Source organism: Scomber japonicus, chromosome 3 (genome assembly GCF_027409825.1).
Source record: "Scomber japonicus isolate fScoJap1 chromosome 3, fScoJap1.pri, whole genome shotgun sequence".
NCBI classification, from domain to species: Eukaryota; Metazoa; Chordata; class Actinopteri; order Scombriformes; family Scombridae; genus Scomber; species Scomber japonicus.
In genome coordinates, this window is record NC_070580.1 from 10,015,410 (window position 1) to 10,159,588 (window position 144,179).

A 144,179-nucleotide genomic window follows, 5' to 3' on the forward strand; every position below is an offset into this window, starting at 1 on the left:
TTTGCTTAAGAAAGCCACAAAAGTGAAGCAAAATTGTACATAATGATGCAAAAACAAAAATGAAATGAAAGAAGCTAAAGTGCTCCATAGGGCTGAGGGGACAGGTGATCATTTTCTGTGGGTTTTGTCAATATGAGCAACACACATTACACCTAGTCATTTAAACCAAAGTTCAGTCTTCAACTTTAGCTTATCCACACAGTTTTCAATTGGTTTCTCTTTAATTTTCATTCATGTACAGGGAGAGGTTTCCATCTGAGCCTTCCACAACAGGAAAAATGTTCTCTTTCTGCTATCCCAGAGTTGACTGAAGTCCTGGCAGGAGTCCAGGAGCCATCGGGGGGAGAGTAAGCGAGTTGCCCCCCCTGAGAGAGAGGCTGTGGCTGGTAGGGCAAGGGCCTACAGCACCCGGGAGTTCCTGGTTGTTACTATGCTCCAGTTATGTATGTCAAGACTGTATAAGGTTTCACACGGAGAGGCAGGGAACTAGCCTGGGAGAACATTCAACAGCAGGGAAGTGAGGAGTCAGGAAGTGAACAATAATTCAAAACAGAGCTCTAACAAAAGAGGGCCTTCAAATGTGTTGACTTTAAACCATATCATTTATCCATGCATTCATGGTATCCCTATGGAAAATATATAGGCACTTAAAAGAATACAAAAAGGTCATGCTTGAATATTGTGACTGGAAAAAATGTACCCTTCCATATTTTTGGGAAAATATGACATACTGGAACATACTGCACATATGACCATGGAAAGACAAAGTGAACTATGCCATAGAAGTGGTTTAAGAAGTTTCTGTGGACGTTTTGATACTGAAATTAACGCTGGTGTTCTCCATTTTGGACCCACATTCTAAGCCTTTTTTAAGGGTGTATAATTAATTTTTAAAAGACAGATGTTTCATATTATTTACCTTGGACTTAATTACAAGGAATGGGTAAAAGAGAGCGAAAAGTATAATGTTCTTCTATTTTTCGGATGGGACATGGCATAGTAACATAACACCTCAACAGGGATGCAAAGCCATTTATGTCCACTTCTGACACAGCTGCATGTGAATATTTAATGTTTCACTATTTTCGAAAGCATTTAAGTTTGCAGGGCTCTGAAATGTATTCTAACTACTGACATGCTCAGGAGCAGCAGTAAATGCATGAGCACATGCACCACACCCCCCCCCCCCCTTCCCATACACACACACACAGAACCATCTTGTTATGCTCTTTGTAAAACTCTGGAAACAAAGTGATCCAATTCAGTGAGCAGTCAGTAAAGCGTGAGCTGCTCTGTGGGTTGGGAAGACTCAGTTGTTCTGTGTGTTGAACGGGATCGTCTGCTCTGTCACTGTGCTGTGCTGCGTTTACTGTACTCAGCAGGAAGCTGCCTCGCTCAGAGCCTGACTCTTTGCCATGGGCTGCAAAGCTGCAGGTCTTCATTGGTTTTTCATTGTGATCCAATGTGGCACCACTGCTGCACTGACTCAGGCGCGGACAGTGTGTGTCTGTGTGTGCGTGTGTGCGTATGTTGACTTGTACATTCATATAAAAGGAGATGATGGTGTGTAAATGATCACGTACACAAGGAGAGAGTGGCTTTGGTTATGGTTCATGTGGCTCTGTGTGTGCATGAGTATTGAATAGGATTATGCATGACAGGATGTGTGTGTGTGTGTGTGTGTGTGTGTGTGTGTGTGTGTGTGTGTGCAAGTCGCCATAATGTAAATCATTAATACCAGGGTGAAAACTGGGTTTAAACTTAAGGTAAATTTAGGGTTTAGTTAAGGGTGATGGTTAGGATTAGGCAAGTAGTGACTATGGATTAAGGTTAGGAAAAATCTGCAGGAAATGCACATAAATCAATGTAATGTTGTCTGTTAAGTGACGGAAACACGACTGTGTGTGTGTGTGTGTGTGTGTGTGTGTGTTTGGGGTCAAGGTTCATCACCATGACAATGTGAGAGACTGCGTTATCACTGTGAGGCAAGTTGTAATGACTGTTATTTCTTGAAGGAATGTCAGCCTTAATAGCGCGCTAACCCAGACAGTAATATTCTAAAAGGAAAACGTCACCCTATGGTGCCACCAGACTTTGATGTTTCAGTACGTTGCAATTGACACTGACCCTGAATCTATTTATTTCAGCTTGTCTGAAATTATGATTACTTGCTTTTGCCAGAATGATATTTGTTTCACAGAGATGGTGTGTGATTGTGTTGTATTCATGTTGCATTCAGTTGGTGTCTCATCTTCTTCTCCTCTATGTGTGACCATTGTGATTCTGTCAGTACAAAATAATGAGGCCAGCAAAAGCTATAGCTCTTTGACCCAGAGGGAAGATTTTATGCTGCTGAAGTAAATTTGTAACTGTGCTTAAAATATTTTTGACATGACCTGAGGTCAGCTATGTTTGGCCTTTTATCATGGGAAGTAAGAAAAGTGCTTTATCTGACAATAATGCAGAGTACATTGCTGGAATATCATTTATATCTCACAGCTATTGTACGTGGTATACAAGAATATGTTGTCATTTTGGTATCTGTGTGAAGGAACATTCTTCTGAACAAAAATAACTTTAGTAACATGATGGAAATTTTGTACCTGTACTTGTTGTCCCTATAGAGAAGACATCTCATGCATAATCAATATTCTTATTTTAACTATGCATCATATGACTGTTTAAAGTAAACAGAGATGTATCACCCTGTAGACCCTCATCCCTACATAGAGCATGTTAGCATTTTTCAGGTTAGGTTTCATGACCAATAACTTTACTGTTTTATTCAGTCTGCTCTCATCAACCACATTTCAGGTCACATCTGGCAGCTGTTTTTTTTTTAAACAAAAGAGGTCTGTTAAAACAACTGTACACTTGCTGGTGAATTTTAGCAGCTAAAGAGACAAATATTTTTTCTCAGGAATAGTTGCAGACAGAAATAGAGCTAAAAGTAGATTGAATATTGGTCTAGCATCTGTTAGGTGACCAGAAAAACTCCAAATGAATGCTAATGTGGCAACATGTCTTCTAGATATGTAGAAAGGGTATTATTTGCAGTTGTGTTTACAAGCTGTTTCACTGCCCCTACGTGGGCAAAAATAACACACTGAAGCCACTTTTAAGACATAACTTCATTATTAAGAATCCAGATGTTAATATTAATATTTATAATAGTAAGTATGATCACAGAATGAATCAATATTCTATAATCTTTAGGTAAAGCCTTTGTTAAATGGCTGTGAAAGAGAGAATGGGAGGATAAAGTTTTCAGTCATCACATCATTTGTGTAGTTTAAGTTCATCTCCTGAATGTCAATAGGTTTTCCACCCACCACTGCACGTTTAGAAAACACTATTCATAACTCAATAGGTTCCAACTCCCCCTAAACTTTGAAACTTGTTGGATATAATGAATAATAGTTCATTACATGCAAAACCCCCCAAAAAACTATAACCTTTCAAAGCCTTACCGGGAGGCTGTTGGGGCCTCCAAACAAACAGCAGTCTCATTGATGTCTTTGCACTCTGTCCTCCGCCACTGCAGCTTACACATATTGATCTCCATAAACATGCACATAAACTACCTTTAACACCTCTCAGCCCTGAGGCTTACAGTACCACTGGGGCTGGGACTGGAGATTATGTGGTTTATCTAATAACCTCTTGGCAGCATCTCTCTCTCTTTCTCTTTCTCTCTCTCTCTTTCTATAGATGAGTGGTCAGTAGTCACACTCTCATAGTGCCTCCTTTATGATTTACTACTTCCGGGTTCTCCCTCTTTTAGCCCCATCCTCCCACTAATAACTTAACGGTATCTGCTCAACATATGTGTAAATAAATGCTCTTTGTCGCCATTACTGATATTAATCCCTCTGACACACACACACAGACACATACACACACATACATACACACACAAACCAACATGCAATCACAGGCACTCCACCCTTGAGTGAACAAGGCGGGGCAGCAGAAGACAAACAAGACATGTAATGGATGTGTGCAAAAGGCCAGTTTGCAGAAGCATGTTTTTCCATCATGGTGCTGCTACTGGGTGGAAGAATGATGTGTACATGTGTATTTTCTGGTTTGATGACCAGTGCGTGTAGTCAGTTTACGTCCCTGTGTAAATGTGTGTACCTGCTTTTACTGTGTGTTTGCATGTGTTTTGTGCACACGTGTGTGGTTCCCTTTTCTTTTTTTTTAAACTGACAGATGTGACCTGACTGGTTAAAGAAAACAGAGCACTGTGCATTCCTGGATTTTTTTTATTCATTATATGGAATTATTTCATATACAGTGGATGGCAGGTATATATATTGTATGTGCAAGGCAGAGGACTAGAGGGATAGTAGCCAATTGATATTCCCAAGAGTTGGTGGTAACACAAGAGAAGAAGAGTAAATGAGATCCCAGAGGACTGCATTTGCTGTGAGACCGGTCATCATTGAGGATGCACACAGTCCAGAGCAATTCCTCTGTGATGTGGAAACAATTTCAATATACAATGCATTCTGTACTGTCAGGTGAAAATGTAAGTGGATGCTAGGGCCTCTATATTCCACAGGTCACTGGTGCAATGTGTGCTCATTTATACCTCAGCAGCTGTTATAAACATCACACAGAATATTTTACTACACCGTTTCTGAAACATAGCCTAGATACATTTCTTCATTTTTGCAGATATAAATAAAACTTTATCATACCTACATTGACATAGGACTGACAACATATGAAACTCATCTCCTGAAACTGTTCATTTTGAAAGGTACGTCACAAATACCCTCTGTTTACACAGCTACTGTAGTCAATTGCTTTTGATTTGATTACACGGATTTCCTTGCACCCTATATGACCCCAAGTCATCAATTGAAGACATTCCTTCAGTTTTAATGATACAACTCAATACACATACATATTTACATAGTAAATCATTAGCTTGAAACGATCTAGTAGTTTCTAAGAATTTAAAAGGGACTTTGCACCCCAATCCTGGTTGTTAAGTCACAGCAAGAATAACATCGAAAAAATAAACCTTGTGCTCTCTCAAATACAAAATTAAAGTGCTGCCCTCTGCTGCTACACAGCACATCCTAAACAACTCAGCACTAGCAGGATAATTCACCAATTCAATGGCCATTATTTTGCTGTATTTCGAAGACAAGCGATCCCAAATCCCAACAGCACTCTCTCAAGTGGAAATACATTAGTGGATCTGTTGAGATATTCATCTGACAATACAGCTTGACAGACTGGTGAAGGAAGGCTGCATTCTCCTCTTTTGTCCACAGCCTTTTGATGGGATTACAATGTGAACCAGTCGAGGGAGGATCACTGCATATATTTACTATAGAAGTTGTTTAATAAGATTAGCTTTATTGTATCCTATTTGTCTCAGACGTAAAGCTTTACTGGCTCATTCTTTGTGCCATCTGATTATCCACTGATGCAATCTTAACAAGCCACAGCCCTTGAAATCAAAGGAGTGAACCATACGGTGAGAGCATGAGAAAGTTTTTAGCGATGCAAAAATGGATGACCTGTGAAATGAGATGCTGGACGTCCTCCATAAGAAATTCCTTCACATGACAGCATGATAACAACAACTAAAAACTACCATTGAGCTTTTTTTTCTGTCGTTGTTTAGGATTACCATATTCTTTAAGATGGATCAGATCAAGTTGACTGTCTTATTATAAAGAGAAAAGAGATGTGAAATACAGCTTAAGTATATGAGATGCTTTCCACTGAGCAGAAAGTCTCAGAGGAAAGTGGATTAATCTTTTTTGTACACTGAACCTATTAGTTTATAATGCATTGTCATCAACTTCACCTGATTTCATCAATAACTGAAGTCCCTCCTGCTTATACTGTAAAGAAAGCCTGAGAATGTCACACATAATACACTCCTTTTTTCATCACAACATTTATGTGACTGGAACAGGAAACCACCATGGCTCTCAGACTCTATTTCAGCACACAAACACTCCGACTGGCTCTCAAACTCAGACGGAGCATGGCGACGACTCTGTCAGACCATTAAAAAGATCAGCTTTTCACATATCCATTCATCTCTCCCTCTCTCTCTTTGCTTCTCTTTAAGTCAGTCTCTGGGCAGGTAAAAAAAAGGGAAGAAGAAAAAAAAAAAGCCTATTAGTCACAGAAGATTAGACCTCTGGCAGAGACGAGCAGAGATAGGAGGTGAGCGAAGAAAGAGAGACAGATTAAATGCCTACAGTATTATGAGGTAATGTTCAGGGGCCCCCGAGGAAAAGTGTCCTCCATGAAACTACTGTATATAGATACAGAGATAAAGTTTGATGAATGAAAATGTCCTCAATGCTATGCTGGAAAGCGTATTGCCCCTCATGCGTTGAGATATGAATGTGTGCAAAGGCGGTTTAAACTGTGGAGGAAAATGACTTCTACTTCTTACATGTGTGCATGAGTGATTTCAGGTTTTTATTGTGTGTATGTGTCTGTCTATATATGTGTGTGTTGTAATGAGACAGAGAGCACATGTCGTGTCAGTAAACAAATCCATCCCCGTTTTGTACAGGATCCCTGATGAATAGCAGACTGAGGCCAGCTTTATTATCAGCATGGATAGAGATCTCCTCACCTCCAACCCTTTCAGAAGCTCATTTGAAAGTCAAGACTCATTTATCAGCTTTTGATCTAATTAAACAACCTGGATCTGGGATGAAAGCAGGGACCAGCCATTATCTGACTCCATTAGCCACAGGCGCGGCATAAAAAATCGCACCCCATCCGTCACGACTTTAAGCCAACTTTCCCCCTCTTTTTTCTTCTCCTGCAGCAGCTGCGAAGAAATGTGATCCTGTTTTCGTATCACCTTTCATTCTGTTTCTGCTTCTTTCTTTCTGTTTATCGCTTCTGTCTTTTGAACATTTTTTACATCATTCTTGTTGACTTGTTGTGACTTCCTAATTCTTGCTTTCACAGTTTAATCTTTACATTGTGACCCATCCCTTCTTTCTTAAAGTCAGCCTTTGATTCCAGCAGAATACCGTAAATTCTCAGCTTTGATTTGTTACGGCTAACCTCTGTGTGTGTTCAGGTCAGGGTTCGGCTCTATACCTCAACCAGAAAACTAGATCTTCACTCCTTCCTACTCCTTAAGGGACTTGAGTGACTGACATGGAGGTTTACGACTGGCTTGAGCAAAAGAAGATCAAATAAGGGTCACAGCAAGTTTGTAACTGGATCATGAATTATGTTCTGTAACCAGAAGTGAGTGATTTGCCTGAACTCAGTGTATGAGACCTATGTATATTGCACCAGATAGAGCTCATTGCTTGTATGGTAATGCCTGATGTAAGGGGTTTAAGAGGATTCAGAATTTGATATCAATAGCCTGAGGATAAAGCATTTTATTAGTATAACCTGAGGTCAAATATCCAATGTTTCAGCATGCGACGCTTTAACAATGGAACAGAATGACGTGTGCCCTCTCTGCTGGTCATTTTAGGTATTGCAGTATGAGGGATCTCCAAAAATGAAACATTTGTACAACAAAATGTACATCAGGATGACACAATACACATTACATTAACAAATAAATGCAAAAAATCATCTTGAAATATTCATAGGCAAAATGCAAAATGGCCCTTACTGGTTCCACCAAATGACTTCACTACAAGTATTTGCTATCATTACAGCATATAATTACATGCCATGGAATGCCATCAGCAATGTGTGATATATTTATTGCCTCTTGTGTTGATTGCTCATATCCAACCACTGCAATGGGCCTAGCATATTTAGTAATCATTGAACACATCATGGGAGTCATTTTCAGTAGTCCTGCAGGCATCTGGGAACATTACCATTGGGAAAATTAGGTGGCAGCAGTTTCCTAAGATGAGAGATGATGAGAGGTCCAATTAGGGTGGAAAGACATATGGCAATGCTTCAGTTATAAAAAAAATAACACTGGAGGAAATATACTGGTGGAGTGTAATTAGCCCTGTTTACTGTCCAAACCATTAATGTTAATTTGTGAAGCTTGGAAACAAGCTGCTTGATGTAAGTGGGCCTTGCCATGTTGGGTAGAGTTAATAAAACTATTTCCATGTAATTACATACACAATTCAATAACCTTTACCTGTGGCATGACCTGATGTAATGGTTTTATTTTATGGTAATTGATCTTGGAATAATGGAAAAAAGGTCATTATATATAGACTGTCACTTTGTCGATACATAACTTGTAATTTTGGCAGGTTCGTACAAAATCACCTAGGTTGTGTTCATAACTTCATAAAAGTTAATTTATCATGAATTATCACTATCAGCTCCAGGAGCCACTCAGCACCAGGTTCCTATCTTTCTAAATGCTAAAATGTTAAAATGCTATTTCTGGTCCAGCCAAAAATAGCTCACATTTGATCCTTCACCACCATTTATTGTTTTTTCATCCTTGGTTATACAGGATCATAGACCAAGAGACTGCTGTATAGTTCACTGACATTATATGAAATTGTTTATAGTATAAAAGTCTGCAGATCTTTGACTTTTGGTTCCTAAATTCAACTTTTCTGCACTAATAATGGCTGATAATAAGGAGCTGAGTGGATTACTTTGGAACCAGTGCAATCCCCAAAAAACTATATGAGTGTGATTTGCATGACTTTGTAACGTACAATGATACAGACAAAAAATACAATCATCACAATGAGACAGAGCCACTGAATGCCAGTGTATTGACAAGATAGATCACTTTCTTTGGCTGATGTCAAATGCATAATGGCTTTTCGTGTGCTGATCTTTCTCCCTTTAGATTTGAATATTGATTAGTAACCACTGTGCTTGTCAGTGCATTTTCAGTGTATTGGTGTGTATGTAGAATTAGGATGTTAACAGGCTGTGTCTACCAAATCAAGGCTGGATGGCTTTTAATGAACAAAAAGAGTTGACTAGGAGCCCATTATTAAAATATTCAGATAAGGTTGAATAGGAAGCATGTTTGGGACTTTCTCTTTATCATCATATTTGTTTACTTAACATTGATCCTGAAAATGTGATACATACACAAAGGTGAGTGGCAAACTCACACACATTCTTTAATAAATAAAAAGTAATAAATATAAAACATATTCTATCTACAAGACACTGCAGGTCAGAGTTATTTCTTATTCCTTTTTATTTCTCAAGCACTCTTGACATCATACAGCCACATGCACCTGGGCTGAAACTCGGATATGTGTGTTTTCATCTTGGTCTTACTGAGCAAAGTACCTCCTTGGAGAACACAATCCAGTATGTAACGATCCAGGACTTCAGGTCTGATAAGCCCCTGAGCTGCTCTGGTGCTCCATGGGGAGATGCTCCTTCAACCTAGCTCTTTGCTCTCCATACTGAGGATTTTCCAGCTCACCACAGCCTCTGTGTTGGGTTGCTTTGTGTTACTGAAGGTCCATCCATCCATCCATCCATCCATCCATCCATCCATCCATCCATCCATCCATCCATCCATCCATCCATCCATCCATCTATCCATGCATCCATCATTGATTGCACTCATCCTGTGGCTCACCTAACCCAGTAGAAGGGCAACAGATAAATAAATAACAGAGAATTTCAAATGAAGTTGGCTAGAACAGCATCACTCACTCAGTAACTCACTTTGACATTTTGACTCTTTTGAAAAGATCACTACAGGACTGTGACCAGAGGAAAATTTGGCCTTTTTAACTAGAGTGCTATTGAAGGAAAATCACAGAATGGTTCAATGCTAATCAGAGCAGACAGGCTTATGACATGAAGAGAAAGGTGGGTTTAGTCACTAGTGACTTGGTCTTTGGCAAGACTAAGAGTCTACAGCCATGGTAGTGGCTCTGTGGGGAAGTACTTAGGCAGAGCAGGTCTTAGAGCTAAATACCAACAATGCTAATCATACAGCCATAAGATAACTCCTTATTTATCTTATACTGGCCCCTTATGCAGCCCGTCAGTTCAGCCTCTGTCTGAAATGGGCCATTTTTAGCTCCTGTCTCTTTAAGGCATACCTATTCTGATTTGTTGGTAGAAAGCTGTGTCATAGCTGACTTCCAGCAGCTTTGAAACAATAGTAGTAGGATTTCTTCTTTTTCTCATTCTTTACTCAAAATAGAAACTTCTTAAATATATTTGTACATGCCCAAATCTAATCCAAACTCACTGAAATTATAACATGAATGTCTATACTAACTTTCACAGCAAATCATGAAGTAGGTGATGATACATTTCATTCAAAAGCACAAATGTGGATTTGTGGTTGCTAACATGGCAAGTTCCTGCTACAACTTTGTAGACAGAGCAATAAAGGGTTTGCATAATCTTCACTATAGAAAACAGGAAGCAGAATTTACCAGGAGATTTCGTATTTGAAGATGTCAATTCTGTTTATAAGTATCTGTTTATAATAATTGAATACTGTATATTAAGAGTGTAAAAAAGCAGCCAAGATCCCCTGAGAGGTAAGTCAGGTAAACAGGAAAACACAGTGTTAGAGGACAGGAATACACTTATATGGGTCTCAGTCATTCTCACTGGGCTGCCAGATAAGTTTCAGTAGTCAAGTCACCACTGGTTAGATAAAGCACCACTTGGTTCTAAGGACTGTGTGTAAGAGCCAGAGAACAAAAACAGTAAGGTTGTCCATTTAATGCTCCAGAAGGGATGTTAGATGTTTCTTACATTGTGTTATTTTGCTAGTCACTACCCTTTGTCGTCCATTATTAATCATGATACAGTGAGGCATTTAAAAAAAAGTCCCTAAGTACGTTTCTACAAATGAGGGCTGCACTGCCTCCGTTTATATTGATGGAGGCAATTATTGCAAAGATGAATTGTGAAATTAGCACATTAATGGGTTATTATCATGCAATCAAGTACATTGGTCCCCGAAGACTTTTTTCCCACCAGTGGCTTGATGGGAATGTTCCCATGTGTTGAAGGGGAAATAGGCACTATACATAATACCTGACAGATGATAAATTTGAAGAACATGAATTATACATGGAGGGTTAATGAAGGCACACAATATTTTGTCTTCAGTGTCTCAATCACCCGGCAACTACGTGAACTTTGTCTGGTTGTTATCACACATGTGAATTATTATTGTGCAATCATTTTCGCCTTTGTCTGCGTAATTTCATTACACATTTATTCCTTAAGATCTAAGCTGCAATATGTATTTGAGAGAGTCAAACAATTGCTATCTGCAGATGAGTCCATCATGCATAATCCTTGCCAAATCAAGTATTATCCATAGACACACAGAGTACATCTTCTGTATATAATTAAACCACTAGGTGGCACTCTGATACTGCAGTAAATCCGCCCAAACTGTCCAGATGTTATTCAGAACTAAAGGTTAGATTCTCCCTCAGTGCTCACTCCCTGCAATTTGAAAGGTCATCATTTGCAAGCAGAGGACAATCTGATGTAACATTTATGTTGCTGAATCATAATCACCGTCTGCGACACGGTGCAGAGTTGATCACTATCACAGTTTGGATGATACTCCAATTTTCTGCCTCTCACAAAGTTATCCAATGTAACCTGAAGGTAAGGGCCATGCTAATGTTTACAGAGTAATCTCTCCTGTTGTGCTCAGGTCATAAGTCTCCTCTGCTAGTTATTCCCAGCAGCCTGAAAACATTTTTCACATTCATGTTCATCATTTGTCAGAGTTCTCCTGTGACTAAAAGTGTCAATGTGTCACATTGATGCCCAATTGGGGTTGGTGTATCAGCTTGTGAAAGGATGAATCAAATGTCAGTGTGACGGGGACCATACAAGAGCAGATCCATATTTCTATTAGGCTCCACAGACAGAACAGATAGGAGTAGATTGCCAAGCATGTTTGTGCATATTTTACTGTAATGCAGCTCCTCCATCTTCATTGAAATACAGAGGGGGTGATAGAGATGCCCTCCCCTCCCCCTTGGAGTTAATACATATATGGACAGACATGTGCACACACACACATACATAGCGTGATCTTCTCCATTTGTTGTGCATGTCCTCAATCGATCCATACAAACCGAATAGATCTGTACATGCTTTTGCCACAAGAGCCACTCCATGACTTCTCATTCTGGCTCAGACAGGGAACTGGTGTTATTGATCCATCTGCAGCTGCCTGAGGGGAATGACTGCCAGCGAAGATGAAATCTACTTGTTCACATCTGGTCCCTTTGCTGCAGAGGCTTCTAGCATGGTGCACGCTATTTGCAGGCCACACATCAACTGTGAGCTCTCAGACCAAGATGACACTGGTGGATATTGACTGAGCTGTACACTCCAAGGTGCAGTTAAAGAAATTGTACGTTGTGTGCCACAGGTGAAGTTTTAACCCGTAGGGGGATCAAGGTTGATTTGGTATGTATTAGTTGAAATGAACATTGCTGGTAATTGCAATTAACCTTATTCTTACCAAAACATTATGTTTTACATTTTTACTAATCATCATTTCACTAATTATTCCCCTGTTCATACTGTCATTCTTTCCTGTACAGTCCTTGCTCTGTGTAAAAATGTATTTCAAAATTGATCTGAAGTCACTATGGGGCTTTAGCAGTCTGAGTTAATCAAAATAAAGGGGGTACCTTTCAAAACAGGTTAGCGTTTTCAGTACAAAACTCCCTCATTGTGTTTCCTTGGATGGCGTTCCTGTGCTCAAGCTGCATTGGAGGGATAGTCACACAAAGAGTGAATATCATATTAAAAAGACAGTAAGTTTGGAAGATAACCACTTGTTTGGTTTAATTATGAACTTTGAAGCCTCATAGCTTCACCCAGAATGAGGGCTTATTTTTCTCTTTACAGCCAAGACAGAACAAATAATTACAGCCAGCAAAGCTTATTTTAGTGTTCATATGGGCACCTCGATATTGATTTAGGAGAGACTTGAAAAACTTTGAACCTATGGTAATTGTATGGCTATTGATAATGGGTTAGTTTACATATGATATATATTTACAAGCAATTTAAGAATGTTCTACCTGCTCAGCTGCAATGGTCCTAACTGCCATATATCAGCAGTCATCGTGAGTTTCTTTAGTTCACAGAACAAGACATACACAATGCCACTACACTGGGCAAAGCAAGAAAAAAAAGTCTGCCAATGTCTCTGTCAAGTGTAGTGAGTGTATGTGCGTGTGACAGAGAGAAAGATAGATAGAGACTTAAAAGAGTCCTGCATGAGGAAGCTGTGCACTGTTGCACAAGGGCTTGTAGAGCATTTACACTGAGGCATCTGCCACCATAGGGCAATCAGGCTTGGCAGGGATATCTGTCACTGCAGAAAGAAACAATGGCATTAGTGGAGCCAATGAGGTGTGTGTGACTCACATAACACTAAAAATGTTGTACAGGGGCGAAAAACGAAGGAAAAAGTTCAAGAAAATGTAGATTTAGTGTCAGCTCTTTGTCCATTAATTTGTGTTGTTTTAGCAAACTCCATATTCTTCTCCATAAAACCATCCCCTAGAAAATATGTAATCCATAGGGATGACTGTGATGGTAATAGAATATGCAAAAGGCAGCAATAGGGTGGATCATAAAAAGTGAGACTTGGTGAAGTGATTTATCAAAAGGTACAGGGTGCTGCAAGCAAAGCTCCCGTGATTCATTTTGCAGCTCTTTGTGAAGTATTGTTGTTTGGGTGATCCCACTTTCTCCACCTCAGCACTTAGGCCATGACAAATGCAAGTGTCATCTGTGACTAGGAGCCAAAGCATGGAAAGGCCAGTCAGTTAAGACCAGCGGAGGGAGAAAGTCAGCCACACTAGTTGTGATGAATAGATACCGTATCTCCTTTTAGATAATTCTGTGTAAGTTGCTTTCTGTGAGAAGAATGGCTGTACATTTTCTCTGCTTTCACAGCAGTAAGCAGATTTCTTCAGTGATGCTTCAACCTGTTGGCTTGTTTCTGTCTTAAACCCCAGTTGCTCTCATATGTTGTTTTTTTTATTATCATGATGTGGAAGGCCAACCTTACTCTACACAGTGCAATATTAATAGATTCATACTTCCATAAAGACGTATAACCATTTTTAAAAGGTGCACTAATCAATACATTTATTTTAACCATGGATTACATGACCACTTGTATGTGAAAATAGTCACTCAGTGTCAGTGTTAAAGTATCTTTCACATCATTGTTTTGGCAACTGTTGTGGTCCAATCTGAAATACCTCTGATAACCCCCACTGTATGTTATCTCCTGAGCACCAAATGGTGGATAGACAAAGTAAGCAACTAGCTGGTGAACACATTGTACGATTTAGGTGCTAAAAGAGATGGATATTTGGTAGGTGGAGACCAAAACAGAGATAAAAGGAAAATGATGACTCAAAACATGACTCTCGTTAATGCCAATGTTACTCAGTATCTACTGAATGTGCAAAAATGCTTCAAAAAACAAGTTTGTCATATCAGTGTAAACGCTGATTTTGTATTCATGTATTAATTCATTAGTAATCATTAGTAAGTGTAAATCTGACATACAATTCATATTATATGAAGATGGAATTAAACTCTCTACACACTCTAGTACAATATCTAGGTACCAAATACTATTCAATGCTTTGAAATACAAGCAAACAAACAACATTATATTATAATGCAAAAGAATCAGCATTTGATCTTGACATACAATATTCAAATATTCATTTTCTTAGCAGTGTGCAAGAGATCCTGACAGGTGATGCTTCTATTGTGGCCTCGTCCGTTGATCGGCTCACAGGGGCGATTACACACCTCTCAACCAATTGAAGGCCGTCACAGTTCAACTGGTGTGACAGTCATTCCCTCAGCTCACCGGCTCAGACTGAGACGACAACAGGAGAACAGAATCCATCAGCGTGCATCGTGGTGAAATTGATCACTGCGATGAATAGAAACTAGTGAAGCCATTGGCACTACTGCCACTGCAGCAGAATGAGGAGGCATCGGGAGTGCTTTGACTTATGATCTATCTATCTTTAGGCAGGAGCTAGACATGGGATCAATATGCTACAGGCAGCTCATATTTCACTGATGGCCCAGCAAGGATGAGAGGGCAGAGGGTGAAGAAAGGGGAAGAGGAAGATGGGATGATAACATGGTTTTGCGAGGCTCTCAGGGGTCAATCTAGACAGTGGCTACTGGGGAGCAGACACAGGTGGTATGGATGCAACCAAAGGTGAGGAAAGGAGAGAGAAGTTTTGGGTGTGACGTAGGAGTCAATAGTGCAGCCGAGGCTTACGTATGCGCTACATGGACGGCAGCGCAGCCTGACAGCTTGTCGATTCAGTGAATTTATAATGAATGTTCTTTTATTCTCCTCTTTCTCTCTAACCTTTCTCTTCTCATTTACTCCCTTTATCTCACCTCCCTCCTTCCTTTCCTCCTGTCACCTCCCTCCTCTCATTGTATTGAGCATTACTCCCACCACCACCACCCCTTCCCTCCTGCTTCTCCCCCTCTGTCACAGACTCATGTAGCCTATCATCCTAAGGGTAAAAACAAAGAGGTATATGAAAGGCGCTTAGTCGCATTTCTTCCTACCCCTGCTGTTGTGGTGGCCTAATGATGCAAATGTTAGGCCGGCTAATGAGCAGGAGTTATGTTCGGCTGAAGTTTAGCACGCTGTTCGACCGCACAGCCTCATGAATAATATCACTGTGTCAGAGTCAAGATGTGTCTTCCTCTCAGCTCTCAAAGAATGACCATTACAGATGGCGCTTTCTCCAAATACAAACAAGAAAAAAAATGACTATTGTTGGTCCATAACGGTGTCCAAAAGAGCAACTGGGCCTCTTAAAAGAAGATAATGAAAATTCATCTAAAGAATTCAAATGTATAAGCAATCTGCTTGTCTGAAATAACACATACACACACACACACAGACATACACACACACATACATATTGTACACACGCATACAAGTGGGTAGAAAAAGTGTCTAAAAACTTTAAGAGGAACTCTGAACACCCTCTCACCTGTGCAAGTCACATAAACTTTTGACTCAAGAGTTCATCCTCGCTGTCACCTAACACGCACGCCTCTAAAGGAGCACGAAACGTAAGCCAATAGATGTTGGCTCTGTGTTATTACAATAACCCGTATGGCTGCTTGCATTTCTCTCCCTCCCCACCTCATGGCTTAATCCTCCATGCTTTGCCCTTCAGTTTTTCAAAGACAGCCTGCAGGCTAGAATTGCCCTTTGCTGACTTGTGGCTGACAGTGAATAAGTTCCCCTCTCGTCTCCTCACTTTTATCTCTGAGATCATACTCTGAGTGGGTCAAGATCAATGGTGCTCCCTGCAAATCTGCCCAGACTCTGGGTGCTTCTCATTGACCTTACGTTGGGGTAACTGAACACTCCCACTCTCACCCAGCCATCTTTTTGCATTCACTTCTTCTATGGATAAATTCACCTAACACTCGCAACGCAGTCACGGATCACGTCGGTACAGACCGGGTTCTGCTCTGTCTCAGTTCTTCTTGGCCTCGAGCTGTAAGCTGCACTCCTCACATGCATCTGGTTGAACTCATTCAGCAACACATTATGTGAAGCTGGAAAGCAGGTTGGTGTTAACAGGTAAAGTTTGAACAGTTTCATCACTTCTGATGAATGAATGGTGCAAAGGCAAAGAGTAATCCAACTTACTTTCTCAGTACACAAGCTCTTGACATATTGAAAAACTGATCCTAAGTAGTCTAATCTTGTTAAGAAACATCTATGATTTGTGCATTTTAAATGACACGTTAAGGTTTGGTAACAGTCCATTGAGACTTATAGGAATACAGCATTTAGAGTACAGATGACAAAAATCCCAATAACCAAGTATGTGCTGTGACAGGGTGATAAATGGCTTTACATAATGGAACAGACAGGTATCTGGACACTGCAGATTTCTCAGCAACAACCAAAAGGGGAAAAAAATCCATTTCAGGTATGGCATAGAATTAATGTGCTGCATTGACTGAGCTGAGGGACAACAACTTATGTCTGCCTCAGGGAAGGGCTGTAATGCAAATCACGAGCACGACGACAGCATCACAATAATTACTGATGTTCAGCAGAGTAAAACAGGACTAAGAGTCACAGTAACAGAAGAAGCCAGTCCTCGCACTCACAGCCAAACATTTGTACTCTTATGAAGTGCTGGATGAAGGCAATAAAAAGGGCGAGAAGCAGAATGTAAGTGATGCTATTGCCATCCTCAGGCCTAATACAGATCAAGACAGCGGAGACAGCAGCCCAGTCCAGACCCAGCTGGGGCTCACATCCGATGGGATCCCTCTGAGACCCGCTTCAACAAGATGGATGATGGGCACCGAGCTTCAAACCGGGCGCACTCAGCCCAGACATCATTGGGTCCGGGCTGAGTAAAGAGGTGGCGGCCCCTTGCCTGCTCTTCCCTAATAGGAGACGCTGCCTGGTTGACAGTGGCCCATAAATAACCCAGTCGGCATGTCACTGGAAAAGAACACACTCACCTGAGCACACTCACTCAGCAGCATCAGGAGGGAGAGGTGAGACGCAGGGATATAAGGCGCTGCAATCACAATATGGCAAAAGACATGTGAATAAAGGAAGGTCACAGAAGTATGTTTAAATACATTTTCATAGATTTTATTGTTTTTTTTATTTTCACACATTGCTTTGTTAGGCGAGTCAAATTAAATTAGAGCAAACCTTTTACACAGAAGGTATTTTGACTGGCAGGAAAAGCGCAGGTGCAACTGATACTGTTAATGAGCGCTCAGTTCCAAGAAGGTGTCCAAGGAAGCCAAACTGGTGAACCATGATGCACTAGACCATCATCCTCACCTGCGTCCTCCCTCCCCTGTCCTCCACTGGCTTTGTCAAAGGTGAGACCAAACGAGGGAGCTCAGGATCAAGCCTCTCATTTTCAGTAAAAAGATTTAAGATGCAAAAGTTTTGTGAATGTGATGATAATGAGGACTCTGATGATGATGAACAAAAGGGGTGGGAGAAGGGTGGGAGAAGGGTGGGGCAGCAGCATGTCCCAGCTCCTTTATGACCGCCAGCCAGAATATTTGGAAACTGCCAGACAGACAACAAAGTCAAAGGAAAGGGCATGGCTGACCTCTACTCTTTGTTCAGAATTCCTCTTGCAGCAAAGGCACTAGTCCACACTGTGAAGAGCTTGTCTCAGACAGTCAGGTCCATCTTTGTTCTGTAAGCAGCAAACTGTACTTGCTGGTCAGTAGAAACAGTGGTGATCCAACACATTACATTATAGACACTAAACGGCAACATCATTATGCCACTCCAGGGGAAAATTAAGCTAAAAATTGCTCATGGCTTTTCTCAGTGTTTAGTGTTTGCCTCATGTTCGATCTGCATCCTTTTGAGAGTACACAGGAACTTTAGTTGTATTGAAGGCAAATGTGAGTGCATCATGAGAGCCCCTTTTAAAGACCAGTGTTTACATTTCTCAGATTTTTAATAACATGGTAGTATAGTTGAATACACTTTTGAGCAGTCATTGATTTGATGAGGAAATTATTGCAAGCAAGTTCACATGTACAGAATTTAATTTTACTGCATTGTATGACTACTGCAAACATTAATAGTAATTAACTATTTTCAAGAAAGAATGCACATAGAAGGCACTCGATGACAGTTCTTATAAACTCACTCAGATTGAGTCAGAAGCTAGTTGAAGTCACTATACAGAAAAAGTTAATGTTAAATATTAAACAAATATTTTTTTTTAATTATTCAGGGCTTTTGAGAAAACATTCAGGGCTGCAGCCTGAAAAAGCCACCCCCTAGCTCTGTCTCTGAGGACACTAAACTATATTGGAAAAAACATTTTAGTATGGACCATCACCTCTGAAAAGTTTGAAGAATTTGGATGTGTGAATATTAAATAAAACTGCAAACAGAGATTCCTGTCATATTCAGTGAATTCAAACCATAGATTTGAACAGAATAGTAAAAAGTGACTAAAATGTAATAAACTTTTTAAGTTTCTCTTAATAATATTCAGTTGGATTAAATAACTGTGAAGCATTTTAAATCATATCTCCTTGACTGTGTTAGTGAGTCTAACCCGGTTTAAACCATAGACTGTATAAAAGAAAACCGGTCTAAACGTTATCCTCTTTACGTTTCTTTCACACACGTGCTATCAAGGTCACGAGACAAGCCTGCGTCATGACGCACGCGGAAGTAATTCTGCCCAAGATGGCAGCGTCCTTGACAGGCATGTTTTGATTTGTGTGTGTGAGTGTGTCTAACATGGTGAGCTGTTGTACATTTACCGGCTGCACGACTGACAAAAGGAGCGTTTGAGAGCTGAACATGGAGAGACGAGAGTTCATGGCGTCTCTGGTGGTAAGGTACAGTTAGCTTAATGCAGTAGCAGCCTCTAGGCTACATGAAGCTCAGGGTGTAGTTTGAAGACTAGAGCTTAAGTGGAGGATGTGTTTGGTTCGTTTGCTGCAAATTTGTCCTTAAGGCATTAATTTGCTTGCAGAATATGATATCATACAAGCTAAAATGAAGACGAGACGAGAAGAAACGACGTTGAAGTTAGCTTGTGATTCGGGATAAATGGAAACATAAATGATATATTTAGAGGCTTATTCTCTGTTTTTGCACCTATGCTTATGAAAGAGTGTTAGACATGACAGCAAAAAGGGTTAAAGTGTATACTACTTATATTATTACTTCTGCTTATGAACGCTGAAAGAGGGTTTAGGGTTCACTACGACCACTACTCAGTGTATGAATGTGTGTGAATTACCATTTTACAATTTACTACCCCCCCTTTAAATGTGGACTACATTCATTATAGTATAAAGACTATATATAAGACTGGTTGTAGTGGTTTTAACTGGTTTTAGTGGAAATAAATTTACTGTCATTATACAGGTAGTACGACGAAATTAGAGGCAATGTAAAATTACGCATGGAAACATACATACACTGCATTCAGTCCATTCACACATACAGTTGCACAGTTGAATAAAACCTGAGTAAAACAGTATAATAATATAAATAATAAATAAATAAATAAATGAACATTGCAGCTGCAGCAACAGAGGGTTAGTGCATGTTTGTGTTCAGCAAGGTTATGGCTTTGGGGAAGAAGCTGTTTTTGAGTCTGGATCTGATTTAATATGATCTGAACTATCACTGACATAATATTTTCAATTTTCATAAACAGTATAAAACTTTCACAAATCTGAAACTGTGTATTAATGACTCTCTGGAATCTCATTGGAGGTCTAGTCCAGATGTGACATTTGTTTTCAGAAATCTTACTGTGGGTTTAAACAGCATTAAGGCTTTTGTTACAATGTCTAACACTTTTCCATATCAGTAAGTGGTGAAAAATCGGAGCTGCTAAATATTATATGTTTTCTTAAACTTTGCCCTTTAATTCTGAATCTAAAGCAAAAGTGTAACCTACTATGACATGTTTGCTCAGCTCAGCAGATATAAAGGTTCAAAAATACAAATCAGCACAAAACAAACAGTCTAACATCAGTTAAGCTGATTTAACCAATTTAGTTTAAAGCTTCCACAGATTAACTGAACGAGACAGAACGTGTTACAGTAAAGACTTTAAGATAAGTTTTGATGAGTGAGCAGAACCAGCTCTATTAAAGTAGTTATTGTGGGAAAAGCATCTGTGTCTGTGTGTGCGTGCAAGCTAGAGACAGGACCCCATCTTTAGAGAAGTGTCCTTTTCAAAAGACAAATCATGACTTATTGTTCTTCTAAACAGTGTTTTTGTTTTCTTGCCAAAGCAGAATTGACTACAATTTTATCAGTTAAACAAAAAACAAAAAAAAGCAATAAAATAAAATAAGAGGATTCATGTGTGACAGATGTACACCGCCTCAGGGTTCTGTTTACAATGGATTTATTTTAGTTTTGTTGCCCCAGAAATTGTCTGTGACTGCTGACTGCTGCCGTCACTGTGGGAAAATGAGAAGCTTACAATTAAAATGGACTACAGTAAAAAACAGGGAAAAACTTGGAAGGGATGGAAGGAACTATTATTTTCATTATTGATTTAAAATGATTAGTCAAGAAAATAAATAGTCAGATTGCCAGTTAAATGTCGATCATAATGTCAAAGACCATAGTGATGTCTTCAAATGTCTTGTTTTTTGTTTTTTGTCTGATCAACAACCAAACATCCAAAGATAATCTGTTTACTGTTATGTATGATGTAGAAAAAACTGCTACCAGCAAATCTATTGACATTTCTGCTCCAAAAATTACTAAAGCAATTAGATTATGATCAAAATAGTGGCTAATTTTGCAGCTCTATCACAGTATGTGTCTCGTCTCCCCTTGCTTCTGTAGTGACAGGACACTGAAGGTGGAAGGCAGGTGTAATAGCAGCTACAGTAAGCCTCTTATAATGTGCTTTTACACCTTTTTTATTAGTGTGTTTCCCAGGGGTAGAAAGTACATTCACTCAGGTACCGTATTTAAGTACAAATTAAAATGTGCTTTACTTGAGTACTTCCATTTCATGCAGCTTTATAGTTCTACTTTACTACATTTCAGATGGAATTACTCTACATTTTACCTGTATTTAAAGGGTAGGTTCACAATTTTTCCAGTCTGTCTTAAAGTAACCGAGGGACTTTGGCACTAAAAAGACTGTAACATTGAAAGATATCTGCTTTTTTGACTCATTTGGACAGCTGAAACTTCATATAAGCTTCAGATCAACTTTTAATTACATTTTAAAGGAGGACTGTGGATTTTCCCTCCATCCTTTATAAGTGAATTTCCTGCTTTATATGACACAGATTCTAGATATAAAACATAAAAATATTAAAGAGGGAAATCTTCATAATGATGTTTTATCACAGCTGCCTGCACACAGCTGTGCCTGAAAAGAGGACACACTGAACTGAAACAGTAAAGTTACAGGCCATGAGACCAAAATGAGCTGAAAGATGCTAATACACTCTATAGAGCTGGCTGCTGAGTCATTTTATCACTTTTTAATATAGAAATAGTGATGAGAGCATGTCACAGGGTCCTGGAATATACCTGATTTGAATGCATTTACTTGTACTTGAGTTTTTCATTGTGCTATTACTGAACATGTATTTCATCACTGTTGCTATTGTGTGTATTACAGTCTTATATCTTATAAGTGACTGTGTCCCCCAGGCAGGAGGCTGTGCTGGGATGTGTGTGGATCTCACCCTCTTCCCCCTGGACACCATTAAGACCAGACTGCAGAGTCAGCAGGGCTTTTACAAGGCCGGGGGCTTCAGGGGCATTTACGCTGGGGTCCCATCTGCTGCAGTCGGCTCCTTTCCCAATGGTAAGACAATCATCGTGATGGCAGGATGATGCCATCTGATGAAGCTTCACAGATCTCCATTGTGTGTGTGAAGGATAGCAGTGAACCAATATTACTCTTTGTGTGAAACCAAACCTGCATTGAGCTGTTCATCATATGTTCAAGTTTGGCATACAACACAGTACACACATGTAGGCCTGTCACAATAATTACGCTGACTTAATGTACAATGACGTAATTATCAGTATCATCATTTCTATATATTGACTCATCAAATGACACAAGGACGTAGCCCTGATCTTCTTTTTGCATATTTTTAAAAGTTGGGGGCTGGGGGGCAAGTTGCTTTTAGGATGTGGGAATTTTGTCATTGCAATTTTGGACAACTATGTGAATTCTGTCATTGATTTTAAGATGTTCCATCTACCTGCCCAGGGACTACGGGCAATGTGCTCTTCCTATAAACTTTATCAAATCTACCTGCAAGCAGATCTTTGAAAGCAGGACATATTTTTTTTTAAAACTTTGGATAGGGAACATACTGAACAGCAATTTGCTCCTGATGGCTATACCATCAGTGCGTGCGTGCGTGCGTGCGTGCGTGTGTGTGTGAATGATTAGATTCTCCTGATGAGCAGGTTGGCACCATGCACGGCCACCCACGCCATCAACGTATGAATGGGTGAATGTGGCCTGTAGCGTAAAAAGCGCTCTGAGTGGTCAGAGGAGCAGGAAGGCGTTCTTATAAGTGCAGTCCATTTACCTTTCACAGTCCATTTGAGGCGAATGCTTTCAGTAGGCTGTGCAAATAGAAGCTCTTTTTATCAGCGTATCAAACACAGACAAAGACGACATGTTTTAGAATAGAAATCAATTGCTTATGAATTCAACTATTTTGCAGAATGAATGTGTTTGACAAGCAGGAGTAAAGACTAAACTTTTTTCCCCCAGCTGAGACACACTTAACTCTTGAAGCTTTTACCTCCTATTACACATACAGACACACACACACACACACACACACACACACACACACACACACACACACACACACACACACACACACACACATACACAAAAGAAGGTTCACACCTCAGTTTCTCCCCTGTCAGTGGTAGTGAGGGATATTAATTGCTGTATGCTGGTTGACTAATGGGCCTTAAATGGCTGTGGTTCTGCTTGGTTTCAGCCGCTGCTTTCTTTGTCACCTACGACTACACAAAGTCCCTGCTCGGCGCCGGTGGAGCGCTGGCCGCACCGCACGCAGCACCTGTCACTCACATGCTGGCTGCCTCCTTGGGTGAAACAGTAAGTCTTATCATTTTTCCAACTTTTGTTTCCCCCTTCTTTTTTTTTCCATTTTTCTAAAGCTCATCTTTTCCAGCTGCCAGCACACTTTCAAGTCATGTTTATATGTGTGTGCCAGAATCATTCTCAGCCATTCTATCCTTAGAAGACCAGCTGCCTTTTATGTGCTTGTTTTTTTGCTTTTTCTACGCACTTGCTCTCCTCTCATTGTTTCTTTCCCACCACTGTAAGGTCCCAAATGAACACCGCCAGCAGTCTCTTAATGTTATTGCCTTTTAAGATTTCACAGACCACTGTGCAAAGGGGGCAGCAGGGGGAAGAGAGGGTTGGGTATGTGGTTTTGGCTGTAGGCCCCGAGGTCCAGCTGGGTGAGTTATGGGGGCTTCCTCAAGAACTGTCCCAGCATTTCCCCCACCAGCTGGGTAAATAAGATCTCATTACTGCCTATTGAGTCATCTACTTTCCCAGCTCAGGCCCCAAGACTCTGCCAATTTAGTCTGGGGAATTCAGGCTCGGAACCAACGAGAAGCAGCGCAATTTCCTTCAACCCATCCTCTCGCAGTCAACCACAGAATTCGAGCCATATGTGGGCCACAGGTATTCATATTGGCGTGAAGGGGGGTAGAGGCGTAGGGGGTATGGAAAGAGGGATGACCCCCTGCTTATACCACCGTGGCTCTCTGCAAAACGCTAGGTTTTCAGTATTCATGGCTTTTGGATAGATGTAATTTAGCCACGTTTTGCATGTGTATGAAATGGGATTATTACACATGGGGAGGGAGTTCACCACGGTTGAGTTTATCTGCGTCATGGTGTCTCACACTGCTGAGAGGAGGGCCAAGTTACTCTCAGATTAGCACAGTTTCAATAAGAGTTGCTTTGGTCCTGACAATTAATATAGCAGTGCAGATACTGTTGGAATGCAACGCTGCATCGTTCAACTTTTCGTCTGCGGTACAGTCCAGATGGGTGTGAAAGGTGAGGCGGAGGTCGCGGCTACCTTTAACCCGCTTTTCCTGCTGTTCTGGATTTGAGTACATCAAAGGCACAAATCCTCAGAGCGGAGCTGAGCAGAGCAGCGGCCGTATCCCACCGCATTCTGACAACCGGAGACGTCTTGTTCAAAGAGAGTAATCTGCCGGCTTAGCCATGAAAGGCCTACCGTAGCGCTGCGCCAAGTTGAACGCCAAGGCCCTAAACGCCTGCGCCGTGATGCAATGGCTGCCACATCTGTGTCTCCTCTGTCATCGCTAATGATTTTTAATTAAAGGGTTGTTGAACTGAGGGTTGAAGAGGTGATAAAGTTAGGTTTAGCCAGGTGGGTACCATACAGTTGTTATGACTAGAGATGAAACAATGAGGCAGTTAATCGAGGAGTTGCCGAGAAAATTAGAAGAATTTTGTTTTTGATTGAACTGATGAATCGTTTAAAGTTGTTTATTAAGCAAAAATATCAAATGTTTGCATGGGCCAAACTGTCAAAAGTGAGGATTTATGTAGATTTATACAATGTCAGAAATTGTCCCCAATGTTTCCAGAGTCCAAGGTGACATCCTCGACCAACAGTCCATAACCCAAAGCTATTTAGTTTACCATCACAGAAGACTAAATAACCCAGAAATGATTCATTGGAGAAGCAGCAATCATTTGTCTTAACTAAAGTACTTGTTGCAGCTCTAGTATGTCAATGTCAATATAGTACATTTTGGGTTCTGGACTGTTGGCTGAACAATAGAAAAACTGTGTCACCATGACAGTTGAGAAATTGTGATGGTCATTACACAACAATTGTCAAAAAATAGAATAGAAAACCTTTAGTTGCAGCCTTAGTAATGTAACTTGTAAACTTTTTTTGTGTCCTGTTTTGCTGGTGTGATCAGCTCATCATTCATAATTCAATGTTTTTAAAGTTGAAACTCGACAATCATATAAGTCGGAGGGAAGATGAGACTCCAGCTAAAAAGTTCAGTATGTGTATCCACCAGTTTAAGCCTCTTTACTTCAGTTAGTCCTTCTCATGTTAAGGAAGACAACAGTTTGAGCTGCTGCCTCTTTGTCATCTACTTACTGACTATAATGTCTTCTTGTCTCAGTATAGAATGAAATCATGTTAGCAGCTGAAGCTCTTACTTTTAAACTACACAGACATAAATACTCATGGTTCTTCTGCTCTCTTACCTCAGTCCTATTTTTAATACTTAAACACAAATCACATCGGTGTCCACATTAATGCAAACTTAAGCAGATTTTCATTATGCATTATGTTTCTTTTTCCACGTTGTATTATTTCCTCTGTGCCAGCATACGACAGGGTCACTTGTCTTCATAGTGTTTTTCTGTTGCTCTTCCTCCCGCTTGTCTCTCTTGCTGGGAGCAGCTGGGTGCAGGCAGGCTTTGACACAGAAACTTAAAGAAGAAGCCGCAACTTATTTGGTCCTTGTCTGACTTCACCACTCCGCCCCTTCATCAACCCATTATCCTTTCCCCAGGAGTCTATTTACTTGTTTTACCAAGTCTTTCCACTGGGCAACATTCACAACAGAAGCTTTATGGGACTTATTGCTTTGCTAATCCTATCCCCAAGCCTCTCTCCACGGTTGATGTGCTCGACTTGGCACTAACTTACTAACTGTGGACTTCAGTCAAAGTGTATTATGATCATACCGGAGGGAGTTGCAGCTTAGAATGTATTCTTTATAAAGTACGGGATGGGAATTTAAAGAAAGAAAAGAGAACACTTATAAATACTTTAATGTAAGCAGTTTTTATCTTCACCAGACTTTGATCTAACAGATGTTCATCGTGGAGAAGAAAGGATGGTCATTTGGGTTGGGTCGATGGACGATGATATCTGACAGTGCACTGAGCACTCCCTACCACACACATACACACACACACGCACACGCCCACACCAATTTGATATGACCAGCTTGGATCAAATCTGCACCTCACACAGTAGACTACACAGTGGTAGATTTATAATAGCCACAGACAGTGAAATTACAAAAAGACAAAAATGTGTTATAATTCCAATGTCTCTGCTATAACATAGAAAAATGTATTTATTACTTGTTTCCTTACTAAATGTTCCATAATTGACGGAATGATGTGCCTCCAAATGGTCATGAAGTTCCATTGTCTGTCCATGTTTTTTTTAAATTCACTGCTATATCCTGCAGTCACACTATGACTTGTAAAAAAAAATGTATAATCAGATGTTTAATGAGGTTAAGCATTGGCTATAGGGAAGAAAAGTAAGGTAACACTAGGTGAGTATGTGAGGATAAGCTGTGAAGAGGCTCAAATAATCAAAAGATAGAAATAGTAAGTAATATCCAACATGTATACCTACAAAAAGATATTAATGATATCCTCCATTCATCAAGATGCTTCAGTGTGGGCATCTTCACATACCAATTCAGTATTAATCGCATGCGGCAACAACAAGCCTTATCGTGGTTATTAAGGTGGAATACTTGTGAGAAATACAACTTACAGGAATGATCTAATATACAATCAGTTTAAAGTTGAAGACCTAAATAAAGTAATTAATCAGACTATAGATTACAGGTGGTGGAAGTACATAGTCAAAATTTACTAGAGCTGTTGGGTGGTGGTTTTAAAATGTCATAACTAATGCCATTTCTGTAATAACCTACTTAACACCTGGCTTAACTTTTAATTGGATTCAGAACGGAGAAAGACAGAGGGGAGGATAGTCGGAAGTTATAGAGAGGATGAACTGGAGAGGGTCAAGACAATGAGAGAAATCCCCCTTGCCAAAAGTGTCCTGGTGCTTGTGTGACTGCGGTGGTGGGACGCTCCCATAAAGAATGTGTAAGCTGATGGCGTCTGTCAGGCTCTAGCAGGCTGTTATCCAGCCATTAGATCAGATTTATCTTAATTCCCATTCGCTCGACGTCTGCTCTGAAAGCTCATTTGTCAAGGCCAGGCGGCAGGCTCCTCTCGCGTCTATAACAATCCCCCCGCCCCACCACCACTGCCTCCTTCCCTTACCACACGTCTGTGGGAGGATGTACTGGAAAATACAGTGTGACATGACAAGATAGGGGGACAGCGAGAAGGAGGGAGCAAGAGGGTGGAGTTTTGGGGGAGAAACTGGCAGCCACTTAACTTGGCACTGAGAAATAATCCATGCATCGCCTCAGAGCAGCACCACACGCTGTGATTTATTGGCTGTTGTTTCAAAGTTGGAGACACACAGTGTCCTCATCTCTTTCCCTTATTCTTCATGACCTTTTTTGTCCCTCTCTTCTTTATTCTTCTGTTTTTTATTTTGTTCTTTCTTTTTACTTGTACAATGCGTTTTCAGGATTGGGCATATGATCAAAATCCCAGAAAAATTATGGGAATTGGGTACTGGTACATGTCTTTCCGGGGAGTTGTAGAATTTGTGGTCTTAACAGGATTCTTGTGTTGACATTGAGATTTCAGACTTGATTTTTCTTGTAGAAGGCATTATCCTTCCACTATAGATCAGATCAACCACATGGAGCATCTTTAGAACATCTGTAAATCTTAGGATTGTCTTATGATCGATTAGATATGTGTATAAGAGATGAAGTTCTCAAGGAAATTTTTTAGTTGTAATTAATTAATTTGTTTGTTGGTTTGGGGATTGGTTAAAGTTTGGGACATTTTGGCCTATTGTCAGCAAAACAGAAAACAAACTTAATTCTGTTATATTTCCCTCTGTAGTTATACCCACTGGCAGCAGTTCTGCAGTATATTTTAATGACAGATAAATCCAAATAATGAAGTCTTTATAGGGTTTGTGGAGAAAGGCCCACAGCGGTTGCCTGTTGTCTCTCTGTGGTGCCAATGGTAATCCTGGCCCTGATTGACCAACCACTGTGTCCTGACTAGCCATGAGCTGGAAAAGATGGAGGGATGTAATGACTCAATCTGTGGATTGATTTGCTGGCGGTGTCGATAATGTGCTGTGAGTCCCTGTTAATTTCCCATTCCTTACCATGGTTCGCCCATGATTGAGCGCCAGCTTCTTACCTTGTTTTCTGGCGGCCAGCTTTGGAAATTGAAAACATGCTCTGTCATTTGGATTAACAACAACAGGCCAAGGAAAACTGAAAGGCTCCAATCACAGGCTGGCAGCCTCCTAATTAATGCTGCTTGACGAATACCAAGGCTTGTAAATAAAGATGAATGGTAGCAGGAATTTTAAAAGATTGCCAATGGGTTTATAATAAGTTTGCAAGCAGAGAAAAGCATTGAGAAAGAAGGGAAAGCTAGGTAGGTGAAGAAACAGACGTCTGTCATCCTGACAGCCTTCCACCTACAACCCTTCCCTAGACGTGAGGTAACAAGTCTGATTTGTAATGAGTGACGCCTACCTAAATCTGTCTTTCTTTCTTTCCTTCTTTTTTTGTTTGGTTGGATCGCTCTCTTGTTCTGTCTTTCTTGCTTTTTTTTTTTTTTGTTAAATCTGTCTCTTACAAAATCTCTCCAGACAGGATATGACTCTATTATCCAGACATTTTTTGAGCCCCCGGCCCTACTTTACTGTGCCCTGATTCATCACCATTGTTTCCCCCATTTGCTGCTGTTTTCAGAGATCTAAGATGGCCTTGGAGGCTGCACACTTTATCTTCTATCCACTCACCATCATTCTCCCCACCCCTAGGCGTGCAAATTACTCCCACATAAACAATGTCCCTAATTTATTAGGTATAATCTCTGGCTCATTCTGCCTTCCCCTCTGCAGTGACAGGAGAGGAAAGGCCGTCTCAACTCCAGGCCCCCCATCCAATTACGTCAGTAATTACTTGTCATAGCCACTTTCTTTCTATTTAGCCGCTTTACTCTGGTCCTTTTGGAGAATTGGTTTGGGGAAAACATGATGTACAATGTATTATAAATGGTAACTTGGACCAAAGGGAGGGTAAATGAGATCTCTGAGATGGATGCATCCAGCTTGGTGATCGTGAGGAGGTCATGCAGGTGTATGTTTGGCCACTTGGTGGTACTGTTGCACTGTGGTAAGCATATGATCATACTCACCTGAAATACCAATAAAAATTGCACTGAATTGTTCAGACACTCATTTAAGGCTTTTGTTTTGCTCTGATATACAATAATCTATTTCATACCAGAGAATAACGTGTATCTGTATTCTTGTCTATGAAAAAAAACAGATGGATTTTCTTTAAGAAATACTGCAGCAATGTGATACAATGAGGCTGAGAACTCAGTTGAAATAGAGACCAAATGATGATCAATAGACTTTTTTTTAAAGATTTTTAAAGAGTAAGAACTCTGCCTGCACAAGTTCACATGTTAAGTCTTCTTCAGCTCAGTCTGTGATTTCACTTGACCTTCAGTGCTGCTGACATATCCTTTTCTCTTTTTGTGCTTCACATATATTCACGTTCATGCTCATAAGTTGTCCTTGCTGTCTGGCAGAGGAGACGACAGAGAGGACGAGTGGCTGACAGGAGTGAGCCCTCTAACAGCTGTCAGGATAGCCTTTTCCCTCACAAAAAGTACAGCAAAAGAGTTTTGTTGTATCCTCCAGGGCTCTAAACTAAAACCGTTGGGCCCTAAATGCTAAATCAGTGTGGAGAGATGGGGAAGGAGCAAAACAGGAAAGCGTTGCATTTCATCTTTATTGCAATGCCTCCATCGCTCTCTCTCTTTCCCCCTCTCCCTGCTTCACAATACTGTGGCAAGGGTGGCACAGGCAGACTGGCATCTGTATGACCAAGGGGAGTCACAGCAGGGGGGCAGTTCACCAATCGCTTTGTAAGATTGCTTGCCGTTAGCCGGTATTTCCGCTCCGATGCAGGATAAATGGGAAATCAAGTCGCCAGGTGGGCAGCTCTGCCTGCCTGCCTGCCTGCCTTCAGGGCGATGGGAGTTATGAAGCATAAATATTCATGTCTATCTTCACTAGCTTTTGGCAGTCCATATTTTTGTTGACATATGGTGGATGGGTTAGATCTTGTTGCTGCGAGTGTGGCTACTGAGGTGTGCATGTGTGTCTGGATCTATCAGCGTGTTTGATGGAAGCGCATGTTCTTTGGACACTGATACACAGTCAACCTGATGACCTTTTTACCTGTTGCTCAGGTGTCATGTCTGCTGTGTGTACTGGCTTGTTAATTGGCCAAATAGTACTCCAACTAAAGCACTCGTTAGCCTGCCAGCTCGCTGTAATTGCTCTCCTCAGGCCATGCCATATCATGGCCACCTGCCATGTAGCAAAAACATATGCAGGCTAGTATCATGCAGAACAGAAGGGCCCCCGAGGGAGCAGTGGGGGGTGAAGAGTCTTCACTCACATACTAACCTGCAGTTAAATGCAATATGTATATAAAAAGCCCCTTTTTAAATGGAAATACAGAACTGTAGATTGAGATTGTACATATTCAGCAAACACCTTCAGATAGTGTTGGGCTTGTTTGTTTAACTCATGCTTTTCGTTTTATAGGTGGCATGCTTGATCCGGGTGCCCACAGAGGTGGTCAAACAGAGGACCCAGGCTTCTCCTTCATCCACCACCTACCGCATACTGCTGGCTACACTCAGAGAAGAGGTACGTGTCAATCAAAGGCACTTTCTGAAGGAATAATTCCAATTCAGTGCATGTATTCATTACTCTTATTATAACATTGTACTCAAACCCCCAGAGTAGAAAACTATTTTGAACTGTAAAATAATCTCCCAAATTGTTCACTCTAATTGTGCAACAGGGTTCATAGGCCAACTTCCTGGTTCAGCTTTGGCACACACAGTTGTCTTGTGAAATGGGGGATTATTAGATACAGTACATGTCAGGTGTAAAGTCCAGTCCAAATAAAGTGATTAAGATAAACTAGTTAAGGTTATGTTGTCACAGGTTAATTATTAATCCTTCTTATTTAGTTACTTGTTGTAAGATTCTGAACTTTGCTGGTATTTTTTTGTAATACATTATTGTCATGTGCTTCTTTTCATCTTGTTTGCACAAATCATTTTCTAGTGTGAATTTTTTTATTGAATGCAATCATATTATATTGACTCGTGTGTATATTATATTGACTCAGTGTATGTTTGTGGACATGTTCTTTTTTCTCTTAACAGGGTGTTCGGGGCTTGTACAGAGGATACGGGAGTACAGTTCTCAGAGAGGTAAGATTTTTTCAGCTTCATGTTTTTCTTTTTTACTCACTCACTCATTCTGTCTGCCATTCACCAGTGATGGTAATCAACCGATAACCAATGTGAAACCCCTGTTCTAAAGATGATCACACACTTTGGGCCTGATTTACTGTGATCCCAAATAAAGGGTACTGAATTGCGTGCACAGTGCAATAGATTGCATGTTTCGTTCTACTAAGAATAACTTCTTAAATGAAAACAGGTGCAACAGGGTGGAGACAGCAGTATGTAAATGAGGGTTTTGCGTGGCTGAATGGAGAGTTTGGATGAGCAGAAAGCTGCAAGCACAAAATGAAATGTGATCAGGTTCTAGTGGAAAAGGTTAACTAATATATTGAGTTATAACAACAACAAATATTACCAGAAAAACAAAGACATATGGGAGAGTATTTGTGACAAAGTCAATGCTGTTCAAATCAAAAATATTCCACTCCAAAAATATTGACACAGGTGGAAAAAATCTGTCCTGTGCGTATTCTATCACTGTGCCTCAGTCTCCTCCTCTCCACAGTAACAGCAGTCATCTGTGCGCAGTGCGCATCCGGTTAATACCTGCCCTTCAAAGGTATTATTTATAGACGCAGTTTCCATCAGAAATAATACCTGCAGGTTTGGTAAATCACAATGCGTGTGCTAAATAACATATTTGCATTTTCTCCTCCATGTATTTTGCACACTGGGGTTAAAACACCCCATATTACATATTCATTATGGCAAACGTACTAAATGGACAGCTCGTATTATCTTGCACAGTTGATAGATGCAAACCTCAGTGCACTGTGTTAGTAGATCAGCTTGCACATTTTTTGCAGATGATGTCAAGTTTGCACACGTTTTTAAACACATGCAAACCTTTGTATGTCTGTCTTTGGCAGTGGGTAAAGTTTAATCTCAGGCAATTGCAAAGCACATCTTACAAATTCCATTGAAATCAATTTCAAGAGTTCATACTTAAGACAATTACTCGACTCCTTGAAGGCTGTGTTGTGAATTCTTTTTGATAGGCTAGACGAATATTGAGGCTTTCCACTCTTCTGACTGAACACATTTTAATTTCTCCTGGGCTTTATTGAGGTTGGAAATATTGATTTACATTTTTTCCCCCTCACTTTCATCTCATTCAATTACTTGGGCAAGGCGCTCTCCCTCCAATTGGAAGTACATCTGATTAATTAATGCAATTAGTTGCGTTACAAATGCAAAACAAAACGAGGATAAATGAGCATTGGGCCACTCTCCCTTGATGGTCGCTCACCTTTTTGTAATGAAAAAGCCACTCTAGTTCTTTGATTCATGATCTTCTGTTTAATTGCACCTGCAGTGCATGATAACACAAAATAATTGTAGTGAAAGCTGTATGGATCTCACTCTTTTAGCCCTCCCCCCACACCGCCTGCTAAGTTTCAATAGAACTGGAAAAGAAAAACGAGAAAGGAGAACGTAGAGAGAGAAAGAAGTATATGAAGGTGACACTTGTCTTTCCATCTTTTTTTTTTTTGGGGAGGTGGGTGAGGGCGTAATCTAGTCCCCTCCGCTGTGCTAGCCTGTACTTATTTTCTGCCTCACTAAACTGATGTTATTCACGCAAATTCCATCTGGACAGCTGGGGAAAAAAAGGACAACAAGACACTGTGATTTCTCTGAGGGGCTGTGAATAAATGAATACATTTGGAGGCTGGCGCACGGCCTGTGTGCATACTAACATTGGCAGATGAAATGCAATGGTGGCGGCAGGGATTTGGGGTGCGGGAACGGCAAAGGATCCTCGGCGGTGATTGGCTTTGACGTGTGTCAGGAAGGTAATTCATTTTCTCTCAGCCTCCTTCGCTATCCGCCTATCTCCCTCCTTTGGCCAAGCGACTCTGTCAAGATAAGTTTGTTTATGTGGTATGGCGTGGCGCCCCCTCCCCCCTCGCTGGCTGACTAATTGGGGTCCTCTCTGTGCTATATATTCATTAAGCAGCCTTCAGAAGGCATTTCTGATGGGCATGATAGCGCGTTAGGTAAGCATGTGAGAGGATCGACCACGGTGGGGAGGCTGGGCTGGAGTTGGAAGGTGGAGTGGAGGTGTGACTGATTTGGCCATTCAAATCACATCCAGATCATTATATCAACCTACATAAGTTTTAAAACAACAACCCCAACAAGGACCTAAGTTTAATTCAAAAACTATATGTAAACTGTGGACTAATGGGAATTAAATCCTTTTTTGTGTTTGCCCTACATTAATCTTTATGGTGATCTCCCCTTAAAAGAAACTGTCAAGTTGTCCGCTGAGTCAGCACCTTTTGGGTTGCAGCTGAATAGAGCATGAAATCAATGAGATTCTTTATTCTGTCTGAATAAACCAGGGTGTATAATTAACATCAGCAAGACTTGTTCAGGGTTTTTATGTTTAGAGTACCTCTGTTCAGCAGTTCCAGATAAAAGCTGGTTATGTTTTCTTTATATTGATCTGAGCCTCTGAATAACATTCAGTTAATAATAAATACTTTACATAGAAAATATATTAACTTAGACTTAGCTCATATTTCATGGTTTGTCATTTTAGTCTTTGATTTCAAATTCTTATTTTTTGGATAATACCACCTCTCACCACTAGATGGCGTGCTAAGATTAGTACTGCTTCAGATATCTGTGCCTGATTTTCTCTCATTTCACTCTTCTCCCAACTCGTTCTCTACTTTCTCTTCTCTCCTTGCCCCACCATCCTCCCACCCCCCCTTGTCACACAATCCTGCTTTATGACATTTATGAGCAGCAGTCACCGCAGTGAAAATTACAGTTTTTTTTTCCTTTATTGCGAGCCCTTTAGTTTTTTTTTATCTGAAGCGCTGTGAGGTAATGTTGGATTTGATCTGAACTGCACCAATTTGAGTTTGAGTAATGAGCCTGAGATGGGTTATTAGATAGTCATTTAGTAATGTGGTGATATGAGGGCTGTTGGGGGATCGGCATAAGTGAAGCTGACAGCGTCTGACTCAGTCGACTGAGGCACCTTGAACATCGGCTGATTGACTACACCATACGGCCTCGCTACATACAGTATATCCTTGTGCTCTTTCACCTACTTTATCTGAAAGCTGCTTTATCTAAATCCCTTTATTCACATTTTTAAATGGGGTAACACACAGACAAGGACGGTAATTAAACAAGTTAAGTGAGAGTGAACAATTAGCCAACAGGATGAAATATACGTTCCCCATCTCCCCCTTTTAATGGTTTTGCATGTATTTTTCTTTAGCCAGCCTCTGAATCAGCCTCAAAGTTTCTCCACCCCAACAGCTGGGACCTGGCAATCCGAGGTCCAGGATCTGGCGGCAGGGCTTATGAAACACCTCTCTATCCAGACTCCTCCCAACCACACCTCTGCTTCCTCTTTATCCCTCTCCTCTTCAATCCCCCCGCTCAATCCCCTCTCTGCTCCCTCCATCAGAGGCTTTGGCTGAAAGAAAAGACTTGCTGAGATAGTTTTTCACTAGTACCAACAGACCAAATTACATCACTCTCAATTCTGAGGTTTCTGCATTTGTGGCCTGTTTTAGATCTGACTTTAGCGGATCAGTTTCAAATCACGTCTAGATCTGGCTCTGAGCGATATCGTTTGTTATGTTGTGAGTTGGAGCACAGTCGATCCAAACTGATTTTAATGCTCCAAAATGATTAGTGGACAAATGGATAAGATGGTCAACGAAAAAAATGACAACCCTGTTTTGATAACGGGTAATCATTTAAACCAGGGGTTTTCAAAGTCTGAGATTGTGGGCCTCCCATCAGACAAAGCCCAGAAAAGGTCACCCCCACCCCCCCCCACCCTCCTTAGTTTACTAGCTTAGTTTCCCTCTATTCCTGGATGCCTATGGGATCATGGTTATGTTTTTTGATCCCATAGACACTCAACAATTGAGCCTAGATATCCTGATATTCCTGTTTGACATTACTACACCAAATGCATAAAAGAAGTCTGTCTGAAGGCATTTATTAGTTTCTTACTCTGGGAAAGTGGGAAAAACAGTCAAATTCCCCCCAAACTAGTGTATCTCTGAAATATGTCTTTAACCAAATCATACACACATTCAGGCTACTCTATGTGATCTCCTTTTGATAACTAATGTAATAACTTATGTCATATTTTTTCATTTTCCTTCACTGAGCCTCCCCTGAAGCTGTTTGGAGCCCCCCGGAGCGGCCCACCTCCCACTTTGAGAACCTCTGATTTAAACCATTTATCAGCAAAAATGCCAAACAGTCTCTGTTTTCAACTTCTCAAATGTGAGGATTTGTAGTTTTCCCCCCTGTTTTTATAGTAAAATGTGTATCATGTAAACAGCAACATCTGTTTTGAAGGAGACCAAGGACCTTTATCGGCTTCACCAATTCTCTGTCTGACAAAAAACATTATCTTAAAAAAAACAAAACAAGCCAAAAACAAATACAAACGAGAGTTTGTGGGAAAAATGGTGACGTCATGATGAGATATATGGAATTACATTTTTCATAGTTTTCTGATATTTTATTGACTAATTTACTTTAAAAAAATTGTTACATAGCTATTTGTGTCACAGGCTTTAGTATAACCTGCTCAAACACTGCAGATGAGCATACATACAACATATTTTTTTTACCTTTTTCATTCAAATGTGTTAGTAAGTTGTGAGTTATGCAGATTGAAATATCCTTTTTAAAATTTGCTGCAGAGATTTGTTTAGTATAGTATTTTATTACTATTAACTCTTTCTCACTCTCACTCTCTCTCTCACATTCTTGCCTTTTGGCCCCTGAGAGTCCAAGTCCAACATCCACTCCAATGTGTGTGATTTCCCTTGTTGTTTGCCCTTTTGCTCAGCTTCAGTCATACTGGATTTAGCTTTGCAGAGGTGAAACTCTGTGTGTGTGTGTGTGTGTGTGTGTATGTGAGAGTCTTCATGTTTGCATGTATGGTATGTGCAATCACAGCCGTGCAATGACAGCCCAGTTGTTGGTGCGTGCATATTGAGTTATGCTCATCCACACAGAGCAATGAGGGAGTTTGGTTTCCTCTGCTGGGATGCTGAGGTTGAAACCATCTCAACAGGCACGCAGCAGAGCCGAACTGACCCCTCCGTGGCCCTTTTTTGGAATTGAGCCACTTTTCACCGTTTGTGACGCAGGTTCAAAAGGGAGAGGTGAGGGGAATCACTCTCATATCCTGTCTCTGTGCGCACTGATCCACAGAGGCTCATGTTTATACACCCTCATATGACTAAGAGAAAGGGAGAGGATAGACAGAGCAGAAAGAAGGAAGAGAGACAGGGCAGGGGCAGCAGAAATTGTTTATTTTCCTCTCCATACTGTATGTAAAGGCAGGATTTGTGGGATATGTGTGAAGGAATGGAAGCTCCCTCCTGCTTTGTGTTTTAGAGTTGGACCTCATCACAGCAGCTGCCATTAGTCTCTCGGAGCCAGACAGCAAACCGACTCTTTGCTGAATGGCTTCAACACCTTAAAAAGCTTAAGAGAAGTGGATTAAATAAAATGGAAAATGTCACTAGAACACACTGCAAGAGAAATGGAACCAAGGAAAATATTAAACTGCTGGTTGAAAATGAATTATAATACCTACCAGACTGTTTTCACTCACACTTTTTTGCCTTTTTTACTCGTTTCATTTTGTCCATTTTCAATTTGTAGCTGTTTGCAATTACACACTTGGAGAATGAGATCGTTATCAGCCTCTGCAAGCCAGGAGAAAAACTGCCTATAAAATACAGTTTGGCACTATTGGTGAATGGACATTGAGGGGTGAACGTTGTAAAGAATGTGAGCTACCGGCGTGACCTTATCTGTTTACAATGTGATCAATGAGTAGACTGAGAGGCCTGAGAAAACCTGTTGACCTCTGTAGATACAACCCTTGACATGACTTGACCCTGTAGACGAGTGTGTATGTGTGTGTGTGTGTGTGTGTGTGTTAGACCGTTTGTGCGATATGGAGAAACAATAGAAGAGTCTGCCATCGTGATGTGATGAGTGAACTGTCTGCTGTAGGACATATGTAGTCGGAGCTGGCGAGAGATAAGCAGAGGGCACAAAACACAATGTATGGCAGTAAAGATTGTTGTCTGATTTTTCTCTCTGTGCCTCCAGCTTATTGGTTCTTTTTAAGCATTCCTCTGGTTTTGATCTGGCACCTGAAGTTAAAGCAGCCAAATTAATCAGTAGCCTGTCTACTTTACAAATACAGTGTCATGCACAGTGTCAGGTCAAGCAGATACTTGCCTTCTTAAAACATATTGCACTACTTTTGGAAATTGCAAAACCTCTTTCAAAACTTGTGGTAAAACATGCATCCACAGCTACTGCAGAGCCCCAGGGGAGGCTGGATGCATGCGGATTGTACAAAGGTAATGATCAGGTGAGAGATTTAAACCTATGACACCCCCCCCCCCCCCCCCCCTTTTTTTTTGTTTTTGCTTTAAGGCAGCAGTGTTAACCATTAAGATCTGTGCCATCCTAATAAATCACAATAATGAGAAAATGACTGACTGGCAGTTGGCTCTTTTTTTTAGTATTCATGTGATTGCTATTCCCTTGAATAAAGTGTGCATGGAAAGGAAATAGTGATAATAAAGGAAAAGAAATGTACATTGCAATTTTGTCGCTTCATTTGGTTTTAAGATAAAGAATCTGGCAGTTGGTGAGATTAGCTGCTCATAACAAGGAAAGCAAGCAGGAAAACAGGTGCAGCCTCTCTGTCAGCCCAACAGCAGCTCAGCAAAACCACCTTTACTACTTACCATGCTGCTACTGTATATTATTAACACTAATGCATCTAGCTAGTTAGTTCTGCCCAGCCAACATGAACTTACAAGTAGAGCCTGACCGATACTGGACTTTTAGGGCCGATACCAATATTAAGGATAAGGGGTAAAAAAAAAAAAAGATATTTCAATGACATCTGATAAAAAATTTTGCATCGATCTCTTAAATGTTGTCAAACAATTGTTACAAAGATATGTAATGAAGGGGTGATATTCTAAAGTTTAACAATAAACTATTGTATAAAAGGACATCAGTGCACTGAAACAGTAAATTTCAATGTGAATTATAAATAACTATAAATAACAAAACATAACAAAAAACATGTACATATATTTAACTTGAATTAAGAAAAAGGATCAAATATACATTAAATGCTGCCTTTTATAAATTAAAAAAGTATCGGCACATATTTGCCAATACCGATATATCTGTGATAGGCCAATATTGGTAGATAATATCAGCTGACCGATATATCTGTCTGGCTTTACTACCAAGACAACAAAGTACAGTTGCAGTGGTGAAACATATGTCAAACATAGACAAGGAAAAAAAAATCTTCCATTACAAAGAACTTTATCTTCTGATCCAGGCTGTACAAATAAAATCTTCCACACAAAATAATCCTTCCTGAAACACAGCTCAAGTTTTTTATAATCACTAATCCACAAAAAAAAGACAGACATTAAGTGTAGCCCTTAAATCGTCACATAATGAGTAATTAAACATACAGTGGTCTGCAGCTAATGGTAATGTAAATAAACATACTTGAAGACAGCATGTTATTAATTTAGGTTTTTATCAACATCAGCAATTTGTCTCTGTACATCAGGAACAGTTTGCACTGGGCATCATGATGATTGCACTGTATCTGTATCTGGAGTTCACTGATAAGCATGCTCACTTCCAGCTTGCAAAAAGAAAGAGAGGAAATTGATAATGTTGGTCTGATACTACTGCTCAACTTCACATTGTGGTGACATATTTAAAACGATGTCACATGGAAACCAAAGGCAGCCAACTGCAACTGTATGGAGGCCTCAACCTGTTGTGAGTTGTTTGTTTCTTTGATACATTTCTTTCTGTCTACCTTCTTGAATATCATTTTTGAATGCTGGCCCTGGCTGAATCAGACCCTTGTTAGAAGAATGATGGCCTTCTTTACCTGCAGAGACTGATTCCTCTTCGTCACTGCATGATATCTTATCACTTTAACACACACGTCACTCCAGGGACTAATGGTCCACACCCACTGCCACTCTGGATGACGGATTGGATGGGCTCCTTTTCACAATGACTGGCTGCACCTGTCATTCACATTAGTGTGCGTGTGTGTGTGTGTGTGTGTGTGTGTGTGTACATTTGTATCTTCTCATTTTTAGTCCCTTTCTTAGGTGTACATTGGCAACGCTGGCTTTTGCTGCAAATCTGACTAAACCACACTAACCTCCCTTAGATCAACATGTGGTCTCATTGATGAGTTCTACAGTCGGATGGGCTTAAGGATTTAGCTGCCATGCTGTCAGACCCCCACGCGTGCTCTCTGCTCACTGCAGACTTGGCCGGGGGACAACGCACGGTTTTCTGTGCTTCCCTGCTGAGGATGATGCATTTGAAGGCTGTGCCACTGAGACCCATGGATCACACACTTGTGTTAAGTACGTTTGTCCCCACTGAGCACTCGAGTCCATTCAAAAAATCCATCATTTGCAGATATAATTTGGAATGCAGGGATTCTCTGTGCATTTCAGCGTTTTTTATGCAAAGACTTATTGCTAATCTGTACTGCCAGACATTTTTCCGGCAGTTTGTTTTTGACAGCTATAGTTGTTTTTGTGCTTCTCCCTTCCACTGTGTGCGTGTGTGTTTGTCCGTCTGTGAATGTGTGAGCGCTGTGGACATGACCACGGAGGCCACGCTAGTCAGTGTGTCTCCCCGGGTCTCGGGGCTATGTTTGCTTCCCACAACTTTATGCATGTTTGTCTCAATCCGAGCAGAAAACCTTTGGCGCTCCACATGTGTTTCTAATAACACACAGCCCTGTCAGCCTGGCAAGGGACTGAGGGGGGAGGGGGGAGGTGGTGGTGGTGGGGTGGGAGGGTATTCAACAGAGGGGCGGTAGGTCGAGAATGGAGGGAATAGGACAAGCAGCGGGTTGAATGTCATGTGGAAGGAAATAAGTGTCAAGAGTACGCTCCTGTATATTGGAATCTATTGCCAGTACACAATATTGAGAGTGATGCCTTATTCCCCTGACGGCAGTATTTGCAATGCAGATTTTGTGTGACTTGGACATCTGTTCAACTTCAGGTTACCATCTCAGTCAATCAGCCTGTTATAAAGCCACTGTATTAGAATAGAAACCTGCACATGAATTAACCCTTCAGTCAAATCCACTATAACATCTTAGTCTCACTTGATCGTGGAGTGACAGGACAGAATGGAAGGAGGATAAATCAGCACTGTAGCAATAGCCAGACATGGGGAAGCACCCAGTAATTAGAGGTTAACCTAACTTTTTTTTTTTAACAGCACTGCTACTCTTTCATGAGAAGCAACGATGAAAATCCATCTAGCTCACTTTTCTCTCCTCCTAGATCCCCTCTTACCTATATAATTCCACTATTTTTTTGCAGTAACTAGTAATGTAACTAGTTACCTTACTTTACATGTACTCATTACTCGTTACTTTTGTCATACATGAAAATAATGGACATCTGCAGAGGATAACACACACACACACACACACACACACACACACACACACACACACACACACACACACACACACACACACACACACACACACACACACATTCAATTCAATGTAAAACATGACATCCTATGATTTCAATAGGCTTTTCGAATTTAAATAATTGCATTTTTCAGTAACATCATGATTTGAAGGACTGATTTTGTATGTGTAGTTTTGCTGTTGCATAAGTGCCCCTTTTTCCAGACAGTCATATGAGGTTCTCCAGAAGCAGCACCCTGCTACCCCCCACACCCCCCAGCCATATGCCTGCCCCCATTTCCTCAGCCACAACCATCATCCTGCTAGCAGCAGTACTTACGACCTGAAAGCATCTGGAACAAACCACCTGAATGTCAAGGGTCAGTCTGTGATGTCACTGCTTAATGTCCAATGGAAAAAAAGAAATATAAAGTGTCACCCGCACCACGGGCGTTTACCTCACTCAACCCCGACGGAGGTTAGGAGTTCAAACCAATTCATAATTCAACACTCATCTACATTCACAGCAGTGCAGTGCTGAGGCTGTTTATATGAGAGTCCAGGGGTTACATGTATGGTTTAATATCTGTGCTTGATATACCACAAGTCATTTAAACCATCTCTGATGAATGAAAGATTGTATTCTTTTGTGAAGGTTTGGTGTCAACAATGAAAAAGTATTTCCCAAAAGTAAGGAACATACTTGTAAAATACCTTTTGTTTAATTACTACTTATTTCCAGCACATTTGTACAAATGTATTATTATATGTAATATTGATTAGTTGGTTAGTTGGTCAACTGCCTTGGTTCAGACTGAAATATGATGATCCTCTAGCTCTGCCATGAGGTCAACAGGTTTGGTTTCGAGTGAAATATCTAGACAATGATTGGGTGGATTGCCAAGAAATTTGATAAAGCTATTAAAGGTTAACATAAGGATAAATCTGAATGACTTTATTGATCCCCTGACATTCCCTTTACACGCATAAAGGGTTAGTGCTTTCATTTTCACTAATGAGAGTGAAGCTCAGGTTTATATTGTGCAGCCTTTCGTTCAGGCCTGTAACGGATTGATCAGGTCCATACAAGGTTTTGTTTGACTGACTCATCTATCTGTGTAGTGTGTGTGTGTGTGTGTGTGTGTGCATGTGCGTTTTCAAACTTGTTGCGATACTGCCAGTATACACTTCTCTCACTACAGGGATTCTGTTATTTCCAGCTGTGCTGCTGCTGTGCTTATCTGATTCCCAGCCGATAAGATATGTTTGCATGTGTGTGTCTGTGCGAGAAACATTTCAGTTGGCCCTTAGGCAGTGATTGGTTAGCTGGAATGACTGTGGTTTGTGTTTTATTGCTGTGGGCACTGCTCCCAGAGAACATAGTGTGTGTATGTGTCCGCACCACTGCCATGTGTGTGTTTTCATACGCGCACGTGTGTGTGTGTGTGTGTGTGTGTGTGTCTGTTTGTGTGTGTGTGTGTGTGTGCCATGCTGGAGAGATTAAAGCAAGCGGACTTATTCTGGACCCTTCCTGTCCGTTTTACTCTAGTTTGCCTCTTAGCCCTTTAAAGGGAAACTCTCACATCATTACTGTGGATATAGAACAGGATAAAATGTTAACCTGCATTAATAGAAACACTTTCTTTTTTGCTTTCATTGTCCAGGTGTCGTTAAGTATTATTTAAATACCCAGCATTCGTTAACGCTGCACTTGCGTGACACCATCCAGTTACAGTAAACCATAACCAGCATGCAAATATTTTGCCCAACACTATTTTGCATGTATGTATACATGCATATTTTTGCATGTGCAGCACGGTTAACATACAAAACAACTATAAAATACAGACATTTATTTGCCTAAACAATAAATGTTGGCTCTAGTAACTGGTTAACATTAGCAGCTAAGCTACGCTAACAATGTTAGTAGCCATATGAGCTCATGCTTGTATATTGTGGGCTGTAAAACCAAATGTTTGGTTACACACTCACTTACTTAATAGTTATGTGCTCTCTTGTCTCTGTAAATACTCTTTGTTTCTGTCTGTTTATTTGAGAAAGCCTGTATTATGTTGTGGTGGCACGCAAATTCAGAATTCCTTTGTGCTGCTGTCTGGGATAGAATCTCACAGAAATCAACATCACAAGGTAAAGTTCACCACGCCATAACGGGTTGGTTTGTTCTGCTGATTAAGCTTTAAGTTTCATTTGGGTCAAGTTATCCTTGCTTGGTTTGTGCTGCTGGCTGTGTCACTTTTAATCTTTCAGGGTTAGCAGTGGAAGTGGCTCAATTATACACTGCTGTTGATTCACCTCTGGCCAAGGCTTCATATGGCTTCCCCGGTGCCTGTAACTTGTAAAAAAAACTCCACAATGTTTCTTCTGTTGTTCTATTCAGTTTGTCTTAGAACATACCGACTCAGGAGTCTGTCTGGTGTCCATAGCAAAATTAAAACATAAATCATCTACATTGAAACTCATTCTGTGCTGTTGGTTAGTGTTGTTGCCATCATGTGGCTCATTGTTTTCTCTCAAATCTATCTAAATAGAGGTAAGCACAATTGGAAAAACACAATGTTAACCCAACTGTGGTTCGCAGCTAAAACCGAGGAGCTCCCCAAAAATCTAACTGATGTATAATAGAAGTGTTCCGTAGCCTCTCTTTTTCAACTATCTGTTTAGAGAAGCTAAATCTATAGAAGCACCCTCTCATTTTCACATGCTTTAGCCTGCATCAACACATTAACTCTCAGTCCACTCTCCCACGTCTGACTCCCCCAGCCTTAGCCAGTTCCTCAGGCAGCCATACATCTCTCTTCCTGTCAACAGCTAATTGGTTGACCCTCCGGGCATCCTGTGTCACACCAAACCACCATTCATTGGCTAATACGCACTTTGCCATCGACATCATCTGTCAATGGCTGTGACAGATCCATACTGTCATGTTTTAACCAAATGAAAAAATACTAAGCCTATAACATTCATAATAAATACTGAGTATGAAGAGCCAATAAAAGCATTCAGTATTTAACTTTTTATGTTTTTGTGTCACTGAACAGCAAGCTATACTTCAGCTCCTTTCATTAAAGGCTGCAGAGAAAAAGAAGTATCAGGTGTCTGTTGATAAGGGAGTTAGTGTTTTTTTCCCCTTTGTGTCTGCCTGTTCAGTGGTATCACACGTCCATTTTGAAGCAACAAGCTACACAAAGCTGCACACAGGTGGGAGGAAGAGGGAAAAAAAAATTCACCAGCACAACATAAATATTATTCAGAGTTTCTGGGAAGCATTTCTCTCATGTCGATGGAATTGCTCTCTTGAATCTTTGCCAGCGCACTGTTTCTCCACCACCTCCACCACCTCCACCTCCTCTCCTCCCTCTTTCCCTTCCCTACTCTCCCGCTCGCTCCCCCCCCCCCACTCACCTCAGAACAAGTCTTAATTTGTCGGGAATATTACTGCCCCGCGATGACATTCACCGGGCTGCAGCGGCGGCTTATGGGAACCGGGGCCAGCTGCGATTTGATTGGCTCGCCGAAGATGTGCCGGGGCTCAAACCTCTCCCTAGTTTGGCTAGTTTAAACACACACACACACACACACACACACACACACACACACACACACACACACTCTCTCTCTCCGTGCTGCCCTTGGCATTCAAAACTGTCAGGTGGAATTCTTCAGCAAGTGCAGTCAGACTCGTTCTAGTTTTTACAGCGCCAGGGAGCTGGAAAGGCCTGGATGAGTGATTGCTAGTCGCTTAAGGCTGAACACTCCTCATAGTTACACAGCATCTAGGCCTTAAAGGGACACGTGCTCATGCTGCAGGATGCACAGAACCACGCAGCCTCCGACACTCCCTAATCTGTGACAAATGTAGGTTTCGGAGGAACTGAGCTGAGCACGAGGGGAGATATGCTTTGTATGTGTTACAGGTTTGTGTTTGGATAGGCGTATGATTTGTGTGAAGTTTGCCTCGGGGGAGTGAACTAACAGGTGTGTGTGTGTGTGTGTGTGTGTGTGCGCGCTAAAACTGAGACAGCATATGGCGGTCTGTTTTCTGTAAGAGGGAGAGCAGGCCTTGGCTTCCACTAACCAGCACTATACAACCACCAAGAGAGAAGTAATCCAACCTTCTCTCTCTGTTTCTTTCTCCCCGCTACCCTCTCCCTGGCACTCTCAGTTCCCCCTCCTTTCCTCCCCCCCTTCTCGTTCTCCCCCAGGCCTCTCTTATGAAGTGAGAGGCCAAACACAGGCCCAGAGTGCCGGATCAGGCTCCTTCTATCGATTGACTTTATTTATGTGTTTGTTTATTTATTTAAAAGGCCTTGAACCCCTCTGTCCCAAAGGTGTACTTAGGTGCCCCACACACACACACACACACACACACACACACACACACAGAGTCTCTCTGTCTCCTTTACTGGACTGTACACACACACACACAAGTTCCTGCTGTGCTCCTATGTTTAGCCAGGGTTTTTGCAATGTCACTGCAGATAGTAGGTGTGATATTAGGTCATATGTGCATGCAGGACAGGATCACCATAACAGGAAAATAATTAAGAGCCCATATATAGATTAAACAGGCATGATGCTGGAAAATTATATTGGGATACTGCAGCATAGCTTCTGCTCTGTAAATTCTGTCACATCATTAAAGTACTTGACTGGTGTTTGGAGCGTAATGCGGTTGGATGATAATACAATATTATCACTTAATCAACTTCCAGTGGAACTGTGTAGTGAAATGATTGTGTAAAGTTGTTCAGTCCAAATTATCATTCCGAAGAAAAGGTCAAATTTTACAGCTAACCTTCTTTTTTTTTTGTTTGGTCAGGACTTTTATTGATCGAAATACATTTCCCATTTTTTATTTTAACTGGAGTTTACAGTCAATGTATAAATGGTATTTAAAGAAAAAAGGATGACAATAGAAAGAAAAAATAACAGATTATAAAGACTCAGGACTTCAAAGATTCAAATTTGTAACATTTAATTATTATATGTAATTTTAGAAAAACAGCATTTGTGAATGAGGAGTTCCCCATTACAATCAAAAAAAGTAAATCTTTTACATTATTTACTTTCAAAATGTAGAATAACACGTTTAACTATCAGTTCTAAATGTTGTGTGTGTGTGTGTGTGTTGTGTCTTTTGATCCAAGACAGCTGATGATGTCATCGTCTGTTTTTTTTGTTTTTTTTCACTTGTTGAGTAAAAGTAACCTTGTCGAGCATGTTGTAACAATTATACACATTGTACAAAAACAGAAAATTAAATTAATGTGGTATTTTGCTCAACTCTACGTGATCTGCATTCAGAATCATAATAATATTAAAAACATACTTCCAAATATATATTGATTTAATATCCTTGCCGAGCTAGTGTTCAGAAACAGTCCAGCTGGAGTTATTTTAGGGAAATAATTGCTGCCCCCACTCACCGTTTAGTGAGAGCTCAGGGTATTGCAACATGCATCCTTATCGCATATCTGTCATACTTCATTAGAATTGTGCTAACCAGCAACGTGCCTGTGTGTGTGTGTGTGTGTTTGTGTGTACTTTAGCTTGAAGGCAATTCTTGTTGTGCAGTTTTTTTATTTTTAGTTTTTTTTCTGTGTGTGTGTGTGTATGTGTGTGTGTGTGTGTGTGTGTGTGTTGTGTGTATATTCATCCAGATTGTCCATCAGCAGAGAGACAAACAGGTCTGGTTTCTTACTGCTCAGTGACTGACTGTGATCGAGTTTGAACATTTGGCACAGTAACATACGGAGATGTCCAACAGCACCTGTCTGTCTGACATGATTAATGTCTCAATCAACTTTCAACATATTAAAATCTGATCTCTGTCTGTTTGTTATCAGTGTGTCACCATAGTCGGTCCCTCGTCATACTTTGGTGACACACGGGAGATGGAATGTGGGTGTGTCTGAATGTTAGTACGAGTGTGTGTGCGCGCTTGTATGAATTTGGCAAGTAAATCCAGCTTGCAGCCCTGTTGCATTAGCAGGTAATAAATGTGGACTTAGACTCAAGGCTTTGCTCTGCCAGGCCAGTCCGTATGATTTTTTTTTTGTGTGTGTGTGTGTGTGTGTGTGTGTGTGTGTGTGTGTGTGTGTGTGTGTGTGTCTTGGTCTTCACAAGGCCTGTAGTGATTCTGCACTTTGACTAAGGCTGCTGCTGATAGCTTCAACATCTGACTCCCATCTGCTTTCTTTTAAAAGTTCTCCTCTCCTCTTCTATCCTCTCCACTCCGCCCTTTCCTCTCCTCTTCTCTCCTCCCCTTTCTTCCCATTTCATTTTCTCTTCTTTCCTCCTCCCTTCTCTTCTCCTCTCTTCTTTCCTATCCTTTCTCTCCTCTTTCCTCCTTCCTTCCCCTCTCCTCCCTTCCTCTCCTCTCCTCTCCTCTCCTCTCCAGTTCTTTCCTCTCCTCTCCTCTCCTCTCCTGAGACTGAAGAACTACAACTGTAAAACACTTTAATAGAATGAAGGGCAGGAGGTTAACTGGACAGTAAAACTGTTGCTCTGATCTCAATCTGAACTCTTTAGTGAATCAGGATTTCTTAAAAGTATACTTAAACATTTCAAAGAGGCCATTGTTCATTTTATTTTGCGGATAAATTGAATTTGAGGGAGTACACATGGTCTCATTTGAAATGGTACATTTGGTGAATTCCAAATCCACGGGTTTAGGAGGTTTTGCCAAATGGATTTGGAATGGTCATTCAGTATCAAGCACTAACAGAAGATCCAGCAGACGTCTCTGGCTCATGAATCATTTGCTCTTTAGCTCATTTGCTCCACATCTGGTGGCAAGAACGGAGCAGAAGGAGCACTTAAGTTGTCGGGTTCAGGATTGCACCACAGTGTCTTGACTGAGTTAAAGTGTGAATCTTTTATAGTAGTGTTATTTGTGTCTGGGATTTCATACAATAGCCATAAAATGAGGGAGGGTTTTTATTCTGTCATCGTAATGACAGTAAACAATGTCATCCAAGGTATACTGGCTTTTATAAAACATGAGTTTCCACAGAAATTACTGCTTACATGGGTATAATTTCAAGAGGAAAAAAAGAGTCTCTGGTTTCCATAAGATTTGGCATCACAGCCAAAATCTGATTAATCACAATGATTTCAGTGTGTCTTTGAGAATGCTTGTGAACTATCCACTGTGTAAAGGGATATGCTTTCAGTGTTATAAAAAGAATTTGAATTTGTGTGACTTTAGTTCACTTCAGTGCATGCTGTAAGTGATAATCTTCAAGTTATTACTTGTGGACAGTTTTCTGATATACAAACTGACTCCTCTGGGTCTGTTTTCTTTCTATATCAGGACACATAATTGTTTGTACACTAACCACAGTAAAATAGTAGGCTGTATTCAAATCATCATCCATTTTTAGCCACGGTGTGGCTGTAGGGATAGTGGTCAGTCGGTCCACCACTTTGCTTCAGACTGAAATATCTCAACAGCTGTTGAATGGATTGCCTTGAAATTTGGTTCAGATATCCATGATGACCAAAGAATGAAGCCTGCTGTGGTGATTTCCTGCCTATTCCTCTTCCACCATCATGAGGTCAAAGTTGTTGTCTTTTTTAACAGTCTCACACACTTGCACACATTCACACCTGGAAACTGCCCAGTACAACCACAGTCTGAACTGCCAGCCACTGAGCAGCTCCACTGGAGTAGTTTGGGTTAAGAGCCTTGCTTATGGAAACCTCGGTGGTGGTCATGAGGCGGAGGGGGGGGGTAAGTGCTGCTTTTTCATGTTCCCCACACAGATTTATACTGCCGAGCTGGGGATGGAATAGGTGATCTGCTTTCACTTATCTCAACATCTACAAGATGGATTGGCACAATATTTTGTACAGACGTTCATGATTCTCAGACAATGAATCGTAATGACTTTAGGGATCCACCATGAGGTTGACATTTGTGGTTATGTGAAATGTCTCAACAACGGCTGTATGGATACAATGAGATTTGATACAGGCATTTCCACCACAGGTTGAATTGTAATAATGTAGGAGTTCCCTCAAATTTTCCTCTAGCGCCACCATCAGGTCAAAAATGTAATAATTCGATTGTTACCAAATACCTGCAAAAGTAATGGCACCTCAATCAGCCACAGCTTTATAGATGTTAATATGCTAACACGCTAAAGAAAGTTGATGAACATAGTAAAAATAACACCTGCTGTATTAGCATGCTGATGTAAGCATTTCACTCAAAGCAGCTCTGTTGCATAAGTGTATCATCACAGAGCCACTAGCATGGCTGTAGACTCTGTAGTCAGTTTAATTCATGGCAAACATTTTGTGGTAACATAATGTCAAACTGAAGTAGTTAATTAGCAGCACAGAGCTTTGAGCTGTGATTAATGGTCCACTGGATGTTTGTTTTGGTCGCCCTATTGTTTTTGTATTGATTTTATCAGCCAATCAGTAGTTATTGTGGATACTGGCTAAGAAGTCTCTTGTGCATTGTTAATGTTTATTGCTCAGTACCATCAAGATGATATAATGCTGTATCATCTTATGTGGGGCTGTAGACACGCTGAGATCAATTGGTACATTTTGTTGGAAAGCATCTGAATTGTGGTTTTCTGTTAAGTTAGTTTTGGAGAGCCAGTCCTCAGTAGCACTAGGTAGATGTTACAAAGTAGGAAAAGTCCAAATATTTAAGGATGAAGTACTTTTTGGAAAGGAATCTATTGGAAAAGATGAATAATGTCTCTCATCTGTTGGTTTGGCCATCTATACATTTGTCTACTTGTCTCTCTGTGTTAATATCTATCTCCCTAACTCTTTCTCTCTCCCTTTGAATACTCATTAGTATGCACAGGCAGCAGTATGACCTATTAAAAGTCATTTGTCAAATTGCAGCCAACTGGCTTGCCTGCAATCAGGCTCAATGTGAATATATTTTGACATGTGTTTTTCCTGCCCTCCGCTGAGCGCCTAAGGACCTGTGACAGCCCGAAGCCTCTCTGAATGCTAATAAAGTTAGCGCTTATACAGTTGGCAAGGACGCACATACACACACACACACACAAACTGGAGCACTGTCAGCAGAATGACACAGCAGACATCTCCATATTGGTATAATATAGTACCTGACAGTCACAGCAAGTGGCACTGTCAACTTTGATCATTTACGAAATGTGTCAGCTAGCAAACATATAATGCCGCTCTTCAAGACACACATGCACATCAGCTTAAATATGATTAAGCACATTGACATTTTCTTACAAAATTGAAATACACACACACACACACACACACACACACACACACACACACACACACACACACACATATGGAGGATAGCAGGTCTGTGAGAGAGGCGGTCATGTGTTTCCCAGCAGTGGAATCCTGTCCCTGGAGGCCAGCTGGATGACACAGATGTTTGTGGGCTTTGGGAGCAGATGCTTCTGAGCTCTTGGAACAAAGTTCTCACTTTATGGCCAAGTAGCAGAGCCAAAGTTTGGTATGATTTCAACAACAACAAAAAAAAGGTATGGTATTGTGACAGTGGCTTTAGTCTTAGAGATGACCAGTTGTGATTCTTTGTATGCTGAGATTTTACTTTCAAAAGGAGCATGAGTAGAACAAGAGAAGGGAGTGGTCAGTAGGGTGGAGAAGATGGTAGATGGAGAGAATTGGATTGAGGTCTGGAAGGACATTGAAGATGTAGTTTAGATAGTAGGATAGGGCCAGAAATTACAGAGTAGACACTAGAAACAGAAAAAGAGAACACAAGTGTAAGTAGAGGATTTGTCCACAGCCAGCTGAATGATTTCAGGAAAACTTCAGTTCAGGAATAGAGTGAAACAGGGTAAAATTAACTTAGTTTTGCGCCTCAGGGTCTAAGTAGGTTTTTCCTACTCAAAAATGTGTTTTCTTTAAAGTATTCTAGTTAGGGTTGGTGGGGGAGGGACATGTTTATGGTACAGACAAGACATGGAATAGGTTCCAGGAAGTCCAGATTAAGTAACAGATCAGTGAATTTGAAGGCTTATCAGGCTCCAAAAACACTGCACAGAGGTTTATGACACAGTAGTTTACAACTCTGGGCAGTTATCTTGGCGGCAACTGTTTTCCCTTTGGTAGCAACAATAGCGAGGTAAACGGTAGAAATGCCCAATTTACATTACAAGGTAATCAACAGGAACGTGTGCTCACGTATATATGATTGGTCAACACAGCCGCCTCTGGTCAGGTGACATCACGTTTGTAGCAAAAGTTGAACCTGGTTAAACGTTTTTGCCAGATGATGCTACATTGTTTTACTAGAGCGTTCTGGGTTGGCATTCCCAATTCAATACTGGGTTGTCAGACACATTTAGATTAATGAGATGGATGCAATGTTTAACGCAGGGTTAAAGTTGATCTCTTTAATGTGTTGGCTTGCTAATACTAGCTTATTAGCAATTAACACAAACTACTTTGGATAGTATCCATCAGGGCCCGACCAATACTGGACTTTTGGGGCCGATACCGATATTAAGGAGTAAAAACATTCTGATATTGATGTATCAGCTGATAATCTTATACACAGCATATATACATAAACACACATTTTTTTGCAATGATCCTTCAAATGTGGTTATGACACTTGTGACAAACATATGTCATGGAGGCATGATTACTATTTAATAATGATCTTTATTTTATGAAATGACATCAATGTACTGACGCAGTAAACTTTAGTAATTATAGATAGCTATAAATAAAAAAAACAACAAAAGCATAATTATGTACATAAAGGAATATCGGTTGATATTGGACAACATATACACCAATACCGGTATTTCAGGTTCTGGTGTTTGCTCTGAAACTTAAATGTTATACTGCTGATGGTGGTTCTAAAGAAGAAATCCCCAAAAAACAGGTGGTAAGATATTTTAGTTTAGACCTAACCACATTTTTGTGTGTGTGTATTTGAATAAGCCTTTTATATCACGTGACAGGTCAAGTTTTCTGACCTCAACAATGTGTTAAACGCGCTGGGTGTGTTGGTCTCTCTGGTTATCGTTATGATTTGGTTGCTGCTCACATGGCCATGGAAGCCGGCTGATTGGCTCAAGCTGGAGTTGAGTGAGCTAGTAAAGGTTTGGCAGGCAGAGGAAAACCTCAGTTGTTTTCAATGGACATAAACATTACTGCTGCTCAGCCTTCAGGGGTAGTGTTTTCTTCTGCTAACTGATCCTTTAAATAACAGCTACGGTACATGTTTAGTTGGTATAGAATGACAAAAACAAGATAAAAACATACTCTCTTTTATTTTCCTTGCAAGTGAACATGTTGATGATCTAACAGTGGGATCCTGTTTATGTCCTGATGATGTGAATAGGCATTTATTCCATTTTTCATGGAATTTATGAAGTCCTTCTGAAGTTCTTCTAGAGTTAACATAACGACCCTGGATTCAGTGACCACCACCCAATCACATTCACACATTGGGAATTTGGCTTGGCTTCATGGTGCTGAATAGGCCATGGTAGCTGGGGCATTATATGAGGCGGGGGGATGAGACAGAGTCAGCAGTTAGCACCAGGGAGCAGTGGGATTTTATGTGTCCTGGCTGCCTCCATGCTAGCCTAGCGTAGCACGGCCCTGGCTGTCTGGATGGCTGTGTGCTAGTCTACCATGACATAGCTGAGGTCTAAATGTGCCCTCAACACTTGTGGCAGACCTCTCTGTAACTAGAATATCCAAACCATGCAGATCACCCACTGGCCATAGTTGGACAAAGTGCCCACTCTTGAATTCTGGTTCAGTGGCTGCAACCGGTTAAAGCCAGACAGCCCCTTAAAGTGTCCTTAAGCTATACATGAGCTTTCAAGCTGATCAGTCACAAGCTGCACAGGATAACCAAAGAACCAAGTTCATGCTCTTCAACTGATCAACAGTTGGGGGCAGTAATGAGCAAAAAAAGTAGCAATACACCAATACTATATGTATTATTTTCAAAATCGACTTTGCAAATGTTTTATGACACACAGGCTGTGTGGGCTTCTCCGAACACATCTGCTATTTTGGTTCATGTATGTGCAGCAGCGCAATGTGCAAAAGGTCTGAGTGGAATATAGATCAGAGGGTGTGGTGACTAATATATTCTCAGTTTGTTGAAGCCGCTCATGTGATCACATCAAACGGATACTGTTTCAGTTATAGTTGTACTGAATCTGATGGTTGAAATGGTCACATGTATTCTGAAATGTCATCTGCAGCATTTGCAAAAATAAAACATGAATTTCTTTACCAAACGTGCAAAGGCCGTCATGATGCTCAGGATTTATGAGGCCTGGTAATCTGACACCTTCCGCACAAACAGGCTGAAAACAGACTTAAAACAGACCTGTCTGTGTGTAGAGGTATGAGAGGTTATACGTTTTGTAGGGGTCTGGTGTAGTTTCCATGTCTTTTTACAAGCTACCCACAGTGAATGGCTATACATAATGGCACTGTGCTGTGACACAGCACTTCTTAAATGGGAGGCAGCAGAAGTATCAACATATGTCCTACTGCCTTCACGTGGATGTGAAGGAGAAGGTTTTCATGCTGTATTTTGCAGCTGGTGACAGAAGACGGTTAGAATCAACCATATAGGAAAAGTGAGAAGAGTGGAAGCTGCTTCCAACATAAAATATTATTTTTGTTATCTATTGTTTGGAATGTATTTTAATGGGGACATTTTATTTATATATTAGGCATTATTCAGTTTATTGGTGTTGACACAATCACTAAATCAAAACTTTTCACAATGTATTATTTTTGATATAATCTCAGATCTTATAATATTTAAAAATAACAATCAGTATTAATTCACAAAAATTGAAGTGCATTGTATCCCTAAAATGTTTAAACTAATGTTTATGCTTGTGTCATTGTAAAACATTGTATGTGAAATCCATCATATGTTTTAATAAAAGAGAAAGCTTTGGTCCATTTTACAACAAAAATAATGATGGTAAAAAAAACAGCATGGGGAATAACAGGTTTATCCACTACTTCAAAAGGTTTCATGTTTATTGTGAATGAATATGTCAGAGGTGTTTCGGATGGATTGGCATACAGTTTCTGATGTTCCTGTTGGTGTTACTACTGAGTGAGAGGCCCTCACTTCATGTAAAGTCACATCATGTAAACCTGAAGTGGTCAGAAAATCCCTTTTGGTATTTTTTAATATTGAGTGATATTAATAATTATCTCAATATTAGTTGTGTGTTTTATTTTTAGCAGCTGCTGTGAGGGTTGACTGCATGAAATCAGTGTAAAAGCACCTTAAAGCATCTGCATAATGGATCCAATAGAAGAAAAACATGTCACACACGTTTTCTTAAGAACTGTTGATCTCTGATGTTGTGATGTGATGTTTTTGCCTGAAGAGTTAGACAGACATGTAACATTGCAGTTCCCACAGTATCTCACACTGCATCTGTGAACCTGAAGAGTTGGGTTTAGAACCTGCTCTATGTGTAAAGTGCCTTGAGATGGCTTTGTTGTGATTTGGCGCTATACAAATAAAGATTGATTGATTGTGCATTGGATAATTAAACTAACATTAACATTCTTTGTATGTTGGGTGATGGTATTTGACTTTCTCTTATGATATATGGAATTATTATATAGACAAATTGCTGAAAAGCTTTTCAAGGATATTTAGTCTTCATGCGGCACATCTGTGTGGTTCATTTGATCTACAACTACAGGAAGGATATAAGCATTGTTCTCTCTATCTGAAGCACATGTCTATCTCCAAGGTTACCTCACCTCAAAAACAAAAGCATAAAGTAAAAAAAAAAAAAGAAAAAAAGTTGCTCCCTCGGGCTGTTTTGAGAAATCTTGCTTATGTTTTTAGTGCAAGTCAGAGCAGTGACACAAGGATTGCAGTTGTGGTGAAAATTCATTCCTCAGCGACAGGCAGCTGAGGAATGGGTAACACTGTGTGCATCACTCAGTTACACAGAAAATGAATAGACTTCAGGTTTTTGATTTGGATGTTGAGGGTGTGATGGCTGTTAAAATTGATGCTCTGGTCAGAGAGAGCGAGAGAGAGAGAGAAGGATGGAAGTAGAAACAGATTACATGTCCAGTCCCCTTTCTTCACCACTTCACTCTCTGTCTCTACTTATCTTCACATCTCATCCAGCTGAGAGATTTATTACACCTCACATCTCCTTCCATCACTACACCACCATTAAAGTATTACCGCGGTACAGCATGTTGATGTGCAAGTAGAAAGCATTTTAGTTTTGATAACACTACAGCGATTAACTCCCATACTGTATTTTCCACCTATTCTTTCATTTTAGAAGTCAAACACACACACACACACACACACACACGCACACTGGATTCTGTTGTATGCCACATCTAGTCAGGTTCATGCATGCTTCAAGTGTGTGTGTGCCCTCCTCAGGCCTAAATGGCTTATCAATTTTAATCAGACCACATGTGGTTTTCAGACGCTCCATCTCTGCCAGGCAACACACACACACACGGATCTACACACACACAGCACGCACAGTGTGCCAGAGGTGTCAAACCAAGTCATAAATCATTGGTGGATCACTCTTTCCAGATCCTCCACAGAACCCATCTGGCTTTCTCTCTTTTTTTACACTCCTTCTCATGGTTCAAAGTCCTCTACACACTTTAGTACACATTAAATGAATGTATTTTTCTTTTTAACCTTTCCTTTACTGTATATAGCTAGCTACATGTGGAAGGTGTGTACTACCACAGAGATTCAAATGTTTTATTCCAGCTGAAAAAAACATTTAAAATTGTGAGCAAGCAGTACAACAGTTTCTAAAGTATAAAAATGAAATAAGTCAGACACATGTTTACCTACTATGACTTAATACAGGAACAATATGTCCTGCTTGCATTTAGTGATTGTGGATTTTACCCCCACACCGCTCCCCCTCCATCCGCTCTGTCTCTGTCTCTCTCTCCCAGGCCTGGAAAAAGGCAGAACTCATCAGGGTGGTAATAAAAGACAGGTGCACTTTTATTCCTTTTGAAAGCTCACTCTCATCTCTCCACAGTTGGAAAACAGGTGCACTCACTCTCCATTGTATAACACTCCACATTCAGGGGGCTGGATACCAGACCTACATCAAATAAAGTTTTTAGATCATCTCAAAGGACTGAGAAAATTTGCTTCTGTCTGCCCGGATAGACCAGATGGGCATGAAGAGTTTCCACTGGAACATTTCTGTTATCTCCATATATCAGGCCTGCTTATCATGCTACAAGTGTTTGATTGCACTAAACTCAAATACACCCCCAAAAAATCTATTCTGCTGTATTTAATGGATGCGATACATGGTTGACTATAGAATAAATTATTCTTGTTTTGATGTTTATAATATCTATACCTTATTTTGCAAATCCCATCTTTCTGGCAGTGGCCTCTCATGTATTTGAACTGCATTAGTACTTTATATCTGTTTCACATCTGAAGCCCAGACAGCGTCTAGAGAATTAGGTCTGAACATGGATGCAATGCATGTGTTACATGGCTTTGTGAGAGAGCAAAAGAGAACTTTAGTGTTAGTAAGTTTATTTTGAAATAGCCAGTAGAATTTCTATATAAGTCTGTAAAATCTAGGAAGTACTCTTTTTCAATTTTCTCGCTAAGAATTGCTAACCTGATGCACCAGCTGGTTTGTTACGCAGAACCATCTGAGAAGTCGTCCTTGGAAACTGTTTGGAAAAAGGCTGGCACTTTCAAAAAATACTTGGCAGGTGATTAGATGAACCATCTCTCTATCACAGTCTATTACCGTCTTACCTTTGCGAGGCAGCTGGAATTGCGAGATCACAAGATCATGAAGGAATCTTCATAGGACGCCGATAGGTCGGAAGCAGCGGCGGGTCAAAAGTGAATCACTCGTAGCCTGACAAAAATGGATTCTTGCGTGATGATGTGATCTCACGAATTCATCTGCCTTGCAAGATAAAAGTTGCGTAAGGAGATCAATACCAATCTTATGTCTGAACAATATGAATCTGAAACTAATAGTTACAGTAGCCTACCTTCAAAGACTACTGTGTAAGATGTGGGGGGTTTATTTGCAAGTATTCTTAACTAGTGAATAATCACCCAAAAATTAGAATTTTGGGTATATTTTATGTTTTGTTACCCTAGAATGAGCCCTTTATGTACTCCTCTTAAGTTAAAAGATCAGTCTGTATATTTACAGACTGATCTGTTGATCTAGATCAATTGGCAGAGATGGAATGTAATATTCATAAGTAAAATGGAGATTCATACCCTTGCGTTATTGTCTTAAGATTATGTTGTACTGCCTTATAGCCAAAAGCACATTGTAAGACTTTGTCTCTCTGCTTCCCGTGTGAAAATGTTACCAACAGGTACCATCAAAGATGACCTGTGGGACTCGGTCACCGTAACTTTGACTTCTCATTAGAGAGAAGCAGAGAGGGAAAGTCTAGGGAGGAAAGGCTGATAAAGATTAAGCCTTGAACTCTTAATTCTCAGCAGAGACTGAAAGAATCTCCCTAAAGATAGTCAATTCATTAAAAATACCTGTTAGGGTAACGAATATGAGTTGTTTGTGATGCACACAGCTGTATGTAGAAATACCAACACTGAATTGCATACGGTATATCTTTCAGCCTAGCAAGCTGGAAGAATAGGTATGTTTCATAAGTGTATACCCTAACCCTAACCCTGAAAATAAGTTTTAAGAATTGTGTTTTTACTTTTTGAATGAGCCCTTTATATCTACATAGGGAGTAGTTTCCCCTACACAGAGGCCGCCATGTAGCATCGCCATGTTTCTATAGTAGCCCAGAACGGACAAACAAACACTGGCTTTAGAGAAGGCTTTTCATGATTTTCGTGAGTTTTGCTGCAACCATAAGTTCTCCTACATGCTTAGAAGGGGAGGGGGAGGGGTATTCAGTTGGTTGCAATCTGCAGGCTCACCACTAGATGCCACTAAATTCTACACACTGGTCCTTTAACTTAGCATAAAGACTGAGGCTAGCTTGTGTTCTACATATAAAAATAGGCCTACCAGTACCTCCAAAGATCACTAATTAACAGTTATTATTTATATTTCTTTTGCTTAATACATAAGCTGTGTCTTGGGGAGCAGATGCAGCAGATAACCTTTAAATTAATCTACTTTAGTGTTTACATTGCGTGTTTATATGAGGTCAGTTCATTTTAAGTAAGTGCTTAATAAGCTCATTGAGAGGCATAAACACAGCTCAAGTATTATCTTTGTGCTCTGGCTGACTCAGAGTTGGATCCGTCTTGTTTTTACCGATGTGCTAACGTAGTATGACGGAACTTGCTGGAAAAGGAGGAGGCACAGATGAATGAATGATCTTCTTGTTGCCGTGATCAAAGACTGATGACACAACTCAGTGTCTTTATTTATTTCCCTCTCCACTTTTGTTTTTGTTCCCTCTCTTCCTTCCTGTCCTGCTTTGCCATTCCTGCAGTGCGAAGATGACAGGATACACTTGTGTGTGTGTGTGTGTGTGTGTGTGTGTGTGTGTCTGTGAAATATACGTGTCTGTGCGAATTAGTGTTTTTGAGTGTCTTTCTGTACGTGTCTGTTTATATAAAGTATGCCCATTCCTGTTCATGCGTCTGCATGCCGCTGTGCGAGTGTGTGTGTGGTCTGACTGTGTGTCATTTGCCCCTCGCCTTGGCATTACCATTGATTTCCTCCCACTATAACTTCCTGTGTAAGCTGATTTAGCGTTTCCAGTGGCAACATTCACACTCCAACCATCACTCCAGTGCCGCCCTCTATCCCACTATCCCTCTTTCCAAGTTTGCTTCATCTACCCATCCATCCATCCATCTATCATCTATCCATTCAGGGCTGCCAGACCACAGCCCGTCTCATTCATTAATCATCAGCAGTGAGAAGGAACAAGGGAGCAGTCAGACGAGAGAGAGAGAGAGAGAGAGAGAGAGAGGAAACAGAGAAAGGTGGCAGGAATGACAAGTGTAGGAGATTGGAGGTTAAAGATGAAACTTGAGTCTCGAAAAAAATCACAAATGAAAGCAGATATAATGCAGATAATTAAAACTCTGTGTGCTTGTTTTACAGATCCCGTTCTCACTGGTGCAGTTTCCACTTTGGGAATATTTAAAGGTACGTTTTTATATCTTTTCATATATGTTTGTCTAGTTGACTTTATTCCCTCTCTGTATTTATTATTCATCTATTTTATCCCATTCCGTCCCTGCTCTCTCCCCCAACTATTCCGCCATTTCTCAGTGCCATCATTTACTGTAATTACTCTAGGCGATAAATCCGTAGTAAAGTTATAATAGTGTGCTTACTCTCTGACACATTTACAGCAGGCTCACCCTCTGCATTCCCTTGTATCATTGTGGCAGGAGAAAATGGGAGTTTACACCCTGGTTTAATGGGTTGTCACGACTACCATCAAACCAGCATTCAATTTATCATGAGCTCTGAGCATATCCAGTCCTGTATATCTGTCTCTTTTAAGCTTTTTTTTAATTTATTTTTTTAAATCTCTCTGTCTCCTAATGTGTTTCTCTCTCCCCTCTGTCTTTTAATTGTGTGGCCCCGAACACATAAAAAGCCGTTTCTCTTTGAAAAGACGGCGTTTTGTTGGAGTGACATCATGTCTCAAGGGCACGATAGGCGGACAGTCAAACATTCCATCAATGTTAGGAGCTAACGGCCGAGCTAAGACGAACAATACGCTGCACAGCTGTGTGTGTGTATGTCTATGTGTGTGTGTCTGTGCATTTGCGAGAGTTAGATTTTTTTGTCGTCCACAAGTGTCTCTTTGTCCCCTAGTCAAAGGCCCTCTCTCTCCAGGCCATCTGGACACGTCCGTTGGCGGAGAGCTGAACTGCTGGAATCTGGACTCCTCTCGTCTCCTCTCCTCTCCTCTCCAATCATCTCCTCTCCTCCTCCTCCCAGATGTACAGTCCAATTATCCTCTTTATTAACATGGTGCTCTGAATAGCTAATGAGCCATTTCCTCTGTTACAATGGCTGAGGCGAGCTGTCTAGCCAAGTAAGGAGAAGAAAAAGCAACTACTCGCGAGCAAACATGTTTTTACTGCCATTCCCTTCGAGTGACCACCGGGCTGTTCAGAGGCTTTCATAAACAAGAATCAACGTGAAATGCCAGAGTGAAGGAATTTGAGCGAGTGTATGTGTGTGGCATGATCTCCCATCTGCTCTGCGGGATGGTAATGTGCTGCGTTATGGCCTTTTTCTGTCTATTTCACACCGAGCCAGCACAGCTGTCAGTTAGAGAAACAGAAAGAGGAAAAAGGGAGCTAACCCATCGGACGGCTGCAGGCCTTGTAGGAAGAGGTGCAGGCAGCTAAATCCTTTCATAAAAGTGCATTAAGTTCAACTCGTCCTTGGGTTTCTGGGATATCACGGAGAGTCATATTCCAGGCAGGAAAAAGACCGAATTTCATAAATTCATCAAGCAAGTCACAGGGATATGTGAGAATCGTGCATTGCGGGTCACTGCACAGATTTAAAGTGGTTTTCACACCAGACTTCAATATCCATGTGGATTATTCACACAGTTCTCGCACACATTAATTTCACAATATTGTGGTTTTCACTCAGTAGTTTTTTTTCCCCAACGGCAGTCCCAACTGTTCTGACCTCAAAAACAACATTAGCAAAACAGGAGGGTGTAACAGTTTTAGGTTAGGATTGAACTCCAAGAGAGAGCCGCAAAATATTCAGGGAATTCTGCGTCAAATGGATGATGGGAAGTCCAATTAAACGGATGAGATTCACTTACAAATGCAGGCCCCTCCCCACACACACACACCCACAAATACACACACAACAAACATATATATATAAATATATTGTACTGACAATCACATGCAGACAGACCTACCACCTCTTTCTTTGTGGGAAGTCGCCCAGGTGCAGATTCTGACCCTGACACCAAGGTTCAAAGGTCAAAAAGTTTGTTTTCCCAGGTTTACCCCTTATTATTTATTCATGAAACAGAGAGGAAGGGAGGGAGAGACTCTGAAAGACAGAGAGAGAGAGACGGAGGAATCCCCCAGCGTGAGGCCTTTGATGTGGAAAACAAAATCTCCTTTTTAATCTGCCTTCTAATGGAATACACATGACACTTCCTGAGCTCGTACGCACTGTATGTCGTCCATTCCCTCTTCTTTCTGTGTGTGTGTTTACTTGTTTGCGTCTGCATGTGTCGCGCACGCACACATGGTTTTTGTGATGTCCACATGTGTGTGAGATAGGAGGAGAGAAAGAGATAACATGCAACAGATTAAAACTCACAGGGGGGGAATGGACAAAGAAAATATTAGTAATCGCTCCATGCTGTTGCTCAATTGCTCTCCCTGAGAAGTAATCATACCTTGCAGCGCCTGAGGCAGTGCAGCTGTCCACATGCATTTTACACAAAGACTAACCTTGCATAGTCAGTCTCCTCATCGCTTTGTTGGAACTAGCGGGGGGAGAGAGAGAAAGAGACAGACCTCGCTTCTCATCCTGTTCACTCTGAAAACAAAAACATCAGGTGGTTTCACTCAGTAGCCAGTTGCATTTGAGCAAGCGAATCCTGTGATGTGAGAGTTCTCAGACACAAAAAAGTACTGTGAAAAATGTTCCTGTCATTTTTGCATATTCATGATGTGCAATTAGCTTTGTTTTCAGTGAAATCTCTGCGGTGTAATCTCTCGGTCAGTAAATGAGAAGTTAATTGTCTAAATGCTTTTTTAATGGCGGAGGAATTATTGTCAAATGTCCAAATAATTACATCAACACAGACAATGTCCACACATACATAAAAGCACCATCAAGTTTATTACTCCATACATTAACAGTCCATTAAATCTACTGTTTCATTAATTGTATATTTATTTTGTTATGTTTAGTAACTGGTGCTGCATGAACGTCAATATTCGTCAGCCTCATCCATCAAACTCACATAACTCAATTATTAGTATTCTAGTGATGCTTTCACACACTGCAATGTGGATGAGATGATTAAGACTGCATTAGACCATGGACAAAATGTACCATCATGACATATGTAATTTTATATCAATATTAAGAGTACATAAACATAAACTATATTGGAAATTATAGATGGGTCGAGCCAAAAGCAGACTAAAATATGCCTTTGTGACCTTTAAGAAAAGCCTCATGATACTGTAAATAACTCATAACAGTATATAAACAATTGTCTGAAGATCCATAAGGGTTGGTTTTAATATAGCAGGACTAGACAGATGGATAGATGACGTTATTAATCCCTGTAGGGAAATGAAATTGTCATAGGAGCCACGTATACTAAAAGAAAATAAAAACATCAGAGATCCAGTGAAATACAATAAAAACAGTGCCAGAGCAACATAAGGTGCATAGTAGAGGTTCAGTTGACAGTGAAGCACAATAAAAACAATGGCAAACTCAATATAATGAATTACCTAAATAACTACTGAAAGGTCTGTGTATGACATATACTGGCTTTACTGATAATGATACTACTACCACGGATACTATTTCAGTACATCTGTATATGAATGCAGATGTTTTTCTTTTGGTATTTTGGCCTTTAATTTATACATGGGCAGAGAGAGAAAGAGAGAAAGAGAGAGAGAGAGAGAGAGAGAGAGAGAGAGAGAGAGGGATATGACATACAATAAAGGTCCTTAGTTAAAGTTGTGATGTGTCTTAACCATTAAGCTACCAGGACGCCCCAGTATGTGAAAACATGAATAAAAATATGTGTAACCCGTCAAACTGGTTCCTTACTCATGATTAGTAGTACAACTTTGATCACTTTTGACCTACTTGAACATGATGGCATCCAGACAAGCTGTGTAGAGATTTAGTGTGATACAGTGGAAGCCCTGCAGCATATTCTTTTACCTCCCTCTTGTCCTATCCCAGTTCTTGGGAAACAAGTAGCATGACATCACTGGGGATAAAATGAAACACAAAAATAGCCGGACAGCCCGGTTCCCAGCCGTGGGCCTGGACCCCAGACCAGACCAAGGTTCACAATGTGTTTTCAATGTGTCTGATATCTACTAACTAACAATCTTCTCTCTCTCTCTCTCTCCCTTTTGTCTCCCTCCCTCCCTCCCTCTTTCTTCTTTTTTCTTGCTCTTTCATCATCTTCCTCTATCGTCAACTCTCTCTCTCTCTCTCTCTCTCTCTCTCTCTCTTTCCCTCTTGACATTTCTCTCTCTCTCTCTCTTTCTGTTTCTCCCAGACTCTGTGGTCGCGGAGGCAAGGTCACACGCTCTACTCTTGGCAGGCTGCAGTGTGCGGAGCTTTTGCAGGTGCAGGGGATTATATGCTGCTTTGGGAGAGAGGGGGTGGTGAGGGGGGAGGGGGGGTGAAAGGAGGAAGGGAGGGATGGACGGGGCTAGATGGATGGATGGATGGATGGATGGATGGATGGATAGGTGAATAGATGGCCAGGAGGGTAGGACAAGTTTACCCAAAGCCTCATTCTTGCAGGATTCCACAAAGGTGAGCTCAGCTGCCAAATCACATCCTCACCTGCACAACACATCTGTGGAAGAAAAGAGAGGAAACGGATGAAGGGAAATGAGAGCGAGCAATTCCTTTCTTTATCTTCAGCATTGTTACCTAACAGCGTTCTAATAGAAAAAAACCCCAATACAGTGCTTTTGCATTGTTTACACCACAGAAAAAGTTTCATTAGTACAGTTCTCAAAACTTTCAGCCAATGAAAGTCAAACCATGGCAGACTTTTATGGTTCTGTCTTAGTCCGGATGAGTATCAAGGGAGAGACAGACAAGCAGGGGAGGAGAAAGGAGGGATGAGAGGGGGGCCGGTTACTGGGTATAGGCCCCTGCAGCTGCGCGACCTCCTGAGCACTGGGGCCTGAAGTGGTTTTTTAGAAAGAGGGAGAGGGGGGGGGGAAAGGCACAGGAAAGGAGTTAAAGATGGGAAGGGAGTGGGCTAAAAAACAAGGCGAATATGGGAAAGGAAAAGACAACAAGCAGCAGAGAGAGGCTCGATTCACAGGATGAAACATGAGAGATACACACACTGGGTGGAAAGAAAAAGTGAAGACAGGATGAAACTTTATTGATCCCAAGAAGGGAAATGTAGGTGTTAGAGCAGTAAGCCAGACTGCATATGAATGTCTATATAAACAATGGACACACATGACAAATAGCAGCCAAAAAGTGTCTGACCTGAGATGTAGCTAAATGAATTTTAGCATAGATTTTGATTTAATTTTCCATCTCAATTACAAATTTCAAAGCAGTATTGTAGATTTTGTATCTGCAAGAATGTCCAGCAGCCCAAAAAACTCTCTCTTACCATAAAGTCAAGTTTTAAAGACTTTCTTTTCTAAATCTGGTGTGGTTGTCTTAGTCAGGTAAACAAACTAAGATGGAAAAGTAGGTCGCCAATCATCTTACTGGCATCAACTTGCAAAATAATTTGGGAGGGACAAGCTAATGTTCAGGATACGTCATCACAATGCTAAATTTAATCCCCGCTGCTCTGATTATTCACTCCATAAAGACTTGGACATGCTTTCTCTTGTCAGTAACTTTAGATGCAGACAAATAAAACAGGGCACTCCTCCATCCACTGTATATCAGTTATTCTCCAAAGGCTCAACTCTGATTAGGCACATAATAATATATGTCTTTATTCTACATGGATGACTTTGACTTCTTTTTTTTTTTTTTTTTTAAAGCCTCTACACAGGTGTTCTCACTTAACCTGCTTGATTAGACCTCTTCTTCTCAGAACTGTGTAGGTGTGTGCAGACTGGGCTTGATGGGCATCCCCCCCCCCCTCCCCATTGTTGTTACACCTGCAGTGCGAGTTACAGCATCTCTTATTGATCGTTCTAATTGGTTTATTAAGTGCAGTGACATCACTTAATTCGCATTATAGCACTTCCTCTCAACTTCAAGCAGAGGTCTAATCAGCCGGATAAATGAAAACACTTGTGGGGTTCCTTTGATCTAATTTGACCTCTTTTTAGCCGGATTAATTGTATATTTGGAGAGTGGAATGTGTTTTAGTAGCATTTTTTGTGTAGAGTTGCTGCTGTTTTGTGCTTTGTGATCTTGTTTCACAGCCTTTTTAAAGTTTGGCTGCCCTGCATAAAGTTTAAAGCTGATGGAGAACTAGTGGCAGGGGAAAAATGGTCTGATACTGACAGAAATCATGGTGTGGTAGGGCTGGACAAAATCAAATATCACGATATGTTTGACTAAATACCTCTATCGATATTGTGGAAATGACTATTGGCCCTTTTTTTGATAAATAATGATCAGTAATGTGGATGTAATGACTAAGTGGGTAAAGGCAAATAATAGAACAGTTAGAACAGTATAGTAATTACAGAAAAATACATCACCTTACTGTAATGTAGCCTTTAAAATAGGCAAAGACAACATTTATGCCATATCATGAGATTACAATATCCAAAATCTAATATCATGATATCGTTATAATAGTGATATATATAGCCCAGCCCTGTGGTGTAGGCAGAAGAGTGAGGAAACAAACAGCATATACAAACAAGTAAATATTATATATACAGTTATAGAGCTTAGAACCCATCAAAACCCAGTTATGAGCATTTATTTAGTGCTCTTTGTGTTATTAGAGTAACCACAGAGAATAATATAGCCTACTATATATGTAGAGATATGTAGCAACATTGCATGTCCCTTCAGTGCTGCAGCTCTGAATAAAATGTGTATCACATCATCCATCTTTCCAACCAATCTTCACTACTTTCGTGACGAAAAAACTGAACCACAATCAAAAAAAAAAAAAAAAAAAAAAAAGACCAGTTGTGTCCATGGAGCAGTTGTTGGACGCTTACAGCTTTCAGTCCATAACTCTTACAACGCTACAATGCGCCAGACAGGACAGGAAGATTGAGGTTAGCTGCTCTCGGGGCAATAGAGAGATGAAGATGGAGGTGGAGGTGGTGGGAGGGAGGGAGGGAAGGCGAGCGGTGAGGACACAGCACCCCAAGGAGCTGAGATGTGGCCCGGCGCCCACCCTCCACCTGGACTCATTCCATGCTGGGGGAAAAAAGGAGAGAGGAAGGAATTAGAAGAGAGGAAGAGAAAGAGGAGACAGGAGATGTGGATGAGTGGTTGCCAGAGAGAGACATGCAGATTAAAAAGGCATAAAAGACTTATGAGATAAGGAACGGTGGAGTGTGGGTCAGCTTCAGGAAGGAAAGAGTCATAAAAAACATGATTTGTGATTTTAAATAAAGGCTTTTTTATTTTCAGATTAGCGAGGTTGAACATCTTAATAATAATATAATAATAATAACAGAATAGAAATGCAGTATGGGAAATACCATAGATACAGTCATCATCATCAACTTTATTACAGACTTGTAGTAGATAAGAAAAAAAAAGGCAGAAAACATGTCATTTAGATAATTAGGACAGTGAGTCAAAAAGGAGGAGAAGGGGGCAAAAAGGGGGTAGCATGGTGGGTCGGGGCAGGGTTGCGGGGTAGGAATCAAGTTCACGTCCCGCTGCGACCGAGCTGCTGTCCAAGAGGGATCCTCAAGTTTCAGTCACTTCCCCTTACATCGCGCTTCACACTCTTCCCTTTCGCTCATACATAATCTGCTTGACACTGGAAATGCTCACACAGGCGCGTTTAATCATCCTGAATATCTCACACCAGCACCCCCCCTCCCCCCCCGCATTGACTTACGACGGACTCGCCCCCATTTGAACCTCCACTAGCGGCGAGACACCATTACATCACTGACTGATTCACGCCTAACCTATATCACATCACATGGTTCGCCAAATTTAGATCCTCAAATTCACTCACTCGCTCCGTCTGTGAGATTTATTAGGATAATGCGTCCCTTTTTTTTTTTAAGCGCTCTCCAAGAATATTACAAAACAGCCTACAGTACGAGAACTGTGGTGGGGGTTTGAGTTTTATCCACCCAAAAATTGATGGAAAAAAGTCATAATTTAAATCCATCTCTTATAATGAGCCAGAATGTACTTGTAAAAATGTTACAGTGTGTTACACCAAACCGATCCTAATGTTTTCCTCTATCCTAAGCTCACTGACAGTCACACTGCTCCTCGGTGGCCCATGTGGATGTGTTTACCAAGAACAGTTGCTATGTTTGCGGCAGAGAGACACATACACACGCGCACGCACACTCATATACACACATTCTCACTTAAACACACACACACGCACGCACGCATTGCGGCTCAGTGGGGACACCTCTGGATAGTGTGGCCCATCCAGCTTCCAAGTTGGAGCGATGGAGGGAAGTTGGGGTGTAACTACTCAATAAAACTCACAGGAGGCAGTGAGTGGGTTTGTGTGTGTGTGTGTATGTGTGTGTGTGTGTGTGTATGTGTGTGTGTGGGTGTGTATTTGTGGTTCCTGAGTATGTATGTATTAGAGTGAGAGACTGGTGTGTTTATGTGTGTTAGAATGTATCCAAATGTATCTTTCTTCATGATTGTGCATTCAAGCGAGTGTGTGTGTGTGTGTGGGGAAGAGTGGGTTGGATGAGGCGGTGGAAGGGGGGGGGGCGGGGGGGCAGTGGGAATAGACGTGTGTCTGTCTGGTTTTTGTGGTCTAATAACGAGGAAGGTCCCGGATGGGGAATATTATCATTTTTATGAACTTAATGGAGTGGAGGGCCAAGAGTTTCACTGTTTATTGCTGAATTAATACGTTACTGTAACTGCGGTTAAGTAATTGGACATTTTTATGGGTTTATTTTTAATATTTAAAGACTTGTGAGAGCAGCGAGAGGGCCTTTTTATGTTCGGCACTTTGCTAAATGTGTGTATGTGTCTCCGTAGGGGCGGTGGCGGCATTTGTTACCACTCCTCTCGACGTGGCGAAGACCAGGATCATGCTCGCAAAGGTATACACACACACACACACACACACGCACACACACACACTCTCATAGAACACACCACCTTCTCTGGCAGGGACTTTTAAACACTGCTGTCAGGTGATACCTTGCAGGCAGGGAGCTGAGCGGGCTCGCAGCCTGAGCAAATTTCAACACTGTCAGCAGCACACAGGACAGAGTGGGCCGAGGTAGCACCGGGACAGTCGCAAGACATACACACACATTTATCATCCGATCTGGACTGTGGACAGTGTCGGGGAGACATGTTTGCGTGCATGGTTAGTGTTAGAGCGAGGACTCGTCGCTGAATTTCCATCTCAAGGCTGCTTGTCTCTGAGAGGCGAACCAGAAGACCAGCGTCCCTCCTGCTAACTCTTCTCCTCTGTCTGTCCTCTCCAACAGTCCCCCCCCCCTCTTCCTCCTCCTTACTTGTCTCTGTGCAGTGGTGTCCCTCCTTTTCCTCCCTCTCTCCACCTCCTCTTTCACTTTTGGCTCAGTCTGACTGTATGTCTGGCTTCCCTCACTACGTCCTGTGCCTGTGTGTGTGTGTGTGTGTGTGTGTGTGTGTGTGTGTGTGTGTGTGTGTGTGTGTATGTGTGTGTAAAGGGTAGTAAGTTCAGAGTTACCCCAGCCAGCCCCCCCACAAACACACACACACACACACACACACAGACACACTCTGACTGTCCTTGGAGAAGACACAGTGTTCCATTCCCTCGCACCCCCCCAATTCTAACTAATGAGATACTGGAATTAACAAAACACTCAGACAGTCTTGATCTCTTGTGAGAAGCCGTTGGCCGTAGGTGGAACAGCACGGTACAAAAGCTTCCTGTAAACATTATTTGAAATGCAGCTGCTGTAATTTACCACCAGCAAAGGACTTGGCTTGAGCTGAGCTTCGGTTATAACTTTATAAGGCCAGGTTTTTGATTCACGTCAGGCACCACAGGTGAGCTGGAAAGTTGGCTTCATTTCATTAAATGAGAGTGAAACGTTAAGGCCTTTTTAGTTTTTGATGGCCAATAACACCCCAGTATTAATACAGTTGCTTTAAAACAAGCTGTTTAATTCTTAATGAGTAGTTAACTTGTGTTTGTGTTTGTAAAATTTTATTTTTAATTCAGTTATTTACAATTCAAGTGATATTTTGTAAATAAAAAATATCATAAAAATACAAAAAAAATCTCTAATTGAATTTAAAATGAAGCATATTTTATATGTTTGTGTTTTACCTGCTTTTGTTGTTGTTATTGTTAATAAGCAGCATGCCAACTTCAGCCTTATTTGTTGAGTTTACTGCTCACTGTGAACTTTTTACTATGACAGATTTCCTCTCCTGCCTTATTTGACCCAGCTGGTATAAACATGTTGTAAATCATTTAGTGAGCACAGTCTAAATGCACTAAAAATGTATTAAAATACTCACTGTTTGCAATTTGTTTAGTGTAATTTATGAGACCACAGAATATGTTAAAACATTACATCTCAAAATTTCCATGTCCACATGTAATGCCTCATCTCAAAGGGCAGTGTGTGAAAAAGACTACAGTTAAGTTCAGTTTTGTAAAACCTCCCCCAGCAGCAAAAAGATGACAAGTCCAGGCAGGAGAGAGAGAGTGGAAGATAGACGGATAGACGGAGAGCGGGGCTGCTGTTGATGGGTACGCACGGTTTGGAGCGGACGAAGGAGAGGAAATGTGGGTGTTGGAACTTGTCACATTAGTTTCCTTCTCGCAGCAGCAGAGGAGAAGGTTCTTTCTTTTCTGCTGCGTGCAGAATGAAAGAGCGGTGTTGTCCAGTGGGCAGTCCGGCATGGGCGGATGTCCAGGGCACAGCTGGATGTGTAAAGGCCCTCTAGGGCAGGACTCCTGACACACCACCCCTGGCTGCAGCACTGGCAACATGCCTGACACACCACATAGGGTGGCACACACTACTACTACTACTGCTGCTGCTGCTGCTGCTGCTACTGCTACTGTACAACACGGCTCTTTTCCTGAGCCTGGCATGACCCCCTGCCAGAGCACCACACTGCTGCCGTCAATGTCATGTTCACCACCTTCCACTGGAGCCCACTGTGGCAAACATAGGGAGTCACCATCAAAACTGCTACCTCAGGCCGGTGTGCTATACATCACTGTCATTGAGTTCACAGTATAAAACAGCGTAGATGTGTAGAAGAGAATATGCAGAGGGTCATTACGGTGCTACTTTGTTTTTTAACTCGCTGGCATAATTGCAAGAAAATCAGATATCAAAGCAGCGAGCCAAGAGGTGCACATAAGCCAGAGAGAAACTGATAGATAGTTGTACTTAGATATGTTTTTGTATGTCAGCATAGGTTACACAGGTACCATGTGCGTGTGTGTGCATGTGTGTGTTTTGGACACCTCGTTCCTCCGTTCCCTCCCTCCCTCCCATTCCACAGTGGTAAAGGAAAAGAAAACTTGTCAGACGAGGAGAAGGGGAGAGTCATTTCTCAAGCCACCTGTCTCCAACAGAAACAGAAGGAATAGGGGTGTTTTTTTTTCTTTTTTCCTGTTTTTAAGTGTTTTTTTTGTCTCTCGCACGAATAAGAAAAAAAACAAAAAAACGAAGGAGTCTCCTTCTCGTTCCAGCAAATCTGGGAGTCAGAATTTACAGCGGGACACCTGAGGATGTAGGAAACGTTTCACTGTTTCCTACATCCTCAGCGTGGGTTTGCCGTACACGCACCCACACACATAAACATTCTCCTGCTGCTGCTGCTGCTGCTTATCCTCTTCTCCTCTTCTCCTCATTCTAGCCTCTTTCTTTCTGTTTCACTCTACTCCACCACCCGTCCTCAGTTAACTGCACCGGTTAGCTCTGCCACTCCACCAGTGATGGATTAAAAACTCTCCGGCCAGCTAAGCCGTATTGTGTAAATAGAAAGCACTAGACTGACGGCTAGTAGAGGGAGACGAGGAGAAGCCAGGGAGAGAGAGAGGGAAAGGGAGAGAGGGAGAGGGAGAGGGAGAGGGAGAGAGAGAGTGAGAGAGAGGGGTCCAGTGTTTGAGGTGTGCAAATGGGCTTGGGCGCCTGTGTGTGGGCGTTGGAGGTGTCACCTGCGCTGACACAGCTGTCCGTGAGGAGAAAATGGAGGGAGAGAGGGAGGTGGAGGGTGGGGGGGAAGGAAGCTTGAGCTCAAGGAAGACTAAACAGGGTGTCTGTCCGAATAGCAGGAAGCAAAGGAGACTGCATCCATCATCACACCTCTATTTGCTCACTCTCTCTCTGTCTCTGTCTCTCTCTCTCTCTCTCTACAGGCCGGGTCGACCGCAGCGAGCGGCAACATCACGCTGGTGCTCTATGACGTGTGGAAGAGTCGAGGGCTTACAGGGTGAGTGTGTGAGCATGTTTAAAGGCCATCGCAATCCCCAAAAAAATCATTTTTACCCCCCGGCCCTATTTCAAAACCTCTTCTCCTTTTTTACATCATTTGATTTAACTCGGCCCCATCCCTCCACATAATCAAGTTCGATGACGGAGGTGCTGGCTCGCTCCTCTCTGAAGGACGTGAATTTACAACCCGCCGCTTGAAAAATGAGATGCATAAAAGCTTTTTCCCCCCACTGACTTTTTCTGTACGGTCATATTGATTAAGGTGTTACCGAGGCCAACTGGAAGGGGTTTATTTGAGCGTTTTGATGTGTTTATGATGCGCACCGGACAAAAGGCCAGGTCTAATGGGGCCACAGAGGGCTGCCAGCACTAAAACAAACCCAGTGAGTAATAGGCCTGCTCGTCCACAAGCCCACATCATTTAGTTAGGATGCACCTCAGTTTAATGCTCATAGCAGATTTGGTTTGGGACTTGGCCAAACACCAGTGGAACACCCCCCCCCCCTCGCCCCCCCTCCTCTCTCTCTCTCTCTGTCTCACTTGTAAACACAAACTACAGTCATATTGTTTGTTTGTGGAGGCCACAGTGCTGGGATTTAATCAAAGAAAACTGCCTTTTTACTTTCAGTTTTGTGTTTAATAGCAGCTCTGAGGTCATACCCCATAAACCGCTGTCAAACATCAGTAAGAGCCCGGGTTTCAGTTTGAATAAAGGGTCACGCTCAAGATTACAGCACCATCCCAATGAGGCGATAGTTGGCGAGCCCCTATGGAAAAGCCCAAATCCCACTCTCTCTCCCCCAGCTGCAACAGTAAGTGTTAATGTGCAGGAGAGCTCTTTGATGCCAGTCCCCACCTCTTGCACCAACCACACTCCAACCTTTTGATGTATTTTTTTTCTCTCTCTCCTCTCTTTCTCTCTTTTGTTATCTTCTCCAGCTATCTTCCTCCTGCACTTATCACTCTCACTTCAGTCCAGTAGAACAAGCACCATAAGCTCTCCAACATGGTGCGAGCCCCTGAAAATAATCTTCTCCCCCCCTCTGATATTAATGTAACCAAAGAGGGAGTGTGAGAAGAAAAACAGCAACTGAGACTCAGAGACAAAGGAGAATGTGTAGAAAGTAGAAGGGGGGGGGCAGCGGCATGTGTATGTGTGTGTGTGGGGGGGGGTGCCTGTTGTTCCGCAGGGCCAAAAGGCCTGGTGGTTGCGCTGGTGCATGCCTGATACAAATTGCTGGGGCTTTAAAGCTGTAATTATGGTAATAGGCCCAATTGCAGTGTAGTGAAGCTCTAAAGTGCTTCCATGTGTGTGCCATGCCCCAGAGACCCTGGGTTTAGGAGAGAGAGCGGCGCGGCTCACACCAGCCCACCCCCTACCCCCCCCCCACCCCCCCCCCCCTTAGAAACCTGCACAACAACCAAGACTGCAGCAGGAAACATCGAAACAAAGACTAATAAGCAACATGTCCTCAAGCGTTCTTCTGCTCGGTGCTTTATGTAAACCATAAAGTAAAAAAAAAAAAAAATGGCATGTTTACACAGAATAAACACAACAATGTAGAGACTGTATAGAAGCTTGGGAGAAATCGCAGCTCAATACACATTAAGTTTTTACAAAGTGTTCTCAGTGTGAGGTCATGAAGTCTTCTCTAACTAATGGGAGAGAGAAAGTGTAACAGTTGGAGGAGCACACACATCCCCATTCCTCCTACAAACAATTAGAATAAACACAAGTAAACAGTCAATCGGATTCAAACAGTAAATACAAACGGAGAAAATCGATGGGATGGAGCATTAAATTACCTTGGCACCCACTTTGGTTTAACTGTACTACTACTAGAGAGGAGCCATTATTCAATGGGGATTTCCTATTACTCAATTCCCAGCCTGCAGTCGTATAACACACATTTCAAACAAATATGGAATTCATTATAACGATCCGTTCAATGGATTGATGCTGCAGCTAGAAAGAAGACACAAAAGAAGAAAAAAAAGGGAATAATCTAAAGAGAAAAAATGGACCACGATGGCCGCCCTTTAAAGAGAAACTGAATTAGATTTGCAGAGTTGGAAAAGACTATTAAAGGATGAGACTGGCAATATTTTATATTTTTGAAACTGTCAATAATCCCCGTGAAAAGAGCAACAATGAGTCTGTCTCTCAGTAGGCTCGGACCTCCCCTGCTTCACATTAAAGACGCTCATCTATAAAAAAAAAGTTGAATATTTTTGAAAGTTTACCTAACTCCTTCCAGAGAGTTGGCCACTGTAGAAGCAAAGACTTTTTTTTTTTTTTTTTGTGGGTTATATTCAGCGCTGGATTTGATACACTAGTGACTATGTACAGTGTCAGCATGGTGTGTGTGTGTGTGTGAGCGTGACTCAGATAAAGTGCATCGCCCAGCTTTCCTGGTAGTGAAGGAACAGGTCGGAGAGTTCAGACGGGCGGCTCAAGTTTTTTGGACACCGGTGGAGCTGTGTGGCACGGAGGAGTAAGTTATATCACACTTTGGCTGCACAAAAAAAAATACTTGTTAGTGTTATCAACTCATTGTTGGCTTTAGTATTTTCATTGGATTCACTGACAATAAGAAAATAAGAGAATATCGCCAGACTTTAAACAGGCCCCTTTAAACAAATGAAATTACGCAAAGTCCAGACGAACATTTCACCAGTTTTGATTAAAACCTATTTAAAATATTTGTATTATATCTCCTGTGAACAAGCCCTGCAACAAATAAAGGCTTTTTATACTTATTGCTTATTATAACCTCATCTGCTCCTGCTTCTACATGAGAGACTGAACTTTGCCTCCTGAGTATTTAAAGATATCCGCCCTTTTCTTCTTCATCAGCTTTTTTTTCCTAAACTGCAGCTAAGACATTTTTTTTTTTTTTTTTCAGCTTGCCACCATTCTTTTATACTCTTGTGTCAAGCTTGAAACTATATTTAGGCAGATTCCTCAGGAGAGGTGATTGGCCCGCACAATAGGGGGATGACAGATCTCAGCGGCTGGCCAGGGCTGTGATGTCAGAATGAGTCAGGGCACCCGCGGGAGCCGAAGAGGGGGGGAATATCTGAGCTCTGGCTCTGCTCTGACGTCTCAGTCCTCTCTCAGAGTCCACAGGTGGGCCTGATCCCAGACAGGAAATGTAACGCTAGCGGAGAGCTGAGACAAAACAAGAGCGTTGAGTTTAAAATTAGTTCATTCCTCACACCACTGGCCATCGCGGCCCTCACGTGGGAAGACGGAGTGAAATATGTCACCGCGTGGCTGTTAAGCTGCTGAGTGTACAAGTTTTTTTGGATTTTGGGTATCCATGAATCATATTTAATACTGTTGTGTTAGTAATGCTGAGTACTTGTGTAGAGCAGGCTTGTGTTTCAGCAGATGGTGAGAGCAGATAGCTGCGTTGATGGAAAGAGCACGCTGAAGGGAAGGGCAACGTGCTATGACTAATGTCGCCGCATTTATTTGGGCCGGCTTAAGCATTTACACCAAACACACACACACACACACACACACACACACGCTCTTTTTTGTGAGTCCAGCCGCGCACAGCTAACCCTTTCACTGACCGTCTCTTCCAAACACCCGATCCGGGCCGAGGCATTCTGAAACGTGGAGTCGTGTGAATGGTTGGGATGGCTGGGAGATCCCTGACATGCTTTGGCACCTTGTACACTTTTGCAGTTGACAAAAGCAACAAAGACGTATTAAGTCTGTTTGTGACCCAAATCTCAAATTTCCAGCCGAAGCATCCAAAAATAGTATCTTAATGTAGGTCAGTAAAAATGTTAAAAAAAAAAAAAGCAAGACATGAGCGTATGGACACAGACTGCATAGAGTCAGTAGGATTCAGAAGCTTGGAACCATGATTGTCTGTACTGTGCCAGTCCTCCTAGAGGATGATGACCTATCATTGAATACATGAAAGGTCAGCAGAGGTTTGTAGGTTTCATCCTGTGGGGATCAGGAATGTCTGGATAAAATTTCACAGCAATCCAGAGCCGACACAGCCTGAGCCATGCTGCTAGTTATTGATAAGTAGCATTAAAAACACATTGACCCGACAAATAAGAACAAATGTTAGTGTTGTCGGCCCAGCAGGTGGTTTCATTTCACTGCATAACAGTTGCAAAGAGGCTGGAGAGAGTGTTAAAATAAAGTGTACTGTAGCATCAAGAGTGTGTGTCCAGTACTTTGAGAAGATTGACAGATGCATCTCTGAAACCTGAAAACGTTTGAAGCCGAAGCACAAAATCAACGTGACAAGTTGTCAGGTCTTCAAAACTCTTTCCACTTTCCTCGTGAATGCGGCAATGTGTTCGAAATTAACTTTTTGACTCACCTGCCAAGAGGACTGTTTGATGAAAAAAATCCAGAGGCTAAAATAATAAATTGCCTTTTTGAGTCACATATGGGTCAGTGATGTGTTTTCTTTCTTTAGTCAAATTTAAAGGGGTTAAAATTTCAAAAAAACAAACATGTGAATACCTCGCATGCATTCTTTTTTTTTATGGAGTCAGCATAACATTTCTGCTTTTAATCCAGTTTCAGAGGGTTAGGGTATGATAGCAAAAATGTCTAAGTGGTGTAACCATCAAAACTTTGTACCAAATGATTGTCTAAGTGGTGTAACCATCAACACTTTGTACCAAATGATTGTCTAAGTGGTGTAACCATCAAAACTTTGTACCAAATAATTGTCTAAGTGGTGTAACCATCAAAACTTTGTACCAAATAATTGTCTAAGTGGTGTAACCATCAAAACTTTGTACCAAATAATTGTCTAAGTGGTGTAACCATCAAAACTTTGTACCAAATAATTGTCTAAGTGGTGTAACCATCAAAACTTTGTACCAAATAATTCAACTTGCTTAAAACCACTAAATGATCAATAAAACACCATATCAACTAGTTTGACATGATCTTACTTTTTATATTAAATACAGGTAATGGAATACAATTAAATAAATAATAAATATTAAATTTAATCTGGGGAATTATGGTTACACCATTTGTCATTCTTTTGGTTTTAAAAAATGGTGCAAATGTCATTTCAAAGGACATAAAACCACTAAAAATACATAATAACATACCTGATGCTGCTTTTAAAACTATTTTTAAAGATATTTTTGAATTGCTCATCTTGCCATCCCTTATTTGTCACTGACCCATATACATTTGTTTCGTTACATTTCATTGAGATAATAAGATATGAACAGTAGGTGATGTTCCAACAGTAATCAGTGCAGTGGTGAGGAAGGTCTGTGGCTGCTGCTCCTCTACCTCACAGCGTCTCCATCGTTTCCTCCAGTGTTCAGACGCACATAAAATCAAATAAAAACCCACACATATGGTGCACATGAGTAACTTCCTGTGAGCCGTCATGCCAGATATTTTATTACATGACTATTTTGGTATGTTGGCGCTCGGCGGGTGTTTATTTCTGACCCCCGGTTACATCTTACGTTCAAGAAGCTTCTTCTTTACGGCCTCGGCTCAGCTGATGGAAACCAAACCAAATTTTGTGATATTTCAAAAGTTTTTCGAGCAATGAAAAAGGACAGAAACATAAGTAGTAACACACACACACATACACACACACACACCCACACACACACACACACACAGATGATGAATGCAGACAGACATTTTGTGTGCGTAGACAGTTTTACGCACTTTCTCTCCACATACACACATACACACATACACACAGACACACAGACACAAGTGCACAGTATTCTTCATCCATTACATCTGGCTTGGATCGGGCCAGACTCATGTGAGCGTGGGGGCGTATTTGGCAGACGGAAGGTGTTGGTAGGCAAATACACGGCGAGAGAAAGACAGACGGAGAGAAATGGGGAAATAAAAGCAAAGAGAGAGACAAGAGACAGAGAGAGAGAGAGAGAGGGAGAAGGAGAGAGAGACAAGAAGGCAGATGAACCGAGCGGACAAAGCGAGCACATGTCTGAGAAGTGGATGACGCAGCAAGAAAAGGAGACGGAGGAGAAATCCCCCAACAACTGAGCCAGCTGAGGGGGCCGTCGCTTGGAAAGAGAGAGAGAGAGAAAGAGGGGGAGAGAGAGAGTGAGAGGGAGAAATGGATGGATGGACAGCAGAGGGACATGTGTGGATGTCATCTGGCCATCAGTCATGCACAGAGAAGGGAGAAAGACGGAGGGGAAAAGGGTGAGGGAGGGAGGGAAGGAGGGAGGGAGGAGAGGGTATACGCTGAGAACTCCAGGGAGGCCCTAGGGTGGGGGGCTTGAAGCTTAATCCCAAAAACAGCTGTGTGTAGCAGAGAGAGGGGGAGGTTGTTGGGAGACAGGTCTCTCTCATGGCCCATCACATCCTCTGACCCCCGCAAACGTCAACAGCTTCTTTTTTGGGGGGCTTTGTCGCTTTAACTTCGGCGAACTCTCTCATTCTTTATAAGTGCCTCTACCAACCTCATGTTTGACCCCCCCCCTCACCCCCCCCCCCCCCCCCCCAAACCCAGAACCTCTGCACCCTTAACACAAGGCCCGGCTTCCATTACCTAGCTAACTTGATTCATGACATCATGAGATCAGGCCAGAACCCATCCTCTCAGACTATAAGTTACACGCTCGTGTCTGATTCATGTGTGATCTCTTAACAGACAGACTGTTTATCCAATCACCTGCCAAGTTTTTTTGTTTTTGTTTTGAAAGTGCCCGCCCTCTTCCAAACAGTTGCCCCCTTTTTTCCAAACACCGGACCCATTTCTCAGACGGTTTCCGTGTAACAAAGCATCTGGCGCGTCAGGTTACGGCTTCCTCGAAGTCTCCGTAAATTACTTTCAGATACTGTCAATCAGCTCGGTGATATATGATCCAGTCTGAGCTCTCCTGACTTCTGCTCACAGGACATGATTAAAGCAAGAACTGGGAGTCAGGGAGGGGAAAAAAAGAAATGGACTTCCTTCTGTACATGTGACATGTGGATGGAGCCTCATTGGAGAGGAAGTAGGAGCTAATGCATATTCAGCACAACGGTTAAACGTACTGTATGTTAGCCAGCAGAGAGTTTCAAAGCTGGACCCGCCTAGCCTAGTCCTCTTTTGATGTCACATCTTTTTGAGAAGGTTCACACAAACACCAATAATCAGCTTGTTCTCTCTACATTTATTTTAATTCCAATCCCAGCGTTTCATTTTTTCTTTCATCTCACCTTTTTTTGCTGCTGCCGACATATTTTTGTTTAGTCTTTTTGCAAAGTAAGCGCCGCAGCACCGAGTGGTCGTATGTGATATTTATTAGCGGTTCAGACTTCTGCTAGACTCCTTCTCTCACAGAGCCTTTTTTATATGGTTCCCTGATGTGTGTTAAAACTAAGCTTCAAGCTACAAGCCACAAGAGGCACTGCATCACTTTTTTTTTTTTTTAGAGTTGTTCTGAAATCACAATGCTAGTCACTATGAGCAATAACAAGGTTTTACATAACTTACTGAACATATTTTATCATGTGATTACTACAGACATAAGCCTTTATTTATTAGCTTTTTAACATAGACTGCGATTTACTATGGTTACGATATAAATAGCATCAAATCTACAGTAATGAAGCACAGTACTGGCTGCATTAAATAAAATAATCCAATAAAAGCCATTTTTATTTCCCATTCGTGTGCAACATAATGCAGTGGGTCCTGGATCATACAGTCTACAGATGTGAAGCACACACACACACAGATGAATACAATCGGAGCGTTTGATGATTTAAATGTTTTTTGATTCAACATAAGAATTGTGTAAGGCAGACTGTGTCATTGTGCAACAGTTTGTAAATTTAGAGGCTCTGGATCAGTTTAAAGTAGAATCATGTAGAGGATTGGTTCAACCTTCGAAATACTCTGGGCCTATATTTGTATTTGAGCTCTCTCCCCCCTTCTTCTTCTTCTTCTTCTTCTCCTGCAGTCTGTTTGCAGGCAGCATACCGAGGATCACCTTCATCAGCGTTGGAGGCTTCATTTTCCTAGGAGCCTACGAGAAGGTCCGCCGCACCTTGCTGTAACAAACGCCGCCTCTCTGACCGTCCGGAGCTCAGCAGGGAAAGTAGCACCCTCATCCCAGAGCAGAGGCCCCCCCCCTCATGCGCCTCCATGCCGCTTGGGGCCCCGAGAAGCAAAGAAACGGCTCCAGGGAAGAGTGGACCCAAGCCTGATGGCGTTGCTAAGGGTGCTGCATTCCTGCTCATCAGTCATCATCAGTGCCCTGCTGGTGGAGTTTAACAGCAGCAGAGGTTTGGCGACATAGAAGCCACACCCTCACACAGACCCTCACACAGACCTCATCTTTACTATTTAATGTATACGTGTGTGTGTGTGTGTGTGTGTGTGTGAATGAGTTATGCTATTAAAGACTATGTTTTTACACTCTGAGTGAGGTTTGGTGATTCATTTTGCTTCCTTGTTAAGTTTCATGATCATTTTATGGTTTTATCCATATTTTTCTCCCCGCTAAGCCGAGCCACCTGCGTTAAAGACCCACGGGGAGAGAGATGCATTAATACATTCCCACTGGAGCACAACTGAGCTCATCCACCTGCAAGAGACTTCAACAATAGTACATTTTGTTAAATTAGCAAGGCTTTAATTTTATAGAGAGCCCCAGCTGTCCTGCACAAGCTGTCGTAATTCAGCTTGGGTTCTAACTATCATGTGTTTATTGTTTAAATATTTTATTAGATGACTGGAAAAGGTTGTCAACAATTTTGTAAGTGTGACCTGAGTTTTTTCTTACAGGTCCATCCAGGTCTATCCAATCCATGTCTATCCAATCCATGTCTGAAAGTACAAGTCCTTATTCTCAAACGTGGGAACCTGCAGGCTTATCCAAAGTTAGTTTGATCCAAACCAACCTTTTTTTTTTTTTTCTTAAAGTTTTGCTTATTTTCAAATAGTTCAGTTCATTTCTTTACAGGCACCAACAGACCACTGATGTTCCACTCAGGAATGAAGTGTTATTTCAGAGAACATCCATCCAAGTCAAAGATATTCTAGTGTTTGACAGTAAGAATTGATTTTCACACTGAAATTGTATATAATTAAAAAATAGTTAATAAAACAAAAGGTTTTAGGATTTAGATTTATTTAGATTCTACTGACTGAGATCAACAGGTATGTAGTTTCATTATAAATTCACTTTTTAAACTAAAGTCTGACAGCTCATTCGGCTCTGTTTACTGATACTTGCTTATTTACAGTAGAAGATTCAGCTTCAGGATCACAAAAAAAAAGATATGTTCCCACTTATTACTAATAGAATGTATTCATGTAGAGATAGCCTGCCATGGATATGTAGACAAATGTGTGTTATATCATTAATTATGGTGACACAACATGACGATTGCAAGTGGCCTCATATTTAAATGTGTCTTTGAGTATTTGATGTTGTTTTATCAGAGCAGTGGATCCTAATGGATGGACTATGGAATATTTGTGATCCGGCTGGAAGGAAAACCGTGATCCCTGTTGCAGCAGAGCTCAACAATTGTGAGTCGTATTATGTAATGTAGAGAAATGATCAGGGTTTTATTTTAATAGTTAATATGTTTAAGAAAAATAAGATGTATTCTGCTGTGGGGCTGCAGTATAAAATAGTTTTTCTGGTTTCACCAAAATAAGAGCACACGATCAGTTATAAAGAAATCACTTCTTGATGTCTGAGAGAATTATTACAATAATGTAAGCTGGGACAGAACAGAGAAAAGCACAGTCACTCCCTGCTGACTTTGCCACAATATGGGAGTGTTTTTCTTTCTTGATTTCCAGTGAATCACCTCAGTGTTGTCCTTCAGCAGTCAGGACAGAGGTAAAGCTAAAGACTTGTCGGGGGCTGAGGGAGACGAATGGTCTCACAGGTGGGAGTGTTTGTCATGCTGCTTGTCACTAGGCTGTTGGGCAACAATGGTCGGCGTGTGATTGGTGGAGGCCGCGGCCGAGAGCACGTCAATCATCTGGTGACAAACATCCATCTGGAATGCACATTCTGGCCAGCCACTGACCCTCAGTCAGCCCCGACTCAATAGAAAATATTTTAAACAGCCCGCAGAAGGAAAAAATATTCCTGCTGTCTTTGGAGCTTCAGGGAGCCAGGAGACATTCCTGGTTGGAAGATTAGCTTTGTGTGTGTGTGTGTGTGTGTGTGTGTGTGTGTGTGTGTGTGTGTCTAAAACACAAGATACTCGACTGCTTTGAAGATCAAGGTCTCTGCATTTCATGTCTTACTGCATGCTCCATTTGAATTGATGGCTTCTCCATAACCACTGTGACATGTGAGCAGTGCTAAATGCTAACTCAGCTGTCTGTGAGACCACTGTCACACACACAAAGAAAACATCCATTCATTTCTGGTAATAAACAGTAAAGCAGACAAAAGACTTCAAATAATAGCAAATGTGATTTTATTAGACACTTCAATGCCATGTTAGACACTTCACTGTTTTAGCTTTGACATTGGTACAATGGTTTCAGACAGTTTGTTTCAATAAATTACTCAGAACATGAACTGCACCTCTCTCTCTCTCTCTCTCTCGTCCCTTTTACCTGCTACACTGGGATTGGTTTTCCAACAGGGAGATCTGATTGGTCTGGCTGGTAAAATCATCTCTGATAGGTGCTATCAGGTGTAACTAGAGGAGCGTGTCCTCTGGTTTACCTTGATAGAGCCACTGGTAACAGAACACAGTTCAGACAAGGGCACACCTGGGATCACATGCATACATCAGATGTAACTACTTTGAAAAGCTGCTGATATGTGACCCAGTGTATCCGGGACTGTGACACAGCGTCTGGCCGCATTTATCCTCCAAGTTTGGTTAGAGCAACGTTTCACAATAGAAATGACAGCATGAGTGTGCACCTGTAGTTACCTCACACATGAGACATTAGATGGGAAAGTTACTCGGCTATTGTTAGGATGTGGTTGATCTGACTGAGGTGGTATACTGGCCTTTTGCTTGTGATGCACAACAGTTGATGTTGAGGCACATTACAGCAGTAACATGATGACATAATGACATAATACAATGACGTCACTCTCCCTGATTCCCCACCTTTCTTTCTTAAACTCAAAGCATTTGGATTGTTTAATTGAGCTTTCGGCTCAGTGCTGGAGCACACACGATTGTACGTTTTAATGTGAATGGGATGAAAAACACATGACAGGTGTCCTGCATCCATACTGAGAGATCATTACTGGCTTTGACAGCTTTATAAGACACCACTGCAGCACCAAATCATCGATGTTTGACCACATTTGGTTATGAACTCACTTTTCTTGGACAAATCCAGAAACCGACCGCAGTCAAAGCACAGAGAGGAATCTTTTTCTCCCACACGGATCAGAGCAGCTTTGCAGGAACTTGTGGTGTAGTCAAACAGGTGGAAGAGCCTTAATGTTACAGAATATACCGTCCACTTTTCTGTCAAAACATGTGGAATGTCTCCTGCATTCCTGTCGGCAGGTATTGAAAAAACATCTGCCCGTTTATGAAGTGAGTATAAAAAAAGTGCTTCAACTGACGAACACAAAAACATCCCGTCTTGAACCATCTGACGTACCGAAAATGACATCTGACATCAAAGCTCTTCCTTCATACATTAACTATGGATGTGAATTGTGTTTCTGTAAGGCCGTGGTTGGCAGCATTTGTCCCAAAAAACAAAAAAAACAAAAACAAAACAACAAACATTCAAGTGCAATCAAGTGTTTTGTTTGCTATAAAGAGTGTACCAGTATCTCTCACCAAAAAGTCTCTCGTTATATGCTATTACAAGTTGAGTTTTCTTTGATCATGCAATAAGGCACCGCAGCTGAACGTTGGTAAAAGCTGAAAAAGGCTGTTTTTTTTGAAGAAAAATAAAAATACCATCACTCCTTTCTTTGTCATGCACAAAAAATTCAAATACTCTTTTGTAAAAGTTATATAATATATAATATAAGAAAACTCTTATGTACAGTCAAATGTCCAAAGGTATATTTCTTTTTTTTACCCCCTGCGCATACATATACTGTACAAAATTCCCTACATTTACATGCTTCAAATGCAAGTCACATTTTCTGGAGCTAGAATTTTTTTTTTTAATTGGTCACCTCCCAAGGAAAGGTTTTAACTATGTACAGCTGATACGCTCAGATGGGACGCCACCCACACAAGCTCCACCTTCAAAACTCCGGATGCCCCCTGCCCTTTTTTCCCCCACTCCCGGCGTTCCCTTTCACAGTCCACCACCGGGAGGCTCGGGACCGTTCGCCTCGATATTGAGGTAGCAGTTTATTTCCCAGTGCAAAAAAAAAAAAAAAGACGACGACAAGAAGTCCACTCAGCTACTTGCGAGTCCACGATTTTGGGCTGAGTGGAGCGCCTGCTAGTCGCTGGCTCTCCTTAGGGGGGCGCTCTCATGCTGAGAGGCTCTGAGGGTGTGTCCATTGGACAGCAGAGTCTGCCTGAGCTCAGGCTCACAGTCACTGTCAAGGTGGCTCGTCAGCTTCACCGGCTTGTGGAAGGATTCCTCTTGTGATGGAGAGCACGCCGGCGTTTGTCCCGCTCTGCTCACTGATGAACATGACAGAGGAGAGGAGGAGGAGGAGGAGGAGGAGGAGGAGGAGGAGGGAAGAAGAAACAAGTCAATGATATGACATGTGTGTAGACAAATATGCATTCAGCTTTAGGATACAGAGGTGCTGGAATGTGTGTATAGGGCTGTATTGACATGTAAAGGTGAGAATTGGTATTTGAGGGCCAATTCCGCTAGCTATTACTCCTCCTGGATCTCAGGACAGGTCCAGGCCTGCAGCTGCAGGAGTTTGGCAGCAGCAAGAACCCCGTGTTTCTTTTCAGTGTTTTAGAGAGATATCCTGAGCGGCTCTGGGCATGCAACTTTGATACACTGTCAGATGCTGGTAGGAGCCGATCCATCAACAATCATGTTCAAAGGAATCTGCCCTGACAAGGGTTCCTAAACCTTGATAGTTTCTCATGGTATCACCTCGTATAAGTGATATTCCAAGACAAACAGTGATAGTTTGGGACTTTAAGAAGCCTGCTGGATTTATGACTATAGTGTTTCTGTTTATGGGATAATTGGAGGCATTTGTCAGCAGTTGTACTGCAGCTCCTGAGGCAGAGCTTTATGCTAACGTTTTTTCCAAAGGAGTGTGTGTGTGTGTGTGTGCTCCTGAGTGAAGTATTTAGGAGCACAGTGAAAAATGTTCAAATAGAGAGAGTTTATTAACTCAGTAATGCTGCAACTTCTCCCCAGTTTATCTTTCACACTAAGTCATTACTGTGTCTTACTGTCTTATGCTCATTATCAGCTACCACCTGCTGCTGTTTCTGCTGTGCTGTGTGTGCACGCGCTCAGGTGTTTGTCAAACACGCTCAGATTTAGATACACCAAGGGCCTGATGCAACATCTGTATTCTGAGAGGACATCATTTCTCCGAGGGGAGCCTCGATGAGAGGACAGGAACTGAACTATGGTTCACCTTTCTGTGTTGGACCGCAGTCAAGAAGTGAATTCATGAATCATGAACAGTCCTCAGCGTGTTTTTTAAAGCAGAGCTGCAAAAATGAGTCGGTTCATCGATTTAGACGATCAACAGTGACTGAACTGATTCGGCTACTGTGGCTCAACACTACCCTCATCTAACTTATGGAGGCGCTGAACGGACTGGTGACGCTCAGATGAATGCCAACAGCCATCAGCAGCTGCTGTCAGACTGTGTGTGTGAAATGAAACACAGAGTCTGCTGGAGCTCTGACTGTCACTACACGCTTACTCACAGCCTTTTGTTAAAGCCTCTGTGTGGTACCTGTGTTGTAGCTGAGCTTATATTATCTGCTCACCTTTTCTATCATGTTGGTTCATTTGTAACACATTGTGGCTGTTTGGAAACGTGGATCCTTGAATGTCCTTCCGGATCCCGTTGGGCGTCCCGTTGCACAGCAGGGTCGTATGTGGCCCCATGTCGTGCTGCTCCGCCAGGTGACAGTGAGAATAGGGTGGGGGGACGGAGTGTTGCTGGTATTCCATCCCACCGGCGGGGCCGAAGCCGTGGCTAAGGTAGTCGGAGTCTTTGGAGTAGCTGTTGCCGTTCTCCATGCAGTCCGTACAGACCACTGCGCCGTCGAAACCTGCAGGCAGAGGAGGGGGAAAATAAATGCTTTGGAGGCAGAAAAATCAACAACTGTATGTCAACACTGTGGTTAGAGTGTCAGCTGTAATTATTTCAGATTCTGGGCAGACAGTGGTGAGCCTTTTTATGCAACGCGCCGGCCTTCACTCGTGGGAAGTGGGAGAAGCTGCAGGGGGAGTGCAAACATTTGGAAAGGCAGAGACGTTGAAGTGTTGGGTACCTGTTGTGTCTACGATGTGTCCGTTGGGCTGAGGTCCGCCGCCGGCCTCCACGCGGATACACACGTCCTGCCTCTCGGAGAGAGTGCCCTGAGAGGAGAGGTAGCTGGGCACATCTGGGGGAACGATGGTCTCATCTAGAGGAGACGAAAGCCAAACATAAGATGTTAAAAGCAGGACTGCGGATGATGTGAGTTCACTACCTGCAGCTGGACTGTTGACATTTCACCCAAACTTCCTTTTTCCCCCCAAATAATGAGACAGAATAGATCCAATTAAAACTGATAAATTATTCTGTTAATCAAGCAACAGAACACGAGCTGCTTTTCTTTTCTTATGTGACATTAAACTGATTATTTTGGGGTCTCTCACCTGTGTTGGTGACGCTGCACTCCTCGCTCTTCTTCCTAGTCTGATAAATGATGCACACCCACACCAGCGAAGTCACCACGATGCTCGTGACCACGGCGATGACGATTATCCCTATGGTGATCGTGCTCAGCCCGGCCGGCGGGGCGCAGGGGCTGCGGCGCTGGGTCACCACCAGCTGGCTGTGAGCGCGCTCCGTCCCCAGCGTGTTGGACATGAGGCAGGTGTAGCGGCCGGCGTCCTCCAGAGAGGCCGAGCCGATGACCAGCAGCTGGTTTCCCGGGGTGAAGTGGTGTCTGTCAGAGGGGTGCAGCGGCTGGTCGTTGCGCAGCCAGGTGATGCGGGGCGGCGGGCTGCCCAGGGCTTTGCACTGCAGCGCCACCGTGTCCCCGACGGCCACGTTGTGATCATCCAGTTCCTGGGCCAGGTGGGGGGTTTCTGTAGAGGAGGAGACGGGTGATGGGTTCACATTAAAAAAACCTGAAGAATTGCAGGATTTCTGAGGTCAGTGTTATTCTACGGTGTCAAAGTGTCTCCTTTAGCTCTGTTTGTTCACAGTGTGGATTACAGTCTGTGTCATCATGGTGATTCAGCTGCATAGACTGAGCACAAAGTGTGAAGCTCTGAATTTGATCTCCAGCCACTGAGCGTCTCATCTAACAGTCATATTTATACATCTGAGGTCAAATCCAGAAAGTTGACTAAGTCTGGCGTCGGCTAAGTTCATCAAATATCTCAAACAACATTTTCTCACACACAAACACACTCACTAACAGGATTTCTCTCGGGGCAAAATCCTCGAATCCTCTTCAGAACAATGTTTTCAGTGTCTCCCCAGCTACTTCACATTCTGGTGAATGGAGCACATTGAGCTGAGTGTATATATGTGTGTGTGTGTGTGTGTGTGTGTATGTGTGTGTGTGTGTGTGCGTGTCTGTGTGTTAAGGTAGGCCTCTCCTCTCAAAGCTGAGCACTTCCCCTCACAGTGGGACATACACAGATTAAGAGATCTCACTTAACCCACTTCAGTCGCCCCTCTCTCTCTCTCTCTCTCTCTCTCTCTCTCTCTCTCTCTCGCTCTCTCTCTCCTATCAATACTTTCTCTACCTCTCCATCAATCTCCCTCTCCTCTCTCTCTACAACTCTCCCCTCTTGCTTAACTCCGAAAAATCCCACTCACCTACCTTCCCCCACACACACACACACACTCCAACCATTCCAGCTCTTCTTTGGCTCCCATTCCCCCCACAATCCCCCCACCCACCACTCCGCCACTCTTTTCCAGACAGGGGCCCCTTGACTGCAGTCTAAACCCCCTCCAACTCTCCTTCTCCTCCGTCTCTCAAACCCAAACACCACAGTTTCAGTGTGTAGGCATGGTCACTCGCTTCAATATGTTACATTGTTGAGTGGATTAGCACCCGGTTTGAACCGCTGTGATGTCTGACATGTCTTTCTCAAGCTGCACCAAATGCAAATATATCAGTGAGACACCGTGTTAACTACAGACAGTGTTGCTCATGAGGGAAATTTAGGACTTTGTAACTTGTGTAACAGCGCAGAAACCCCCTAACTTTTTTTTTAGCTGTTTCCAACAAGGGGCTGCTTTGCTCAGTTCAAAGACAAAGGACAAAGATGATCTTAGTGCTGAGAGGGTTATAGCGGAGCAGCTCCGTTTTGTTTGATTTAACAGTGTAAAACAGCCAATAAACTGGGAGCACTGAGGCCTGCAAGTGAAGCAGCCATGACTGTCCCTCCCACCGAGAGCAGAGGAGAGGAGGAGGGTATGTGGGGTGGGGGGGGGTGGGAATGCCTAACAAACACCCCTCTGTGAGTCACCCTCATTCCCCCACCATCCCCCCTTTTGACCCCCAACTGTGACCTTTGGACCCTGACCTGGCAGCAAGGCCACAGCTGCTGAGAAAAAGAAAAAATATAAAGCCTCTCATTCTGCGGCCTCGCACTGACCAATTCCCATCTGAGGGCCGAGCTATTTACAAACACTCGCTTTTTTGGAAGATGTGGGAAAATTATCGTTGCTGAACGCGAGTCCAGTATTAGCCAAAGTAAGAGAGGTCACAGGACTGAAGCTCTTACCCAGTACGGTGAGGGTGGCGTTGGCAGAGACGGTCCCCGCTGTGTTTTTGGCGGTGCAGCTGTACACGCCCATGTCCTCCGGCTTGACGTCCATGATGAAGAAGACGTCGTCGTCGGGCATGACGTGCATCCGGCGCTCGCGTGCGGCAGGGAAATCCGTGCCCCCGTCCTTCTGCCAGGCGATCTGCGGCGACGGGTGACCCTCGGCGGCGCACTCCAGCCTGGCTGTGTTGCCCGTCCTGATGGTGCTGTCCCTGGGGGTCTTCACGAAGGAGGGGAGAACTGTGGACAAACACACACGCTTGTTACTCAGTGTGGGTTGACCAGCCTTTCTACGGTCAGAGGAAGTAGTAGACAGGTGTGCTGAGACAAAAGACAGCTAAATAATTGTCATACTTTAAAAAAAAGAAAAAAGCTAAAAGCTCTGAAGCGGAGTTGGCCGAGGAGCCCGACTCTAAATAAATACTCCCCATTTGCAGAAAAGCAGAGAGTGACAGAGTGCAGAAGAGATGGCCCCTGTTAGCGCTGACATGCAGTTAAATCAATTTGTTCCGAATACCATCCTGGCAGAGATAGAGGCAGCGTGAGAGAGAGAGAGAGAGAGAGGACTTTATTCAAGTGAAAGAAAAGAACTCAGTGTTGCCACTAAACTCAATCCCTCCTCTGTCAAACGGGATAATTGGAATTCAGATAAGTATAACATAAACAGGCATTTTATTTGGTGGAAACGATGTAATCACACACATATTAACAGAGATATTTGAGTGGCATGTTTTCAGTTTTCTTGACTTGTGTTTTTTTCCAACCTGAATTTCTAAGATACACAACCTACAAGCCAAGAAATAAGAATCCATTCATCTGTTAGCAGACCTGCTTAGTCACTGGACTCTTGTCTTTTTTTATTGTTCTAATTTTTATGTCCTATCATATTTTTTTATGGACTCAAGAATCCACCTCTCCCCTTAAATAACAGTAACAGTCCACCTTAACAAACAGGCTAATAAATCATTCCTATACACAGCAACAGGTGGGACAGTTTAAACCGAACATATTTAACCTTCCTCATTCTTCAACCTACCGTTGACGATGAGGCGGGCCTTGCTGGAGTAGGTGGAGCCAAAGTGGTTGGTGATGATGCACTGATAACGTCCCTCGTGGGCGAAGGTGACGTGCCGCAGGTGCAAGATGGTGGTGTACTCCATCACGCCTGCTCCTCCGCCCATCGTATCAGATGTGCTGCCGTGGTGGTGAGCGCGCACGTGGGCGTAGTTCTCTGTCTCGGCGTGGCGGAGCAACTCCTGGTCCTTGCGCCACGCGAACTGCATGGGGGAGGAGCTGCTGCTGGCGGCCGTGCAGGTGAGACGCACGTCACTACCGAGGACCGTCACCGAGGTTTCCGGCTGCACCGTGATCTGGGGCTTAGGAAGGTCGTCTAAAAGGTGAGGAAAAAAGGAGAAGAACAAGTGAGAAAATGCAGGGAATAGTATGTTATTGAAGAAAAGAGATGAGGGACAAAGTGAGTTAAAAATATAAATCACATGTGGTCCAATCTCAACACAAACATTACTCAGTAGGTGTCAGCTTGTGCTGCCTGTGTGTATTAATGAATGTGAAAAGGGCAAATAAAGCACACATGAGCATCCATTAGCATGTCAGAGTGCAAATGTAGAGCTAAACAACTAAAAAACCCACCAAAACAAATATGTGCAAATATGTAAATAACAGAACAGCGCCAAGATGTCAGTGTGGCCCATTTGTGTGTCGACATCCACCCACATACACACAGACACTCACCACACACAAAGCTGCTGGGAGGAGCCTGGAAGATGCTGGTTCCCTTAAGGCTCTCTGGGTGGGCGCAGGTGGCATTGACCCCCGCCCTCAAGCCACGTGTATCCAACCATTCGGGCAGCCAGTGGAGCTGGCAGTCACACAGGAAGCTGTCGCTCTGAATGACGCTGTGGAGGAGAGAGGGGAGATAAATACATGTGGTGTATATCACATCTGTAACTGAATATGTGTTTCGTAGAGTGTGTGTGGATTGCCAAAAAGCAGTGAGGGAGTGTGTGTTCAGTGTGATTTAAGGCGTGTGTGGGTCCGTGTGCATAAATCACGTGTGTTTGTGTGAATGTAACTCACAGGCTTTTGAGGCTCTTCATCTTACTGAAGGCATCGGGCTGGATGGAACGAATCGCATTCTCTCCCAAGTTCCTGTTGGGGACAGAACATCTCATCAGCAGTGATACACACATACATGCTCAGCATTGCAGTCGTGACCGCGCTCAGGCTTACGCTAGCGACGATCAGACTTTTCAAACAAGGTGGAAAGATCCGGGCGTTTATATCTGAGGGTACGTTGCCAGCTTTTTCCGTCACTCAAAGGCCTGTGAAAGAGCTTATAAGAATTCCATTTCTTCTACGGAACTCGCCATATGCTCAATAACTTTGTTCCTGCGCAGCGGCAGGAGAAAAAAAAAAAGGCCAAAGTTGAGATTGTGCTAGGCTAATGAGAGAGAAGCAGCTGGGCGCTTGCAAAAGCCTCTGTCTTCTCCTTTTACAAAGACACTATTAAATTGCTAGCCGCCTCCTCTCTGCCAGCTACTTTTGGCAATTGCACTCCACCCTCTCTCTCCCTCTCTATCTCACTCTCTTCCTTGCTCTCTCTCTCACTCTCTGGCTTGGAGGAGGGGCAGCCAAGCATTGTGGGATACTCACAGGTGTTCCAGGGTCTCCAGGCCAGAGAAGGCTTTTTTGGCCACCGACTTGATCTTGTTTCCAAACAGAGTCCTGCCGTTTCCAAACATGAAGGGTGTCGATAGATGAAGAGAGAGAGGGAGAGAGAGGGAGTGGGGACAAGTGGGGGGGGGAGGGGGGGTGAAAACAGAGAGCAAAGACAGGGAGAGAGAGGCACAATTAGCAAGGCTGAATCTGATAAGAGTGAGGGGGTGGGAGGGGGGATTGAGGTATTGGAAATCTGAACTGTGTGGAGATTAGCCAGGAGGAAGGGTGAGGGAGATTGGATGGGGTAGTGTGTGAGTGTGTGTGTGTGTGTGTGTGTGTGGGTGGGGGGCACCTGGGCTCTGCGCTGGTCTTCAAAGACCACTTTTATCTTTATTAGAATTTAATAGCAATGACCAGGCGGATTGTGCACGTGTGTGTGTGGTAGTTAATTTCCCTGCAGGGCTTGTAGGGACATACATGCAATCGTGTGTGTGTGTGTGTGTGTGTGTGTGGGGTAGTCAAGCCTGGTTTGAGCTAAGACGCGAGTTGCTGTTCTTCTGATTTGGGGGTCCTAATCCCTTCTTCCACCCTCACCCCACTACCGCCGCCCCTCCCTCTCTTCTATCCTCTTGTAGCCGTCACTTCACAGGAAGAGGAGACACGGCTGGCTGCTTCATAATGAAGACCCCAGTGTTGGAACCCGTCCACATGTACACACACAAACAAACGGCTGTCTCATCACAGTAGCAGGCTACTTTGTCTCATTTTTGCGACTCTTGTTTTAAAAGGAAGTGCAAACGAGATAAAATAAAAAGCGGAATAACAATCTACTCAACATTTACTTGGCTTAGAACTGTAAGAGCCACTTCACTCCCATGTGGCGCCATTCACAAGCAGCTTTTGGGGAAACCCAGTGTGTGTGTGGTGGACACTTTGATGTCTCAGCCCTTCTTTCTCTTTTCTGCATCTTTTTTTTTTCTTTTTTTCCCATGGCTTGCTCTGCCAGCGTTTTTTGGGGATGCAGCGGGCCGCTTCCGCCAACGCCATGACAAAAGGGGCAGGGTCAGAGGATGGGGCGTGTGAGGCGTTTGATGTTGATGACTGAATGCGGCCCTCAATTTCACCCTCTCTCAGTTCCTAACAACAGGGACTGGGGAAAAAGGAGGGGGGGTGGCAAGAGGAGAGCAGGCACGGAGGAGAAATAGAAATAAGCCTATTGGGGGGAGTGAACCCCTGCCAGCTCGAAGAAAAGCCCTTTCTCTCCCTCTTTCTCTTTCGGTGGTGCTCACACTGGGAAACCATCTTGGCTGGAAGTCATCTTTTCATCCTGCAGGTTGATGATGGCGTACGGTCGCTCCACGTCCGCTGTGATTTCTCAACTTGCCCAATTTTGACATTCAGCTTTTTCTTTTTTTCTATTATAGCTAGGCTCAATGAAAACATTAATGAAAAAATCATGAAAAACAGATTCAAAAAAATGATTCACTGTATCTCCTTCATGACCCGTTGAGTAGCAAGCGGAGCCCAGTTTGGTCATAAAGCTTAAAGTGTAACAATGAAATCATAAGATGAAAGCCAGATTGGACTGGAGAGAAGCTGGATTCGGCTTCCATGGGATGACTGGAGTAAAAAAATTACCAACCAAGGAAGAGGGGCCCTATAAGTCATTGCTCAGTGTGAACACTTCCCTTCCAAGTGAAATGCAGGGTCCTGCAGGGAGAGATATCTCAAACTGCTCAACTGTATGGCTAAATTGGAGCGGCTAAACTTAGCTGGCACTGAAGGGTGAGTTGGGATTGAGAGGGAAACTTTTGGATGCGAGTAAAAAAAGAAGAAGAGAAAGCTTACGCCTGTTTTTCTGATTGTCTGTTCATGGAGAACACCGGGATAGAGGGATGAAAGGGAGAAAGGAGAGGAGGAGACACTCACAGCTTGTTGAGGCTGTCCAATCCGGAGAAGGCCCCGTTGGTGTCCTCTATTGTGCCTGAGATGTCGTTATGGTCCAGCTCCCTGCGGAGAATGAGAGAAAAGAGGGTTAGGGTAAGAAAGATGGAAGGAGGGAGGAGGAGGAGAGTGGGGATGGGGATGGGGTCTGCCAGCAATGAAGCGTTTCACAGCCCTGGCAGAGGCTGGTGTGGAAGTCACGGGTTACCCCCTCGTCCACAGTTCTTCAACCCCCATCATCCACCCTCCCCACCCCCTCTCTGTGCACCTGGCCTTAAGAGCCCCTCCGCTGCTCTGCTCTGCCAACCAAGCACATTCTTTCCTTTTAGAAGGGTGGAGGAGGAGGAAGAGGAAGAGGAGGAGGAGTGTGCGTGTGAGTATACATGCGTTCATGTACTGAGGCAAACCCAGCGCAGGCAAACACATGTATAATTCATGACGGCATGGAGGGATTGGCGGGAACACAATGCCCTGTGAGAGGCCAGACAGTTGGGTCTGTTTGTCCAATGGTGACAGGTATGGCACAGCCAAAACCCGAGCCAAGAGTCTTGATGAGGTTAGGGGCCGAGCTGAACTGCGGCCGGGCAAAAAAACATAATGGGTTCAATGAAAGAGAGAAAAGGGTTTCTTTTAGTGCATTTGGGGACATTCCAAACACTTGTTGAATGCACCTCATTTGCTTTTCCTCCACAGTATTGAGCTACCTCTGAAGGTGAAGTCATAGCTGCGGAGCCACCGCTCCACCCCTGTGTGTGCTAATCAAAAAGAAAAACAAGTTATAGAGTTGGAGGAGTTCTGCACTCTGAACCATTAAAAAAAGAGCTTCTTTCAAACATGAGAAAGGCCTTTGAGGTTGACGGTCAGCCACACCCTCCACTACCTCCACAATAGCACCACCCCGCTCCTCCTCCCTTTGCTTTCCGACCATCTCTTATCCCCCTCTGGTTCTTTTCAGCCTCTCCTGGCCGCTGTCTTTAGCTGAACTAGGACTAGGGCTGCCAATTTCCTACTCTTTCTGGCTGGCTGAATGTGAATGGCTGTTGCCTTGTTAAAGCAAGGCCAGTGGTGGGGGCTGTGGAGCAGGGGACCGGGCACGGGGAGAGGAGAGGAGAAGAGAGGAAGGGGAGGGGTGGCCCCGATGAGCCAACGACCCCCGTGGCCGAATTAGAGGGCAGACTGGCTCGTTTGGAGCTTTCACACCCCGATGCAGGCTCCAGCCCCATGCCAGCACGACCAGCAGCGCAGGCCCAATTAAAGCTCCCCCAGCTCCTTTTCAGAACCCGGTCTATGCCTGTCCTCCCCTCCACTGATTAGATTAGGTCTGCCTCAAAGACACACAGAGCAGGAGAGACGGAAGAGAAGGAAGGAAAAGATGATGTGAAATGAAGAGATAAGTGTGTGTGTTGGAGGATAATATGAGGAGATGACAGAATACGCTGAGGACAGCAGAAGGGAAGAAGTGGGCAGTAAGTGTGTTTTAAAAAGGGTGAAGCCAAAAGAATCAAAGTGAGCAGTTTTAGGACAAAAAACATGAGGGGGGAAAAAAAAGCTGAGATATGGCAGTCACAAGCTCATCTTCTTGTCCCACACCCTCTACTTCCCTCTGTAGCCAGTTATCTAGCACCCAGCGTGCCAGCAGAGAGGCCTCATGCGCCTTGGCTTGTCACCCCGCTGCGAGAGAGCTCGTCTAGCGAGTTCTGGCACGGCTCTCCTCTTCCCTGGCTCTCTCACCAGGAAGAGGCACAGCCAAAAGGACCTTGGTTAGGAACCAAGACCCCCAAGTCTTTCTCCTGGATTTATCCCCTGACTTTCTCTCTTTCATTCCCTCCTTTTCTTTCTCTTGGCCTGTTTTGGATTTTTTTTGTGTTAAGCAAAAAAAAAAAAAAAAAAGGTGGATCAGAGGGAAAAGAAACCTCTGTCTTTTTTCACAGCTTCTGAAAGCGGGGGGAAGGGAGGTGGGGGTCTGGAAGGAGGTGAGCGACACAGAACGCTTTTAGATCCAAGTTTGTTGGGAGCCAGTGTTTGAGACAAAACAACAGAAAAAAGCCCCCCCAAAACAAAACCAGACAAAAAGGAACAAAACAAGAAAAATAAGAAGTTGCCACAGAAACCGTGACAATAGTAATGTATGAACACCTCGTTAAAAAAAAAACAAAAAAAACTCATAAATAGACATGAATGCAAATGAGATCAAACTGTAGAAAAGCAGACGTCTTTAAAAAGTAAACAAGTCCCCGCTTTGTAAAGTCTGGATGGATTGCGTAAGCCTGCATATCAAATATCACAGAGGAAAAAACTGATATTAAAATACTTCAGCTTTTACTGTTCCCAAGTGGCACATCATAGCCGTATCATCAGTAGGGACAAAAACCTTATATGGGTGTTATTTAGAGTGATTTGGGCTTGGTGATGGTAGTTGTAGGGGGGTGTACTTACAGGACGCGTACGGCCTTGAGGCCTCTGAAAGCCCCCTCGGTGACGTGGCTGATGGAGTTGTGCCCCAGACGCAGGGTGTGGAGATCCCCCAGCACGGCCAGACTGCCTTCATCCAGACGAGTCAAGTTGTTGTACGACAGATTCCTGGAGAGAGTGATACAGACAGAAAGGCAGACAAAGAGAAGGAGAGAGAGAGAGAGAGGGGAAAAAAAGAGGGGGGGGAGAAAGAAAAATGTTCTGTGTGAGGTCTGGAAGGAGATGACAGGTTGGCAGAAAATTGAGGCAGCTCGCGACATCATTATACTTAAATTTCATGGCTGATTCAATGTCTATTTGCCACTCTGCGGTGTGTTTTTCCATTGTGACTTTTTCCTCACCACAAGATGTTAACAGAGAGAATGGGCTTAGCAGACCAGAGCTCCTAACAATTTGACGGGGAGGAAAAGAAAGTCCTGGTTGGAACTTTTACATGTCTACAACCTCCATTTATAAGCCTACTTGAGCATGTGGTAAACCCCAGGGGGATACACTGTCACTCATGAGCTCTGCAGCCTTTGAAATGTTACATATTAATATATCATATCTTTTTACTCCGTAACAAGGTGGAGAAAATATAAATTAGATAAGAATGCTACATGGATTTTCCAAGTTTCTTGGAGTTTCTTTTAGGTATTTGGAAAGAAAGAATACTCCAAAAACATGACACCTGGCTCAAATAAAAGCCTGGGACAAGTCAAAATAAAAACCTCCTGATATATTCTGTGTATTAATGAAGATAAATCCCATAGCTGTATCTTTCAAAACAGTGAGTCAAAGGCAGTATTGTGCATTTTATTGCCCTCTCTGTGGCCCTCGCTGTCTGTCTCTGCGGCCAGGCCTCAGGTTTGCTTGACCAGTCATGTGTGCAGAGATTCTCCCTGATGACCGGCTCGGCCTGGCCCATTGGGAATGCAATAACAGGCTCCTCATAAAGACGAGTCACTCTCTTCTATTCTATCATAACTCTAGATAATAAAAAAAATCATATAACCGCTGACTGGTGCAGCGCCAGGAGGATGATATAGAGACAGCGCAGGGAGCAATCCGTCATTCGTAGATGGTGCGTGCGGGAAGCAAGCGTCGAGATACACAAAGCAAACTGACATGAACGCCGTCTACCTCTTTACCTCTTTATCCCTTTCTGACTGTTACGCATAAACAAACATAGGTGGCACAGACATCCCCCTACCCCCCCACCCTCCACCCTGGGCTACCTCGCAGTTAGCGACGCCTCAGCTGAGCAGAGCACTTTACAGCAGTGATACCGCAGTCGTGTCAACAGAACGGGGGGAAAGGCTCTCAGATTCGGTAGACAAAGGCCATGAAGGCGATCCTTCAGTGTAATTACCGCAACACGACGGGCAGAGGATTACACGCCGGTTTGCCAAACCCCCACGCTTCAGAACTGAGAACAAAAACTCTTGTTGAAGGGCTTGAGTGTTGTTGAGCCCGGCTCTAATTATGGGATAAACAGGCTTATCCTGAGAATAGCGTAGCGTATTGAGTGTTAAAGCACAATGTCATTTAACCCTCAGTAAGGTAGGTGGGTTGATATGGGTGGAGGTGAGCCGTGTTGGGTTTTCAAGTTATAGGATAATATGTTAAGTGCCCAGAGAATAAAAAAAGCAAAAATATGCAACTTTTTAAAATGTATTTATTTATTTATTTTAAATCAAACTTAGGTGAACCTCTGTTCTTTGCTGCTTTTAACAATCTTTCCCCCTGCAGTTATCATTCCAGGTTTCGGAACTTCTAACCACTGTCTGCTGAATGGTTTTCATAAGAGGACATCTGGCATGGAAGTTTGGGTGTTCAGGCTAATTTCAACACTGGTACTCACAGTTCCCTCAGCTTCTGGCAGAACTTCCACCCGTCGGGATTGATGCGGCCTATGGAGTTGTTGCTGAGGAAAAGTTGCTGAAGGGAAGAGAGACCGTACAGGGAGCCGCTGTTCACCTCCGTCAGGATGTTGTAGTCCAGGTGACTGCGCGACACAAAATTGAGTGGTGTCAGAATTATAGCAAAGCGAGTATTCACAGATCTCGACACAGCAGTTTTGCTGGCAACAGGATGTGAGTTTAGAGGTAATTCTCCTGCCCAGGAATGACTAAATTTGCTGCAGCGTTTCTGAAAAATTGCAATGCAATTTGTGACCATTACTTTGTTATTTTGCATGTAATTATAGTAGTAATGTGAAAAATAGCAAGTCAGCAGGAAAAAAAAGTGTGATTGTTGTTATTGTGAGTGAGTTCCAGTAATGCTACAAAGAGATCTTATATAGTTTGAGTGGTGTGAATTCCTGTAATAGTCACTAACTGGTATAAACAACATTAGCCTTTCGAGTAGTGCAGGCTCCAAGACTACGTGCTGCACCCATAGTTATAAATCAGATGGCTAGCTTCAGGTTAAATATTAGATGTTTTAAGATGCTGGTGTTGTGAGTTTTCACACATGCTGTATCATCCTGGGCATATTTCTGATTGTGTTAATGTGTCGACACAGTTTCAGGTTTGTTTGTTTTTTTAATACATACAGAACTTTCATCTTGGCGAGGTTGTAGAAAGCTCCGTCCGTTAGCTTGCTGATGCTGTTTCTTTGCAGCTTGAGCACCTCCAGGCTGGACAGACCCTGGAAGTTCAAACCATCCACCTGACGAATACGATTCCTGTTCAATTCACTGCAGGGAGGGGAAAAAAACAAATCGGTCAACATCTTAATCATACTTTGCATGATTAACTCTTTCAAAATCTTCTCCATATTTCAACTTTTATTTTTCTTTTGACTGAGGAATATTTTGCCCCCATTCTAACATGAGCATCAATCACACTGAAGTCAAAACTAAAAGAATCCTGCAGCCTGCACGCTTCAGTTGGAGCATTTTGTCGTTAACAAACCCCCCCAGCTTAACAGGCATTCCTCTGTGGTGTCCTTTCCACCTGTGGCATGAGGCCAGGGCTGTATACCCACAGGCTACAGCTTACAAACAAGGGTCAGACTGTGGCCCTGTGAATTAATAGTGACTCTAAAAAACAAATAGCAGAAGATTAAAGAGAGGGGAAAAAAGCACAATTGCTCTTTATTCTGCATGTGAAGCCTGTGCTGTCTTTGTATGTAACAGTGAGTACAATGAGTACATCTGGTGTGTGTGTGGGTGTAAAGGCTGTAAAAGCCCTCAGGTTGGCAAAGATAAACATCCTCGCAGGAGGTTTTTTTTTGTCTCTAATGTGCATCAGTGCTAGCATGTGCAGATACGGTGTCACTGGGGCCACCTGTCCAACAATAGGCACCTGGGGGAAACTGCTGGAACCACAATGAGGGAGACTCCCATTACTCGAGTCCCTTCGTTGGCCAGAATGGAGGTGCTGAGCTACAGATGTGTCGACCTCGCCGAGACTCTGGGGGGGAAGTTTGACGAAGATAATGAAGCTGACTGTGGGGAATGAACGAACCACTTTGGGGATATGGAAGAAAGCTATAAATCATCGATAATATGGCCCCGGTGTTTACCTTGTCAGACCTTATCCACCACTAGAGGTATAGCTCACACTAATAGCGTTCCAAATGTTAAAAGCTCGATCAACAGACACCGCTAACTCCTCTTTCTCGGAACTCTTCATTCTTTTCTTTTTTTTGTCATGTCTCCAACGGCTACAATCGGGAAACCTATTCTTTTTCAGCCTAAACACAAATGTCAAAAAATACGTTGTTTTTGCAGGGAGCGAGCACTTCTGACAGATCAAAACAGGACCTTGTCAGCACGCTAACTCTGTTGTTAAACTGATGAAATCCAGTGGTACTCACAGCTGGGTGAGCCTCGGGAGCTGGAAGGCTTTCACGGGGATCTGGCTGATGCGGTTTCGGCTCAGTCTCAGGACCTGTAGAGTGGAGCCCAGATGGTTCAGGGCTCCCAGCTCCAACACGCTGATCTTGTTGTTGCTTAGATACCTGAAGACAGAAAGAGCGCATTGTGACATTAGAGATTTATAAAAACCTCAAACGCAGATATGAATACCGTCATTTCTATGTCTTTTTAGTTAGTTTACATACCTACTGTAAGCTGTAACCCCCCTCCCCCTCCACTCTATATTTCTTTGCTATTGATATTTTGGATACAAATGTTAGGAATATCCAATGGCAACACTTTTGTGCCATTCTGCTTTTTTACTTTTTTGACTTATGCTCACTGCAGCAAAAACTGAATTTCCCCACAGACACCATTAAAGTCTCCTCTTGTATTTTTTTCAACAGCCACATATTTAATGATGAATGTGTTACGTGCTGCAGTAAACTCACAGGTCTCTGATTTGAAGGCCTGCAGGAAAGCAGTGCCCTCGTAGCTCGGTGATGTCATTATTGCTCAGGTCCAGGGTTTCCACGGAAACAAGTTCTCTGGTCCGTCTGCCGTCGATACTGCGGATCTTGTTATGATGTCTGGAAAATAATAAAAACAGACGTTGGCATCGGTGAAAGGCACTGGGTGTGGTTGACAATCCTACTTGCAGACAGACATACAGCTTGAGTCAGCGAAGTGTCCGAATCACTATCAGGGGAAAAAAAAAAAAAATTACCCTGCTCAACTTCAGTTTCCCTTTCTCATCAACTATGAAGACACTCCAAATTCCCCCGGCTGCTCTAAGCCTACTCATGCACAGAGAGAAAAGAGTACACAGAACAAAGTGGTCTTCATCTACCACAGAATGTGTACTTTAAGAGTTTCCAAACAGAGGCCAGGCCTTCTTTAAACAATTCCAAAGACACCTGTGCTTGTCTCGAAATCTATTAGATAGACGGGGGGCCTCAGTCATCAACCGGAGCCACTTGAGAGGGGATTTCAGAGTACTTCAGTGTGTGTGTGTGTGTGTGATGGAATGGAGAAGGCTGCCTGATTCTCATGAAGTCTTGCCATTATCAGGGTACTCATCTGCCCAGGACAAAGGAGCAGGAGCAACTGACTAGATAACAGGAAAAACTAAACTTAACCATTATGAAAAGATGCAAAACAAAATCCATTTCACATGAGCAGAAAGAAGGAAGAGGATTAAGATACAGAGAAAGTAAAAGACACTGCCCCAGGAGGACTGGATTGTAAAAAACACAGCTCAGCAGCCAGAGTGACAGACACACACACACACACACACACACACACACACACACAGTACAAACAGAGAACATGGCCACAGGGCACACAAGAAACATAAACACAGTTTTACTCTGACAACAGACGCAGCAACAAACATATACAGGAGGTATAGAATATGCAAAGCAGGCATCTCTATCTTGTTGGATCAGTGGTTTCTCTGTGTGTGAGAGTGTCTGTGTCTGAAGGCCAGTGTCCTCTGAGCAAACATGAACACTAGTAATATATATATGACACATGTCTGGGTCATTTACTAGTCGAAAAGAAAAGAAAAAGAGACTTCAATTTGATTACCTGTAATTTAAAAAGTGCTGAATCACCTAATCTTATCCTGTGAAGAGTTTGGTAATATTTGAATGCAAAATCAACAGCTGAGCCATAAAAAAGCTAAATATAAGACTTATGTTGATAGTTCATTAAAGTTCAGCATTATTATTCTGATTGGTTAACCTCCCAGGATGGTGTGTGTTTGACAGAGAGAGAGCGAGCAAGAGAGAGAAAGAGAGAGAGAGCAGGTGTTCCACCAGTCAAACTCCGTCATAACAAGGTCAGTCCCTCCTTCCTTTCTAGCCTTCAGCAAGCAGATGGACACACACACAGTCATTTATTGGTGTCTGAGAGGAGGAGGGGTCACACCACAGTGCCCACCTGAATAAACAGTGGCAGAAATGGTTAAGGATGATCCATGTGAGCACACATGCGCAAACACACACAACACACACACACTACATAAACAACAAATGCACACATGGGACAGACCAACAGACAGTGGCTACAGTGAGCAGGGGAGGGAGAGAGGGAGAGAGGGAGAGAGGGAGGGAAGGAATGGGGGAGGAGAGAAGGAGGTGGGAGAATGAAGGGGTGAGGTGGGGTCAACAGCTGGTGACCTCTGCTGGGAAAAACAGATCAGTCTCAAACTGGTGGGAGAGGTTGACCCCTCTCACTCTTTCTCTCACCCAACTCTACTTCCAACACTCAAACTCAAATTCTCTCTCTCTCTTTCTCTCTCCCTCTCTCTCTCTCCCTCCCACACTGGAGAGCCCAGCTGTGTGTGTGAAAGACAGATAAAGCGTCGGCGCTCAGCGTGTTTGAAGTCGGCGCATACAATAGTAGCGTTTATAAAAACTGATTATCATACGGCCGGTGACATTTCTGATAAAGAGGAGCTCCCTTTCGCTCTTGTTCCCCCTTTGAAGTCCGGGGGGGTTTTATTCACTCTTTATTCCACTTAATTCCAAATCTCATTGCCCTGCCCCATAGACCATCTGATTGTCATGAGCCTGGCTTGTTTTGACACTTCTTTTGATGTATGGAAAGTGCATCGGCGGTTTACACTAGCATGTCCATTCTCTTGTTTCCCCAGTGTCATCTTTGGGGCCGATTGTTTGGCCCCCCGTCCCTTCCCGTTTGAAGCGCGGTGGTTGGGACAAAAGAAGAATTATTTCAAAATCAGATCATCCAGCGGGCCATATGATTTCTATCCCGAACTGTTTTAAAAGGCCCTCTTTGATGTCGACTGAGCAGGCGATGAGCACAATGGGAAAGTTTGTGCTGCTCTGCTGTCACTCTGACACTGTGTTTTTAAAACGTTTTTGTTGCTTCTTTTTTTTCTCTTTTTTTTTGGGCTGTTCCTGCTGTGGCATTCTGGGAGTCTGCGGGGTGTCATCGGGCTCGCCAAAGTGCATTGTGGGACATTGTGAGAGCCTGGCATATGGTCTTTGGTTGGTTCATCAGCAGATTTGATTGCTTTTTGCTTTACATTAACAATACAGTCTTAGTAAGACGCTTCTCAGAGTTCTCTACTAATACAAACTCTGCTGATTGTCCTGAAGGAAATGTTTAAACTGGAGCAATAGAACACACGGTCAGGCTGATCTGTGCCTAATGAATTCCACAAGAGTGCCAGAGATCAAAAGAAACTGCCAGACAAGTGAGAAAGAAGAAAGGAAGTGAAAAGGAAATCACCGCTCAACCAAGCGAGAGATTTAAGAGAAAGAAAAAACGAACGGACGCAAAAGAAAAAAATTCAACCTACTCACCGATCATGTCTTAGTTTACCCAAATGTCTCTACTTCTAACTTTTATCTATTCATAACATTGGGCAAATATCAACCATTGTCAGCAGCTAGCTGAATGATCCTCTTGAAGACTCAATGGTAGTCAGACTGTCCACAAATAATGAGATCTCAGCCTTCTGGAGAGGTCACTAAAGACAGATTCTCTATCCATTTGCTTCACATGTGTACATAGGTAAGTGTGTGTTTGTGTGTGTGTGTGTGTGTGTGTGTCACTGTCTCACACAAACTTGTAGTCAGACGGCATTCCAGACCATCTTCAACTGATGGCACAGGAACAGTGCAGTGCTGCCTCTACCAGGGCAGATACACAGAAACTGTCTCACTCTGGTTGGGGAGGGGAGTCAGAGTGCATTGAATCTACTTTATATAATAACTAAGAGTGGCCATTCATTTCTCGCTTCCTTTTTTCTTTCATTTTACCTCTCCATACCCTCCCACTGACTCCTCCACTACTTCTTCTTAACTGTTTCTCTTTCGACACGACGTGATGTCACCCTGATCTGACGCCATTCACATCTCCTATCCCTCCCTCCCTCCCTGTTTTCTCATCCGTCCTCCCCTGCTCACTGTTCCCATTTTACTGTAAGCCATGTGACTGACAGCTGCAGCTGCAAGTGCTTCAGCAGGCCTTCGCTTCAGCTGTGTGGCTTTGTAAATATCCGACCCTCCCTGTAGCCTCCACTCCCATCGGGCCTAGAGGCCTTCCCCTAGCAACAGGCTTCTAGTAAGGCCAAAAAAAGACACCCCAATCATTTGGAGGGGCTGCGACTCACACAGTTTGAGCCAGTAAAGGTGAACTTCTGCTCCAATCTGTTATGTATCAAATGAAGAACAGGAGTTTGTGCTGGACTTTAAAGACAAATCATTTTAAATGAACAATTTTAGAAGCTAAAATATTTTGAAAACATGAAATGATGACAGACACAGGTCAGAGCTGCTTAATAAATCCTCAAATTCCCCTTCGCTAACTGTAGCAGAAATATTCAGACCACATGATTGCATGATGATCAATTCCGAGAAGCAGGCAGATGACATACGGGGAGAGGCGAAGGTGTGACTCACAAAGCTCACCACTGAAAATGATATGATGATGACCAATGTTACAGGAACCAGCAGCTGCATACTTTACTACCGGGTAATGGGCAGGCCTGCTAGCAAGGTGTGAAAGAAAATACACAGAGTTAAGCTAATGGTTAGCACTGGACTAGCTGAGGGGGGTCAGACTCGCTTGTTTCGGGATGATTGAGATGTAAGAATGTTCCCTGGTCGCACCAGGGGGAAAAAAACTATGGCACGCTGGAAAACAACAGTCCACCCGACAGATGATACAGCTGGAAAACTGTCAGGATTGTTACACATCCCTTTGTGTGTGTGTGTGTGTGTGTGTGTGTGTGTGTGTGTGTGTGTGTGTGTGTGTGTGTGTGTGTGTGTGTGTGTGTGTGTGTGTGTGCAATCTAAAACAGACTGAGAACGACTGCAAATTATCTTGTTATAAAAACTGTAACGCTCTCCTATCACCATCGACATTTCGATTTTTATCTCGGAAACTATTTTGGTCTAACCTTAGAAAGCTTTTCATTGTACAGTCTTTGTTTTGTGTGGCTCGCATTCCTTTCAACATTCTTGAACATCATAGTAACACATAAAATTATCGGTATAGAGATAAGATTGAAGACTTAAATTAAAGTGTTGAATGAATAATCAGCTCTGGCTCATGTAAGTATGGCTTTTGCCATTTCTTTCACCAGCAGTACCACAACTATTATTAGTTGATTTTCTAAAATATAACTTTAAAACAGTAATAGTAGTCTGAACTTCACATGTACGACCACAATCGTAAAGTTAACAAACTCCCATCGTGATTTTCTTTCGACAGAGTAAAAATTGAAACTGTTGACGGACTACCCAGCTCACGTTTGTGACACACACAAGCGCACACACACCCTTCCCAAATAGGGCAGTAAATCTCCGGTGAGATGCCAACGCAGGCAGCCCCCAGAGGCACAGTTTCACAACTGGGAGCAACCGAGTTGGAACTATATACGAGCTGACACTCCAAGCAGCCAGCACTGCTAACTGGAGACGGGACCACATGGCCAGCTAATACGACTAGTCAGTTACTTGACCACATACTAATGGCTCCAGACAGAACTCCATATTGATGCCAACAGAGCTCCAGAGGAAAGACTTTTTTTTTTTTTTTGCTCTAGTTTTATGTAATCGAGTCACAGTGGTACCTCGCTTTTTACACATACCACTGCAGTATTACCTCTGACACGTTAAAGCATTTGCATCCTCGACAGATGTCAAGAGACTATTTCAAGAGCATTTCAAAGAGGCCACTGACCTAAGAATACAGTAACAGAGAGCCAGATCATTCTGGTACCGTGTTAAGCAGTAAGTGGGGCGGTACTCACAGGTAGAGAGATACAATCCTGGAAGTGGCCGATCCTAAATCTGGTATGGAGGTCAGCTCATTGTGGTCCAGCCGTCTGAAAGTGACAAAATACACAGAGTAGTAGGTTAGAGAACAAAACTGTGCACATGGATGATATATTATAAAGTTAGAGGACTTCACAAAGACATTTTTTCTCTAAGTAGACCAAACACTTCAGGAGCAGAATTTGTAGTTTTACTGGTGAAACTAAACATAAAAAAAACCCTTAGTTTGAATTTTCAAATTGGCACACCAATGTAGTTAAGATTGTACACTCAAAGTTCTCGTAATTTCTACACAAACTGTATATGCTGGTTGAGATGCCACAGTGCAGTTGAGAATATCCCACATGCTCCATCACATGAGGCTAAATTCATTCTAACCGTGTGTAAATCAAAAGATTTCAAACACTACTTGTCACGTCTGCCACACGGCAAGTAGCAAGTCATCCTTTTAAAAACCAAAAATAACATGGGCGTAAAACAGATGTCAAGGAGCGTATGACTGACTGGCCGGCCTGCCAAAGATGTCACCAGTGTGTGTATCACCGGTTAGCTCGTGTATGGGTGTGTATGTGTCTTGTGTACTGGCGCTGAGTGACACGGAGCCAAGTCCTCTCCTCACCATATAAAATATTTACAAGGCCAGCGTTGGCCACAGTATCGGGTGGTGGAGGGGAGGCTTAATATAGAAAACCACCACTTTATTCTCAATTGAAACTAAGTTCAAGGCAACACGTACGGGGATGCTTGCTAGGAAGTTGGAGCGGCGACCGTGGACGTTACGCGGTGTGTACACAGGCTGCGGAGAGAAAAGCAGCACTTAAGCGGAAAGCATTCCTCTGTCTGTGTCAGTGTGTTTTTGACTAGTGCTTGGAGCTCACACATGGGACAAAACAAAACCTGAAGGCAGTCCATTAGAGAGTGTTCGTGGGTTCGCTTCCAATTTTCCAATTCTGTATTTCCAATCAGTGTAGTGCTACAACAAGCCTCAACAGACTCCTCCTGGTAAGAGTGTCTGCTGAAAAGTGACGTGTGATTTCACAACACTTCTCCTGCATTTGTGCCTGTGCGCTAAATATTCAGGTGTGTGTATCCTGTAAGCAGGGTGTAAAATGTATTTCCTATCAGCCAAATGGCTACTGACCTCTTGCATATTTTACCAGCATTTGACTACCTGCTGGTGCTACTGTTATGCCCTGCCTGTGAGTGGATACTTACAGTTCTCGTAAGTTGGGAAGATTGGCAAAGGATTCTACGTTGATGGCAGTCAGCTTGTTGTAGCCGAGATTTCTGAAAACAACAGAAAAGAAGTTATTAATATAAGATAGTTCACTTTCCTTTTATTCTTAATAGCAAATCAGGGGAGAACAACAGCGGTGCGGTGATATCTTCCATTACTTTTTTTAATCATACTTGTCATGGGCGTTTTTCCACTTGTTAGAAGAAAGAGCTTAATCAATATCAACAATTATTTCTCCCACTTGACAAACAGCCTCATCCATCCACATTAAGTATGCCTGAAAACACTGCAGTACATCCATTCAGCTGGCCTTCAAGAGAGAGGGGGGAGGAGGAGGAGGAGGGCCGATCAATACTATTGATACAGGGTGTCTCTCGCTTCTGGCTCACTTTCCCAACATAACCCACAGGTCATTCATCTGCAGCAGTCAATTTGCACTTTAGGCTAACAGTGTATTTAATAGCAGGCAGTTGACTTGTACAGAGGCTTATTAGAGAGTGATTTGTCCAGTGATATAGCGTTACCTCTGTCAAAGATTGAGCCAGTGAGGAGGAGGAGGAGCGGGGGCGGGAGGGAGAGGAGGGGGGTTGATGTGTGCACACCTGACACACATCTGTATTTCACATTGAGCTTCTCACGCCGTATGAATCAAATTCATTTTAATGCGTAAACAAGTGCTATCTCTGTCACACAAACACACACACTAACACACATACACCTCCTGCCTGGCTGACTGGCTGGCTGGCGCTCGGCCTGTTGGCAGAGAGGTGGCTGCAGTGAGAAGCGGTGTTTGTGTTTGTGTGGTGGGGTTAGGCTAGGCAAAGACAAAGGGAGCCCACAGCTCCGAGCCGCCTGCCTACCCGCCCTCCCCTCCGTCCCCTCTGTCCAGACGTGAGAGACGGCCCAGGAATGTTTCACAGGCCTGCCGAGAGATGGCTGCTTGTTCCCAGAGGCTGGGGACACTTTTTTACCTGATGCAACACATTCCTCATCCTCTCGTCTCTCGAAAGGCCGTTTCTGGGGTAAAATGTGGCTTATAGAGGGGCTGAACTCTGCTGCTAGATTCGGTTAGCGTTACATTTTAAGTCATGTTACATAACAGAGGCTTATTATAGAGAGAAAGTAGAAATGGATATTAAGAGAGCTAATGACAGGGGGCAGGGTCAGTATCACATCATACACCACTCCTCTTTTTAATACTGTTTATGCCTATCAATCTCAATCTCTGTCTCACTTGACAGATTTCCCTTTCTTGTTTTCAGTGCTTGATTGCAGATAATGACAGTTTCCCTCCCCTGTTCTTTCTGTGTGTGTGTGTGTGTGTGACGAGATAATAGCAGAGCATGTGTCTGCCCTCCAGGCAAGAGCTTGACAGGGAGGTGTGTGCATGCGTGTGTCTGTGTGTGTGTGTGCGCCTATGTAATGATCATTTACTGGGGGGGGGGGGGTACCTCCCATTGTGGCGCGGATCGCTAAATTGTCGTCCCCTGCAACAGGAGGCAATTACCTCGTTACTGTGAAGCTAAGTGAAAAATCACACGGCTTTCCAATGGGCCACCTCTGCCCGGAGGTATGTATATTCAAGGCAACACACACACACACACACACACAGGATGATGTTGGGGGAGCGCTGTCTTCTATAAGAGCGATCAGAAGTTTCAACACAACCTGAATTTGGCGCCTAACAGATCAAAGAATTCTACTATTCATGCAGGAACATCACCTCAAAAGAACTTTCTCTGCATGCAAAAGGTGGGAGGAAGTTGGTTATGCATGTACCTTGTTCATGGGTATGAAATTCAAAGCTAACAATAAAGAAGAGGGCAAAACAGAACAAAGGGATGACTGAGAAAAAAAAAAAAAAGTGAGTCACGTTTGAGAGCCAAACCTGCCGTACTGGTGCTAAAGGCCACGGCAACAAACAAAACAGGTCCTTTGTGTGTGTGTGTGTGTGTGTGTGTGTGTGTGTGTGTAAGCCTGCGTGGGCCTCTTTCTCCAGTCACCTACAGTGTTTACACAACTATCTTTTCCTCTCCACTTCATTCAGTCAGATTTATATTCTTGCCTATCAGATAAGTTTCACAGTGTTTTAACACCTACTGTATGAAGCAGTGGTGATAAGGCTGCTTTCCTTTCCTCTCCCTCCCTCCTCCACCTCTCATGTGGATGGAGGGGGTGGGGTAGAGTGGATGGGAAGGAGAAGGGGGGGGACTCCGGCACTAAGCGTGGTTAATGCTTTCCAGAAAGTGACCTTACAATCACGCCGATTCTGGAGGAATTTGCCGAGCTGGGGATCAGGAGGCCTAGAAGTCTACATCGTACTGAGAAGGGCGAGAGCCTTCCGGAGAAGCTGCTGAATGCTTTGCAGTGAACCAGCCGCGGCACAGCGCATCTTCTGTAAACTTTAAGGTTGTATAATCCGACCAGGCAGGAAAGGCTGTGCGGTTTAGATGGGAACAAACGCTGCGATTAAACACGGCAAACAATACAAAGTCATTTGGTTCTTTAGTGCCTCAAACATTGCATTCCATTGTATGGTACAAATAGTTTATACAAAGGGGCAGGGCTGTTTGACATTAGTCAGCGGGAGGAAAATCAAAAGTGCTCTTAGCCAGGTACTTAACTAAAGAATAGCATGTGATAATTTAAGGCCGCGTGTTGAGCCAAACATCAATTTTCCCACTGAATTCAAGCTGCTCCGACTGGTGCACCGTAGCCAGGTGGATAATGTGTACTCTCATTTAACTGTTTATCTTTTTCAAAAGGATAATAGTGTATGTAATAATCTTACAACCACTCTTTCACTAACATTTGTTTTCATCATTTAAAATCAGCTCATAAATGTTAAAATGACACATTCATTTCATAGCTCCGTGCCTCCACTCAACATGGTTCCTCTTTAATTTGTAAACATATTCAAATTAAAGCAGCTTGACACTTAAAAACTTCCACAAATATATAAAAAAAACCTCGTAACATTAACCATCTGTTCTGAGGTGTGCCAGCCAACATTTTTACTGTGTAGTACTTGTAGCAGAGCGCTGCCATCGGTGTGCCTGACGGTCAGGGTAACCTCTCCTCTGTGAGCAGGACTGGAGAGACACCAAAAAAACAAGAGGAGCAGCTAGAGTGAGAGGCAGCAAGTTCCACTCTTCCACTCTCTTCCAACCCCACCCCACCCCAGCCCAGCCGAAACCCAAACACCTCCCCACACATTAACAAACAAGAACCACAAACACTGAGGAGTGCTGTCAAATATCAAGGAGAGAGGAGAAACTCAAGGCTGCGACATAATAACGTCGAATAAATAAACCGCAGGAAGACAAATGGCGACATCAGAAACAACCAAATGATCCATCTTAAAGCCTGACAGAGGTACCGGTGAGACGGTGAAACACGATCCAGGGGAGTCAGGGTTTGGAGATACAGATTCATAGAAGCCAAAATGTGACTTTTACAATTTTGGAAAGTTAACGTGGTGGCGATTGTTATGTTTCGCCGCAACGATGGCGAGGTAAACAATCAGAATTCAGCGTTTGAGTTACAAAGTAATGCAGCAGGAATGTGCGTTTGCATGTGTGTGATTAGCCGACGCAAGCTCCTTGCCGCATGACGTCGGGGCGAAAGCTGGATACAGTTTGCCTTTTTTGATGTGGACGACAGGCTGCTGCCCGCTATGTAAACGCTCTGCCCCCCCCCCATTCAAATGAACAGGAGGGATATGTTTTTTTTTAACGTGGTGCTGATGTTGACCTGAACAACCCCCCCCCCACCCCCTTTCTTCATCCTCCTCCTAACTACAGGAGGGATACACAGGCAATATGAGACATTAGCATCACTCTTGGCTTGCCTGGCAAAAGAAATCTACACAAAACAAAGTGATAAATTAATAATAGGCCCGTCTGACTAAGCAAATGGTCTTAGGGAAAAAAAGAACAGAACAGGGCTCAGCGCTTGCAGTAGACCGTCATTGCTGGACGGAGCAGCTGATTTGACATATAAAACTAATTAAAAGGCTTTAAAAAATGGTTGTGTTATGGGTGCTGTGGGAGTAAAGGAAAGCTGGGAGTACAGGAGTGATGTTATAGCGCATGACACTATTGCTTGTAAGTCAGCGTGTGTGTGTGTCTGTGTGTGGGAGAGAGAGAGAGAGAGAGAGAGAGAGAGAGGGGAGATACGGACGGAGGGAGGAATCGAGCGGGGGGGACTTACACACACAGAAATACATCATCATTATCTCCCCCCCCCCCCCCTCCCCGTTTCTATTGTAGATAAATGCTGCGTGAACTTTGCTCGCTCAAAGTGTGAAGTGATGTCAGTGATGAGCCTTCTGTAAGTCCAGCTGGGAGACAAAGGCTCTTTAATGTGGTCGATTTCAAAGCGTCATAAAACTAGTCAAATAATAACCTGCGTGTCAGAGAGCCAGACGCGCGCACACACACACACATACACACCACTCTTCCTGTCATTAAGGGGCCGGTTTATAGCCAGGCAACTGCAGTGAGAGTGTACACAAAGCTAACGCCAGCTCCAAGCCACCATTTTACACACTAGTCAAACAGAGGAAGGGAAAAAAAAAAAAAAAGGAGCCAATATCTTATCAACTTTGACAAGGTTAAAAGCATAAGCCGCCGAACAAGATTTGCTGTAACAATGATGAATGTAACGTGCTAAAAAAAAAATCGGGAGTTTAAACAGCAAGGTTTTAACGTCTTGAGAGGGTGAGGAGACGCTTAGGTGCAACATCAGAGAAACGGAGCGCTGGTGGGGTCAGCAGATTTTCACCATTTGCATTGCAGATTCCTGACGCCCCCACATGCACGCACACGCACACACACACACACACACACACACACATATCTCAACAAAGGAGTTGCTCCAGCGTTTGAAATCAGTCGGGCTGGGAGCGTGACTCAGTTTCTGATGTTTTCCGAGGCAGGAAGGCAGGAACACATCTTGGGGCCATGTGCACTGCCGCGCCGCTCCGCTCTCGCTGGGTTTTTTTTGGGGGGGCTGAGGCAGGAGATGGAGCCCGGGCACTCCAAACAAACAGGGAGAAGAAGGTCTGCGTTATAGCCCGAGGCACCGCGTGAACCCGTGGCCGGGGCTTAACGACGCCAGCCTGGACACTCCAGATGAGAAGCCCGAAAAACACTCAGGCTTGCCCACGCTTGCATATGCACACATTGTCCACACACATACACACACACACACACACACACACACATATGCTCCTGCATTAAATACTGGATTCTAGTGTGATAACATTGTAATTTCTTACAAATGGCGCCAGACTATTTCATTATGGGTAAAAGGAAATGAGTGTCCCCAATTAATCTGAAAGAATAACATAAATACTGTGTTTCTTCAGTGGGGCTATTGTTTTAGTACTGTGCAGACGGCTGACCCTCTGCTCTCCACTTCAAAGTGAAGAAGAAGACAAATTGTAAGGCCATTTTTTTCCTACTTATTGTTTATTATGTTAGGAGAGCAACATTCTGCAATAATTACTGTAGCCAGCGGAGAGAGAAAAGTGTCTAAATAGTGTACAGTGCTATCTTCACAATCTAGGCCCATGTGAACGTGTGGCTGTCTAGACAGTGGAGCTCTGATGCTCCTTTTTGGTCTCTACAGTATCAGAAAGTACGGAGGTTTGACAAAAAAATGTTTGGCCCCAGCATTGCACTCTCGCTCTTGGTTCTCAAAGGACCGCCTGTTTTCTGGGGAGAAGCTGCTTCACTTGCAGAGTACCTCTGACTCTCTGTCCAAGTCACGCTTTTTTTTCTTTTTTTTTTTCTAACATCTTCTCCAGATTTCCAAACTCTTACCAGATGTAGAGAATTCGCAGATGATTCATCGATCAAACCCACTTTGTAGACACCGACTTTGGTGGAGGGGGGTGGGGGGACTTGGCGCCCTTAAGTGTCTTCACAAAAGGGCCATCTATTCTACTGACTGGATTCCTGTAGAATGACTTGTGGCAGCAGCTGTTTGATTGTCATCAAAGCCGGTGTGAGGCCATGAGCTCACTCTGTATCTTCATGTTAATGTCAGTCTTTATATGTTGTTATTAGAGTCGGAGGGGAGAGGAGGGCTCGACCTTAGCTGTTCCTTCCTAATTCCTAATAACAGCAAATCATCTTAATTAGTCAAAAGAGGATTATTTACATTAAACAACAAAATAGATTGCTGCTTTAAATTTCCACATAGCTCTGTACTTTTACGGTCGGACACCAAACGGGCTGATAAGACAGGAAAAAGTGAAGAGCAGCTGATAAAAATCAGTGCCAACGATAATATCATCCTAAACCCTTCCAAACGCTCGAGTTGTGACTTTAAAATATCTGCCAGAGGACATGCGAGTCAGGGAAACTATGACAATAAACAAACTTGGTATAATCACTCCCAATACCACAAGATTAGAGGGCTGCATAGAGAGAAATGCCCTTGAAACCACAAGGGGCTAAAACCCTGCTGAGTGCTTCTGCTGCTGCTGCTGTTGCTGTTGCTGCGTCTCTGTCCGAGAGCCTAAACGTTCCTCTGATCAAGCAGGAGTAAGGAGCCTTTCTGCAGCTACATCTGTCAGTCTTCACAGTATATAAAGCTCAAACACACTAACAATAACAATGGTAGAAACGCTAAACCGAGGGGGTAGGGGTAGTGTTACCGCGGCAAATTATTTTGCATGCTTATTAATAGGTTCGATGAAGACAAAACACCCCCTAAAAATAAAGTTGTTTCTGACAATGTGACATTCGAGCCAGGCCTCTGTGTGTGTGTGTGTGTGTGTGTGTGTGTATGTGTGTGTGTGTGTGTGTATGCATGAAGTTTTATTTTCATCTGGGTTTCTTCAGTGTGTTACAACATGTGTGACGGTGGTTGAGGTTTCTGACCACTGACAGGACTTTCACCAACTAGTGGAACCAGCTTGAAGGCAGCAAGCAGTGGCAGCAGACCGTGACATTGACAAAACACTTCCATGCAGTGGGCGGAAAATGCCCCCCCCTATCCCCCCAGCCCTCCCCTCTTATTCCCCCCCGGGCCAGGTGATCTGCAACCCCACCCTCTGCCCGACCAAAGTCTGAAAGCAGCCGGCTGAGCTCCCCGGCCCCTGTCAGGAAACCACCGACACAAACCCATTTCCTGAGGGCAGAAGCCAAAACCAACTATCGGGGGTGGTGTTTACCAATAAGGCTGCGAGGCTGTGAGGTTGAAGGCTAAGGCGGTCAGGCTCGAGGAGCAACAGTAGGTTTTGGTGTGCGCACACTGAGCATTATGGACTGTTAGGAAACCACTACAGGAAATGCAGGTTCACAAAGCGGATCATTCGGGGTTTAGACCTCTTCTTGCTTTAGGTCAGAGTTTCTCTAAGTTGGTGATGCAGCAATTCAACACTGAAAAAAAAATAATTAAAAGACAAACACCATAAAATCTTTCTATAACCCCTAACAATGAAAAAAAAACACATCAAAATTTACAATCTTGCATGAGAAACGACGGACAGAAGCTGGCAAACAGACACAGCGCATCTGCTTTATGTCTATCCGACCACAGCGATCGCAGCCAAAATTAGCAATGCTTATGCTTTTATTTACTTGTAAAATCCCATTACGCCGGTGGCACTGTGGGCAAAAGTGCCTTTTATACACATTACTGTGGCTGCAAAATAAGATAAGGCACCACTCCTGAGAGGGAATATGTGACTGTGTGAGAGCAAACTTGATTTGACTGTTATTAGGCTATTCATCAATCAGAAAACAGAGGATAAACATCAGAGACTGGTGGGCAGTTTGTTAAATGTCACAGACACGGATGTAGAACAGAAAAGAAAGTGTTTCGAATACAAATCTGGGACTTCATGACTAGACAGGCTTTAAAAGAAGCTATATCAAGCCCTTCTTAACTCCGAGTGATCAAAACGGTGCAGTCACAGCGACATGCACTGTAGTCAATTCTTGTTTTTCTTCTTTAAAGGGGCTCAATCACACATCTTTTCCCCCATGGCCATCTCTCCTCATTAGCTCAGTTTGCTCTGCCGGGATGTGCCAACATGTTTGAATGCTCATCAAGGCCACTTTCTCACAGAGGACCATTAAAATCAGGGTCCTAAAGGGTGATTATTTGGACAACTGGTAAGCATTAGTGCTTTTTTTTTCCTTCCTTCATCTAGAGCTGTAGCTGTGTTTGTTCATCAGAGGACTCGGGACTGTGCCACTGATGGATGAGCTGCAGGCAACGCATACAACCACAACCGCCCGTCTCCACTGGGCCTGGAATCATCAGATGATATCAGATTGACTGAATCACTAAAAATTACTTTAAAAAAACAGTCGTAAGCAAGAGTGGGAGGGTGAAAGGTCATTATGGAACTTCCTACACCCACTTTGCGCCACATGAATCATCACGTCCTGTGAAAGAAAATAAAGCTGTGGGTTCAGCATGTTTCTATACAGTTCTTGAAAATTTGATGTCGGAAAAGATGAGGAGGAAAAATATCATTTGTGGGACGTCAGAAGCTACTTACGCACAATTAAGAGCTAGCAATACATTTTATACAATACCAAAAGCTTCAGTCGGAGTACTTTTATTGCTGAGTAAATGTGAAAGTAACCTGACTGAACCTGCTTGTGGTTAGTTCAAATTATAAAAGAATCTACATTTTATATTTTCATGCCAAATGTGATCACACTGCCTCCTGTATCATTTCCCACCAGCTCTCCATCTCTCCTACATACAGGTGACAGTAGGATTTCTCCATTTAAGCCTTTTTTTCCTCCGCAGGTCCTGAGCTACTACTGTAAAGCCAGTTGAGTTTACGAGCCTGTGTAAAGATAATTACAACATTTATATGACAGCGCGGTTGCTCTTCACCCACACAAAAGGGTGGAAAACGTATCTGCAGCTGGAGTTATCCTCTCTGCTTGAAACCAACTTAAAGTTACAGACAACAAAGCAGATCATAGGGGACCTTTTAAAGTCTTCATGTGCTTTAGACATTTATGTGTAACAGTCAAAATCCTACAGGTGTTTCATGTTGTTTAGATTTCCATCTGCATTATGTAGGAGTGACAAAAGGGCAAACTGGCCTCAGTGACTTGTGTTTATTGACACCTACCAATACTGTCCTCCCTCCTCCTCCTCCTCCTGCTGCTGGCTGCCTGAGGTAAACATAACACAGACTGTTGATTCCACACTGATTTCACCTAAATGTAGAGATGGACAAACACACTACAACCAGGACATTGTGTAAATAGACACTCTGTCGGCTCTGTTGACAGGATAAAACTCTACAACCCTCATTATAACAACTGGTATTTTGCAACAATACAAATGACTAACACATACACCCACAGTCAGCACATGCACATTCTTGTGCACATGCAGCATTCGAATATTAAAATAACAACTTTCAACTCACAACACAAAAAGCCATTTCATCCAGTCAAGTGGACAGGACTTGCTGGAAGGTACCTTATAATGGGATCACATTAGGCCACAAGTGAAATTGTTCATACTTGTCTCTTTGGGTTTACAGTAATCATTCACTAATCTGGCTCATTTACAAACCCCAGAGGACTAGAGCTGGTTCCCTTTGAGTTACCTGCCAACATTGTGTGACTATCTCAAAGTAGTGTGGAAATATGCAACCTAGGTGTTTTAAACGATAATTCAAAGCCATAAAGCCATTCCCTTTGAAAACAACAAGATTGCGGGTCCTTAAATCTTGACCGATAAGGTTTAGCCAAGATAATATAAGTAGACTTGGAGGGAGACACAGCTCACTCTGTACCCTGCTGGTATACACACCAAAAGGTTTAGGGCAGCTGTATCAGATGGGACACTTGTCTCACAGTAGTTGAGTATTGTCCAGGAGGACAGGAAGAGTAGTGTGTGTCTGCATACATGCATGATAAACAGCAACTGCACTTGAACCTAGCTAAATGGTGCTTCAGGGCAACGAGGCTGCACAGGCACAAGTGCTGTTATTCATGTTTTTAGAGGACTTTTTAAAAGTTGCATTCCTCACTTCCCAGGGGAAGACAAACTGCCTAACACAGGAACCTGGGAGCCAGAAGAGTCTTTGGTCTTTAACCCCATGTTTCCAGCAACACACACACACACACACACACACACATACACACACACACACACACACACACAGATGCTGAAAATCCTGTGACAAGACGCCTAATTGTCACCGAGGATTCACAATTGCTACTGGACACAATTCGGCGAGAGCCAAAATGTTGATTAGAAGGACAGAGAGTTGTGTTGTCTGTAAATAAATTGTGTCATTCAGCTTGATAAATGCTGAGGTTCCATAAACACTGGAGGATGTTCCAAAAAATGCCTCAAATTGGCTCATTTCCTAAATGAACTGGCAGACAGGGGTTCAACTGTTGTCATTCTTATCTTGTTTAATTTACAAGAAATCCAATTTGTAAGCTATGGGCGGTGTGCGAGCATTATAGCAGCAAGTTTCAGCATAATACCTGCCACAAATCTCCCTGTATAAAGCAGTCATTTATTTGTTGTGACATGTTCAGGTCTGTTTTCATCAAATAACAGTCTGTTCTTTTAATTATTTCTTAGAATATGAGTAAATAGATTTTAAATGAAAGGAAATTCAAATTAAAGACACTGCACTAGATACAGAAAAACAGAGGGGAAAAGTTTGATGTGGCAATTTAAAGCTATGAATTGTTGTCTACCTGGCAGACAGTTCAAAAGGTTAATTTCTATCATTCACAATAACTGGATGAGCCCTGGAGCAAAGCATGTCACCAGCTACTAATTGAAATCCACTAGCACAGTGCCCTTCTATAAAAGTTCTACGTGCCTCTTCTTGCAGTTATCATTAGATCATAATCCCTGATTCAACAACATCAGAGAATACACAATAAATCCCAGAATATTAATCAGGATTAAAGCTCAACTGATTAAAACAAGTTTAGCTGAGTCGCTCTGCTGTAAAAGATAAGATGACTACTTCATTTATGACCTGCATAAACAATCCTAATCAAGTCACAACATGGTAAGAAGTGTCTAAACACTACAGTGCTGCTGGTGAGTTGTTCCGCTGGTTTCCAGAGTGGGGTGCAGGGACCTCCGGAGGACTTTAAAAAGGTTACAAGGGGTCCCCCGCATAATGAGGAGCATTAAGATTCTTTACTCATAACTTTCTCTCACTCTCTGTCTTTGTTATTGAGAGGGAATAAGCATTACTAATCATACATTTAGCCTCAATCTTCCTACTATAGTTCATAGACAATTATGCAACTCAAAGCAAATCCATTAAAATCTTCTCAGATGGGATTCCTTGAGAGAAAACCGTGTCAACCGAGGTCCACTGCCTAGTGTGGTGGCAATAGTGTGTGTGTGTGTATATATGTGTGTGTGTGTGTGTATAATATATATGTATTTGACAAAACCTTTAACGTCTCTATGCTATTATACACTTTACTTTTCTTTACACACATTGTTTTCCCGTTTTGGGATGCTCAATAAATAGGCTACAGCAACTAAGCGCTTTACTTACAAGGAAACAGTCCGGACTGGAAGGTCCACAGGCGTAGCTGTCAGCTCCAGGTTACTACAGTCCACTGAATCTCCGCTGCAGGTACAGTTCTGGGCACAAGGTACATCTGAACTCAATCCATAACTGATATACAGTTCGAGCGACAAAATTAAATAAAAAACACAACGAGAAACATATCCAAATCGTCCCGGGGACGCCGCCATTTTGTATCCAGTTTTAATAGCGCGGCCGCTGAGCTCTCTCCTCGTACCCCCAAACTGGAATATTAATGGAGCTTCGGAAAGATTTGAATGCCTTTTATAGCACATTAATTTGTCTTCTTGTGATGCAGAGGGGTTAACGCGAACAGCTGGGGTGTAGTGAAACGTTTTCCATCCCAGTAACAGTCATTTAGGACACAAGTTCGCAGTCCAACTTTCTCCTCTGGTGTCCAACGCGGGCTAAAATCAAAGGTGCTTCACAGATTAACCAGCGTTAAGTCAAAGTAAGTACATTTACACGTCGCCCTGGGTGTAAAATTATGTTGCAGGAGTGTGTCCATAAAAGGTTAAACACTACTTTCTCGAAAGGACCACTACTTTTCATGACATGTTTGAAAACATGCAACAAGAAAAAAAAAATGTTAAAGGACACAGTGCGTCCGAATAACTCTCACAGTAAGCGTTGGTAGACGAAAACAGCAGCAAAACTGTTTAAAACTTAGCAAAACAGTGACTTCTGAGAGGTATTAAATGTCCACCACAAAGTTGAAGTTGAACGAATAAGTTTTTGAGCCGCAGTGCCAGAAAAAACCTCCAGCGTTGGTCTCTCAAGCCGAGCGCTGCATATCGTCCCAATCTCCCCAGCGCTTCGCCGCTGTTAGCTGCATAAATCCAACTTTGAGATACACACTTCTCCTCAAAAGCTCAACCAACAGTTTATCAGGTGCAGTCTGTGGTCACAAAATCTCGACGATCCGATTAATAGCAAAATAGACTCCCCCCTCCTTCCGACCGTGTACCACCACCATGAGTTTTTTCCTTTCTTGAGTTACTTTTCCTTTTTTTTCCTCTGTGATCGGCGTAGTCCCACGTTGGATGCACAACAGCGATTCCAGGGTCCGCCCACAGCTTTCCGTGATTGGCTGTTGTGATTTGACTGGCGGGTCAAGTTGTAACCTGATTGGTCGTTACGGGTTCTCCGTACGTCGCGGAGTTGGAGAACCTTTGAGCGGCTGTCACTCAGCGGTCGCTGGCCCCGCCTGTGTTTCCCACCCCGGGGTGTGAAACCGCACCACCTCCTCACACTCTCACTTCTTCTTAAAGAGACAATCACCAAGATCAAGGTCTGTAATCGCATTATAACAAGCCGTAATAACATAATTGGTTTGAGCACTATAACAATTTAATTTGAAGTGTTTGTAAAACCAAGATTCAGATGTACAAGTAGAAAGTTAGGAGGGGGGGGTAAAGGGAAAAAAATCACACAAGGGATTTAGTTCTAAGATTTCTATCAATAATGTCATCAATAGCTTGTGTTAATAGGTGTGACGCCCTCCACCATCAGTTATTGCAAGTATTCATTACATCTAATTAAAGTTGAAGTGCCCCCAAACTGTTCTGTTTGCCACATAATATTCTCCTTTAGTTCCCTTGAGCAAAAAATGAAGTATGAGTATACCAGTGTTGTGTGTGTGTGTGTCTACTGGGGTCTGGCAATAAGATCCAGCTATAGATGTCAATCCTGTTGAGTAATGTGCGTTTAATTGTACTTGGCATTGTTTGAGTCTTTGTGCAACTATGAGCAGTGATAGAAATATAAGTACATTGATCTTATGTATAATTTTAGATATATGAACTTTACCTGAGTATTACTATTTTATAGTACAGTAGTTTAAATTTCAACTGCACTAAATTTCAGAGACAAATATACACAGATTTTTTAAAATTCCACTTCATTCATTTGACTGCAACAGTTAATACACTATTAATTAAACTAACTAGCAATATATAAAGTTAAAATTGGCACCATACTGACCATTTAAATGCTGCTTCCAAGGTAACCTAATATAAGCCAAAAGTAATACTGACAACAATCCACTAGTATAAGATAACCTTTACTTTTAAACACATGAGTACTTCTGTATTTTTCTTAGGCTAAGTATAGAATGCAGGACTATTACTTGTACTGGAGTATTTAACATTGTGGCATCTCTTACTTAAATAAAGGCTCTGAATACTTTTTGTCTGTGAGTGTGCATAAGTTGATGCTTTTGCACAGGTGTCCGAGCATCTGTGTACACGATCATTTGCTAAGAACGCGTGTGTGTGCATGCATTTGTGTGTCTGTGTGTTTAGCACATCCAGACTGATCTTTTCACTATTTGAGCATGCCCTATAATGGCCACATGATAGCACAAAATTCTTCCCAAATGTTGAAGTCGTGTTCACCCGTTGTCTCAAAAATGCACATCTGTGATAAATCAGCCGTCCTGTCAGCGTCATCGCCCCAAGAACACTTTTTTCTCATCACATTGTTTTCCTGGCACTGACAGAGCGTATTGATTGACTTTGTCAGAGCTATTGTGATTGCTTCGTGTTGGGAGGAGTCCCAGATTTCATTGCTATTAATCACGGTTGCAGGGACACAGATATTCACACCTGCAGCACTGCAGGCAGTTTAGTGGCACAGTTCCTCGTTCCTTTTCCAATGAATAGACCAAGGTTTCACATTGCACCGTGTGTGTGAGTGAGCACAGTAGCCCACAGGTGAGGCCTCCAACTCTCAGAAGCAAGGAAAATATCTGAGAAATGAGACTCTGTTAAAACATGACTTCATTGGTGATGAAAAACTGAGTAATAGAGGACAAGTCGTTTCTGAAATCCTATTACCTTTTGGAGTTTCGACTTGTCTGGAGAGATAAGAATACTCGATTTATGGTTCTAGACATTCAAAAACATTAACAGCCAATTGTTTTAACTTAAATAAATGGTTGGAGGACTTTCTGAACATTATAAGCTCGAAAGAAGCCGCATGATCGCTGTTATATCTTGATAATGAAAGGAATTGCTTATGGGACAGTATAAGGTTATTCCTGGACTCACAACATATTTCCTTCTTCTCTTTGTAATATAACAAGGTCAGTGTTTATGTTTTGTAGAAAAGCATGTGTTGATGTTAGATCATGTGCATGCATTATGTGTTCAATAGAAACACGTGCATGCAATCATTTAACACTGTACGCCTCCCCCTCTCTCCTTCTACTTGTCTGTGCAACAGTTATCCCCTTTTTTTGTCATACTGTTTTTTATTTTTGTCTGTCATGGAAAATATATAATCAAATTTAAAGGGAAAAAAACAACATCATAGTTTGTCAAATGTATATAAATCATAAATCATTAAAACATATAGTAGTTGGACAATTAATGATCTTAAAAACAGAGTATTAGAGCAACTTGTCATAGAGAAGGATTTGATTGATGTACTCTGATTGAGATAATCAATTCATGCTTGCTTTGATATCAAGTTTTGGTATGATCTGTTTCATATCAGTGTTAACTTAAGCCACAGTTGAGCTGACAAGCACATTTTTCTACAACGTGTAGCATCATGCTGTATTTTATATTATTTATCATTTTGGAATGTTTCAGCATTTATAGAGTTAACATCTACCATCTACCAAATTAATATTCATCATGTAATACACATACTAAGAATCCAAGTTTCATTTGCATAGAATTAGATTCCTACAGCCTGATAATCAGACTGAACTGTCAGTTCATTTTCACTTCAGGCCTTTTACTTTGGGCCCTTTGTGTCCAGTACAGTTTACAAGTGACAGGATGTCTACAATCTACAGTCACAGCAAAGTATGCTCAACTCTGTATTTTGATGTTTCTTCAGCAGATAGGATATGTGGACCAGGTACTTTGGGGGTCTATTTTGAGAGGACTGTTGACACGTCTTTTAATGTGATTTATTTGGTGGGTGACCTGCTCTTAGTGACTTTGCACACAAATAACTTCACTAATGTAACAGGCTACTAGGTTAAACATTTTGACCAGTACACCCAGCTCAGGTAAAAACAAGAAGTGTTTAAAGATAGTGTTTAAAGATAGGTTTGCAGTTTTTCAAGTCTGTTTTAAAGCAACAGTCATTTACAGTCTTTTTAGCATACATTTCCTGTTTGTGTTTCATCCAATAGTGTTTCCCTGTTGAGCTGTGGTGGAATAATAATAACAAAAAGTGGAACGTTGGCACCAAAAAGAGTACAACATTGAAAGATATCTATTTGATTTGACTATGTTGGATGACTGAAGTTTCATATTAGCTTCAGATAAACATTTGAATACATTTTTACACAGGTGGAGACTTGTGGATTTTGGCCTCAATAACTTACATTGCAAGTGCATTATAAAGGGATCTTTGAATGGTCAGTATGAACAGGAGGAAAGATTATGGCAAGAAACATCTATTTCAATGTTCATTTGGGCACCTGACTATTGTTTTAAGAATTGGAAACTGTGAACCCATCCTTTAAAATAAACCAGTGTCTACTAGCAAAATGTGATTTTGTGAACTTGATGAATAAAATCAATGCAATCACTTGACTTTTTAATAATATGGTTTATATGTTTTGTTTTAAAACTCAATATCTCTTCCTCCTGATAGGCAACATTTGTATTGTAAGTTATCTGACATGTCTTAGTTATGTAAGATATAATGGATTTTCTTTTTTACATTAGTGCTTTACTTTTAACAGTAATAGCTCATTACAATATAATTGCAGTGAAAAGCATGTTTTAACTAAATGAATTCTTCTGTATTTTACTTCACTGAGTGTACAATTTTATCTCTGTCTCTGAGCTCATGGTATATACTGTATTTTTCATGGATTTATAGCACTCAGCAGCACAAGTGTGCACCCGCTTCACAGACACTGGTTTCTTTCCTTAAGGGCTCAGACACTTCACATGGCACCATCCTGAGCTGATATTACTACCCGGGTAGAGATTGATTTATAATCTGCCCTACAAAGAAAGCCCTAGAAAGAATTCACATTGTAAGGAAAGCATTAACAGCTTTTGCTACCATAACCGGTCTGTTCCTCATACTCACCTCAAGCCCATTCTCCTGTGTGCTGCTGTGAGAAGTTGTGACTGATGAGAAGAGAGTACGTGAGTCTGTCACGATGAGAGTCCATTGTAAAGAGGATAATGACCGCACCAGATGACCACATGTCTTTTTTTCTATAAGGAATGTTTTTAACACCAACCATATTGGTGTTTCCACAGCTGGAATGTCTCTGCAAACATTGTAAAGATTTTGGGGGCTAGTGTGAGAAAAGTGAAAGCAGTAGCTTCTTAGGCGTGCTTGATGAGTCAAATACATATTATTTATTTAGTCTTTTTTTTTGGTGCCTGAGGGGTAAACGTGATGTGGCAGCGGTGGTGGTGATGGTGAGATGGGGGTGGGGGGGGGGGGGTGAGGGGGTGGTGGATGTGTAAGGCCTGGAGCGATTCATCACGCTCGTCTTTCTGGAATCTTCAAAGATAACAAACCATCTGCTGCAGCTATTCATCAACTATAAAATGGAGAAGCGTGAAACCAAGCCAACTCATCATACTGGGACTGGATGGCTAACTGGTGTTGCAGGAGCGTGGAGATGCCTTGCTAATAGAAAGCAGAAACAGTTTGGGCATTTCTGTCGATGCCCCGGGCTTCCTGCTAAGTGGCGTGATGCGTGGCCTGTAAGGCAGAGAACATGAGTGAAGAGTGGGAAAGAGCAAAGGAAGACAGATGTAGAGAAAGAGAAAATATAATCGGACAAAAGTCAGAATGATAGTGGTCAAGGGGCTAAATTTACATATATAAATTCCCTTGTTTAACACACTTAACTAAAGGCTTTGACTTACCTCTCTGTTTTTGGCTTTGAGGTGAACAAATTATTTTCTTGAGGCATAGGGTTTGATCAGAATTAGAAAGTTGTCTTAATAAATTCAGTCTTTTAAAATATGAACTGACAGTGCAAACAGTCAGAAAGGTACTGAGGTTTTAGTTTAGTTCAGTTGCGTCATCAGTTTTTCTCTCTTAAATGAGATGGTGGTACATTGGCTGACCATCAACTCCCCTGAACAAGTACGCAGTCGGTACACGTCACTGAGTCATTCAGCATGAAATAAGTTATTGTCTGGTGGCTGTCCAGTTTAGCCAGCTGTCCAAAGGCTAATGCGAATGGCAAACTACCTGCTTAAGGCTCCTCATTCACTGCTGGCCAGGGAGCTGTGGTTCAGACAGTGGAGAGCACAGTTGGCAGTACAGAACTAATGCTGGGGAATAAACAGTACTTTCAACAACATTTAAACAAAAATCACAAACTTACTAAGTGTTATCCCCCCAGTCTTTTGTTATAAAATCATTTACTGGTGGAAGTAAAATGGGGAAATAATACCCAGACTGATGAAGTTAGCACAACAGTATTTCTCACCTGGGTGTGTAGGACTAAGCAGATAGTTCCGGGTCTGAAAAGTGAAATGCCTTAAGCCTGCATTTCTTCTAGTGGCCTTTAGGGGGCGACTCCACTGGCGATAAAAAGAAGTCCAATTGTATAAAAGTATTTGTCAGATTCACAGAGTACAGGTGTAGCTGTAGCCATCGTTATATCACCGTGTTCTCAGCTCAGGAATGTTAATTATTATGTTTTGGTCACACACAGAAATCTTTTTGTTGTACTATTGTACTAAAAGACCCTCTAAGGAATTGGATGTTCACTTTTCTACGATAAGTACATTTTGTTTCAATGGTTAACTTCAGACTGTAAATTTGCACTGTGCTAACTAAGCAACTAGCTAGCATAGAGTCAGCTCCACCCTCTGCTTAGTATCTGTTGCACATGGAGATCTTTGTAACACATTTTATGTTTACTCAGTAACAACTATTTGCTTTTGAAGTCTATACAACCTTTTATTTTTCGTTGATACAAGAAAATCGTTCAGACTTTGTTTTTAAAATTGCAATACATGACATTCAGCCACTAGACTTCATCTCAGACTAAAACAAACGTGTGCATTGTTTACTCAAAAAAGTTGAGGGGGGAAAAAGCAGTCCCTGAACTGAAACTCAGATCAAACTGTCAAACTAGGCAGTGCTGATGAAATATGGATCAAGATTTTGTTAGTGCTTTGCTTATTTCCTCAGAACGTCATTTATTGCACCTTTAAGCGCTAGACTTTGTCCAACATGGTTAGTCTAATCTATTCTTTGTCTTCCAATGTAGTGTGGATGTTTTGAGCAATTTAACATATAAATACCAATTGTGCTTAGATTTGTTGCAGTTATGAGCCACCTCAGTAGATTTATAATGCTGTGATTGTATAAAACATGCACATTGTGTTGTGACATAAATGATAAATGTCTAATAACTGATGAAATTCCTTGATCATTTCATCCGTAATTAGAATGAAGATGATGGAAGATACTAGCCACCAGCTCATAAAGAACAGATATTTTACCTAGGTCATGAACTCAATTGTTAATAGAGGAGGTGAAAATAAAAAAAAACAACGGAATAAAGAAGGCTCAACTGTGGTATGGTTGTTAGTATTCAACACAATCACATGATCTGCAGGTGTCCAAACAACACGGCTCTGGCTTGTCTTCTCTCTCTATTATTTTTTTCATCTGTATTGAAAGTGTGTGCTAACATTTACACTTTCATCAGTGTTTGTCTAATGAGGAGAGTGAATCAGACTGCCCAGTGCCAAGTTCCTGTCAGTGGGTAAGGCTCGCAGCTCGACGGCCCAACGGCAAGCGATGAGAGACAAACCATACCACCTCCCTAACCTGTTCCATCACGAGGAAGGCGTGGTTAGAGGTGTTCGCCCTGTCTGTTATGCTAACACTTCAAGCCACGGTGTCAGCTGCAATGAAGGTATGCATTGTTGAAAGTGAGGCCAAAATGGTGGTTAGTTTCCACCTCTTTTCAACAGGTGTTTACTTGTGTCTACATTGCTCACATCCTCACCCTTGCGAACACAAAGTTGAAGCTGTGGCTTGTTGGTTTACAGCTTCTTTGACAGGCAGGGTGGAGAAGGGTGACTCTCTTGTGTATTTGGCTATGGTTGTTTTAATAAGCCTTGTCAATAGAATATTTCATAAAAGAAGCGATGGCCTGGAACAGTTTTTGTTCTATGCAAGGAAAGGAATGTGCTTATTTCACCCTTTGAAAGGTGACTTCTGTGTTGTACGTCTGCAGCAGCCAAACAGCTTTTTGTCCGCCAGCGCTCTTTGTTTCTGTGTTTTTAGTGTGAATGCATTTGGACCAAGAGGGGATCTTATTCTCTCTTTCTTTTGTCTTTATCTCACTCTTGTTCTCTCCTCAATCTGTTAAGAAGGAGTTTAACACAGCTTTTGTTGTATTGAATATAATTATCGACATTAGAATGGTTGAACCCAGTGGCCTAAAGCATACATGTTTTAATCTCACATTAGAAAACCAATTTCCTGTGCTAGTGTTTCACATGGAACTCCTAAAATTATTTTATGTAAAACCCATGAAATATAAAATCACCAGACCTACCTTTGACCTGTCACATTTCATGGTTGGTTACACATAAGACCAGTGTTTGACATCCACTGAGTGGTTTAATTAGCCAGCTAAATCAGAATGGTCCGCCAGTCTAAATTCAATTAGGTCTTCAAACACACTCAATGGCACCACAGGCCAGAGGTGGAAAATTCAATTTATTTGAAGTAACTGGATACCCATTTACTGCATAGCGGACCATATGGCCTCTCCCTTGGTGTGCGTTGTATATGTTTACGAGCAATTCATTCAGCATCATTACATTATCTTAAGTATATCATTAACTGTGGAGAAATGGCAATTAGATGGTGTGTTAACTGATGCCACAGAGTGCGTATTTGTGTGTGTGTGTGTGTGTGTGTGTGTGTGTGTGTGTGTGTGTGTGTGTGTGTGTGTGTGTGTGTGTGTGTGTATGTGTGTGTGTGTTTACCAGCCACTGGAAAAAGGTACAAAGAACAGGTTTATTCAAAAACGACTACTTTTCCAAACTGCTACTTTTCACTCTGAACCACCTAAATTATAGCGATTGGATAAAAGCATGGTTCACTGCATTTGCACTTGTACATTTGATAAAAAACTTTAATTGCTAAGCTCCTTCCTCCGAATATAGTAAGGCGCATACACAACACAAAACCACCCAGTAGGCCAATGAACACAAGGCTGACATTCCATCAGTGAGGAGAATAGGCCCATATTAATCAAACCTTTTTTCTTTCACAAACCTGCTTCTCTCTCCGCGGAGGCCAACTCATTAGCGGAGGCTTTGGGAGCACTTGTATAGCTATGTGGAGTACAAAGAGAGAAAAGAGGTGATCCCTCCTTTTTCTCTGTGTTCCCTTGCTCTTGACAAAGTAGGGCCTCGCTGAATAGCGGAGGCAAAAGCGGGGCTGAATGGAGTTGGAGGAGTGGGGCTCGCTCATGCAGAGAGCTCCCAGCCCCTCTATACCTGCTCTGGAGAAAAGAGTGGCCAGCTGCTGCTGCTGAGCCTTTTTCCCTGGCTTCAATAGAGACCTTGTGAAAGGAGCCTGGACAAGGTAGCTGAATATGGAAAGAGAAAGTGAGGAATGAAAGTTAGGGAGGGATAGTAAGGTAGAAAAAGGGAAAAGAGAGGGGGCGGGGGGGGTGGGGGGTGGAGGGGAGTAATTGGGAAGAGATGGTACAGAGTTTGCATAAGTCTATAGTTATGCCCCCACTGTGCACGGAGCTCTCTGGGTTGGTCTGTGACAGAGAAGAAGAGTGGCTTGGTTTAATCAATCATAATGGAAATTAGCATGTTATAATGAAGCGGTTGGAGGAATCCATTATTTGAGCAGTTCAAAGGGAAGATTGACTTAGGAGCTGGGATCTGCGGATGCTGGCCAAATCAAGCTTGGCAGGGCCTCTGCTGAAGCTCAAAGACAAAATAAGTGCTGTAAAGAGCTTTTTAATGCATGCCTAGTTCAGTAGTAATGATATACACGCAGCAGGTCCCCCAGTGCTTTTATATTCTAGTGGTGGTGCTATTTTTGGAGTCATTTTTAAATGCCATCTCTGTCTCTTTTCTTACCCTGTTGGTTCTTCAACTTTCCACAATCCTAATGTTATTGTTATAGGGCTGTAGCCACAGCTGCTGAGCCTATGTAAGCTTGTTTTCCTCCCTTGTGCTCTTCTCATTCCTTCCTCTCTTCCTCCCTCATCAATATCTGTTGCCTCCCTCCCTCCTCAATATCTGCTGCCTGGGTTGCTGCCTCCCCTCCTTCCGTTGACTGTACCTCCCTTATTTGATGCCAGTTTCTTCACTCCTTTCTTCGCTCCTTCTCCCCACCGCGACCCACCCCTCCCCTCCCCCTGTTGCCTGCCCCCAGGCCTCTGCTGCTGCTAATAGGATAATGGCTGCCATGTTATGCACACTTAAGACCCACAGAGCAGCGCTGAGGGCTGTGTGCATGTGTGCGCGTGAATGTGTGTGCACTTGCCTTCTTCATCGGGTGGTGGAGAAAGCAGGATGTGTTTAAAAGTATTTAAAATTCTTTGCAGGAGTTGCACAGAGTAGAAATTAAGTAGTAGAAATTAAGAAAATTCATCACATGTAGCTTTTACGTTCAGGTTATTAAAGATGTGAGAGCAGCGACAAAGTTTTCATTTCTTTCTATTAAGTCATCAATAGAAGCTCTTCTAAGGTCACTTCATGCAGAACCCTAAAGACATTATAATAAAAGCCTCACAGATGTTTTAGTCCCCAACAGTGGCTACCTCAGCCTGAGGACTTTAATTCATACTGTATAGCTTTGTTCCTAATCTCTTGACAAAGTGCATTACCTGCCTGAGAGAAAGAGTCTTTTAAACTTTCTTTCAAATGAGGAACATAAATAAACTGAGCTTCTATTCATCTCTTAAATATCCAGAATTTAGTCAGGTTGTCAAGTGGTTAAAATGTTGTATTTACACAGTCCAAAACAATGTCTAAGAATCATTTAAAAAGTAACCTAAAAGGTTGGATGACAAATTGATGACAGACTGGATTTTACAGACTGGATCTTCCAAGTATTGACTAGTGAAATGGGTGCGATATAGAATGATTTATAGTGTATTGAAAGTACGCTCCATTTATCTGCATCTGTTTATTGGAATAAAGGCAGACAATAACAAAAGGCTGTTTGAGCTTTCCAGAGTTTCAGCCAGATTTTGAAAGGTGCTGTTTAAACTACCTAGCAGATGTTCCCCCGCTTCTGATGTACATCCAGTTCCTTTACAGCACAGGAGACCTCTCACCACAGAAGTGAGCTTTGAAGCCCCTCTTCTTCTTCCCTGAAACACAGTCAAAGTTAAGGCGCGGGCATTGGAGAGAGGCTGAGGGAGTGAGCGAAAGAGAAAGTGAGATTTCCCTCTGCTAATGTTTTCTCCCCCATAAAGGAGCAAGCAGTGGAGATAAAGTGGAGCGAAAACAGAGCCAAAAACTGTCAGGGTTTTTGCATCCAGCTGGAAAAGTTCTAGATGGATACTCATAACATTTTAGCATGCACCTCCACTTTAGTATTTGGAGCTGGGGGTGGAAGAATGCTGGAGTTCAAGAAATCAAACACGGTGAACTGAACTCACATTAAGACCTTTACAAGGGAAAAATAATACACGCACTCACACAGACATACAACAAGGTATGAGGGCGTGCATGGATTAGCATGCTTTCCCTCTCTTACACACACACACACACACACACACATAAACACACAACCACAAACACATGCACGTTGTTGAACATGTCAAATTCAAGAACAGGGAATTGCATTACTGTGAACAATAAAACTATCATCCAAAAACCCAACATTAGAATCAGTGACATGGTGTAAATTAACATTCCTCAGCACCTTGACAAATTTTTAATGCTATTCAAAACAAGTTTGCAAAATCAAATTTGCCATGCTATCAAATGTGATAATTTAACATCGAACCTCACACAAGCTCTTCACAATATCTTCCACATGCCAGACACAAAAACCAGAATCCTCTACTGGCTGGTAGGATTTTTGGACTGATGCAAAAGCCACAAAAACACCCACGAATTAGAAGTTTCTCTGTGGTTTTTTTAGGGGGTTGCTCAATATGTGCTGCAAATGTGAACACACAGCAGATGTGTGGATTTGTTGAGGGAGGACAGGCGTTAAATTCAACTTAATAATGAGACATGGACATCTGAGATTTGCGTTGTAAACATCACTTTATTTCACAGCTGAAGCCATTCAACAGGTTGCATTTATTACTCATTAGCTCATTACAGCCGCTGACAGCAATGAATTGTTATTCACACTTATCTGGATCTTTTCCATCTTGACTTAATGCCTGCGGATCAGTTTAACCTTTTGCACTCCAGACATGACGAGGCGATTTGTTTTGCCAGTAAGATACTGCTATGTGTCAAACCTGCCTGATGTTCCCCATTCCTGTTCATACACACACACACACACACACACACACACACACACACACACACACACACACACACACATACAAACAGACACACACACACACCCGCCTCCTCCTGTGCTGAATTTGTTGTGCTTATTTAGCGTGGGTACCTCAGGCGGTTTGAGGCCAGGAGCGTGACAAGGCAGATGCACCACAGTTCCGCATATCTAACTCCATCCAGACACTCAGTTTCTCTTTGTCTTTCTCTCTCTCTCTTTTGCTCTTCTGCTTTATTTCTTTGATAGTAAGGTCAACAACAGGCCTGAAATACACCATGATATTACAAACAACAACAGGATTTTATAATAATTACAATATCAATATAACAAAGAGGAAAACCAAGACAGAAGAATAACACACCTGCATCTAATTATTTTTTAAAACACCAGTCCTGTAAAATAATTGCATATTTTGAGTGTTGCTGGATATTTCACCTCATGCAGGGGAGAAATCAGACCTATGTCCTCCAAATAATCCATTTCTTGACACCTGTAAGGAGCCTCCAAGCCAAACACACCAAGGTTGATTAAATCATGACCATAACAGGAAATTTGCAGTGGAAATCAACCTCGGGGCTGAGGTGAGATGCAGAGCGCTGAAGTCTGGCAGTCACTGAGGGGAGAAGATTGATTGTCTTGGATAAAACACACATCTCAGATTTCATCTTGGACCTGTTCTGAACAGGGCCTCCTCTACTTGGATTGTCATATTTATCTTTTGTGAAGTAGATGGAATCATAATGAATTGAAATAGACATTTATTTGTGGCTTATATGATATTGTTTAAAAGCATGATTCTAAAGTAAGTGTGCACTATGTTTACCTTCACTGCTTTTTAGGTTTCTATGGACATGCATGCTTGCCATATTGTGTTTCTCCACACGTCCTGCCTGTTATGTGTGCGTATATGCCAACATGCATGAATGCATGCATGAAGGCGTGTGAGTAAACACTTGGTCTGAGTATTACTGACCCATATGCAGGTGTGAATATGTGTGTGCGTGCTTAAAGACACGCACAGTCCTCTGCAGTAATGACACCAACGTTTCCTGTAAGTCTCCCCTCCATCAGTGGCTTTCATCCTCCTCTTCTCTCTCTTCCCTCTCTTTCTGTTTCAGCAGATTAGACAGGAAATGCCTGCCTGATTGGAAAGATTAACGAAAGCTTCTGCCAGCTGTTGAAGAAACGTGTGAAGTTGTAAGAAGGTAAGGAGAAACGCTCCCCTGCTGCGCTGGCAATGTGTGTCCTAGCTTTTAAGGACTTTCTAAAAAATGCTTTAGGTATCTAGTGCTGCCTGTTAGGTAATCAAAGTGTCGGTTCTTCCAAATTACAAAAACAAGACTAAGAGTCTGTAGCAACACTATCGGCTCTGTAAGGCTTAAGGCTTAGGCACTTAAGCACTGCAGCACTTTCAGCCAAATGCTAACATCATCATGCTAACATGCTTACTATGACAATAATGATGATATTTAGCAGGCATGTTTTCCACCATAGTTTAACATGTTAGCATGTTAACATTGGCTAATTAGCTCTAAACACAATGTATAGCTGAGGCTCATGGCAATGACATACAGCTATTTGGTCATAATAGGGACATTTGGGATTTTTTTGACCTGATGATGGACTTGGAGGAAAATTCAGGGGATCAACAAAGTTATTAAGATTCTTCCTGAGGGGGGGATATGCATGCCTGTACCGAATTTTCATTTTCATGGCAATTTATCCTATTGTTTTGGAGACATTCACTCAGAAACACTAATCTCAACCTCATGGTGGAGGATCACCAACATCAATTGGATTCCAGGGGGTAGATAGAGAGGTATTTCATGGAAAAGTGCTGGTGACAAAAAATCAGAGGACCACCAAAGTGACAAGGATTCAACCTTAGGGTATCATGAATGTCTGTACCAAACTTTATGCCAATCTATCCAATATTTGTTAAGATTTTTTTAGTCTGGACCAACTGACAGCTCAACAGTGCCAGCCATGGATTCCCACTGCTGAGCATGGCTACAAACATATCATCTCACCATTGTTGCTCTCTATCCATGCAGACAGTTTTGGTATTATTTGCCCATGTTTTGGGATATTCATCTCAGACTTCTGTCACTGATCCTTTAATGCTGTATATAAAATACACACATGGCAGGTTGTTGGTCAGCTCAAGCCATGAAAAAAAAATTGCCTCACAGGTGAATTAATGAGAAATATTGCCTTCTTACTGTTGCGATCCTTCTTAAATTATGAGAGTTATACCTCCATAGTGCCAGTTTGTCATCATAACTCCACAGGGTTTAATGAAAACTCAGCTTCTGATGACAGTTATATGAGCTCATTTAAAGACACTGTCAAATAGGAGCCAGCGTGTCTATGCCAACTTTGCATCTTCGATCAAATTCCTCTTTAGAAGATTATCAATCACACTGAGCTCTGCTCTCTTGAAGGCAAGTCAGGCTCTGCAGGACAAAAACATGCCCTTCGTGTTCAAGCGCAACAGTTTTTTATATCATATTTCACCTATTTAAGCCCAAATGCAAATTTTGTCTTCTTTCCAATTGCATGCTCCGTGTAATGGAAGGTTTTGATTTGGTGAAGCATCCGCCAAAAACAGTGGGCGAGAACAGGCTTCACTTGAACTGAAGTGACCTGAGAAAAGTAACTGTTTTTCATTCTTTTTCCCAAACACATTTTACAGCCAGCTTAACCTTGTCAAGAAATCTTTGAAGTCTCTGTATCATATGACATAAACAACAGATGTATCAAATGTTTTATTCTGCCTTTCAGTGCTTGACTTTTCAAACAATTAGAGTGAAACAGAAGGTTAATAATGCTTTGGAATGTGGAAATGCAATGCAACGTTTGTCATAGCAGAAACATTTGATCCGCACCTGGGATAAGATGCTTACACAACCTTCACACCTTCATGCCCTAGACGTGTTTGGTGTGAGTGCATAGCGTGTGTTTGTGTGTGTGTGTGTGTGTGTGTGTGTGTGTGCTGGTGTGCAAAAGAAGTAAAAGAAAGAGAGAGAGAGAAAGGAAAAAGGGAAAAATAAAAGGGGAAAAAGAGGAGGAAAATATTTGGAAGCAATAGACAATATAAGAGATGAAACTAAAACAAACATATGGACACAGGTGGCTGCGTTAGAGGCTCCAGGCGGCCATTTTGTGTCTCGCCCCTCTCTGGAAGAAGCTGTAAAGTTTCTCTAAGAGTGCGTGCAGGATGTTTTCCAGCACCTCCCTCCCTCTGACTTTTCTTTTTATTCTCCCTCCGCACAGTTGCTTTTTCAATCACCCAACAACACACTCCTGCATGTCAACAGCCTGGTTTCAATTAACCTGCAAAGCATTAAGTCCTCCTGAAACACTCTTCTCTCACTATCTGGTTTACAAGCCCATGAGTCACAACCAGAAAGGCTATTGTGTTAACATTGAGCAACAAGTCCATCTTTTCTGTTTTTCATTTGGTTTTCCTCCACATGATTTGAAATGAAATAATAACCTCTATCTCCAAGATTGGGATTTTAGAGCAGCGGTTCAGTGGATGCAACACAGCCGCTGAATGTCTGCGTGCTTGATATTACATACATGTTACACGGATGAGATAAATTGCATCTGTGAAGTAGTTGCGCGCATTGGGAACACTGATGTTCTTTCACAGAGCTCAGCTGCAGAGCGATGCACAGACAGATGGGAAATAAGCCGTCATTACTCACTATTGCTCATTTATCTTTAAACGGCTGCATTTAAACATAATTATCTCTATTGCCGAGCCCATCAAGACGACATAGGACATCTGTGTATGTGTTCGCTTGCATGTGCTGTTGAGCTTGTGAACTGTTGGAAAATTGAGATGATGATGTTCCATGTATTTTTCTTGGTCTGAAATTGCAATATTTCTCTCTCTCTATCTCCCTCTCCCTCTCTCTTCCTCTCACTCTGTGTGTCAGACACACACAACAGATGTTTTCATGTGTACCGCCTTGTTTTTACAGCTTTGAAATAGTCACGGCCCCTTCTGATAATTCATCTAATGCGCCGTCGTGTTCAGCTTTGGACCATAACTTCATGCTTGTTAGTAGACTGATCTGCCATCTGAAAGAACAGGCTAAGTTGAGTTAGCCATTAAGCAGCTGTATGATGTCTTTTCATATGAATTCGCAGCTGGTAGACAGCGGCCAAAAAAACACTTTATCTAAATGAAAGTAGCAATACTAAAATGAAAAAAAAACAACAACTCCATCTCACGTAAAAATTCCAGCTTTCAAAATTTGAGCTTGATGGTTCGTTCTTGACCTTGATAACACTAGTTGACAAAATCCACATCACTCAAGGTCCACTTACAATCATTCTCTTAAGCTTTTGAGCATATCACACAGTCTTCATCAGCAGAATATATTGGAATTGTAGGTGTTCAAACTTTCAGGACTCGTTGAAGCCTGTGTGATCTGATTAACAACTCCAGAAAAAATAAGTATATGGACCTTGAGTGGAGATTTTTTTGGGTAGGGGTGTGTTTTGCTTGATGGCAGTGCAACATGCTGTAAATGCAATATTAACCTAATGATGTTAATATGGCAAATGTGTTAGAAAATAGTTGCTGATTTGCACATCCAGCACATATGGAGTAACACCAGCATTCAATGGAGTCATGTTTCAGTCCAATAGCCACTCTCCTTTTAGCTCTGTTCTGGTCATCACTGACAGCTTTAACTGCTAAATGTTAAATCCATGAGAATGATGGGAGTTAAAACTAAAAACTGCAGAATTGGGTGATCATTTGTCAATATCATCATTTGTATTTTTGGATGTACTGTTGTGTGTTATATGTGCCTTGTAAGGTGACCTTGAGTGCTTTGAAAGGCGCCTTTAAATAAAATGCATTATTATTATTATTATTATTAATACAAGTCACCCCTTTCATAATACATTTTAATCCATTATCCAATACAAAAGTATTGATTATAGACCTTTAATATCAAAGATAATTGTAACCAAATTATGTATTTATTATGTAATATTACCAAATTTACATTTGGTAATATTAAATTAAAGTTAGTAGCTGATTTAGGGGGTTTAGTTTTTAACTACTTTATACATGACTATTGTTTAATCTATGAAAAATGCATCACATTCTATTTTTCAGATCCAAAAGTGTTGCAGTGCTTAAAGGACCAGTGAAGGACAATCTACAGTGGCTGCGAAAATGTGAAAAGCCTGTCAGTGTTTAGTTTGTCCATTCTGGGCTACAGTAGAAACATGGCAGTGCAACATGGCAAGCTCTGTGGAAGAGGTTCTTTTCCTTATGTAGATATAAAAGCTTCATTCTAAGGTAATGAAAACACATACATTCTTATTTTCAGCTGAACATAGACTGATTTAAAAATACTTAATAAGCCATTTCTGCCAAGTCCGTTGTGATAGATGCCACTAAATTCTACACATTACCCCTTTAAGTAATGAAATTCAAGACAAGACATGAATTGATGACTGCTGTGTCAGAAGGAGTGTGTATTTTATATATCATCTACTTGTTAAATAACTTGGACACTACAATCATTCACACAAACTCATTTATCCATTAAATGTAGGACATAATTTAAAATTAGCTTCAAATGCCTTGTTGCCAACAAGCAATCAGGCTTCATTGTGAATATATGGAAGTCACCCAAAAGCTGTATAAATGAGCTGTACAGCATCTATAGAAAATGCTTAACTGGCCACACAGTTTGTACAATAGACCAAAAGGGAGGAGGAATGTGTGCAGCAACATGTTCAGTGTGATGATTAGTCTGCTGTGGCCCGAACCCGGAGGCTGGATCCTACACAAAACAACCCAGCTAGAGGGTAGCTACCAGTTCTGAGGCCCTTGTAGCACAGGTGCAGCTCTGGCGTTTCCCTCAAGAAGAAGGAAGAAAAAAAAAAAAAAAACTCGACCCTGTGACATTCAAACAAAAACAAACACTGAGCTGTGCACTGATGGTGGCCATGGTTATTTCTTTCCATTTTTTTCTTCCTCTCTCTGCTTCAGCATTTTTTTGGGGGCAGCCTTCCCTCACAAAGCTACAAAGCAAACAGAGTAGTGTGAACACAGGGTGAAATACGGGTAAACACGGATTGTTGTGACGTGTGTGTGGTGAGTGAGTGACCGTGTGTGGTGGACATTCCTGATATTGAGCCTCTGGTGCTATTTTTTTTCTTGCCGGGTGAGATGTTTTCAGAAGCCCCGTCCCCCACCCAGGGCTCACCTGTTGAGCCATGACAACCAAACAAATGGCTTCCATCGCTGCTCAATGTGACCTTTGACCCCTGAGCTTTGAGTTGCCCTGCAGAGAGGGGCTGTTTGAGAAGCTTTCCTGGTTCAATAACATCTTTTACCCTGGAGCAGCTAAAGTGCTTAGCTGTTTAACACCTGTGGCTCCATCCCTTGAGCTCCAACACAACTGCTCATATCTTCCATATATCCCCAAACAATAGGCAGTCGTTTGTCACAGCTTGTTCTTTGGACACATGAATGCAGCAACAATTTTTAAACATATTTCTGAGACTTAAAGAGGCTCTTGGAACTTTTTCAGGATCATCAGATTTTCAAAAAAGCAAGTACAGCAACAACACACATGAATATATATATGTATATTTACACATGCTTACACACGCTTATAATGAAATAATGAATTATATTTGCTCTCTAGTTTATTCATCAAGCCAATTAAAGTTACTGTGACATCTTCTGCAGGGTGCCAAGAATGTGTGCAAACGCAAATAGCAAACATAACAAATCACCAATGAAGTAATTGAAATTTCTGATTCATTAATATGTCTAGTAAATTTGTCAAAGTTGCAGTAATGTAAATGATATGGCCTCCGTGTAATATTAGAACACATTAAATCACACTGCGCCACATACATATTGCTTTTTACAAGCAAATTACATAAGAAACATCTACCTAACACTTGTAGACAGGAGATACTTGGATCAAATCTCCTCCTCCTCCTCTCCTTTCCTTTCTTCTCCTCTCCTCTCCTCTCCTCTCCTCTCCTCTCCTCTCCTCTCCTTTCCTTTCTTCTCCTCTCCTCTCCTCTCCTTTCCTTTCTTCTCCTCTCCTCTCCTCTCCTGTCCTCTCCTTTCTTCTCCTCTCCTCTCCTCTCCTCTCCTCTCCTTTCTTCTCCTCTCCTCTCCTCTCTTCTCCTCTCCTCTCCTTTCTTCTCCTCTCCTCTCCTCTCCTCTCCTCTCCTCTCCTCTCCTTTTTTTGCCATTCCCTGGCACTATACCAACTTTGTCATTACGGACACATCCACCTCCAATGTCCACGCCTCTAGTCAAACATGCGCAACTCATCAGCCTCTGAGTGGAAGAAAATTACTCTGCACACACGCATGAGTACACTCATTGTGAGGCAGCTATTTACTCACCTACTGCATGATAAACAATCCCTGTCTTAACTCATGAATAAAATAAATAATCAACTTTCAAATTTTCCAAAACAAGATCTCATGAGCAGACTATAACTGATAAACATATGCACACACACAATCACACTTTCACTCTAGTTACATAACTCGGGTCATCAGCATTCTCTCCGTGACCCAACTCCCTAATTTTGGTGATAAGCTGATTTATAAGCTTCCACATCTCACTGCGCAGTCCCTAAAGCAGATCCTCGAAAATGGAACTGAGCGGCTAGTTCTCGGAAACCTTGAAAAAAACACACAAGCAGTCATTTCCTTCACACCTTGGTTGATGAAGTTTAAGCACATGATTGACCGCACGTCCTGTATGTACACTCTCATTAGCCCATGAAAGTACACAGATGAATACACGAGTGAACACAAACAAAGATGCTAAATGTCATGTGCAAACACTCACTTCTCCAACAGCCATAAAACATTGATAGACTCCTCATTCAGATTGAGAAATCTTGTACTGGAACAGTTGGGCCCTGTGCGTTAGGTCTGCAGCATACCACTAGGAACACGTAATTGCTCGTATCAAGCTGATACAGATGCACCGAAATGCTGCAATCCAAGACTGCGCTGCCAAACGCTCCGACAAACAACAGCAGCACCTGCCTGAAATCTGGGAGTGAGTGGAGCGTAATGCCTTGGCTGCAGAGAGGAGATGTGTATTTTAGTGTGTGTGTGTGTCTCTGTATGTGTGTGTGTGTGTGTTCCTTCAGGAGTGATCGTGATGAAGCAGGACTAGCATTAGGTCATCAGTTCTGCTGGCGTCTCTACAGCTGCTGGGCTTGACTGGTGGAGACATGTCCACATATGGAGGTTCTTTCTGCTCACAAAATATTTCATATGAACAGCACTTTGCTCTGAATTGGAACCAGAAATGTAACTTTGTGGGTTGTAATAGATCATTGATCGTGATTGGCTATAGCTCTTTAGACGGTTGTTATACTTTAAGTAATAAATGTAAAGTCGGAGGTTAATGAAGACGCTGGTTTGGTAATTTGTCAAATTGGGTGTTATTGTATATACATGAACTATATTTTATATTTTATTTCATTGTTTACAGTTAGTTGATATTATTGTGTGTTCTGAAAAATTGAGGACCATTTTTGTTGCTAGATTTTGAGATGGTCTTTAAGCCTACTTCTTGATGACATCATGGCTGATAGCTCATTAATCTGTGGAGCAAGACTTTCTTGAGCAAGACTTTCTTGACCAAGACAATAAAAATGGATATTATTAATGTTTGAGCTTCATTTGACATACTAACCCCTCCAAAATGGAGTTACTGCTATTACTTGTCCAAGACGATTTTACTTTAAACCCTTTAGGCTAGGCAAGGCAAGGCAAGGCAAGGCGGTTTTATTTATATAGCGCATTTCATACACAATGGCAACTCAATGTGCTTTACATAAAACAGAAAAACATGCAATTTGAGAAACATTAAAACATAGAATTAACCCCCCACTCCCCACCCCAGACACTAATAATAAAAACAAAGTAAAGAAAAATAGAAAGAGAGAAATAAAATGCTAGAATAGAGCATTAAATATGAGATTGCAGGATAAAATAATGATTAGCTTTAAAATCATAGAGTGCAAATGAAAGATTAAAATGTAAAGTGCTTTAAAAGAGCTCAATCATAAGCACAGAAGAAGAGAAGTGTTTTTAACCTGGATTTAAAAATGTTCACAGTTGGGGCTGATTTCAGTTCTGCTGGTAGTTTGTTCCAGTTGTGTGCAGCATAACAGCTAAAAGCTGCTTCACCATGTTTAGTTTGAACTCTGGGCTCAACTATCTGACCTGAGTCAGTAGATCTCAGAGCTCTACTGGGTTTATATTCTACTAACATGTCATTTATGTATTCTGGACCTAAACCATTCAGTGATTTATAGACCAGTAGCAGAACTTTAAAATCTATTCTATAGCTGACTGGGAGCCAGTGTAAAGACTTTAAGTGATTCTTTGGCTGTAGTGGACACATGCTCTAAACACAACATGGGTATCTTACCTATGTAAGTTGATATGGCAAACTTGTTTGTGAAAAAAATGCCTCCAGGATTAGCATTCATTTGGAGCCCTGTTTCTGGCCAGCTGACACAATTCCCTACTCTCCTTCTATCTGTGCTAACTTCTGAGGTGATATCTTGCTCTTTCACTGCTTAATGCTCCAATATAGTCACCAGTTAATTGCTAACTTTTTGCATTTGGTGCTGGGCAGGTAGCATACAATGGGTTTATCAGAGCTTTTCTGCTGCAAAATGAATGAGAGCAGTGAGATTGAGTCATTCAAAAAACAATTAGCTAAAATGTCTTCATAGAAAGGAGAGAACATGCAGAGTAGAGTGCAAATTCTCTGTGGGTGTGTCACTATGGCCAACTTTCACGTAGCCATTTGGTCCATTGATAATTTAATAATATGAAGATTACAGCAACTGAAACCTCGTAGTGGACAAGTAAAAGCAGAAATCACATATTTTTTTTCCAAGCTGTCAGTTAAGATTACATTTTGCTCAATTTCTCTTGCAAGAATGACATCAGTTGGGACAAGGAGCATGAACCTTCTACAGCTTTGCCCAAAACTTAACTTGAACAATGATCACCTCTGACACTTGTCATTAATTCTACATAAATTGAATTTATTTGCTGTAGCTGCTGTAGCAAAGTGCATAGAAGTTGTAGCTACAGCGATTAGCCACAACTATAGCCTCCCAAAGCCACATCCTTACACTAGGAAACAAACCAGGAGGTGGATTACCTAGAGGTGGATCCAGCTCATTACAACGGCTACTGGGATTTTGTGGGATCTAGTATTTGACAAGACGTCTCTTGAATTGAAATTTGCATGGAAAGGTAGAAAATGCTCCTTCTCCCTTCTTGATGCAGAGGCAGTGAATGTGCTTTAAATATGTGCAGTTTCATATGTGGTATAACAGCATTTTAATGTTAAGTACGCATCCATTGCTATTTGCTGTCTGGTTATACTGTTAAAACAGGCTAACACTTACTGCTATCAGTAGTTACATCTGTTGACTGACTCATAATCCATATGCAATTAAAGCAAAACAACACAAAGACACATGCAGCACACCTATAGATACTCATACTCATACACATACACACACCCATTCACTCCCTGGCACCCCACTTCCACAACCATCAACCCCCAATGCTGTTGCTATTCTGGTGAAGCTGCTGCTGGGTGCGAATCTGTGCTGTGTTTAGCGAAGGAGATTGTGTATTTTGAGAGTGTATTGGGAGTACAGCAGGTCAATAAATATTTGATGACAGTGCCACCTCTCCTCAGCGCCCAAGCCCAAGCAGATGATCTCCTGACCTTCAGACACCCAGGGCCAGATGAATTATTAAGAGCAGAGCTGTCAGTCACGAGTGTTGGGCCAGCTCCAGGTGGAATAGAGAGGGAGGGCTATCTGTGATCACATCTCACTCAGATGTCAATCGCTAGGCCACCACCTGCTGATTGGACATTTTGACCGAGAGGAAAAAGGGAGTTCTGTAAGCTCAGCAGAATTATCTCTGTAAGAAAGGCACAATATAAGAGCTAAAATTCCAATACGGATGGATGCATTACAGAGTCTAGATAAAACAGAATGTGTCCTTTTCATCTTTTGGAAAGCTGAATGGTGATGAATGATGGCTATGACATTCATGATTAACAGGATTCTTTTATCCTTGTAGCATTAGGAACGTGTCTTGTCTCATATGAAAAGCCTCTCTTCTTATATGCCAAATGTTTCCATTGTCTACTAGAGACTTCTGTTTTATATTATAGTATTATTTCCTGCTTCAATACTTGCCATCACATGAGTGTCTAATGTCTGTTTTGATGAGATTATAAATGATTGTTCAGGATTTTGCACATATTGCAGAGTTCCTGTGGTCCCAAGGCCCTGTGGGGACAGCAGACTATTGAACTGATTGTGACCTGCTAAGCTTTGTTTGGGTGGAGCCCTCCAATTTCACCACTCAGCTGTTAGAAGCTGCTGTGTTTGTGTTAGCCCATATGGATTAATCAATGAGTGTGTGTGTGTGTGTGTGCGCTGGCAAATAGGAACTTTTGCTGAGAATGTGATTTGGTGCCTTCTTTCATCTTTGACTATTTGCATGTGAATGTGAGCAGAGAGTGTTTGTCTGTGCGTGTGTGTGTTTGTGTGCACGTGTGTGTATTTGCCTGTGCAGACTTGTGTATGTGTATTCGTCAGCGTTTCCTGAGGTCTGTGGTCCAAGAGGCTGCCTCAGCCCGGAGTAACCTTCTCGCATGAATGTATTGCATATGATACTTCCTCAGGCATTGGCCAAACATCATCCGATCCCTCATCCAACACTCCTGGCTGATCCCCTCCATCCCCTGTATTCCCTTTCTGCACTCCCACCGCCGCTGCCGCCACCGCCACCTTACCGCCGCCCTTCCCTTCTCCCTGCACTGGACATTTAGTCGCCACCCCACCCTACACTTTGCTCCATGTCTTCCAGCCCCAGCAACAGCTGGGCTCAACTTGCAGCTGATCGGCACTTTTGCTTTGTTTGGCTGTTACTAGATGCTGTAGCTGGGTGACACAAGACCGAGGCTGACTGCTCTGAACAGCAAAAGTTATGTCTTAAACAGAGATGTGACACAAGTACCCAAAGTTTTGATTTAATAGAAAGATTAAATCGTTTTTTATTGTGTGCTTTAAGGGTTGATCGTGCAGGGTCAGTAACAGAATAACACTTCTGAGGCTTGGTGCAACTCAAAAACTTGCTGAAGGACTCATATTTGCTGAATTTGAAGTAGAGACTATACAGTACATCAGCTCACCTTACTGCACTTTCGTAAGTTTGTTACTATTGTTAAAATATATATGTAAGATAGTCATTAGAGTTATCTTAAGAGTGAGTAAATTCTGAAAACAACATACATTTCAAAATGAATCAATGCATCTATGAAACCTACATACCACACCCCATCTCTACATGATACACCCCATCCATCTTGCACCCCTATCCAACCTCTACCTGATGTTGACAGCAGGTTTCAGCCACGATAAGCAGGGACAACAGCAGGGCATTTCATTTTCTTCGTGAGTTAAATGCTGGCAGGCCCACCTAATCAGATCTCCTGAGGGCCTGATTGGTTTAATGGTGCTCATGAGTGACAGGTGACATTGCCGTTTTTCAAAGGCAGATGCTTGTGAGAAAACGTGGGTTGGCATGGTTGATACGCAGCATATTGTCCCCAGCTGTCATTGTGTGGTAAGAAATGAAAAGATAAGGATGTTCCTTTGCTTGGATCTGACAAACAACATTAGAGTGAAGTGTGCTGAGCTTTATGAGTAGGACTTCAAAAGAAGCGGATCGGTATGACAATCAAAAAAATGAATGGAAGCTTTTCCTTTTTTTTATGGTTTGAGATTCAAGCTAGGAGAAGGTTGGAGGAAGGGTATGATTAATATGTTGTGTCCTTCAACGAGATATGCGCTTTGATATGCATAAAACTTTTTTATAACCCACACGGAACTGACATACACACTTGTTTGCAACATTAAGAGAATATTTTCTTGTTGCCATGAATGTGATTTAGCCAGCATCATTGTTATTGTGCCCAGTGGACGCAGGTTCTGTGTTTAGTTCAAACACAATGCCGTCTTTGCTATCTCAAATATAGGCGTCAGGGGAGGCATTCTTCTCAGGGCTTGGATTCTTATGGGTTTCCTAAGTGAAAAGACAGCCCCTGCCAGGATTACTCACTTAACTGCAATGGCTTTTCCAGTGACTGGACGCTCACATACAGTGAAGCTTATTCATGGCAGGGACTATTTCTCTGTTGTCAGTGCTTTTTTGGACAATGCCTCTACAAAAGCTGTAGCTCAACTCTTCTCATCTGTGTTCTAGATCTCCTGTATCTGGCAGAGAAAACTAAGTCTTATTTTATGTAACTCGCCATCAGCTGGGACTACAGTATCATTTTTCAGTGGCTGTGTGTCTGATGTCGTGAGCGAAGCATTGCTTTATGTTCGAGATCAGCAAAAAAATAATCAGCCTTATCATTTTACCCCATCAACACTCAGCCAGTGAAATATTATCAAGTAAACACACAGGTGGTGAATATGACTGATATTCATAATGTGTGTCCAGTTT

The 144,179-nt window shown here is 42.2% G+C and overlaps 2 protein-coding genes across 2 annotated transcripts; one reads left to right on the forward strand and one right to left on the reverse strand.

Annotated features, from left to right (window-relative positions):
• The first annotated feature begins 19,231 nt into the window (after nt 1-19,231).
• Nucleotides 19,232-79,954, forward strand: slc25a26 (solute carrier family 25 member 26). Its single transcript, XM_053316425.1, has 10 exons — nt 19,232-19,369; nt 22,181-22,337; nt 23,506-23,624; nt 31,093-31,197; nt 31,725-31,772; nt 59,454-59,498; nt 63,616-63,685; nt 68,226-68,290; nt 71,575-71,648; nt 79,601-79,954. The coding sequence occupies exons 1-10, from the start codon at nt 19,337-19,339 to the stop codon at nt 79,695-79,697; spliced, it is 813 nt and encodes a 270-aa protein (XP_053172400.1). The 5' UTR covers nt 19,232-19,336; the 3' UTR covers nt 79,698-79,954.
• A 2,137-nt stretch (nt 79,955-82,091) lies between these two features.
• On the reverse strand, nt 82,092-119,069 carry lrig1 (leucine-rich repeats and immunoglobulin-like domains 1). The gene is made up of 18 exons (XM_053315764.1): nt 118,083-119,069; nt 106,522-106,593; nt 105,282-105,356; nt 99,943-100,080; nt 99,451-99,594; nt 98,183-98,326; nt 97,490-97,633; nt 95,611-95,754; nt 93,160-93,240; nt 91,225-91,296; nt 90,649-90,720; nt 90,304-90,467; nt 89,588-89,941; nt 88,510-88,791; nt 86,416-86,850; nt 86,046-86,180; nt 85,536-85,823; nt 82,092-84,242 (listed from the first exon to the last, which is right to left on the reverse strand). Exons 1-18 carry the CDS (start codon nt 118,388-118,390, stop codon nt 84,055-84,057), a joined length of 3,240 nt encoding a protein of 1,079 aa, XP_053171739.1. The 5' UTR covers nt 118,391-119,069; the 3' UTR covers nt 82,092-84,054.
• Nucleotides 119,070-144,179: the final 25,110 nt, after the last annotated feature.

What these genes read in the sequence shown, in the direction of transcription:
- slc25a26 (XM_053316425.1), top strand. Translation starts at nt 19,337, where the DNA reads ATGGAGAGACGAGAGTTCATGGCGTCTCTGGTG. An exon ending in AGTCGGCTCCTTTCCCAATG is followed by an intron (nt 22,338 to 23,505) that starts GTAAGACAATCA and finishes GCTTGGTTTCAG; the next exon opens with CCGCTGCTTTCTTTGTCACC. An exon ending in AAGAGTCGAGGGCTTACAGG is followed by an intron (nt 71,649 to 79,600) that starts GTGAGTGTGTGA and finishes CTTCTCCTGCAG; the next exon opens with TCTGTTTGCAGGCAGCATAC.
- lrig1 (XM_053315764.1), bottom strand. Translation starts at nt 118,390, where the DNA reads ATGTGCTATAAAAGGCATTCAAATCTTTCCGAAGCTCCATTAATATTC. An exon ending in CCAGTCCGGACTGTTTCCTT is followed by an intron (nt 106,594 to 118,082) that starts GTAAGTAAAGCG and finishes TGTTGTTTTCAG; the next exon opens with AAATCTCGGCTACAACAAGC. An exon ending in CTCGCCAAGATGAAAGTTCT is followed by an intron (nt 97,634 to 98,182) that starts GTATGTATTAAA and finishes TGTGTCGCGCAG; the next exon opens with TCACCTGGACTACAACATCC.